This window comes from Neltuma alba, unplaced genomic scaffold (genome assembly GCF_004799145.2).
Source record: "Neltuma alba isolate B1F8T4 unplaced genomic scaffold, ASM479914v2 tig00012009_pilon, whole genome shotgun sequence".
Lineage (NCBI taxonomy): Eukaryota > Viridiplantae > Streptophyta > Magnoliopsida > Fabales > Fabaceae > Neltuma > Neltuma alba.
This window is the reverse complement of record NW_021636580.1, coordinates 406,048-514,129: the sequence shown is the minus strand read 5'-3', so window position 1 is coordinate 514,129 and position 108,082 is coordinate 406,048. Positions and strand designations below refer to the sequence as shown.

At 36.7% G+C, this 108,082-nt stretch overlaps 15 protein-coding genes across 34 annotated transcripts; 6 read left to right on the top strand and 9 right to left on the bottom strand.

The window, feature by feature from the left end:
• Window positions 1-372: 372 nt before the first annotated feature.
• Window positions 373-3,278, top strand: LOC114721046 (probable pectinesterase 68). The gene is made up of 5 exons (XM_028906837.1): window positions 373-659; window positions 816-1,005; window positions 1,102-1,308; window positions 1,963-2,201; window positions 2,902-3,278. The coding sequence occupies exons 1-5, from the start codon at window positions 373-375 to the stop codon at window positions 3,056-3,058; spliced, it is 1,080 nt and encodes a 359-aa protein (XP_028762670.1). The 3' UTR covers window positions 3,059-3,278.
• An 8,206-nt stretch (window positions 3,279-11,484) lies between these two features.
• LOC114721074 (zinc finger protein ZAT1) lies at window positions 11,485-12,630 on the bottom strand. Its single transcript, XM_028906889.1, has one exon. It carries the CDS (start codon window positions 12,506-12,508, stop codon window positions 11,609-11,611), a length of 900 nt encoding a protein of 299 aa, XP_028762722.1. The 5' UTR covers window positions 12,509-12,630; the 3' UTR covers window positions 11,485-11,608.
• A 9,448-nt stretch (window positions 12,631-22,078) lies between these two features.
• LOC114721080 (WAT1-related protein At5g47470) lies at window positions 22,079-24,254 on the bottom strand. The gene is made up of 7 exons (XM_028906894.1): window positions 23,870-24,254; window positions 23,730-23,795; window positions 23,464-23,580; window positions 23,106-23,349; window positions 22,856-23,017; window positions 22,552-22,703; window positions 22,079-22,466 (listed from the first exon to the last, which is right to left on the bottom strand). The coding sequence occupies exons 1-7, from the start codon at window positions 24,067-24,069 to the stop codon at window positions 22,340-22,342; spliced, it is 1,068 nt and encodes a 355-aa protein (XP_028762727.1). The 5' UTR covers window positions 24,070-24,254; the 3' UTR covers window positions 22,079-22,339.
• An 893-nt stretch (window positions 24,255-25,147) lies between these two features.
• LOC114721045 (putative pentatricopeptide repeat-containing protein At5g47460) lies at window positions 25,148-27,012 on the top strand. The gene has a single exon (XM_028906836.1). It carries the CDS (start codon window positions 25,216-25,218, stop codon window positions 27,010-27,012), a length of 1,797 nt encoding a protein of 598 aa, XP_028762669.1. The 5' UTR covers window positions 25,148-25,215.
• An 873-nt stretch (window positions 27,013-27,885) lies between these two features.
• On the bottom strand, window positions 27,886-30,619 carry LOC114720995 (protein NUCLEAR FUSION DEFECTIVE 6, chloroplastic/mitochondrial-like). 4 transcript variants are annotated; one of them, XR_003738015.1, is made up of 4 exons: window positions 30,377-30,616; window positions 30,168-30,289; window positions 29,563-29,623; window positions 27,886-28,143 (listed from the first exon to the last, which is right to left on the bottom strand). XR_003738015.1 is itself a non-coding variant. In XM_028906758.1 (4 exons), the coding sequence occupies exons 1-3, from the start codon at window positions 30,535-30,537 to the stop codon at window positions 28,522-28,524; spliced, it is 303 nt and encodes a 100-aa protein (XP_028762591.1). In that variant the 5' UTR covers window positions 30,538-30,619; the 3' UTR covers window positions 27,886-28,143; window positions 28,486-28,521. The 4 variants fall into 4 exon arrangements, 3 of the variants coding, with proteins under 3 accessions (XP_028762591.1, XP_028762590.1, XP_028762589.1); XM_028906758.1 differs by lacking the exon at window positions 29,563-29,623 and adding an exon at window positions 28,486-28,541 and having other exon boundaries at window positions 30,377-30,619; XM_028906757.1 differs by lacking the exon at window positions 29,563-29,623 and adding an exon at window positions 28,501-28,541 and having other exon boundaries at window positions 30,377-30,619.
• Window positions 30,620-31,757: 1,138 nt separating this feature from the next.
• Window positions 31,758-33,198, bottom strand: LOC114720994 (metalloendoproteinase 1-MMP). The gene has a single exon (XM_028906755.1). It carries the CDS (start codon window positions 32,858-32,860, stop codon window positions 31,781-31,783), a length of 1,080 nt encoding a protein of 359 aa, XP_028762588.1. The 5' UTR covers window positions 32,861-33,198; the 3' UTR covers window positions 31,758-31,780.
• A 2,935-nt stretch (window positions 33,199-36,133) lies between these two features.
• Window positions 36,134-42,076, top strand: LOC114720993 (O-fucosyltransferase 29). Its single transcript, XM_028906754.1, has 9 exons — window positions 36,134-36,944; window positions 37,214-37,304; window positions 38,472-38,548; window positions 38,778-38,866; window positions 38,965-39,154; window positions 39,259-39,440; window positions 39,996-40,098; window positions 40,345-40,673; window positions 41,428-42,076. The coding sequence occupies exons 1-9, from the start codon at window positions 36,639-36,641 to the stop codon at window positions 41,720-41,722; spliced, it is 1,662 nt and encodes a 553-aa protein (XP_028762587.1). The 5' UTR covers window positions 36,134-36,638; the 3' UTR covers window positions 41,723-42,076.
• A 270-nt stretch (window positions 42,077-42,346) lies between these two features.
• Window positions 42,347-55,417, bottom strand: LOC114720990 (uncharacterized). 3 transcript variants are annotated; one of them, XM_028906750.1, is made up of 16 exons: window positions 55,332-55,417; window positions 55,141-55,208; window positions 50,060-51,819; window positions 49,465-49,974; window positions 48,667-49,079; window positions 47,994-48,436; window positions 47,562-47,614; window positions 47,364-47,471; window positions 45,555-47,281; window positions 45,258-45,366; window positions 44,658-44,838; window positions 44,355-44,416; window positions 44,153-44,268; window positions 43,195-44,061; window positions 42,778-42,874; window positions 42,347-42,674 (listed from the first exon to the last, which is right to left on the bottom strand). In XM_028906750.1, exons 3-16 carry the CDS (start codon window positions 51,807-51,809, stop codon window positions 42,655-42,657), a joined length of 6,456 nt encoding a protein of 2,151 aa, XP_028762583.1. In that variant the 5' UTR covers window positions 51,810-51,819; window positions 55,141-55,208; window positions 55,332-55,417; the 3' UTR covers window positions 42,347-42,654. The 3 variants fall into 3 exon arrangements, with proteins under 3 accessions (XP_028762583.1, XP_028762584.1, XP_028762582.1); XM_028906751.1 differs by having other exon boundaries at window positions 42,745-42,874; window positions 55,114-55,208; window positions 55,332-55,350; XM_028906749.1 differs by having other exon boundaries at window positions 55,114-55,208; window positions 55,332-55,350.
• Window positions 55,418-57,691: 2,274 nt separating this feature from the next.
• Window positions 57,692-64,756, bottom strand: LOC114720992 (uncharacterized). 2 transcript variants are annotated; one of them, XM_028906753.1, is made up of 12 exons: window positions 64,586-64,756; window positions 64,206-64,299; window positions 63,452-63,527; window positions 63,189-63,299; window positions 62,635-62,751; window positions 61,676-62,023; window positions 60,834-61,156; window positions 59,683-59,782; window positions 59,546-59,605; window positions 58,929-59,015; window positions 58,396-58,536; window positions 57,692-58,219 (listed from the first exon to the last, which is right to left on the bottom strand). In XM_028906753.1, the coding sequence occupies exons 5-12, from the start codon at window positions 62,710-62,712 to the stop codon at window positions 57,890-57,892; spliced, it is 1,467 nt and encodes a 488-aa protein (XP_028762586.1). In that variant the 5' UTR covers window positions 62,713-62,751; window positions 63,189-63,299; window positions 63,452-63,527; window positions 64,206-64,299; window positions 64,586-64,756; the 3' UTR covers window positions 57,692-57,889. The 2 variants fall into 2 exon arrangements, with proteins under 2 accessions (XP_028762586.1, XP_028762585.1); XM_028906752.1 differs by lacking the exon at window positions 64,586-64,756 and having other exon boundaries at window positions 64,206-64,511.
• Window positions 64,757-68,539: 3,783 nt separating this feature from the next.
• LOC114721066 (probable aquaporin TIP2-2) lies at window positions 68,540-69,995 on the top strand. The gene is made up of 3 exons (XM_028906872.1): window positions 68,540-68,720; window positions 68,836-69,086; window positions 69,445-69,995. Exons 1-3 carry the CDS (start codon window positions 68,594-68,596, stop codon window positions 69,817-69,819), a joined length of 753 nt encoding a protein of 250 aa, XP_028762705.1. The 5' UTR covers window positions 68,540-68,593; the 3' UTR covers window positions 69,820-69,995.
• A 5,243-nt stretch (window positions 69,996-75,238) lies between these two features.
• Window positions 75,239-78,654, bottom strand: LOC114721027 (VAN3-binding protein). 5 transcript variants are annotated; one of them, XM_028906810.1, is made up of 9 exons: window positions 78,323-78,654; window positions 77,634-78,209; window positions 77,442-77,506; window positions 76,920-77,279; window positions 76,416-76,815; window positions 76,142-76,342; window positions 75,979-76,028; window positions 75,819-75,876; window positions 75,239-75,677 (listed from the first exon to the last, which is right to left on the bottom strand). In XM_028906810.1, exons 4-9 carry the CDS (start codon window positions 77,181-77,183, stop codon window positions 75,439-75,441), a joined length of 1,212 nt encoding a protein of 403 aa, XP_028762643.1. In that variant the 5' UTR covers window positions 77,184-77,279; window positions 77,442-77,506; window positions 77,634-78,209; window positions 78,323-78,654; the 3' UTR covers window positions 75,239-75,438. The 5 variants fall into 5 exon arrangements, with proteins under 5 accessions (XP_028762643.1, XP_028762644.1, XP_028762642.1 ...); XM_028906811.1 differs by having other exon boundaries at window positions 77,430-77,506; window positions 77,634-78,654; XM_028906809.1 differs by having other exon boundaries at window positions 77,634-78,654.
• Window positions 78,655-81,693: 3,039 nt separating this feature from the next.
• LOC114721028 (uncharacterized) lies at window positions 81,694-82,716 on the top strand. Of its 2 annotated transcripts, none has more exons than XM_028906815.1 (3): window positions 81,694-81,863; window positions 81,983-82,143; window positions 82,437-82,716. In XM_028906815.1, exons 2-3 carry the CDS (start codon window positions 81,986-81,988, stop codon window positions 82,453-82,455), a joined length of 177 nt encoding a protein of 58 aa, XP_028762648.1. In that variant the 5' UTR covers window positions 81,694-81,863; window positions 81,983-81,985; the 3' UTR covers window positions 82,456-82,716. The 2 variants fall into 2 exon arrangements, with proteins under 2 accessions (XP_028762648.1, XP_028762649.1); XM_028906816.1 differs by having other exon boundaries at window positions 81,983-82,147.
• Window positions 82,717-83,622: 906 nt separating this feature from the next.
• Window positions 83,623-89,560, bottom strand: LOC114721025 (phosphatidylserine decarboxylase proenzyme 1, mitochondrial). Of its 7 annotated transcripts, none has more exons than XM_028906801.1 (12): window positions 89,130-89,560; window positions 88,343-88,431; window positions 87,753-87,806; window positions 87,555-87,620; window positions 87,215-87,275; window positions 87,023-87,132; window positions 86,678-86,931; window positions 85,499-85,635; window positions 84,878-84,990; window positions 84,513-84,590; window positions 84,127-84,249; window positions 83,623-83,952 (listed from the first exon to the last, which is right to left on the bottom strand). In XM_028906801.1, exons 1-12 carry the CDS (start codon window positions 89,284-89,286, stop codon window positions 83,794-83,796), a joined length of 1,401 nt encoding a protein of 466 aa, XP_028762634.1. In that variant the 5' UTR covers window positions 89,287-89,560; the 3' UTR covers window positions 83,623-83,793. The 7 variants fall into 7 exon arrangements, with proteins under 7 accessions (XP_028762634.1, XP_028762637.1, XP_028762635.1 ...); XM_028906804.1 differs by having other exon boundaries at window positions 84,923-84,990; window positions 89,130-89,559; XM_028906802.1 differs by having other exon boundaries at window positions 85,499-85,623; window positions 89,130-89,559.
• On the top strand, window positions 89,325-101,606 carry LOC114721044 (DNA mismatch repair protein MSH4-like). Its single transcript, XM_028906835.1, is given in 26 exon segments — window positions 89,325-89,416; window positions 91,959-92,037; window positions 93,428-93,631; window positions 93,736-93,771; window positions 93,868-93,980; window positions 94,341-94,386; window positions 94,862-94,908; window positions 95,269-95,321; window positions 95,324-95,375; window positions 95,456-95,531; window positions 96,604-96,676; window positions 96,774-96,919; window positions 97,062-97,147; window positions 97,908-98,047; window positions 98,156-98,295; window positions 98,379-98,429; window positions 98,910-98,973; window positions 99,358-99,501; window positions 99,590-99,657; window positions 99,775-99,833; window positions 99,971-100,127; window positions 100,253-100,305; window positions 100,374-100,472; window positions 100,777-100,891; window positions 100,968-101,090; window positions 101,279-101,606. Coding segments are annotated over 26 exon segments (2,481 nt in total). The 3' UTR covers window positions 101,444-101,606.
• A 1,078-nt stretch (window positions 101,607-102,684) lies between these two features.
• LOC114721007 (leucine--tRNA ligase, cytoplasmic) lies at window positions 102,685-107,052 on the bottom strand. Of its 3 annotated transcripts, none has more exons than XM_028906780.1 (2): window positions 107,007-107,052; window positions 102,685-106,097 (listed from the first exon to the last, which is right to left on the bottom strand). In XM_028906780.1, exons 1-2 carry the CDS (start codon window positions 107,030-107,032, stop codon window positions 102,824-102,826), a joined length of 3,300 nt encoding a protein of 1,099 aa, XP_028762613.1. In that variant the 5' UTR covers window positions 107,033-107,052; the 3' UTR covers window positions 102,685-102,823. The 3 variants fall into 3 exon arrangements, with proteins under 3 accessions (XP_028762613.1, XP_028762614.1, XP_028762615.1); XM_028906781.1 differs by having other exon boundaries at window positions 106,938-107,020; XM_028906782.1 differs by lacking the exon at window positions 107,007-107,052 and adding an exon at window positions 106,566-106,718.
• Window positions 107,053-108,082: the final 1,030 nt, after the last annotated feature.

The following is a 108,082-nucleotide window of genomic DNA, read 5'->3' as shown; positions in this document are numbered from 1 at the left end:
TTATGTGCGACGCCACCCAATGACGCATTTCTTTTAAAAATGTGATATATTTTAATGATAATTTCAGAATAACTCTATCATCAGCCATGTTTTTTTTTGGTCCCAAAAAAACTAGCTGTATGAGCTAGCTTGCCCCCTAAAAGAGGATGCCCGGCAAAAGTGACCGTTGGAGCCGTCAATCTAAACATGCCCAAGTAATCCGAGGCTATAAATTGCTTCTCTATCTTCCCACTGGACTTTACTTTTGACGACGCTGCATATTTCTCCCGAAGTTTCGATTCTGCTCCCGCCCTCCTGCAAATCCCACATTCTGACGCTCTCTCATCTTTAACAACCTCTTATTATTAATATGTGCTTCCAATTCCTACTGTAATGGCTTCCTTTTTCTTCTCGTTGATTTTCGTTTCTGGTTTGTTATTGTTTCATGCAGAAACAGTGAGATGCACGGCTTCCGACGATAACACCCCGAGTTCACCCGTATGTTGCACGAACTCCTCATCGCAGCACCGTCACAGGTGGACGGGCCCTATCGGTTACCGTGTAATCACCGTGGACTTGAACGGCACCGGGCAATTCAGATCAGTGCAAGCTGCCGTCGATTCTGTCCCAGACAACAATCGAATGAACGTCGTCATAAATATCAGCGCCGGATACTACATGTATAATTATTGCTCTTGGCAACAATATATATGTAACTAAGAATTAATAATTAATATATATAATGTTGCAGTGTTGTTTTGTCCTCTATTTCTTTCACTGATCTATTTGCTTACGTTGATGATAATGAAATTTTGTTGGGGATGGTGGGAATGCAGAGAGAAGGTGGTGGTGCCGGCGACGAAACCGTACATAACGTTTCAGGGAGCGGGGAGGGACGTGACGGTGATAGAATGGCATGACAGGGCCAGCGACCCTGGTCCCAACGGACAGCAGCTGCGTACTTACAGAACTGCTTCTGTTACTGTCTTCGCCAACTATTTCTCCGCCAGGAATATCAGCTTTAAGGTAATAAGATTCAAGAAAAGCCATAAATGCGATGAAATATCAACTAGCTATATTTTTGAAAGTGCGAAGATGATAGAGTTTAAGTGAACAACGCAGAACACGGCGCCGGCGCCGATGCCGGGAATGCAGGGATGGCAAGCGGCGGCGTTTCGGATATCGGGGGACAAGGCTTATTTCTCAGGATGCGGCTTCTACGGAGCACAAGACACTTTGTGTGACGACGCCGGCCGCCATTATTTCAAGGACTGCTACATCGAGGGTTCCATCGATTTCATCTTCGGCAATGGCCGCTCCATGTACAAGGTCTTCTCATTTCTTCTTTACTTTAATTACTTTCTGTTCTATGTACGTTCACCTTTTTTACAGCTTTATTTTTCACACCTACACTGGAAAAAGGGTATTGCATTTTTGGGCATAGTTACGTGCATTTAGTGGTGTACTGGTGGTGCATGAAAAACGCAGGGTCAGGCGCATAATAGAGCCAAGGCATTCCAGATGACAATTGATGGGCAGGAACTAATTTTTGTGATCATCACTCTTATTAACATTCTAAACTCATCAGATCTGGATTGTCTATATCTCATTTAAATGGTCTAAATTTAGTTTTTTTTTAAATTTTTATTTATTCAAAATAATTTTTTAATATGTATAGAATCTAAAATAGAGATAATCTCTTAACTATGTAAATCTAGACCATTCAAATCAAATAGAGTGCTCATCAAAATAATAAGCACCGGTTCCCACATGTAATGCACCATGTGATACAGCTGAAGTCTAAACCTTGGATTAGAAGCTTTTCAAAAGCGCTTTTCCCTCCACCTTTTTTTTTTTTCTCTCGAGTTTCATTCTGTTCTTTAAAATTCAAAAGCTTTGCGAAGAATATTATATTATATTACTAGACAGTGACACCTCACTTGGCCGAAATGGAGTATGACGTGGGAGTCTCGGTTGGTGCAGGATTGCGTGGTGCACTCGATAGCGACGAAATTCGGGTCGATAGCGGCCCACAAGAGAAAACACGTGGACGAGAAGACGGGCTTCACATTCGTACGGTGCAGGGTGACGGGTACGGGCCCACTCTATGTAGGCCGGGCCTTGGGCCAGTACTCCAGAATCGTCTACGCTTATACGTATTTCGATGACATTGTTGCGCCCGAAGGTTGGGACGACTGGAACCACGTGGACAACAAAAACAAGTAAATATTATAATACTGTATTTTGAAAGTTATTTAGTTTTCTATTTTTTAGGCTATATTATGTAACGTGTTAGAGGGGCAAAACTCATGTGGTTTATTTAACTATCAAGTTAAATGAATCGAGTTGGTTTAATCCGATTGAAAAACATTTTCAAAAATTGCAACCCAACCATCTGAAAGGGTTAATCCAATTAGCTCACCGAAGTTACTATTTTCACATTATGCTGATGAGTCCATGACAAAAAATAGTGCAATACTACCTCTAGAGAACTAGTTTGATTTTTAATTTGATTTTAAAAATGAGACCTAAATCTATTTTGTCTATCATATTCATCTATTTTTTTTAAAGTAGTATTTAGAGCAACTGCACATATTAAGTAGTAGGCCTAGCTAATATATATGATTAATAAGGGTATTTTAGATAAAACAACACTTATTTAAAAAAATAATTAGCAAACTTTCTTATTCTACTTAAATTAATCAATTAGTTCTTATATTATGCATCGGAGGTAATATAACATCCAAAGGGTTTGATTTTAATGGAAGGACTTGTTTCTCATGACGTTGAATCTTTGTTAATACTCACATTTAGTGTTTAACACTACCTCAAATGGAATCATGGAAAATGGCTCTGGCAAGCATGTTCTGCGCAGCGTTTTTCGTTATTATATGGTTAATAGTTATGTGGCATCGTGGTCAGGACCGTGTTCTTCGGAGTGTACAAGTGCTGGGGCCCGGGAGCCGCGGCGGCGCGTGGGATGTCTCTGGCCCGTGAGTTGGACTTTGAATCCGCCCATCCGTTTCTCGTGAAGAGCTTCGTCAATGGCAGACACTGGATCGCGCCTTCTGATGCTTAATTTTAGTATTTTACACAAACTCTTCATTTTTTCATTCTTTGCATTAAGCCTTGTTCTGGCATATACACTCTTTCTAGTTCATTTGTATACTGATTATTCTTTGTCATCTTCGATGTATTCATTTTCCTGTACACACATTGCTCCCACAATATGCATCGTTTTGTTATATCCTTGTAGTAAAGAAAGAGAAGCCAAGAGAAATAAAGCGAAAGTTCCATTTTGGTTGTGTTTTTTTTTTTTTGTCCTTCATTCTCATTCATACATATACTAAGGCCAAAACAAAATATTAGATTCAAACCTCAACGAAAGAAGACACAAAAATGCATTAAAGGACTTAATCATTGTAATATTTATATGTAATGAAAAACCTTAAAAAGTTAGTCTTATGAACCAAAGGATTTTATTATCGTAAGCGGGGTTATCAGATTTGTGAATTAAACTAGCTTAACAGAGCCAGTTGGTTTCATCCACTATCGTTTTCTCTTTCTTGGCAAATTAAATTATGATACAACCGAAAGTCCCAAGGGCTCAGTTAATTCATTTTCACAAATTAAATCCCGAATCTGAAATTGAATTTAAGCACGTGTACCTTTCTTCATCACCGTGGCTCGTACAATGCAGTCTTTGAATCATTGAAAGAAAATACAGTCGAGTTTTTCATTCCAAGTTGATATCTGTCCATTATGACCCTTCTGTACTGATGTGAAGAGCATTTCATATATTATATTCTCCTTTGCTTAAGCTGCACATATATATCATTCACATGAAGAATCTGCTTAGATAGCTGCACAGATTCCATGTCTTGAAAGAATTTAAGTTATTGTTTAACGCCCATATTGCATGAAAAGCAAAGCCTCAATCCAATGATTAATTTTTGTACTCCTCCGGTTCTTAATATAGGACCCAATTGTTGAGTTAATTTTAGTCCTAAATATAAGACCCATTTCTTATATTTATCAATTTTCTCTAAATTACCATAATCTCTCCATTATAATTAAGTAGAAGAGGAAGAAAGAATATTAAGAAAGATGATTATGGTATTTTAGGAAAAACGTGTCACGTTTCTTATAATTAACTAACTCACCTAACTTTCTTAATCTAATCAAATTAATTAAATGGATCTTATATCAAGGATCGGAAGAGTATTTGGTATGTTGCGGTGACAGAGATAACTAAAAGTGAAGGAGCGAGTCCTCACAAAGGTTCCAACCTAGATTTCTGAAGCATTATTATTTGTGAGTACATAAATCGAATTTCAGTTTCATTAAAAGGTGAGGATATAAGATATGGAATAATTAAGAGATTGTAAATCTCAAACTAAGATCCTCATTTAATCAGTTTTTGCACCGGTTCGGACAAAATAATAATAATGGCACAGGATAGGATGTCATGTTTATGGTTTTATCACGTACTAGTAGGTCATAGCCAAACCTTTAATCATGCGCAACGACATTTGTTCGACGTTCCTCATTCCGAGGTACATTTTTCCGCAACACCTTTGACTTCGACGCACTTTGACTTTTGACGTCAAGGAAATGACACGTTGTAATTCAGGGATAATTTCCATTTCATTTTTCTTCAAGAAAATTGGAATTTGTAAAGCGCCATAAAATAGTGAGATTCAAGGTGTTCTGTTCATCTTACCATAAGCTAATTTTATTTGAGAAACTACTAAACTAAATATACATATTTTTTTCAGCAAGAATTCAAACCTTACTTTATTAAACTGTAAGCTGCAAGACACCAGTCCATTTCACTGGAACCGAGTCCTGTTACCTATCCACTCATCTATTGATTTGATTTGATTGATTGAGCATCTTGCTGTGTGGATAAAAGGAGCAAGAAGATTGCGTTCTGAGTAAACAATGCAAAAGAAAACTTTCGGCCGAAGACGAAAGTGGCCTGATAGAAATAGTAAATGCCTTTCATTTCCTTTAAAAGCAAGTTTAGTTACATTTTTTCTTTTTTTCATGGCAAAAGTTCTCCCTGTAGGCATCTACATGTGGGAAGCCTAGTTCTGTGGATTCAAATTAAAAGACATATTTGCCCAAACAAGATCTCTCGGTGCTCACTCTCCTATGATTCTCTCTGCCAGAGCCTTCATCACAGATCTCCAGTCCTCGCCGATGGTGTTCATTTTCAGATACTCACTGCTTCCATCGTCATTGTCAGTCGCTTCTTCATCCTCCATCGAAGAAACAGCGATAGAAAAATCAAACAATATGTTGATAGGAACTTCACAAAAACAAAAATGGGAAGCATCAAAATCAACTTAGCAGATACCAATGGACAATATCGGGGAAGGAAGAAGGGAACATTGCCAGCCCAATAAAACTGCTTGTTTTGGGCTGTTTTACCAACAAAAGTGTTTATTTTGGGTTAATGATACGATTATGCGACGCCTGGGTCCTTCATATACTAAATGCTGAAAAAGCAAATTGCTTTGCCTGTTGGGCTTTGTGGGCACCTTTTCCTTCAAAAGCCACGCAAATCTTCTTCATGTTCTTTTTCCTTTACCAGCCCATTTACTTGGGGTAGGTGGGGAATCCTCAATTGACTTGAATTTGTATCCGAACAAGGGGCGGGTTAAGGGTCACTGCAATAAGGTTTATGCTTAGCGGCCTCCAAAACAGAGCGGACCAGAATTTTAAAGAGGTCGAGAAAGTAATTAAATTACTCTGTCATACGACAAAACCCAGAAGCAAGTCCCGTTGTTTATGAAATTTGAATAAAAAAATGGTTGATATTATTGTTAGTTGTTATAGTCATAGTTATAGTTTGATCTAATTTTACTTTTAGTTTTTGTAGTCCTAAATCCTAAGTTTTGGTCTTTATAGTTTCATACTTTTTTAGTCTTTAATAAATGCTCTTTATATTTTTAATGAGTATAAAACTAAAGGAATCAAAATTAACAATTTGAAACTAAATGGCTCAAAATAAAATTGAATCAAATTGTAAAAATCAACAATAATATTGGCCCAATAAAAAGTGAAATAGAACTGCGTTTTTCGTTGGGACACCCCAGCCTTTAAGTGGACCTTTGTTGGGTGGGATCGGATTAGTCGATCATTGAATACTGTCAAGATCCAAAAAAGTGTGGGCTAGCGGGGGTTCCTAGTGTTCTTTGCTAAATTGGCTAGGAGTTTCTGGGTTCTTTGTCTTTTGTTCTTGCTGCTTAGTTGTTTAGCCGTTTGCTTTTGATTAAGTTACAAGTCCTGTCTTTTTTTTGTTTTCTGCGTCCTGTTGCTACTTGGACTGTTGAACTCATGTTTGGGCGTTGTTTGTTGCTCCTGTTGCTCCTTTGTGGATGGTTCAATGATTTGGATACTTTCTCGGCAAAAATCAAAAAAGAAATAAAATTGAGTTTTGAGAGTATATTTGATAGCGAGATATGATCCTGATATAATTTTATTATACTACCTCCAATCCTAATTATAAGAGTTAGTTAACTAATTTGAAGATATTGAAAAAATAAATTAAGTTATTTGTAATAAATATGTATTGTTTTTCCTAAAATATCCTTCCTAATCAAATGTATTGGTTATAACTACTATTATTAGAAGGAATGCCTTAAAAAAAAATATAAATATTAGAGACAAAATAGATTAGTGTCTTATATTTAGGGTCAAAATAAAAGTCAAACGATGTCTTATACTAAACATCGGTTAAAATGTATTAAAAATATGAAAAGGCCGAGAAGAAGAAGAAGAACTCTCCTCCGATCCCTCCCGCGCCTCAGCAACAACATGCTGAACCACCGATAATCACCGAAGAATAAGAAGTTGTTAGCCAATTCCGGAAAGCACAATACCAGATCAGATTTAAGACACAAAATAAATAAATAAAGAAGCTCAAGGTGCTAGAATGGAGGTGCCATGTAAGGGAAGCCTGATGTTCGAGGGACCTGGACTTGTGATAGAGGTGATGGAAACAAGCTTGTGATGGAATTGAGAAGCTCGGCGGCGGACTTCGATCGTCCTCGCGATGGGCGGTGGTTGTCTCGTTCATGGTGAGTCGTGGTCGTTTCCCTCTCAGTGTAGGTGGTTGTCGAGAAGCTAGAGCAAAAGGGGGCGCCGCCGGCCATGATTCGCGGTCGGTGGCGGTCAGTCCTCTTAGTAAGTAGTGGTGGTTGGCCCCGATGGGTGCTGGTCATCATTGCTGGGTCTGGACTTTGGAGGGAGGGCTTGAGTGAGAAGGTAGCCTGTGGACGCAAGGAAAGCCAATCAAGAGTCAGGATTCCCAAAAAAGGTTGTGATCGATGGAATGGGATTCGGGAAGTCGGAACGAATACCACCAAATGCCGGGCGTCTCTCTTTCTCTCGAAGCCCATCCGTGTGAACTGTTCTTTTTTTTCTTTTTCTTTTCTGGCCTTGAAGTGAACTGTTCAGAGCTTCCGCTGCGACAGGTTGTAAAACTACTAGAAATCCCACAGCATGAAGCAAATAGTGTTCAATACAAATAACATGCCAACGTATTTTTATTCTGTTCATCTGCAACATGGTTAGCTGTGATGCCAAAAATACCTTCCCCTTCCCCTGTATTTATAAGTTTTAAATTTGAAAAGTTTTGTGATTTATTTTATAAATTTCAATTTATATTTATCTTAATATTTAATGTGTATTTTTTAATGTTGTCTTTAATTATTTTTTCCTCATATTCTTTATATATATATTTTTATACTTTTTCTCATTTATTATAAGGACATATTTAAAGATAAAAATAAATTTTAACCTATTTATTATTTTTAATTAATTATTTGTTATTCATGAATTAATTATTTAAAATTTATAATAAAGATGGAAGAAGAATTAACATTGTACGGCAATAGAATGCCAAGTTGCCAACATGTACCTTTTTTTGGGCTGTAGTTTATGAAGGGAAGGCATTTCAATTATTTATTTCCTTTCTCCATCAGTTTCTCACAACCGAACAGTATATAAGCCGGACAGATGATATTCACTGTGATGTGATCCTCTGTCTCTCCTCAGTCCTAACACCGTCACTATATTTAAAAGTTGTAATAAATCACTTTGCACTCAACACTCGCGAGATGTGATCGGTACGTTGTGTATTTCATAGCCATCCCTTAAATTCATTGTCCTTTTCATTCGTGTTTTATTATTGTAAAATTGTTGGGGTGTGTTTGTTTCTGCGCTGGTCTAAACGACAACAGAAAAGCATTTCTTCAAGAACTGTTGAAAATTGCCGCCAGACTCCTTAAACGCACTTACTACTCATTATAGGACGTTTCTTTAGACTCGTGTTTACAAAACTGAAATTTTCACAAGTTATTATGCAAACTAAAGTTGAGATAAAAATTACTTGCTATAATAGAATTTGTGTTTGGATGATTTCTTCTTTTTTTTAACAAAAAAAAAAGACAATCATTTTTACCAACTGAAGCTTGTATCATGACTAAAAAATTTGTTTTATCACACAAACACATGGATATAGTTTCGTAAATAATTATTCGTTTTGGCCAAAAAATAATTATTCGTAGATACTGATAAAGACCTGAGATTTATTATATATGATTATGTAATCAGATGTGTATTTAATAAATAAACAAGCTTGCAAATGGGATGGCAGACTAGAGGGCTATGCTTGAATTAGAGCCCGGGCTCCCAAAACCAGGAGGAGTTGTTTTTTTAAGTTTTTTTTTTGTTACATATCTTTTTAAGTGTTTGGATGAACTAAAATGGCTTGGGTCCCTGAACTTCGGTGAGTAAAACCTATATTTCTCCACTTATGAGCTGCATTTATGTTTTCTTGTTTAGCGCATTTACTACATTTTAAATATACTGTTTAAATAAGTTTTAATTTATCAAAGAGATCTTTGTTAACAAAAGTATCTGAGTGATGAATATAAATCTCATGACAGTAATTGACTTTGATCCAAATCTCAGGCTACAAATTTCATTTTTGCATATTAATCCAAGCAAACACTTAATCATTCGTAAATAATTTTGATAACATTTTTTTTATTTCTCATGAAAAACATTGTTTCCCTTTCCATATTATATTCCTTTGAGAGGGCCCACGTGAAGATTCTTCATCCTTAAAGATCGTAACATATTTTAGAAACGTAAATCTATTATCTTTATTCCTTATTTTCTTCCAATGGCTTTAGGGAAGAATCAAGGAGCAGCACTCTTTATATTCCCCCAGAGTACATATATCAAGCAATTCACATACTCTACCAACAACCGAAAACGGCCGGCTAATCCGGCAAGAACATTAGAAACCAATCTTTTAAAAATAAAAAAAAACTGAAATCAACATAGTGGGTGCCAAACTGTTAAAAGAATGGGAGAATTTCACTGTAGGACCGCAGAAGATAATTAATCTCAAAGAGCCCCCAAAACTTTCTGAAACCTCACTGCAGGATCAAGGGGCCAATCTGATATTAATTCCACAAATGAAATGACGCCACTGTCCCTAGTAGAAACTTATTTTCTTGAGGGAACAAGTGCGGGAGAACGCATTTGCAAGGGGAACTAGCCAATTTGCAGAATAAATACATATATTCACACGTGGAATCAGTCCGTTTACATGTGGACTGGCTCACCTGATGCATGCGTCCATGAGGGAACAAGTGCGGGGGAGCGCATTTGTAAGGGGAACTAGCTAATTTGCAGAAGAAATACATTTATTCACACGTGGAATCAGTCTGTTCACATGTGGACTGGTTCAGCTGAAGCATGGGTCCGTGAGGGAACAAGTGCGGGAGAGCGCATTTGCAAGGGGAACTAGCCAATTTACAGAATAAATACATATATTCGCACGTGAAATCAGTCCGTTCACATGTGGACTGGTTCACCTGAATCATGTGTCCGTGAGGAAACAAGTGCGGGGAGATCGCATTTGCAAGGGGAACTAGCCAATTAGCAGAAGAAATACATATATTCACATGTGAAATCAGTCCGTTCACATGTGGACTGGTTCACCTGATGCTAAGGGTAGTGGCGTCATTTCGCTTGTGGAATTAATATCAGATTGGTCCCTTGGTCCTGGAGTGAGGTTTCAGAAAGTTTTGGGGGCTCTTTGAGATTAATTATCTTGTGCGGTCTTACAGTGAAATTTTCCCTAAAAGAATCCCCTAGACGTGGAAAGCGTAGATTAGTAGGAAACAATGATGGTGCCTTTCAGCAGGAGAAAGCAGCGTATTTGCATCGTAAAGTTTGCCCAAATGAATGCCACAAAGCTTAAGCTATGGACGACAATTTTCTAACTGACTTTTTTTGTCGTTTCGCTCGACCTTCGGTGATGCCTCAATCACACCCCGACTCCACACTCTGACACACTCTGCAACCAAGGCTGCCCCCAAGGGTCAAAACCCTAAAACTCAACCCACCACTTCTATTTCCAATCCGATCAAGATCTATATTTGGTCTAATCACAACCCAAGTTTCAATTAGAATCCTGCGAAGCTAAACGTCATCTCCTGAATCACTTCAAAAAAGGAAGTATTTTTATACTCTTCTTCTCGTACACTAATTTGGTACATTGCAGAATTACTCCCAAAAAATTAATCTAAACGCCTCGACACCCACAAAACAATAGCGTTTCGTTATGATTCTTGAGTAAAATATTATATCCACTTTTTTTTTGGGTCGACTTTACTGAATTGTTACTATTTAAGAAACAGAAGTCCGCGTTGCAAGACACATGGTTTATTAATGATTTATATATATGACGAGCTTTTTATTGGCATATATTTGATCATATATAGGACGATTGCTTAAATCTGACTGATTCTTCTATAAGAATAGTATAAGGATGGGGGGACCTCCACCCTCCTCTTTAACCGGATACTTCGTGCTTTTCAAGGCAGATAAATTCTTCCATAACAAAACAAAATATCCCATTCAGAAATTTCATAAATTTTCTAGATATTCTCCCAGGGGCAATCCGCCCCTGTTCAATATCATCTATCTGCATACTTTTTATTGGTTTCTTCTTTCGTTTGCACAGTTACTGACTCCGCCTGTGAGTTCATCCACTACATGCTTCGCTCTCCAACAAGAGATGATAAAACCAAACCAAAAAAAACAAAAACAAAAAGCAACCCCGAAGGGGAAAAAAGCTGGTTTTCAAAAAAATTTGCATCAGAAAGTGGTAAAAAAAAGGGGCAGAGACCGGCCTGGAATAGAAGCAGAGCATAAAAAAACAGGAATGGAGCACTTTAGTACTTTTAAAGGGAAAGAGTTGTAGGTCCACAACCAAATCCCCAAAAAAATACATAACTGAGTTTTGCAGTGCAAGTATCAAAAACTTGTAGTCTGCGCCGAGAATGATGATGATGATCTAGGTCAAGTAGTACAAATGAAAAAAGAAAGAAAAAGAGAATGGTTAGCCACTAATTCACCCAACTCTAGAGACATAGCCAGACAGTTGGTGAAAACATAAATTATAGTCAGCCATGATTGTACCATCAAAAGCATTGATCTAACAATAAAGACAATGAGATGTTCCTTACCTACAATAAAAATAATTAACTTTACCCAATTGCATAATACAACTAAGCATAGCAAGATCAGTGAGCAAAATTTACGCATCAGAAACCACGCTTAGTTCATCTTCTTCTGCCGGAGCTGGCAGGTTGAGATCTATAGAACATTTAGCAGAGTTCATAGCAGTGGACGACGAAGATGGTAGGAGGTGGGATCTCTTGTGGCCACCCAGAGCTTGTCCCGACCCAAAGACTTTGTAACAGAATGGGCATTCGAAAATTTTATCGTTACCTGCAATTTTGTTCTCTGCTTCTTCTGGAAAGTAGGTGCTCTTGTGAGTGTCCAATGCTCGGGAAGATCGACAAGTTTTCTTAGCGTTATTAGATTGATGCTTCCTCTTCAACTTGATCTCTTCAGGCCCCTTGGATCTCTCAACTTGATCTTGTTCCTTGACGTTTCTCATCCATCTGTCCCTCGAAAGCATCATGAGGCACATGGCAACATCTTCATCCGGCGAAGTATCAGAAACGGAGCTTACCGGTTCCGGCTCCGTCGGTGACTCCGTCAAATTTGACTTGGCCCTGGTCACTTCAAATTTCTGACTAGCCCCGACGATGGACTTTCGGTTTCGCTTGGATCGCCGGCGAGTCGGATTCTTTGACTCGGTCTCGCTTTCTCTGTCCTGGACGACGGAGCCAGCATCAACCGCAAAAGAGAACTCAGGATCTGCGAACCTGAAATTTTTCCTGGGATTCTCTCTCAAACCATAACTCAAAGCCTTGTCGTCGGAATCTCTGTAACCAGGCGCTACTTCTATTTGTTCTTCGTCGTCGTCGTCGTCGGAAGAGGAATAAGAGAAGGAAAGCGTAGAGGGAGTGATCAGAGGGTGGGGCTTGGGAGGAAGAGGAAGAGAGGTCAAGTGAGCCTTCATGTGACCACCTAACGCTCTGCCATTGGCGAACGCTCGAGAGCAAAGCTTGCATTTGTGCCTCTCCATTGGAACCACCAGAGAGAGCTCTGGAGAGAAAGCAACAGGTTGAAAAGCTTTTACTCACGAGTTTAGGGGAATTGAGAACTCAAAAAAGGAGTAGGTGACAAGCATTCCTCCACTGAAAAATAAAAATTAAAAAATTATTATTATTATTTTTTAAGGTGAGTTAAATAAACAACAACAACAACAAAAGAAAATACAGTTGTAAAATGTCAAAACACATTATAACATCGTCAATTCATTATTCGGCTCCAGACACTGAGAAAAGCGTGAGTGTGTGTGTCCCTCCTCAGCCACCCTACCCAGCCTTATGTAGTAACATGCAAACCTTGCCTAAATGGAATCGAATCGTTTCCCACTGCTTTCCCACGCTTTCATACCATTCAAAAGAAAATTCCACAAATATCTTCTCCTGATTTAAAATTCCTGAATTATATTACCTCTGATTTTAATTATAAGACTTCATTTATAAACTATAAACGATATTTTATAATTAAGACCGAAAACAAAATCTTATAATTATGACCGAAAGTAATATTAGTTAACATGTGGCTTGACAAAACTGATTGGAAAGATGAGTGGAAAACATATGTCAAAAAAATTTTACCATACAAAGAGGCCTGAATCTACAAATCTTCTTCAATTGCCACAATATATCTTTGACCACTATAAAAATTTTTACACATGACTAAAAATAAATTACACGCAGTAAAAAAAAAGTTGCATATATTGAAGATGAGTTGCACCAGATCTCTTTAGCCAATATAAATTTTTAATCAAATTTCCTAAAATTATTAAATAATAAATGTTAACAAATCCCCAGATATATTTTGGCGTGGAAAGTGGATGGATGTTTTGGTTGTGACATGAAACCCCTGATCTCGAATCATTGATGGCTCCATTAAATTCTGAATGCGCAGCGTAACGAAGATTACTATAACTAGAGGTTGGACACAATCCCACGCTATAAAAGAAAAATGGACGAGAATTATGAATTTCCTCATTTCATGACCTCTCGTGACATTTTTTTTTTCAAAAGAAAAATGCATAATATTAATTTCCTAGCAATTATAGAACGCAAAAACAAAATCAAAACGGAACCGCATCATGCTTACCAGATCGGTATTTAATTTCAACACAATTTCGATGAGTGTACCCGCAAATACACATATAATTGGAAAACAAAAATAACATGCGAAAATAGAACAAGGGTGCTAGCTAAAAATAAAGAAGAAGGAATAACAAAAATATAAAAATAGGGAAGCATACAACTTTGGGTGTGTAAACTATTGCAGCGAAAGAGAATCTGGCCTTAAAAATTGGATAGCACGCGTAACTTGGTTAGCCATGATGATAAGTTGGCCGGTGGTTTTTCTTTCAGTGTCTAAATAAATATTATATTAAATAAAATGTTGAAAAGATATAGTACTGTACTAATGGTAGTATTAATGTTGTGTGGCCTGTGATGCCACTAAACATTACTCTCTCCGTTCCTTCTTTATTATAAAAGACAAATAATTAAATCATGTTAATAAAAGAAACAGTTAAAATTAGTTGATGACAATTAATGTATAAAAAGTATAATATTTTTTCTAACAATGCCCTCATTAATAAGGAGACAGTATGAGAGAACAATTAAATTATTAAAAGAAAGAGAAGTGGGAGGGAGGGAGAGTATGAGTTGGAGACAAAATAAATAGGGATAAAATAGAAAATCAATAAAAAAAAATAGAAACAGTTTTTATGTGTCTCTTATATATAAGAACATGTCATAAGAATTAAATGTTTCTTATAATAAAGAACGGAGGGAGTAACAATATGGCGAGAAAAACGAAAATCACAGATCAGCAATACGGTTGGTCTTGATATTTATTAGAATTAGTTATTATAAAAGTTATAACGCCGCAACCCCTATTAATGAGCGCGCGGTGCTTGTCCTTTTACTCATTACAAAAAGTAAAATTGCATCCCCTGGCCTGCAAGGCAATTTTATAAAATAAAATAGAAAAGTTATATATAGCTTTTTTTTATTTTTTTGGTTTGGCGAGGAAATTTAGGAATTGCGTGATTAAGATTTAATAACTGGTGGGATGTATAGTTGACTATTGAAAAGAATGGGGGGGGGGGGGGTTCGCAATCTGGCGACTGGGGTCATGTCAGCGGCAACGTGATCGCTTGCTTCCACCGCTCACTTCTTTTGTTTCTCTTTACGCAATTCCTACTGTTAATTACTCCTTCCGTTTCTTATTATAAGAGACAAATAACTGAATTACGTTAATAAAAAAACAGTTAAAATTAATTAAGAACAATCAATTTGTAAAAAATATAATTTTTTTCCAAAAATACCCTCATTAATAAGGAGAGAGAGCATGAGAGAAAACAATTAAATTATTAAAAGAAAGAGAAGTAGGAGGGAGAGAGAGTGTGAGTTGGAGACAATAAATATGGGTAAAATAGGAAATCAACACAAAAAAGTAGAGACAACTTTTAAGTGTCTCTTATATATAGGAACATGCTATAAACATCAAATATCTCTTATAATAAAGAACAGAGGGAGTATAATAAAAACAGCTTCCTTTTATCCCTTGTTTGCTTCTAAGTTCTTCAGGATGTTATCTTTTTTTTATATTTAAAAAAAAAAAATGAAGGAACCTCAAAAGATGCTCTGCTCACAAAATAAATGCCCCTTACAGCCGGGAGGAAATGAGGAATTTGGTTGCGTGTCTGTGCGCATAAAATACCATCTCCACTCTTTAATATAAAAACTAATTTGATTTGTAATTTAATTTTAAATATAAAATTTTAATTCATTTTATCTCTCATTTTTATCTATTTTTTAAATAATTATTCTAATAGTTACATATGTTAAAAGTTTCATTAAATAATAGTTGTAGCTAATATATGTGATTAGTAAAGATAGTTTTTAAAAAAATAATATTTACTTATTACAAATAACTGAGTTAATAAATTTTTTTAATTTATTCAAATTAGTCAATTAGCTCTTATAGTAAGAAGCGAAGGTAGTATATTTCTTCCTTTTAAGTTCAATTACTGTTGCAGTAGTGGGGTTTATCAATTTCTTTTCCAGAATGAACTTTTTCACATTTTTATGTTAATTTTTTTCATTTTTTAAAAAATAAAGTATGTTTGACGGTGACTATTGACGTTTTAAAAATTTTTTGTTAATCATATTTTTACAATATTACAAATTAGTTTTAAATTGTTTGCATGAGTAATAGACCAATAGGTTTATAAATAAATTAAGGTGTTTATATTTTTTAGCATGAACAAGAGAAAAAAATGTTAAACAAAAAATAATAGGTTGCATTACAACAACTTTTCATGCATTATTCGATGAGTAACAAATTTTGAAATAAAATATATATGAAGGTTATATTAAATTGTTAAATTGTAGAGTAATAAAATAGTAAGTTGAGTAAAAGAGGAAATAGAATTTTAAATAAAATATGTATGGGTAGCGAGAAACATTTACATTGATTGTATTAGTTATGATTTATAAATATCGTGATTTATTGCGAATTTTATTTGATTTATTGATTGTCATTGAAACGATGCTATGTTAAAATTTTAAGAATTATATCTTGTGAATTAACTTTGTTTCAACATTCTTGAACAAAAATGTAAAGCATGAGTATTATTTTGTTTGCAAAAAAAAAAACTATAAACAAAAGAAATTATGAGTAAGAATCGACAAGAATACAAAACATATCATCTATTTCTCAACTTTGGTACTGTTCTGTGTTTCATCTCTGCTTCCTAAAATATATTACAATTGCGGAGTGATGATAGCCATATATAATAAGCAATATAATATACGTGTAACCCGTTAAAAGCTGTTGCTGTTTAAAAAAATAAAAGAATACAAAATAATTAAATGATTCGTTTGTTATTATATGGGAACCATTTGTTTTTATGTCATATACTATATCTATAATCTTTAATATAAAAATTAGTTAACTAATTTAAGTATATTAAAAAAATTTATTAAATTAGTTATTTGTAACGTTTTTCATAGAATACTCATTGTTAATTATCTATATTAGTTAGAACTATCATTTAATATAATATTTAATATGTGTAACTACTATAAAGACTGTTTAAAAAATGATTAAATATAAGAAACAAAGTGAATTATGATTTTATATTTATAACCAAATTGAAAGGTAAACTAATTTTTATCTTAAAGATAGGAAATAGTGTTAGAATGTTGCGTCGCCCATCATATACCAAACATGGTCCAGATTAGGGATGTAATTATCATCCTATTACACAACATGTGGAATGATGTGGTTAAGACTGTAACATGCCAAAATTCTCAGTTACTGTAAACTACTCCTCCGGTCCTTAATATAGAACCCAATTGTTAAGTTGGTTTTGGTCCTAAATATAAAACTCATTTCTCATATTTATCAATTTTCTCTAAATCACCCTTATGGATACTCTCTCAACCATAATCAAGTAGAAGAGAGAGGGGTATTAAAAAAGATGATTATGGTATTTTAAAAAAAACGTGTCACATTTATTATAATTAACTAACTTACCTAACTTCCTTAATTTAACCAAATTAGTTAAATGGGTCTTATATTAAGGACTGGAGGAGTAATAAATTAAAAGACACTATTTAATATTTATTTCACCAGCTTCTATCCATTAACAATAATAATAAGTTAATTCAACTGGTAAGTATCACTTGATTTAAATCACACTATTAATGTCACAATATTACTGATGAATAATTTGTATGGGGGATTTCCGCTGCAAAAAAAATTACCGAATTTTTTTGGGGGTAGGGAAAAAAGCAGACAAGCAGTATTAAAGTCTCATCCAACATGTGGATTTCATAAAGGGAGAAGATATCATTACATGTTTATCTCTCTCCTTACTCTAAATAAAGTAATTTTAGGAGATCTAAACGGATAAACACGCAAAAAAAGTTTTTATTCTTATTGGAGCATTAATTACTTCTTATCTTTAATATAAGATTTAATTAACTAATTTAAAGATATTAAAAAAATTAGTTAAATTAATTAATTGTAATAAATAAATATTGTCTTTCAGTCTTTCTTAAGATGTTATTATTAATCACGTGTGTTTGAATTATAAATTGATAGTATCTGCTTAACATATGCAATCACTGTAAGAATTACTTGAAGACAAAATGAATAAATATTGGAGACAAAATAAATTTAAATCTTATATTAAAGACCAAATTAAAAATCAAATAAATCTTTATAATAAAGACAGGAAGTAGCACGTGGCAACGGTTTCTGTCCCCCCCCCCCATGTTTATGCAGTGGGGTTTAGGCGATAGCAGACGGAGCCACGGAGGCTGGAATAACAATGAAACGCGAGGTGCCTTTTTTTGTTTTTTTAATATACAGAGACGTGATGTTTCGTGGAAGTATATGATTCTACTTAAATAGTATTTTTGTCTTTAATATAAGAGTTAGTTTAGTATTTTGATCTTAAATATAAGACCTCAATCCACTTTGTCACTCATATTATTTATTTATTTTTAAAATAGTCCTTATAATAATGGTAGTTCTAATCAGTGCACTTAATTAGCGAAGTTATTTAATTTTATGAAAATCAACATCTATTTATTATAAATAATTAACCTAACTAATTTTATTAATCTATTTAAATTAATCAATTAGTTCTTATATTAAGAACAAGAGAGTTAGTACATCACTTGGAGATTATTACTTGACCACGTCACAGGCTGTCTCGTGGATTTGTCAAAATATTAGAAGTGGGACTGTGTCTAATTAAACAAAAGATACTCGAAAGTCAGATGGTGATGATATATGCAGAGGGGGCGCATGATGTTATTTTTTTGTTGCCATTGTGGTTTTTTTTTTTTGGACCTGGTTGTCGTTATTATGGTTTGAAATACCGTGAGCATGAGGCAACGCTTGATCCATCAAACCAGAATAATTAATGACGACGTGTCGTTTGATTATGATACGCATACATTTGAATCATATTGAGTTTTGATTTGCATATGCCTTTTGAATCCCTCTTTCTACGGTCCTTAATTTACACCATCCTGTCATTGTATTATAAAGCCTTGTGAAAGAATACTTATAATTGAAAATGTTATCCGCACGATCAACCCTCTACGTCACAGGTGACAAGATCTACCTAATGATGCAGCCAAAAAAAAAAAAAACAAACAGAGGGGGGGATTCAAATCGTAGACTTGGCCCCTAATTTGTCCCGTGGACAATGGATATATATGCCGTCGTCTAATTTATGCCAGACATGCATCAGACAAATCAGATGAGAAAAACCAAACAAGTGGTAGGTGTTGAGCAAGGGAATTAAAGAGAGAAAGAGAGGCCTGCTCTTTCAAAATATGTTTGTCATTAATTTTATAACTAGCTTCCTTCCCTTTGGCTGTGAAAACAAGTCTTGGTTAATTAAGAATATTATATTAAATAAAAACCTTCAAATTGCAAGTATAGAAACTTGAAGTTTTAATCTCCATTTTGGATTAATTATATTTCAGTTTTCACCCTCCATGAAGTCAAAAGTGAAACGGTATATGAAAGATCGAGGGAATTGCGTGGAGGGAAGAGTGGGAAGAGAGAGGGAGGAGTGTGTTGGTGAGGGAGGGACCAAAATATGAGAACGAGGAACACACTTTTGTCCTCTCTCTTCCCTCTTCTATCTCTGTATATGCTTCCGTTTCTCTCTTTTTATTCCATTTCAGTTTTCACCCTCCATTAATGATTCATTCTCTTTTTTGGTACAAGGGGGAAAAAAAAGTTCATAGATATTATCCATTCGTTTGTCCTGTTGATAATAATGCGGATAATGCATGGTCTGTCACGGCTGGCCAATGCAACATTCTTGCCAATTCCTATATGTTGGGTGTTGGATAAATGCCGGCGAATGCCCACAAGTTCTGAGTTACTCCACACACACACACACACACACACACATCTATATATCTCCTCCGTTGAATCCATTTTTCTTTTTCTTTTATCTTTAATTATAATTACGACGGCTTTCAAGCTGTCCCTTGTGAGCGAGACGTCGCGGCTTGAGGTACACGCAATACGACTAACAGGAGAAAAAAGAAAAAGCAAAAAGAGTGTGCATCTTTAATATATGACTTAATTATTGAGTTGGTTTTGATCCTAAATATAAGATATATTTTTCATATTTATCAATTTTCTCTAAATTATTTCTATGAATACTCGCTTAATCATAATCAAGTAAAAAAAGGAGAAATGATATTAAGAAAGATGATTATGGTGTTTTAGGAAAAATGTGTCACTTTTTTTATAATTAACTAACTTACCTAATTTCCTTAATCTAATCAAAGTAGTTAAATAGATTTTATATTAAGGATCGGAAGAGTATTTACTCCTTCGGTCCTTAATATATGACCCAATCCTTGAGTTAGTTTTGGTCCTAAATATAAGACCCATTCTTCATATTTATCAATTTTCTCTAAATTACCCCTATAGATACTCCTTCAACCATAATTAAGTATAAGAGAGAGATGAGGTATTAAAAAAGATGACTATGGTATTTTAGGAAAAATGTGTCACTTTTCTTATAATTAACTAACTTACCTAACTTTTTTAATCTAATCAAATTAGTTAAATGAGTCTTATATCAAGGACCGAAGGAGTATAATGTTAGGCTAATTGACGACTGAATTCGTAAGTTGTAGTTATGGTCAAATGTTTCCTCCGAATCCTCCGCTCTCTACCTCAGTTCATCCCATTTTCGATCTTTGAAGCCCCCAGCTCCAACACCAAAAAAAAAAAAAGGAATCAATTAGAGATTTGACTTTGACTCAGAAATTTGAAATTTCAGTGCCGTCGTAAGGTTTGGGGTGGTACGACTCTTGTGCTGGGAACTCGGAATCATCGCTTATTCGTATTGGGAGGGAGCAGCCGTTGACCTTTCAAATTTATTTACCCTCAAAATCAACCTCATTCTTAAACATGAACCCAAAGCTATTATTATTATTATTGATTAACGAAACCCCGTTATTTGGATTGTTCTTACATGCTTTCCTCCGATTTTTGCTTCACAAACCTACTGAGAGAATAGCATTCGGTAATTTTTACATCAAAACGCCTGCTATGTCGCACAGAAATATTACTATTCCCAAACATACTGCTGTGAAAATCAGCTGTAATACACTTCATGCTCCCTTCCCTTTGCTTGTAAATACGATACTTAGTTAATTTATCCATGTTTTAAAAAAAAAAAAAACACTTAAGTTGATTATTTATCCGGGTCCTATATTTAAGATAAGAGGGAGTAATGAGTTTCAATTCTTTTACTTATAAAATTAATTTTAAAAAAATAGGCAATGCTATCCTAAACGAAGACATAGAAAACATTAGTAAATGAAATATCCCATTAAAAAAACATAAAAATAGTGTGGTTGGAGCTCCCAGAGAAGCGTGCTTGCTGGTTTTAAATTTTTTACTGCGACGATGATGATGAGGATAATAAAGCAGGGCACATGCATGATAATGTGTTTTCAAGGGGCGACCAAACTTGCATGACTTGTCATCAAACACAGCCCTCCCCATTAAATTAGGTCACTTCACCACATCCCTCAGGCAAGGCCTCACGTCCCGTCCTTTTTCTTCTTTCAAAATATTACCATACCCTCCACATCAATAATAATCATTACATATCAATTAAGTTGCGTGTTAAGATCTTTTAATTACTCTAAGGATTACATAAGAAAGAACCAGCCAATAAACTGAAAATGGGTGATACATGAGGATATGTTCTAGGAGAATCGTGGGCTGCATGATACCAAATTTGACCGACACTTTTGTTTTAATCGATGAGGACCGCCAAAGCCAAATCATGAAAAAGTTAAGAGACGGGGCATTTTGACTTTAAGTGGAAACAGACCTTCATGGAGGATCCTTTCTACCGGGTCCATCCTCCTCTTAATTTCCTGATTTCCGGCCGAGTCCCACCTGCAACCTCACAGACACACGCACGCACACCCACCTTATTATTAGAATTCCTTGTACTCTCTCTCTTCAAAATTATCCTAATCCTTTTCTGGTTTTTGTTTTTCTCAGAGATTCTTTTAGATATTTTTTCTTCTCGCGGATATGGTAGGCCCATCCGGCCCAAAAAGCATAGTCTAGGCCCAGAAATGCTCATTGGTCACGGAAGTCTCCTCCAAGTCCAAAATAAATTCCACGGAAGAAATTGGAGATGCGCGTGAACCGTGAGTTAGCAACGCGAGCCAAGCCAAAGGGCTGGCTTATGCGGGCAAATAATATGCGGCACTTGTTAGTACTATAAAAACCTCATTTGTAAATTATAAATGAACGGGAGGCAGTATTTCACAAGTTTAAAAAAAGTTCAGAGATTCCAATAACCAATGTCTCAAAGGCGTATTTCAAAAGCATTCCTTTTGCCCATTAAAAAAAAGGGAGGAAATGCGTTCTGATATTTGTAAATTCGCGTGCTCCCAATTTTTTCGTAGGAGAATTGATTCTTCAACGCAACAACGATTGCCCCGAACATAAAGTTTGTACAAATTATACGGTTCTCTTCAGCAAGTCAAAAAGGAGATTAATAAAAAAGATTCGGATCAAGACAATTAACTTCAAAGCATCTATTACACTTTTTTCTATCACACTCTCAAAAGCACTTGTTCATACGCAAATTCTTTGTGAATTTGCAATTTTGCATATCCTTGTAACACCAGTACCTTTATCTTGTTCTAAAATCTACTGTAGCTTGTCCTATCTTACTCTAAGGTTCTAACGATGAGAATATGTACGTAATCGCCCGCTCAAAAACACTCGCGCTTCAACTTAGGAGAGGCTTCTCTGCATCAAACTCGGTTTCCAAGCCATCTCCGTAATCGAACCCTTCTTTCCCTTTAGCCCAGAGCACAAAGTATAGCCCCGTAAACATCAGGAACATACCCACCAGGCTGCAATTCAGTGTTACCATAAACACACCACGATTGGCAATAGGGTTTTTCATCATCAAGTGACGAAGAAACTGGTAAAACATACCTTCCGATATTGATAGTATCTCCAAGTGTTACGGCAGAGAAAATGATGGAGCAAACTGTAGAAATGGGACTGAACATGGACACCAAAACTGGTCCTTTCTTCTTCACTGCCCATCCGTGGAAGCTGAAGCATAATCCAAGCACCGCACCTGCCTGAGCTTTTCACAAATTTTTACAAATTAATCACCCATAATGCAAAATGAAAGCTTTCATCTACAAAATGTCCAATTCAAACTAAGAATGTCGTCAGGTCAATTGCTATCTTGTGAATTTATAGATACTAGGAAGAGAAGAGCAGAATATACCAGAAAAGTAAAGCCAATGAGTTTTGGAACACTGAGATTTTGCCCACCAGTTTTCAATCTGTGATCTTGAAGCAACTCAGCTATTGCAGTCATGAAAGCTCCGAGTAAGGATATGGTTGCGCTGAGGGATATGGGTGCAGGAAAGTCTCGTAAAATAAAAGCCTGCCAATAAATACATCAGTAGTTTTATATAACGCAAGTTGTTTTCGTAGTGTTGTTATATGATTCTTTTAATTTCATTCCAAGTTACCTGCAAGACGTAGGCGCTGGATAATATGACGACAGAAGCCACGAGATAAAGACAACCTTTGATCTTTTTCATATCAAAAATAGCATCTGGTGGGAACGTTGGCAATTTCATCCCAGTTTCTATCTTGGGCGCAGGTGGAGATATGCTCTGCATTAGGCTCATTGCGAGAGCCCCTGCGACGCAGATTATGGTGCCCAAGATCTTGACTTTACTATATGTGCTTCTTACGTTTACTTTCTCTAACCTGCCAAAACACACGGATTTCTGGAATCAGGGGACATAATTTTGCAGAATTTGATTAGTTTTCTGCTGCATGCATTTAAAAACATTTTCGTATATATTTTTAGGTTACATGTACCTGAGAGTCCAGGCGATGATGAATATAAGACCTGGGGCAAGGTTTGGCATGGCCGTTCCCATTGTTGGCGAAGTCAGTTTTATTCCTTTAAGGGAGAAGGACTGGAACAGAGTTACCCTGCATCCTTGCCAGGGGAGATAAGATAACATATGAAAACTCCAATTTATAAAATACGTCCCACATGCATCAAAACTAGGATGGAAATGAATGAATGATCTAAAAATAGCTAATTTCCATCCAGGAAAGAATATAAAAGATTTCCTCACCCTCCGAAGGATAGCATCAAAATCTGTATGATTAACTTGTAACTGAATTTCTGGGGCCATTTCTTCCTACAACAAAAACAGAGCCAGTGAAAAATCACAATTCTACCGGTGAGAGAGAGAGAGAGAGAGAGAGACCGTACCTTTCGAAGTAGATGGCGAAGGGGAAGACGACGAGGAAGGTAGAGAAGCAGGTGAAAATGACAATGGTGAGAGGATCGATCTCCAAAGTCATGAGATAGCTCATGAACACAGCGTGGACGGCGGCGATACATTGCACGGCGATGAGACCTCCGGCGATGGCCAAATCTTCAGCCATACCCTCGTTCATCATCTCCACCATCAATCAAATGCCCCTTTTATTCTTCGGCCTCACAAACACACAGCCACTCCTCTCATTCTCTGATCACCAAAAAGTGGCATCTTCCGACGGACTTTTAATTAACTCCGATATTTGTTTGTTTCTACCGCCAATTGGGAAGCCATCTTTCATTTGTCCGTTTCCGGATATTTGCTAATTGCTTTGCCTTGTCATGCCTATGAATCCCCCCACTTTCTCTCGTTTTCTTCGTCTCTCTTCCTATGTTGTTATATATAGTGCTAGCCTCTAGTCACCCTTTTTTCACACTAAATCTAAAACTAGATTCGGTTCCAATTTTAGAAATGCGTATTTTCTCAGCTATAATTTTATAAACAGGAATCGTTTATCTGATTACCCATGATCACATATTTCTACTACTTTCGAAGTCCGTAATGTATACTCCACCCGTTTCATTGAGTAAAAGCAGACTCAACTACTTTCGTCCTGATATACCAAGATGACATGAACCCGTAAGATTTGCATATAATCAACAAAACATAACGAGAACAAATACCTTCTTTTTTTTTCAATAATAAAATGCTTAGTATTTTCTGTTTTATTTGACAAGTGTTTTAGGGTAATATTTCCTGCGTCATCATATATCGGCGGTGGAAAGAGGGGTATTAAAAACTGGCATTACTGTGAACAGAGTGGGTATTGCAACTGAGGATGTGTCGTATGTTGTATTGTGTAAAAGATTAGAAACGGAAGTGAAAGTGACAAGTGGGTGAACATGCAGGGCTCCGTTGTTGTGTGGTGGACACGTCACACTTTGATTTGATGCTTCGACCTCCAATATTGAATATTGTAAGCTCCCCCGAAAACATTGGAACCATTTGCACATTAACTGAACCTTCCCACTTGAAATCTGAGATCCCCCGGGAATTGAGGACCACCCTCACGCCATCCTCACGTGACCCCTGTCTCTTCCGAGTTACGACCATCTGATCTCCCCAGAGAGGATAAATTCGGGTTAAAGGTTGATTTGATGTGAAGATTTACAATGCAGGTCCTACTGTCCTCCTTACAAGACCCTGTTGTTTAATTGGTGGTGATTTTATCATGGTCGTAGCAACGGTTCAAGAAATCAAGAAGTGATATTGAAGAATAACCTGGTAGTACGTAGCTATGCGAAGTCTACTATGCAGTGGAGGTAAAAAGTTGGGGGAATGGGAGAATAATCTTCATTTTCTTCCATTAGGATGCTGTAATTCAAGTCTTAGGAATCGAGTTAACCGTTTCAGTTCAACCCCAGGTCTCATTGCCGAGCTGGCCAAAGATAAAACTAGTGCCGACTTCGAGTTATGTGAGGCCTCTCGATTGTTCAGTTCTGGCACTAAACCGGATGCTTATGCTCTGGTTCACCTGCTTCGAGCCGTCGCTAACCTTGGCTGTGCCTCACTTGGACATCAGCTCCACAGCTATGTTTTGCGTTCTGGGTATTTATCCGATGCCAATGCCTCCGCCGCGCTCATTAGATTTTACGTCGGAATGCAGTCAATTGGTGATGCCCACAGATTGTTCGATGAAATCCCTCAACCGAATGTGATTTCTTGGAACACCATGATTTCTGGGTACGCACATTCCGGGCAGTTTCGTAAAGCCTTGTCTGTTTTGCTTCAGCTGCAAAAATCTGACATATATGCCGACGCGTTCTCATTTACATCAGGTTTAGCTGCTTGCGGCCACCTGAGTTTCTTGAAGCTTGGCAGGTCAATTCATTCCAGGGTTCTGAAATCTGGGTTGGTTGGAGATACTGTTGTTGCCAATTGCTTGGTTGATATGTATGGCAAATGCGAGTGTGCTGAAGAGGCTGTTCGAGTGTTCTCTGAGATAACTAACAAGGACGTTATTTCTTGGAATTCAGTAATAGCTGCGAGTGCTAGCAACGGGAAAATTGAACAAGCATTTCATTTTTTGCACCTCATGCCTAACCCTGACACTATTTCATACAATGGACTGATAAACGGCATAGCTCAGGTGGGGAGTATGGAAGAAGCAGTTCAGATTTTATCCACCATGCCAAATCCAAATTCTTCATCGTGGAATTCAATAATCACAGGATATGTGAATAGGAATCAAGCTCCGGCAGCCTTGGATATGTTCAGTAAGATGCACTCGAGAAACGCAGGGATGAACGAGTTCACATTTTCTATCATTTTAAATGGGATTGCCTGTCTATCAGCCTTGACATGGGGAATGCTGATTCATTGTTTCACTATTAAGTATGGTCTGGATACATCTGTGGTTGTTGGTAGTGCTTTAATCGACATGTACTCAAAATGTGGGCAGGTTAAGAATGCCGAATCAATTTTCGAATCACTGTCTAGCAGGAATCTGGTAAGCTGGAACGCTTTGATCTCTGGCCATGCTCGTAGCGGTGATTCTATCAGAGTTATCCAACTCTTTGAGCTGCTCGAAACGGATAAACATACAAAACCTGATGGTATCACATTTCTTAACCTGTTTTTTGCGTGTTCCCACAATCAAATACCTCTTGAGGTTGCAACTCGGTACTTCAAATCCATGATCAGTGATTATGGAATAGTTCCGACCATCGAGCATTGTTGCTCGATAATTCGGCTGATGGGACAAAAAGGGGAGTTATGGAGAGCTGAAAGTATGATACACGAACTTGGCTTTGAGAAGTGTGGATTGGTTTGGAGAGCTTTACTTGCTGCTTGTGAAATTAACAGAGATTTAAAAATAGCAGAGGTTGCGGCTGCTAATTTGATGAAATTGGAGGGCAATGAAGATTATGTTTACGTGATTATGTCTAATCTCTATGCATCTTGTCGAAGATGGGAAGATGTTAGTATAATTAGGGGCATCATGAGGAAAAAAAGAGTGAGAAAAGATGCAGGTTCTAGTTGGATAGAAGTAGAGAATTTTGTCCCCTATTCTTCCGCTGCTGGAATAAAATAACTCAGTTATTCTATAGATAGGATGATAGTTCATATGTCTCCAAGTGAAAACAAAGCCTCTCATCCAGATATTATTTTACATGTTAAGGTCTTGTATTTTCAAACGAAAACATTAAAGTCAAATATAACATTTCCCATTAAATCGAGAGATAATTGCATGATGATCATTTTGGAAAATATATCATAAATCCTTCAAAAAAAATTTCGAAGAATATTATATTATGAATTACATAAAAAATTCTAGAACAAAGTTTCATATTATGTACCGGAAATAGTATAACATCAATTAATATATCTATTAGCATGCCTCTTTTTCAGCCTACAAAACAGGCCACAGCGTCCTGGAATTTCGTTCCTAACATGGACATGTTCCCCTGGGAGCTCTCGAAGGACGAAGGCGACGAGTTTATTTAGATCATGAACTTCAGAATAAACATATTGATTTGCTGACGAAGACAAAGATGCTTTACAATGAAGTTGGTAAGTTCAGTGCTGGATTTCTCGAAACCCTAGTTTGCACCAAAATAATAGGAAAGGCATGATACGATTCTGATGGCACGAAGAGCACAATTAATGGCTTGTCAAGGTGATTTGACATATTACTAAGCGCGCACCTTAAACTATTGAGAAATTCATGAAAATAGAGAAATGTAACTACGTTTAGGCGTTTTGAATTCCTAGCCATTTGATTGATTTGAGAAAGGATATAAAAATTAATTTGCAGCCCCCCTTTTTCACGGGACCATGATCTTTGCCTAGGTAATCAGACGATTGATCACCATAGAGCCACCGCTCATGTTACAGCAGCAACAGGAACGGTGAACCGAAAATCAATATGATAGAGGAAATTGAAAATTAGCAGCAGTAGTAGTAATAGTAATAATAATAATAATAATAAATAGAGATAGGTGCAGATGGTCTGAATTTCATTTAGTAATTATGAGTGACATAATTTCATAAAAATGGGGAGACTAAACATTATTCATCATGATACTAATTTATGAGCTTAAAAGAATCACAGTACAGCTGCTCGCTGGATCCCGAAAAATCATCCAAAACAAAAAAGCCTTCAGATGTGTTAATTATATCAACTCTCTCTTGGCAGGTCACCTTGGAACTGACAATCCAAGCTCTGTGAAAAGCAAATGAAACAAGGCTCAATCAGTAATATGCCTGATTACAAAAGCCTACAAATTGCAATTGTAAATAAAGAATGACGAACCACATCTGTAAGCAAGATAAATTCTTACAACATACTACGTTAAAAAATAATCCTCTAATATAAAGAGTTACAGTGATTCAGAGATACATAAAATAACTTTAAAAGTTACTGTAATTAAAACCTGCATTCATGTTAATTGTGTACTCTCGTAACTTTGCTTCAGAATAAAATATAAATGGCAAAACACATTAAGCACAATTTATGAGATTGGTATTATCTATGGTTGTCCAAATAGTTTGAGGTCAAACGTACAAAGATAAATCCCACCTTCAAAAGTGCATGCATGTCTCACGTCCCATCAATTCCATCTGGCCAAAGTAGCAGTTAGGTTATCATATTATGCTTATTTATTATAAAAGTATATTGTAAATTTAATGCAAAATATTTGCATCCAAGCATCTGGTTGGCTGTCCTATGTCCAAAAGCAGCTCATCAAAATCCGACACTCAACCTACTTATCATTTCCATTTTCCTATTCGACACTGGGAGGCTTTTAACTTGTATCTTTTCCTGATGAATCCCGCCCAGAATTAACAAAATGACTCCTTGCTCGGATAGGAAGCCATCCTATCAGAGACAGCCAGACATACGATGGCATTCTCCTCATACACTAACAGGAGAGAATTTGAATAGCACAGATACAAAGTACAAACCACTAAATACATAAAGCATGGATCATCCCCACACTTTATAGATATGCTATTTGTTCAGAGTAAGAAGAGTTGTAAAGATTAACAGGATCATGTCTCTTGTGGAAGCCGTTTACAATGGGTCCACCGTAAATTATTTTGTGGAGTTTTAAACAAACCAGGCCACGATACACAAACAACTAGGAAGAAGTATAGTGATCAATATGCTGAGGCATTGACCCCAACATAAGCCACCCATGAACAGTTCATCCATTGTTTCAATGATCGTCTAATTTTCTGCTGGTATAGAGGGAAATACAGAAGGGTTGGGACTTCTAAAAAGCAGACAAATTTCCCATAAGAAAATCACCATACCATACCACTGGGGATAAATTCAAGAAACAGCCATAGATAGAAAGTCAATTTGCTTTGAAAGGAAAGAAGAGAATCTGTGAATTATGGGATGGTACAGGCTTAACCGCTTTAGACAATGCTAATTTATATCTCTCCCAGTTTTCCCCTCCTCTTTTTGTTTCTTTCACTAAGTTTTCCAGCCACCATTCCTATAGGAACTTCATATTAAATTCCAATGAACACTAGAAACTTCCTGCAGAACTTTTTGATGATAACACAAATTGTAGCTCTGTTCTAATACTGCTGAAGAGAGTGTTAAATGTTAAAACATCGTTTTTATTCATACTTGATAATGAAGCAGTAGGCCATAATTGGTAGGTCCCGCAGATTCCCAATTAACTATGTGCCTGCAGGAACCAAATCTTACAGTTAGTTGACATTGAAACTCCCAATTAAAGCACTTTCATTTCGTACTTGCAGCCTTCAAATGGTTCCACAAAACCCACTACCCCTAGCCATGACACTATTATAGATTCTGGTGTAAATCAGACTATGTGACTCTGTCCGTCCAACTCTCAATTTCTATACACTTGCTTATTTGGCATTACGGGCAACAGACCTCAAATTAATCAAACCACGATGTGATAGTGCCAGTATACAAGTCATGAATGCATTGGTTAAGTAGATTCCTCATGTAAATTGCAAACAAATTGGTAACACAAAAAGTTAAAACACACTCAGGAAATCACAACAAAGGCTTCAAAAAGGTCCCCCTTCATTTCAAAGTTCTTGAGGTTCATCAAGTTGAAAGCATGTTGAATGCAATTCAGATGCGAATAACAAAAATGTTCAAAAGGAACATCAATATAAGAAGCAAGGAAGCTACTCACAATTGCTAATAATTTTGAAAAAGAAAGTACTAGAGGCCGGGAGAGGTGCAGCAGAGTGTACCCTGAGAAAGAGCTCGGCAACTCCTGGAAGTTATGCTCAGGCACGACGTCATTCTTGCCGCTGCAACCGCACTGTGTAGCGGCAACATTGACTGCAGGCATCCCAGCTCCGGCGCAATCCTGCTGCAGATAAATCAAGGAAAATTAACCAAAAAGAAGAATATAAGGCTTATTGGGAATTAGAAATTTGAAGAAGAGATATATTAAAACCTGGTCAAGGAGGATTTGCGAAAAGTAGAAGTGGTTGATTTGATAGGACTAGCCGGAGTGGCGGCTGATTTGGATGAAGGAGTACGAAGATTGGATTTAATGGCAGATTTAGCGGATGCAAGAAATGTCCTTTGCGCAATTCTGCTGCAGCCTGAAGCCATCGCCGAGGGGACGGTGTGGGTGAAAAACGGAAGACTCGACTTCCAGTTGAAGAGCTGCAGGAAAGAAGGGTTTAGGGCTTTGCGGTTGCAGGCGTCACAGACACAGCTCCTCCTAAACGACGCCGTGCGGTGCCATCTCTTTGTCACCCTTCTTGTTGGGCCAAACATTCTTTTTCCCCGCAAAAAAAGCCCAATGTGGTACCACGGATTTTGGGCCTCCTTAGCCTGATGGGCTACCGTCCGAAAAAAATGAAGACCCTTTCACCCCCCTAAAAAGAAAACAAAAGGAGCAGGGGAGGGAAGAGATGAATACCTGTTCAGTGTTCACCGAAAGCAAAAGGAGGAGATAAAAGACCTTTCGCGTAGGTACGTAAATGTCAAAACAATAAGATCAGGGAAAAGGGATTAACGAGGTCACCAGTTTAGTTACTGAAAATCGAAGACTCTTATTCCACTAGGCATTAATTTGAATTGCCATGTCATCCAACCCAAGTCCTTAAGTCAAGGCTTAATCAGTGTTAGTGTATGACTTTTTTTTTCCTTTCCTTTAAAAAACATGATTTGTGACTTGTTCCTATAAGTGAGAAGTCGTGTGACAAGTCTTCCCAAAAAAAAAGATTGACAAAGTTCACAGCCCCCCCCCCCCCAAAAAAAAACCCTTTTCTCTTTTGTTCCCCTCCACTCGCAAGAAATGAGTTTGGTTTCTTTGGAAACGTATCACCAAAGCAAAAAGAGATACCTTGTTTCCTTTTATTACTCAGGCCACGCATATATTCCTTTTTCATATTTTTCCTTGCCTTTTCCCAAGTGGGCTCTCATTGCCCTTAGCATTTCCATGTTCCCTTCGTTTGTGTCAAACTGCCAAGTCTACTCCATCAACCATCTTAAGTCGAGGTATAAACATTATTGGTACCCCCAACTCTCTTTTCAACTTCAAAAGGGAGAATTATCGAGAGATTCATGAGAAGAAATTTAATCGCTAAAAAGTTCTATTGATAAGTAACCAACCTAAATATGTTGTCATTTCTTATTCTGAAACCTGTTACTATTTACTCTTTACTTATTGATATACTTTAGGGTAATTAAATATTTTTTCTGAGATCCGATTGTAATTCTCTTATTTGAAAATGATGACTTTTTGAAACATAACAAGATTGAAGAAATTTCCTTTCCTTTGGTGGTAACTTATTCTATGGTACGTACACTTGCAAATGAATATATGAAGAGGGACAAGGGAAAAAATTTAAGTAGATAGAAATATTATGATCAATCCTAGAGCCAAAGAAAGAGTCCATTTGGACAGAGTGCTTTCTGACTCAATGGCAAGATTGGACGAACTTTCAGACTGTAGCAAGGTATTAAATGCGAAGTTAGGGTTTGACCCATACAGCGCCTGTACTCCCTCCACGTCATCAATCTTCAAGTCTACCTTCTTCGTCCTTGGCTTCAAGCTCGGGTACATAACGGCTCCTTTAACCGAAGAGTGAGCCAGGCCAAGTATATGTCCTATCTCGTGCGTAACCACAGATTCCAAATCGACGGCCACCTTTGACTTATCACGCTCGAAATCGACGGACCACGTTTCAGCTGCGTCCAAGTGGAATCTCCCATTTTCTGGGCAAAACGCATGTGCTAAAATCCCAAGCACCCCGTCAAACGGCTCTCCGTCGCCATGATTCCTGTGGTAGAACCCAATCCGGATGTCGGCCGATTCGTATCGACTCGTCTCCTGAAATTTTACCGGGATCACCGATGCCCAGCGCGAAAAGGAGCGTTCAAAAACAGTCCGAATTTCCGATATGCGGAGCCGTTCAATTAAGTTGTCGGGGGAAAAAGCATACGTGAGAGTCATCGGAGAACCTCGAACCCACCGTGGCTTACCGTAAAAGTAAGAGAAGTGATGAGTTGAATGGATTACATGCGACGGGTCGTCGCTTACGCCACATCTCGGCGTCATGATGGTTGATATGGTATGAGAATCAAGTTTTCCGGTGACGGGCAAGCCCAGCCTCTCCTGGTAAAGCAAAAGAGCCGACTCGAACTTAGCATCGAAAGTATCGGTGAAATCCGACGTCGTACCACCTTTATGGAGATAGCCGAATTGGTGGAAGTAGCTCTTGAGCTCCGATATGCCGTTGATTTGGCTGCCTCTCTCTGCGTGTAGGAATCTAGAGAAATTGTGCCACGTGGCGTTGTGATTGTGAGTTTCGGCGGTTATTGCAGTTTCAGTTTCGGAGATGGTCCTGGCGGGAGAGCAGGGGCGGGAGAGTAAAAGGTAGGCCAAGGAGATGAAAAGGCAGTAGTAAATGAATTTTTGGAACATAACGACAATTGTTTTCTATCGGGTGGAGCCCCGATCGGCGCAGGGAGGGACGAAGAACTTTTTGGGAGAGTTAAAGAAGTCTCAACATGGATCAGCACATATATAATTACTAATTGGGAATTATCATGATTCTGAATTTGAATAGAATTATATGCCAAAAACTTGTCTTTGGCATGATGGAAGCCAAATATAAGATGTCAAAGCTAAGAAGATTCTGTCTTTTTTATTGGGCATTCTGACTTTTGAAGTGTAATGGTGGGTAACCTATTGATTTTGTTTCCAACTTCCTTTCATATATGCAAATATTTGGGTTCTGGTTTCTAACAAAAGAAAATTGCAAATGAAAAGAAACTTGTTCTGATCGTTTCAAGTACGTATGTCAACTGAGATACGATGTTACTTAGAACTTGTTTAGTTGACTCACGGTTGCACTTGCTGGTCGAAAAGCTCGTAGGGATCGAAGTTTGTTTTTTGTTTTTGATCTTTTTGACATAGAAGACAATGATTAGATACGACAGACCATCATAACAAGATGTTACAGACACACACACACGCTTTCTCTGAATTCCCAAACTAAAATTCTCTTCTTCCAGGATCAGTAATTTGCTACGCCGCTCTATCAAGCAACCGTATTTTTGAATGTTTATCCATGAAAGCAATCCCAGCTTAGAGCACCACGACTCAATTAGCTGAACAAACTTCTTGTGCAGCTTGTCCCTGTCATGTAGTGTATACATACTAAGTATTACTAATCCAATTTCCATAGAAAGGGGGGAAAAGAAAAACTAACTTGCGACAGAGAATGAGTTCATCACGCAATTCTAATGACCATCGCTACAAGGCATCCGCAATTGCATCTTATTGAGGTGCGAAAACAGCAAGATAAGATAAGCAGATGAGAAGATCAATACATTACACGAGATGGGTTAGCTCTATAAATTTATAGAAGTATATACGTAGGCATCTTATACAATATACTACGTCTTTTTCTTAATTATATCTTTTAATTTAATTGAAAAATAAATGTATCTTATATTAAAAGCAGGATGTATGTGTGTGTGTAAAACACGCAAGCTCAAGGATGAAAAGATCAGTAATAAAGTAAATGATCATGGCCTTTCAGTCTGGTAGACTAGTACATTAAAAGGGGCATGAGCATTTTGATATTTTTGTTATACACTTGTGAGAGGGTTGTTGAGTTATTTTGCTAGTGCAAGGACGGTTAGGGACTACAAGCCACTTTAATTGGATATCGCTTTCAATACGCAATTAGATTTAGAACATGTGGATGAGGGATTAGGGAGGTTCCACTCTGCCTTCTCGGATGATTTGATTTCTTTCACTGTCACCACTGCTAAATGAGGGTCCTACCCTTCCTCATCGATCTCTCTCGTCGGCATCGATTTTTAATTGATAACTTTTTTTTGGTTGATACTGGGACGAATCTCGTGGAATATAATGTAAAGAATAAGAGAAATACAAAAACAATAAAGTTGGAGGAAATAACAAATGAGCTAGGCGGCAAAGCAGATGAGAACATGCGCGCACTGTAGAATTGTTAATTGTTTCTTTTAACTTTTGATGGATGAGAAGACTATAGATGTCAATGGTGGGATGTGAGGGACGTTGACCACTCTCTCACCTTCTAGTCAAACACAAAAGATTTCATCTCTGCTGGAAAACTATATATGATGTTACTTTTAAATTAAAATTGATTTTGTATTGAAATATAGTAATTATAAGAAGTTGATCGAGTAGTTCGTTGTTCATAAACACACACACATCAGGTCCATTTCTGGTCATGACTTATCAGCCTAACCCCCCCCCCCCAATCTCAGATTATAAATTTAACTTCTGTCTTACTTCCATTTTTAGGGTTTAGGGTTTAGAGTTTAGGGTTTAGGGTTTAGGGTTTAGGGCTGCTCCTTTTCTTTTAAAATTTAACCACGTCCAATTTTAAGCATCTCATATACTATCTCGAGTTCTCAATACAAGATTTTGTTTGACTTTTATTTTGGTTTTAAATATAAGACCCTAATCCACTTTGTTTATCATATTTATCTTTTTTCCCCCCTAAAATAGTCCTTCTAGCCAATAAATTTGATTAGTAAAAATATTTTAGGAAAGACAACATTTATTTATTACAAATAACTAATTTAACTTATTTTTTTTTATCTACTCAAATTAGTCAACTAACTCTTATAATTAAAACCGTAAGTAGTACAATACATGGGTTAGAGCTCTAGTATATAGAGAACTCCTATGAGTCACAGTGCAATTTATCTTGGGATTTTTGTAGTTTTTGTATCTTCAGGTTTTATTAGACCTCATCAGGTAATTTTTTAAAAAAAATTATTTCAATATTTTTTTCGCATCTCAACATGTTAAATGTTAAAAACAGGCACATTTTAGCTGTCCAGTTGAGGCTAATTCAAGTTATTAGTGTATTTTGAGCATCACTAGGTACAACTACGGCTTTTAAGTTCCATCGAATGGTATAATTTATAAACTGATAAGAGGGAAAAAAAAAATCTACACGTATTTAACTGTTAAAAAGACTAATAATAGAGATAATAGGCTAGTATTGCTGGGGAATGCCACGTTTCACCACAGAAATCTTCGTGGTGAATGTTGCTGGGATATTGAAGAAGCAGCGATGACTGGAAATCCATATAGCTAATATTGTGTGTGATGGGAATTGGAATGCGCTCAGGATATTTTTTTCCCGAATCAAACACCGGATAACATTACTTACTCAAAATGATTGAAGATTATATCTGGTTTCTCTCGTTACTTTTTACCTCTAGACACAGGTGGAGGTTGCATGCTAAAAAGTTCATGAGTTCCAGAATTATAATTAGATTTTTTGTTGTTTTTATTATTTTTTAATATAAAACATAATATGCTTTTCGAAAAACAATATTTAATTTTAATACAAAATTTATATATTTTTATTTTTACATTTTTTCCTGTGTCTTTATTCAAATCCAAAAAACTTAATAGCAAAAACATAATGAAACGCACACATACAAGAGTCTTTTGTTGTTTTTGTTTTTGGTTTTAGCTTAATGGTCATGGATCAGGGCCTCTCAGGAGCCTATGCCAAAGAAAACACCGGGTCAGTTCAGTCCATTTTGCGATCCATGAGTTGGAGCATCCAACTTCCCAGCACGTAACATGAATTCTAGCCTGACATCTGACGCCTAGTCTCAATTTTAGGTTCTGGAACATCGAAAGATCTCACTAGGAAAGTTTTACATCTACGCAGTTTCGACTTAATCCAAAGTGTTTCCAACATGGATTTCAACATTAATCTGATGTTCGTTTGTTCATCATTATTTTTAACACCGGTCTTGCAAAACATCTTTTCTGGGTCAGTTAGTATTTCAAGCTTCCAAATGAATACATAAAACCTTGTTGCATGGTTATTCAGTTATTCTTTTCATTCTCGGATGGGATCAGATCACAGCATTGGTGAAAAAATAGAAATAACACCATACAAATTCCTTTCATTCTTCCCTGCAAGCTAGTTTTTTTCCCCGTGGAAAGTCTCCATAGCCACTCGTATCAAGCATACTTCATAGCTCACTCTCCAAAGTGATTAGTAATTAATAGAAACCCCGAATTAGGGTTCCTCCACAAAATCTAGATTGGTGGAAGCCTTAGTTTACTACCATCCGCATCCACATTACTTGCTTTCACACTCCTCTCAACCCCCTCGCCCAACTTATCTGTTTTCACGCAGCTCCGAAGGTAATGTGGCTTTAACAAAAAGTGAATGATATGCTGGCAATTTGGGGTTCTTGTTTTGACCCGAATGGGTGTGGCCAAAGCGTGGAGGTTTAACTTGTCGTCGACGAACCTGGCTCTGTTACACTACCCAAGTATTAAGAATGTGTGTTGGAGATCGACGGCGACGGCGCCGGCTAAACTTCCGCACAGGAAGTCGATCTCCTTTTCAGTGGTGGCGTGCGGGTTGATGCTCTTCGGGTTGGGTTTAATTTCGCTTTTAACGGGTCATATGGCTTCTGATCTCGAATGGTACTCCCAGCGATTAGTTCAGCACGCTTTCTACTCCAGACTGGTAATTTTTATGTGAAAGAGTGTGTATACGTCTGTGCGTTAGGTAATTAAATTGGTAGTGTTGCGTGAATTAGCGTTTCAGATTGGTGTCTAGATGCATGTGATGCATTACTGTTTTGATATTTTGACGTCATACTGAATATAGAGTGCGGTTGTCGATGGATAGCTTTGGCTTCGAAGGCATTGTTGTTGAATGGCAGCTATAGATGAGAGATGGAATTTGTTATTTTTGTGCCTAATTAGAAATATACTTGACGTTAACCTTTGTAGAATGAGTTTTATCCTGATCCAGTTGATGTATGGCAATCTCAATATTCTAGATACTACTATGGATGCAGTGAGAGGGGACGTCACTTTGCTCGTAAGTAAATGCACCATGTTTTGCCTTCTGTTTCCTATTTGATAATGCATATTCTTCCTTGAATTGCTTATTACTCTGCATGAGACATCAATATTCTATGTAAAATATGTAGTAAGCTGCCCTATTTATAAGCTACAGATAGCAAGGCTCATTCTTCAGATTCCATGCAATTCTCAAGAAAACGTGTCTAGTTGGCCCTGCTCCAAAGATTCCACAACCCTGACCCCCTTGTGTTTTCCCCATCTTTTTATATGATGCACTTTAAACAAATAGTGATTCTCAAAAAAATTATTCCAGACTCTCACAAGTTTCCATGCTGTGTTTTTCTCCCTGGAACTAAATGACATCATTGTGTTTACTAAGTATGAGAGCAACTTTGGCTAGGGTTTTGCATGCTTTAGAGGTAATTTTTTCCCCACGCCATCCCCTCAACCTTTTTCTGAACCTCAAAAGCACAAGAATTATCACCACAGGAAGAAAATCAAGAGAACTGAAACCATTTGGGACAGTTTGGCAAGTTATTGGCCAAGAAGACAGAAGAGATTGTTTACGTGGTGGTATGATCTTTCTGGTTTCTATTGCAAATTCTTCTCATTGCAAACGTCTTACCTTATCTGGGCATCATATGGTAAAGAATCAACCATTCCATGGGATTCCTATTATTCAAGCACTATTTTCTTCATTTCCACCTCATAGTCCTTGGTTATTGTGTTAGAGTTCAGACGTTTTCTTGTATTACCATGATATCCTAAGTATTCTATGTTGGTTAACAACAGAATTCTGTGTTTTACATTAAAGAAAAGCATTCTAGGCATGGTATGTCTATGTGGGGCAATGTCAAATCTTCAGCTCTGATTAAAAGTCACCATAAATATCATAATTTGCCTTGTTATTTTTTGCTTGATGCTAAAAAAATTGGGAAATTTTTGCCTTGTACACTTCATCTTGTTTATCTTTTTATTTTTATCTTGTTAAAGATATGTTAAAAAAAGCTAGAGCTGATGCAATCCAGGTTGGCATAATGTATAATGGATCCACTATATTTTTGTTGTGTTGTTCCCAAAATTCAATATGCTTCTTCTGAACGAATTTACTTCTTAAGTTGGAGTGAGCAATACTAATTTTCTATGTGAAACTTTCTTTGATTTTGGTAATTGGATAATGTAGCCATTGTTCGTGAGCATTTGTCAAATGGCTACTTGCTTATTGCGACTAGCGGTGGACTGAACCAACAAAGAACTGGGGTGAGTACAAGTTTAGATTTTATGATATACCTTGTCCCTCTAAGAATTCGTACAAGATTTGATGGTCTTTATTTAATGATAATACCTGTATTCATGCAAGTTGATATGCTGCCTTGACCGCCCTAGTTGCTTTTTATAAATTAACAGCATGGAAAATTCACTACACATTTTTATGCTCATAATAGGTACGTTATTTCTTTGGGAATGACCATTATGTTCTTGCATTCAGATAACAGATGCTGTGGTTGTTGCTCGAATTCTTAATGCTACACTGGTAGTACCTGAGTTAGATCATCAATCATACTGGAAGGATGACAGGTAATTTGCTGATTTCAGTAAATTCATTATCTGCAGGTTCTACCGGGTGAGAATCAAATTCAGTTCCTTTGTTTAAGACACCCTTTATTTGTATGCAGTGACTTCAACAACATCTTCGATGTTAATTGGTTCATTGCTTATCTTGCAAAAGATGTTAAAACTGTCAAAAGAGTTCCTAATAAAGTCATGCGTTCAATGGAAAAGCCCCCATATACAATGCGTGTACCCAGGAAATCAGAGCCTGAATATTATCTTGACCAAGTTTTGCCAATACTCTTGAGAAGACGAGTAAGGCCATATTGTGATTATAAGTGTTTTTAAATCTCTGTTTTTTTAGCAAAAGCATGTTTTGATTTGTGCAGTGTAGAAACTGATATTTGGGTGCTTTGCAGGTTCTGCAACTGACAAAGTTTGACTATAGACTTGCAAATAACCTTGATGATGAGCTGCAAAAACTACGTTGCCGTGTTAATTACCATGCTTTAAGATTTACAAAACCCATAAGGGTACTTGGTCAGAGACTTGTCATGAAAATGAAAAAGATGGCAGGCCGTTTTATAGCTGTCCATTTGAGGTTTGTGTGAAGAGCCTGATGGATTAATGTTCAAGTTTTAAGTTTAGCTGCCACTTAAAAGGGGCATAAGTTTTCACAAGAAGTGCTTAATTTTGTGTGATTGAAACTGGTTCTCTTTCCTTTTTATTTCCTTCTCATTAATGTGTATGCACTTTCTAGGTTTTACATTTTCTTGTCGATTCTAGTCTTAACTTGTTTCAACCTGTTTAGTTTGTATCTCTCCTTTTGCACCTTCTGCTATGTGGGTTGTGAAATTAGAAAACAGATGTGTGTTTGCTTCTGCTGTGTCAGAGGTGCTAAGGGAGGGCAAGCAGATTATCCGCATAAGCAGTATTATTATTTTCATAAAAGAATGAGCAATAAGTTAGGGAGAGTTTGCCAATGAGCTTATAGCTCACAGTGCACTTGTCTCGGTCTTTAAGATTTAAGGTGGATATGATGTCAATGGTTTGATTATTATCTTGCCCATTGGAGGCTGGGGGTACTGATGGCAATTGCTGTTGTCTATATGATAGTTAGATTGTCTTAACAGCATTCGTAACTGATTTATGGCAGGTTTGAGCCAGATATGCTAGCATTTTCAGGTTGTTACTTCGGTGGAGGAGAAAAAGAGAGACGTGAGCTTGGTGAAATTAGAAAAAGGTGGACAACATTGCCTGTAAGACTTCATTGCTCGAACATATTATGATATAATCCTTAGTCAAGTGATAAGACGGCGATATTTTGTCATTTTGGTTATTGATGCTTGAATTGCCGGTCTGCATTGTTTTCACATGCATAGCTTATATATGATTTCGAATTCTATATTGCCTTGCCACATGATGCTTATTAAGTTTATGGCAGGAATATTTCCTATGAATGCTATATGAAATGAATGAAGTTCTTACTCATGTAAATAATTCAGGACTTAAGCCCTGATGAAGAGAGAAAGCGAGGGAAATGTCCTCTTACTCCTCATGAAGTTGGTTTAATGCTGCGAGCACTTGGTTTTGCAAATGATACATCCATCTACGTTGCTTCAGGAGAGATATATGGTGGAGATGAGACTATGCAGCCTCTCAAAGCTCTTTTCCCTAACATCTTTACAAAGGAAATGCTTGCTGATGAAGCGCTGAAGCCTTTCCTTCCATTCTCTTCCCGCCTTGCTGCCATTGACTATATTGTCTGTGATGAAAGTGATGTATTTGTCACTAACAACAATGGTAACATGGCCAAAATTCTTGCAGGCAGAAGGTGAGATAAAGAAATTTCTTCTAAAATGAAATTGTGGGATGTTATTCTACTAGTACATTATTTATCCTTACAAGGACATTCAACCTGTTTCAAAATATAATACTGAGTAATACTTCATAATAATTATATGCTTGGAGCTGGTTGACCCATGTGGTTTTACTTTTATCGAACGCGTGTAATTTACACCATCCATGGCCATCTGCAGTCTTGCGGAAAAAAGGATGGATTTTTCTATAAGCCTAATTTATCGTGATTATGAACATGAAAGAAGAATCAGAGTCCCAATCCCGGATATAGATAAGTAGAGATGGTCCGATCTTAAGATTAATGTTCAGATCACATGATCCATTAGGTTAATAATATATTTCTTGTCCTATAGTACTCAGAGTTAGTATATTTCTTATCCTACATTGAGTTTGCCCTTTGAACCAGTATTAATTTTAAATGAGACTTCTCATAGACTTCTCATTCAGCCTGCGTTGACTTTGGTTCCTTGCGTATAAATATAAAGTTGAGGATTTGATGCAAACTACAGGACTGTACAATACATAGCATGCGTCCCTTTAGTTGCTTTCAAACACGTAACTGCCTCTGAATGTTATGATTGCTCTTTACCAATTCAGGATTTGTTTCCCAAAGCGCGTGGTTTCTTTTACTTTGTCATCTTTTTAGTTGTGTTTATTTTTCGGGGATCTGAGAGCGGTGTTGGAGACTTGAAGAATCTAACTTGCGAATCTGATTTTGCTAATTGTAGGAGGTACATGGGTCACAAAAGAACCATTAGACCCAACACGAAGAAGCTTAGCGCGCTGATGATGGCGAGGGACAAGATGGAGTGGGATACCTTCGCCAGAAAGGTTAAGGCATGCCAGAGAGGATTCATGGGTGAGCCAGATGAGATGAGACCCAGACGAGGAGAATTTCATGAATATCCCTCCTCTTGTGTGTGCGAGAAACCGTTTGTGGATGAAGATGCTCACAGAGGATATCACCCTTTTAAGCATATCACCTCGAACGTGACAGCAGAAGATGAACCCATTATGCATTGAGGGATTAGAGCTGAGACTTCAACTGAAGTGATAGGGAAAGATCAAAAGAAGGAAATAATGATTGTGCTCGGTATTTATTGATGCCTTCTGGGTGTGATGGAAATGGTACGGTAATACTAATTACTCCATCTTCACATCCGGCGATGGGGTTTGAGTAGTTGGTGAATGGGCCAATTTAGACCCGTGTATAGGTTAAAAGGCGTTGATGCGCCACAAATGTCCATGGATATGCTCGGTGCAAAGTTTGGATTGCAACCATTTAATTAACTGGTCTTCTCCAATTTCTACTTGACCTATGCAGTTGTATGCTACCTTCATTGAGTTTTAACATGAAGATCATGATCGATTAGTTCTCGTCCAGAGGCGTAATGATACCGTCTAGCCTTGTGATAAGTCAGGCCCAAATTGCATTTTTGGGTAGGGAAAGCAGAACTAAATTAAAAATGTTTTTTTTTATTCATATCACCAACATATAACAACTTAGACAAGTGACAGTTAAACAGACACCATAGCTCTTCATCGTGCCATTATCCGATCTCGGAGCTCAAGAAGCGAGGGGAAGGAGTGTGAGGGAGACAACCGAGGGAAAAAAAAATAAAGAAAAAGCGAAAGGAGAAGTCTCTCGAGTCAGTACCTAGAAGGGTCATCACGTTATCATTTAATAACCGGAAAGCCTCTATAAACCAGATTAACTTGGAGAAATTCCTATACAGCCTACAGTGCCAACGGCCCAAGGAGATTAATTCATTACAAACAAGACTAAACTGCATTATTATGAACAGCTACCAGACTAGTTTGCCTAAACCCAAAGAAGCAAGAATTTTAATTTCTAGCTTCCCTACAGTAATAATATACACATCTATGCCGGGCATATCAGTCGTCCAAAATACAGTCGGAATTTTGACTGAACTGCATCGCTGCAACGAGAGCGTTCACCGTTGGTTATTATTCCCTGTAATGATCAATCAGTCAGTTATAACGTAAAACGGACGCATCGGAGGTAAATAGGCATTGAACATCACCGGAAATAGAAATCCTTGTGTCAAGACTCTAACCCCTTGAAGCATTGCGGCTCTGGTTTTTGTGACTTTTGTCATGTGAAACGGATGGAACCTTAGTGATTATCAAAGAACTCTGCAGTCCTTCTAATAGCTGCCATCCCAAAGCAAAAAACCACATCAGCACCAAAACAAGCAAAATAACAGTGAATACAGAACCAGTATTTCATTGCAAGGTTAGACAATGAAAATGCCTTTTTCCCCCTTAAAAAAAAATCTCTATTCAAATAGAGTTATAAATTTAAGAATTAAAGTTACGTATTGGTGCAGGCCATTTTTCTATCCAGCATTCAGTTAGGTAACTCATTGGGTAACCACAGGAAATGATCTCCCCTTATCATGCTGGTACTATACTGCTAAATGCAACCTGGTACAACTTTCAATTATAGAAAAGCAAATAAATTAAATACTCACTCTTGATGTTGGCTGGATCCTACGATTGGATCTACGGGGCTCGTTAACTTCAGATGTTGACTTCACAGAATCACTATCCAAAGCTTTTTCCTCCTCAGTCTGGCCCAACTTTCCACCAGCAAGGGCGAGTTTTCCTTTACTTGCCCTTGACGTGGATGTCTTCTTAAAGGAGGGAGCATCAACTGAGGTTGGCAGCGAAGAAAATAGGATTGGTCCCTCAGCTGCTCCATCAACCAAAGGGTGGGATGCTGTCTCCGACCGAGTTCCATTATCTGATGCATTTTGAATATGGCTTCCATCCTTGATCCTTTCTGTATGATCTGTTAGATTATCAGATTGGGAAAATGTATTTGCCAAAATATTGTCTTGCAGTGGGACTGAACGATCCAAAACATTGTGTGACTTTTCAGGCTTGGAAGTCTTGAGTTTGGGGTTGGCCCCTCGCTTCTCCTTTGCATCATTCTTGGAACTACTTTTCAATCCTCGAGACCCTGGAACTTGAGGCATCAAGAAATTCGCTAGCTTAACCGAATCATTCCCATTAATTTTATTGCTCCTATCAGCGACATAATGCTTGCTTACTTCCATAAATTTCCTTTTCTTCCCAGGCTTTGGAACCCCAAAAATCACCCTTGATCCTTCTTTCTGAAGACCAGTCCTTGCCATTCTCTGTGTATCAGGCTTATTTTCAGTCTTGCTGGTCTTACCAGTGTTAAATACCTTCTCATTGTCAGTCAAATTAAGTAATCTCAATTCATCATGGTTCACTGGCTCCACAGTGTCAAGTTTTTTTAACATCTTATCTTTCCCCTTTGCCTCTATTGTAGGACCACCCAGTTTAAGTCGCTTTTCAAGTGGCGTATCACCCTGCGTGCAAAATAAACGACTCAGCATAGAAAAATATGAAGATGACCATCAAGTGAAGCTGTAAAAAAAATAATAATAATAACAAAAATACCTCACGGGTGGAACGGTCATTTGCCCCCACCCTAGAACATTCAGTCCACTTCCCATCCTTCCAAATGCGTGATGGACGGAGATACCATGCTCTAACCACTGATGTTTCTCCAGTAGCTGAAAAGAACAAATGTGATGAAGTACATTCAGGAAACTGGTAAGAGAGCAAAGACAAATTTGTATTCAATACATGATGCATGTACCTGGAAAGTGGACAGTAAGTGTTTCATCTTTCTTGATCTCTATCACAACTCCTTCCCGCCAGCTGAAAATGAAAACAATGTGATGTCAAATAAAATCCAGCAGCGCAAATATATTGGTAATCAAAAGAACTTGAAACCTTATTCAACGAACGAAACATCAGATGGCTAGCAAACAAGATGTGAGATTGGGGTATGAAAAATAATGGTAGTCCCATAATCAAACAGTAAGAGGACATCATGGCTGTAATAATACAACAAATGGCTGGTAAGTAAAAGAATGCTGAAAACTATAGATAGTTGCACCTTTCTTCTATCCATGCATCAACTCTATCCCCAGCAGACCAAGCAAAATCTCTCATAGCTGCTCTACGTCTCTTCCTTGTTCCTTCATGATGCAAGTCAGTTAAAGGGCGAGCAATGCGTATTCTAGGTGGCTTGTCTCCTTCACCTTTAAATGTAATCCATTCCTTTAAGGGCCCGGCACCTTAAAAATGTGAGATTTAATCATTAGAATTAAAAAAATGTTTCCAATCTTAATCCAAGATGACTGGAAATATTTAACTAAAAAAATGTGCAAAGGACATGAGAGACAACAAACTGAATATCATATCAACAAAAAGTTTTCACATCCAAGAGTGCATAAAAGCCAGCTTCAACACAAACACTCAAAAGAAATTGTAAAAGCCAGTCAAATGATTTGATCTACTAATTTTTACATTCAGATATTCCTTGTTTCAAGAGTTCAGAAACATTTGATTGCACACATAATAAGCCTAATCCAAAGGATTTAGCATATAATAGTCAACATATGAAGACAAAGTCCTGTGAGTTTTATTCAGCGCCCAAACAATTGCAAAGATTTCATTCTCACTAAAGAACAAGGACCAGTAAGCTCTAACCCACCTCCATCAGCTACAAGGGCAGTGTAGCAAACATAAGCATCACCATCCTTCAGGCTCAAAACATTGGCAATATACCATGCTGCTTTCCATCCTTCTCCGTCTTTGAAAACCTGAAACATAGTATCTCTTCAGTTTTTCCCCTTTTTTTGTTTTGTTTTTTGTTTGTGTGTGTGTGTGGGGGGGGGGGGTGGGAGCGGCTTGAAATGGCTTTAGTAGGTAGACAAAACCTCACTTAACAGTGAACTACTCATGACCATAAATTGAAATAAATTAAACAGAGTCAACTGTAGAAAACAACCTCTATGAGTGAACCCTCCTTGATGTTCTCTTCTTGCCCAGATTCACTTCCAAAGCGTGTTTGCGTATTCGATTCTGGAACCACATCAATTGAATTGACTAAATCAGAAACCTTACGGCCCTTCGGTCCCCTTGTATTTTTTCCATTACTGTTAATGGAAATGGAAATGCCATCTATCGGTCTCACATGATCCTTAATTTTCTCATTATGCAGTGGTTGCTCATTTGTAACCATCTGCCTCCCCATTTCACCCGAAAAACCATCTTTGTTCAGCGTATGAGAATTTTCAGGGTAGTCTCCAGCATTGACAAATTTTACCAGACCTCTGGTCATTTCTTTCAATAATCCAACCTCTTGAGAAGATTCTTGGGCTATACTCTGAAAACCCTCAGGAGCAGCATCTATTAAGTCACTGAATGGAATAGGATCATTCATATTTACAAGCTTTCCTGCCCGAGACACGGCTTCTGCAGCCAGCTCAGCAGCCTTCACAATAGCTTCCATATTTTCAGCTCGCTTTGCAGCAACTGATGCAGCTTCCACTCTCCTTCTAACAGCCTCCTTGGCAGCAACCATGATAGAACTATTGGTTCCATTAGTACCTCTCAACATAGATGCAGGCGTAGCTTTTCCAAATTTATCAATACTGTCAGAAAGCTTAATACTTTGGCAGGGATTGTCATGACCAGATGAGACCAATGTTTCATCAACCATCAGTTTTGCTTGCAATGCAGCATTAGAGGCAACATTGGCAGCAGCTGCCGCGGCCTTTGCAACAGCTGCAGCAGCAGCAACTGCAACAGCTGCAGAAGCTAGTTTGGCTTCAATATCTGACACCAATCCAGAATATTTCTGCTTATCTAACTGATTCCAAATCTCTAGGCTATGACTAACAGCAGCAGAAGAAGAAGCAGCTTCCTCCGCATGAGCTGTAGCTTCCTTAACTTTACCAAGGGATTCATCTGACAGTCCTCTCTTCTCATTCACCTTATCACTTTGGAGGTGATCAGCAGGAGATAGAGTGGACACTGACACGACTGATTTTTCTGTATTTGTTTTGGGAGCATTACCAACAGTAGCAGCGATGCCGATGGAAGTAGATAAATGGCTACTACTAACGGCAGAAGTCAACTCTAATCGAGTTTGTGACTGCAATGCCTTGTGGCTGAGATCCTCAGATATCAGAACCTTCTTTCTTTTTTTGGGCTTTGGATCAGAAGAATGCTGAGGAGGTGATACTGTCACATTTGTACTGTGTAGAGGAGCACTTGCAACAAACATACTCTGTGGACCTCCAGTGGAAGATGGGATACTAGAAATAACATTCTTTATACCAGAGGAAGGAGGCAATGGTGATCCTTTCACAGAACTCAATTTAACTGTACCTGAAACAGGTGATGCTGAAGGATGGGAACTGCTACCAGGTGGAGGGGTTGAAGCAATCCATGGTACGTGAAGGGGGGCCTGGGATATCCAAGATGTATTATGTCCCAGAAAGTTCCTCAGAGGTGAAGTTTGATAAGAATGTAAGGAAGCAAGTGCCTGCGGATAATCCACAACAGAACCTCTTGCAACGACACTGGACTGAAGGGAATCACAAGGAGTCGGTAGAGTCCAAAGGGGTGATGAAAGAGGCATTAAAGGATTTACGATTGTTGGCATAGCATTGCTGCTTGCTAGACCAAGAGGTGAGGAGACGGCATTGCCCTGAAGCGTGCTCTGCTTAACTGCAACATTACCAATTCTCAAAAGTCACTCTTAAAATCAAAAGGAGGGTGGGAGCAGGGACAAAAAGTTATGACAACATACCAGATCGTGACTGCTGAGGTGTTTCTGGGTTAAGTGAATGAGATTTTTGACCAAGCTGTCTTTCTATGCATGCACGCCAGGCTTTCTCCCACGTGTTCCTTCCACCATCTAAAACACAGGTTGAAAGTCAATATTTTCAGTGATGAAGATGTCACTGAAATCACAGACAAGAAACCGCAATAACCCAAAAAAATCAACCTGGACCCCCAAAAGCTGATATCATATATGCCTCATCAGGTGCCATGCCTTGACTGCAGCAATAAAATAACAAGTAATTAACTTAATTAACCACCAGTGTCATATGAAAAAGAAAAAATTTAAAACATCTTTCTTTTGGTAAAACTGGACCAAAAAAACAATCACTATATCATGAAAATCCAAAAATCCAATATCTCCCTCAAGCCTTGAGGTAACACAACAGTGAATAAGCAACAATGAAATAGGCCTTAGGTTTAATATACCAATGAGAACTGAAAGGAGGACAATAAGACAGGCCCAGATTTTCCCATTTTCCATTTAAGTTTAGCTAGAGGGCATTATCAGGTGAGAAAACACATTATTCCTAAAACACCACATATGTGCCCCATAATGACTAAATAACACCAATATTACAAGAGCATTTGAACTCACATCAAAGCTCCATACACAAAGATCTGTGAACGCAATTGTACTTGCTGTAAATCTGTAAAAGATTGTTGACACAGAACAGATAGAGAAGCAGAACTATTCAAATCTGGAAGACCAGATGTTGAGGCATTTAGAAAAGGATAGGGCTTGGCGCTGCTGGAATCAGCATGTCCACGCTGCTGCATCTCACGGGATTGTATTGGCTGGAGATTGGAAGATGGACTCACGGAGACATTACTTGGTTTATCCCCTCTTTCTGGTTGTCTCGCTGGAGTTGTTTCTTTTACACCCCTTTTCCTTGAAGACTCCTTCCTTGGTGTCTTATTATAAGTTCGCCTAGTATTACGCTCAGTTGTACCTTTGGAAGCACTACTGCTGTGGGATATATCTCCTGCAGTTTTAGTTTTTGTAGAGCCTAACACAGATGTTGTAGGAGATACCTCAACCTTCAATAGAAGGGTTAAAAAAAAACAAAAAAACCTCTATAAGATTTCTTGGCTAATCATTCACATTGATTACAATAATCAAAACAACAAAATATATCCTCTACACATTTCATACTATGGTAGCCCCTTGCATATCCAGAGGTTAATTCACTCAGGAAGTAAGCAATAAAGAAAATAAGATTCAGTATCAATATCTTTACACTTCGATTATGAATTTCAACAAGGCTTACTGTTGATGTTTTGCTGGACATAGCGGCAGGAAGTGATTGACTCTTTCCAACATTGTTCCTAGTCAGATTTGTAACATCCGTTTTGGACAAATCTGCCATTGGATTGACCTCAAAAGTCAAAATTTTCTCATTTTCGGATGCATTACTTTCCCTTGTATCAGGAGCAATAGGTGGTACATCTATTGCACTTGCATCCCTATCGATGCCCTCTGAGACTGAGGGATTTTGATCAGTGGATGCCTTAACCTGATCCCCATCCTTTTCAGTTTGAGAAGAATTTCCAATTGTAATAAAGGAACTGCTAGTAATAGGGGCAGGACAGGCAGAAACATCTCCAGTTTGATGTGAAGCAGCATGAGAATCAGGCAAAGGAGCAGAAGGTATGGAAACTTGACTTGCATGCAAAATGTCACCTGCAAAACAGAATATTGTATAAGTCATATAAACATCTGGAAGAACAAGATGAATTAACATGTAAAGCAAAGTGTGGTAATCAGACATCGTCAATTATTAATTAATTAGTACCTCTACAAAATTTAACAATCAAATTACTCACTCAAGAAAATTAAAGATTATATATTTGGTACATTTTAGAAGTACATCAATGCCGAAAGTTGACAACTTTTTTAAGCCCGCTTCAGAACAGGATGACTAATAAACCAATTTTGGGGTAAATGCTTTCTTCCGCTTATAATTTTTTTCCACTTAATTCTTGTACATAGAAAATGAGACTCAATATTTTTACTGCAGATTCAAATGAAATTCAACTGAAAGTTGACAACTTTAACTTTAAATCACCTGAGAGTTTTGAGGATGACTTTTCATGACTCTCCTTGTCAAGTTTATCAAAAGAAACTGCAACTTCATCACCCCGTTTCACTGTTGATCCACATGGAACTGAAGACACATCACTCACACTTGCACACTCCTGAATAACCTTATCAATTTGTGTTCCCTGAAGTTCACTTAATTTTTCAGTACCAGTAGTCCCCTCAACCTCAGGACAATTGTTCACTATTTTGCACATAAGATTTGTAGAAGCATCAGAAGACGCATGGATTTCAGTTCCATTAACAAGGCGAGAGGCTTCCTTTTCAGTAGACCCAACCCCAGTAGATATGGCTACTTCCGTGACTACTTTGGCTGGATCTTGTTTTCCATCAACTGGGGCAGACAAAGCAGATGTATTCTTTTGGACATTATTGTTATCAGTAACTTCATTAATGGAAACAAGATTGCTAGAAGGAGGTGGAGCATCCATTGTCCTACAGGGAACCAAACAAATATCTTCCAACATAACTTTTGAAGCTGAAAAAAATAAAAAAGAAACCTTGGAGTTAGATTTTGTTAATATGTCAAATAAGCATTCTTCTTAAAGATAATTACAAAATACCTGAATCATTGACTGCCATGCTACTGGCCAAAGTTGTGGAAGTTGCCGACTCAGTTTTCCCGCCTCCAATGCTCAAAGATGATGAATCAACTTCCTTGTCAACCAAATGGGATTGGTCGGTATCACAATGCCTTTGACTAGAAACAGTAGGAACCTTTGTACTCATATCCTCATTTACAGAACCAACTTTTTGCAAGCTTTTGTGGTCACCCTGCCCATAAATGTCATAGTTCTCACATGTTTGAGTTGTTTCACTCATACTAAGAGAATTTTCAGAAGAAGCCACCAAGGAAAGATTTGCTACTTTGTTATCACCATTTCCTTCACTCTCACTAATCACATGACCCTCAGACTGACTGACTAAAATATCCTTTTCTGTTGGGTGATCCATGTTCAAAACCACCTTTTCTTTAATGGCATTGCCCCCACTATATGTATTCCTCTCGATGGTAATCACACCCTGGTAATGATTAGAAGAAATCGCATGGTTGGGATTACTGATCTCAACAACTTGTTCCTTTGAACTAGTGTCACCTTTAATTTCAGCCTTAGGTGAGTCACATAGGTTTTGTCCAGATTTAACATCTACCAGTACATCTGCATTTGCATTATTCTTGCCTGAATTTTCAGAAGATACATCTCCACTGCACCTTTCTGTTTTGAGCAAGTCAGCACCTGATACCACCCCATTCATGCCAGTATCAAGGCCCTCAATTGCCTTTACACCTTCCAAAGCTTGTTCTGTAGAGACTGAACAAAGAGGCTTATCTAGAGAATGTGCATCACTCACAGGTGCAAGTCCATTAGAAGTTTGGGTGTCAATGTGAGCATCTCTGTTCCATGTAGAAGATTCCATCTCTTGCTTGTCAAGTTTTGATTGCAAACAACCTTGCTGCACATCACCAATACCAATTACACAATTTTCTAAATTTTGAATGTTCAACACATCACAAGTAGAAGAGTTATTCTTCATAGACACTGCAGAAGCATTAGCCTGCACCCCAGATGCAGATAAATCATGAACTTTGTCATTCGGTGAGTCATCAGCCAAAGCTCCAATTACTTGGTTCACCTCATTACAATTGCCATCAGCATAAAGACTTCCCTCAGAAACAGGCAAATTAGTATTTCCGTACATATCATTACTTTCCAGATTACTGGAACCTCCGATAATGGATGACTCAACTCCATGACCATGGGAAACATCTGCCTGAGACACCTCCCTTCCAACATCCTCCTTCAATCCAGACAAGCTTCCGTGAATAACACCAGGCGGCTGTAAATCTCTAACATTTTTTTCTAATACATTTTTAACATCAGGTTTAGGATTGGGCTTCATTTGCTTAGTTAAGCAAGCCAGTTCATCACAGGCATCAGATTCTTCAGCAACGTGTCTAGGAACAAGTTCCTCCTGCCCAACAGATTTCAATAGCATTTCAACTGATTCTGAGGAAGTAGCCTCAGACCAAACATTGTTATGCCTTGATATAGAGCAAGATTCAGCTGCAGCTGAACCGAACTCTATGCCACTACTCCCCTGAGAGAATGCGTCAATCCACTGGCTATCTTCGTGACTTTCAATGCCAAGGAAAGCTTCAGTTCCAACCAAACTATCAAATCTTAAATGCCCATGAAGGCTCTCATCAAATTCAAATTTAGGTAGAGCATATGGCCTTAGTACTGGAGGAAATTGGGTGCTCCCTTCACCAACTAAATGAAGATTCTGGCTTTCATTGTCATCATAATCCATGGATGTATTCCTAAAATCAATAAGATAAAAGAACAGAAAATATGAGTGCAAACTAGATATAGGGATGAATAGAAACAGACACTGATGCATGAATACAACTTGTACTACAAATAAATCAAAACATATATTGAACTGGTTCCACAAGACATTTACACCAATCCGTGCATAAGCACACAAACTATGAACAAAGAAATTACTAGATGGATAGAAATGTGAAAATTTATATTATAAAGCATACACGTATGTAACGCAGGGCTAGATACAGCAAGTTCACCCAAGTAGGGAGGCAAAACTTTGGTTTAATTCCATCATGGATTAGGAAAGCCTCTGTGAATGACATGGTAGCACTTGGAACCTCTTAGTCACTTCTCTCATTGGCCTTATTCTATGTGGCATGAACGCTCTAAAAAAGGAGCCATTTCCATGCATAACATGATAGGTAGTTGTATTAAGAACAACAATACAAAAGTACCTACTTCAGCCCATTCTATGAAATTTGATTATAGCAGGAAATTTGCTACGATCTTTACATCAGACAGAGGAAAAGTATGAGTTATCAGAGAATCAATCAATTAAAATTAAGTAGAAAGCACAGTAATTCAGCCTTTTGAAACAGAGTTGAGTAAACAATGTTTATAAAGTCACCTTAAAAACAACTCGTATGGTCATATTTATAAAACACTTCTAGCATATTTCACACAAAAAAAAAAAAAACCTTAAACTGTATTAAATCTTTATTAAAATATAATAACTATCCAATTTTATCCCTATTTAATATATACGTCTTTTAAAAAAATAACCATCTATACTGTAATAAATGAAGGATAAAACAATACATCAACGCTAAAATTTTAATAAAATGACTTATAAATAAGACCAAAATTTTTTTCCTATCTTTGCCTTGCAAATAGGACTAGAGAAGTACTTGTTGGACTGAATCATTTGCTAGCAGAGATTTCTTGCACAAGTCATTCTCACACTGAAAGTAAGGGGTGTTTGGAACACCCCATAATCACTTTTCAGAAGCACTTTTTCGTAAATCGAGACAAACTCCTCTACATATTTACTTCGTATACCGTAAAAGCACTTCTAAAATCATGGTTTTGTTCTTACCCAAACACCCCATTATTCAAAGCTACTATAGATATATGGGCGAGGCGGGAGGGGAATGTAGAAGAAAGAATGAAGGAAACTTAAGTCTGTATTATCATCCAAGCCTAGAGAATACATTAAGCTCCCACTCCTTTTTATACACACAGGGGTCATGGTTATATTACTCCTTAATTATCTAACTTCCCTCTGACCAAAAAGGTGTTTGGATAACCCCAAAAGTCCTTCTCAGAAACACTTTTCCACAAATCGAGACAAACTTTTTCACATATTTACTTTGTATACCATAAAAGTACTTTTAAAACCATGATTTTCTTTCTACCCAAACACCCCCTAAGAAACTCTCCTCTAATGTTAAAAATGCATCATCATTTCTTTCCATTCAAGACTACCTTTTGTTGCATTACACAAAATATTATCATGGATGGCTGCTTAAGCTTGGAGAAAGGCCTTATCAGCATCTGCAGCAAAATTGCATTTGTTGCTGAAGGGGAATCTAAATAAATGAGTATATCGCATCATTCTGTTTATTGGCTCAAACAATCTCCATGGGCCTAGCTTGGGTGTCTTTGAAATGTTGATTGACAAGTTGGGTTGATTAGAAGAGAAGCAAACCATTAATTATTTCAAGTGTGCATTGTGCTCCTAACATTTGCATATATCTAATTGCCCATGAGGATGATATTATCATAATTTGGGGATGATCAAAATGGAACTTTATTTAAATAAAACCCACTAAATCACTTTTAGACCATTGAATTGAGAAAGTGAAATTTTTCTACAATTAAGATAGCCTAATCTAATACTGAGATAGTAATCTCAGAGAGAAAGAATTCACTAAATATCCTTCAAGAAACTGGCGTGCTAGGAAGGTGGCATAAGAAAGACAGAAGGAACGTTTGAGCGTTCTTATTATACCTAGAAACTTGTTGGAAAATTGAACTCTTACAATGACTAGACGAAATATCTGCTTTGTTGTAAGTGTAACAAGTCAATTCTTATATCATCGTGCACCAATCCTTGTCATGCAATAATATGCCTTCTCAAATATTAAAAAAGGGCACTGGAGAAAGGCTTACTACATGAGATTATGGACAAACTCAAGCGATTAGGGATGCTAATGCTGGCTGGGAAAAATATCTTTTAGATTGGCTACCTACTATAGGTTATTTCATTTCCAATAGAGGAACGATTGCATCCTAGAAAATCAAGAAACACGATGTTGTGACTAGATCTGATGTTGAAACTGAATATATGTGTGACGAATTCTTCAAGAACTCATATTTGAATATAAAAGAAAAATGACGTTAACTTCTGGTAATTGAGATGCTTTCACTATTATATTCAATATGGCCTTCACGAGAGAAAAGCCCATTTGGGACTGTTCAATAAAAAAAGAAAATGGAAATCTCACTCCAAACTTTGTTTGTTCCAATGACCAATTAGCTGGTATTTCCACTAAAGCATCAAAGGAACCAAGCATTTCTTACTTTTGTAACAAGTTTGTTACAAATAATTTGCATACTCCAACTTGAGAGGGAGTATTGGAATTTAAATAGGCTTCCTAGATAGAGAGTATGTGTTAGCATATGCAGCACATGACAGTCCATATTTTGGTTGGTTACAGTTGCATAATTGGTAGAATACTATTATAGAATTGTAAGTCTTCAATGTCTTGTTCTGTCTTGTATCATTCTCTTATGAATACAAAATCTCATACACGTCAAAATTCACTAACTACATTTTATACAAGGGTTTTCTCTTCTTTCCCCACTTGGACGTTGACTTGGCTGTGCTGCCGCTGAAGTGACCATGCTTCAAAGAACTTATTCAAAAGAGGATGGGATTAATAATACAAAAATCTTTGTTTCTTGTCAAATGAAATAGTAGTTTACACACAAGGGGTTGCACATCAGCCACTTCCTGAGAGATGAGCAACCACATTCCTTCACCAACTAACGACCATGATATATTAATAAATCACACACAGACTGACCACCATGATATGCTAAAGGCATTTCTTGAACTATTATTTTCTGCGCCAATTGGCCAATCCGAATAATTAAAAAGAAATTAACTTTTAAGACAAACGGGCGGTTTCAGAGTCTGCCCAATCAAATATCAAATAGTAAGAAAATAACGATGAAAAATAAAAAGGAACCTTATAGCCCTAAAAGTTGGACACGAACAGTACCAGAACAAGTAAGTCTAGAGACGCTACCTCCCTCCATCCGGCGAGGAAATCCAGCCAGTACAATCTCAACTATCCCCCAATGTTACAGTCATCTACTGCTTCAAAAAATAGTTGCTTGTCAGTGTAATTCTGTGAAGCGCCACACACACATAAAAGAAGCTAAAACGCTCCCGGAAAAAAAAAATCAAATTTTATCAGACAGGCCAGCAGAATCTTACCGGAGGCTAGAAGTTTCGTCGGATCGAATGAGGGTTCCGACGCGGAAAGATGGTCGTCAGAGAAAGCCGAAACAACCCGAAGACACTAAGAGCGGGTGATCATTCTCAGTGAGGTTTTTTTTTTTTTGTTTTGTTTTTTCCCCCCTGGTTTGGTTGTTAGTTTATTTTGTTTTTGCCCGCTAGTCTCACAGGCTGAGGGAAGCGCACTGTGGTACTCGTTTTTCTCCAACCCATCAGAAACAAATGTCTGCGGACGGCGAGTGAGATTGAAAAAGGTCAGCTTGTTTGTAATAGCAGGGGTGATATCCAACGGGTATAAATTAGTCTATACACGTGGGTGGTCCTGATTCGATCACGGAAATTATCTAGAGATTATGGTTAACTACACAATCTTTCCCGTGGCAAGCGGCGTCACATGGACAATGATCGTTGGTTGATAACTTAATATTTTAGTGGAGAAGGGATCAGGTGGATGAAGTAGCTTACTCTTACGGTGGTAATGAAAATGAGATCCGGGCAGGCCGGAATCCGAATGCGCCTGATAAAAAAGTACGGTTATGTATGTTCTGTCAAACGATATATATGACGTAATTATTTTTAAAAAAAACTTCTGAGCATTATTTAGGGGGTGTTTGGGAAACCTAAAACCATGGTTTCAGAAGCACTTTTCCGCAAAACGAGGTAATCTCCTCCACATATTTATTTCGTAATCCGTAAAAACACTTCTGAAACCATGGTTTGGTTTCTATCCAAACACCCCCTTAATTAAACACCCCGCGCGCATACGAGATTACTATTGCTAGTCCGAAAAGAAAATAACATTTTATAAGATTTCATATATTCAAATTTTAATGATATTTTCCATCTAGTCTCCAAAAATGATTTTTTTCTTACGACAAATGAAAATGTATTTCTATTTTGGTTAAAAGAATAAAAATTATATTTTAGTTATATTAAAAAAAAAAGATATATGTTCATTCAAAATTTATATTAAAATAATATTTAAATTTTACTAAAATAATAGTATAGAAAAATTTGCTACAGTTTTTTCTTTTACTGTGGAAACAAAATCTAAAAATTTGAATTCATGTTCATAACCGAGGCAATAATTTTGTCGGAATTCTTAATCATTTGTGTCATCAAACAAGACTTCAAATTCACAACAAGGAAAACAATCATTTGTGTCATCCTGAGTTGACGTCTAAAATCGGGCATAAAATATCATATCGAGTGTAAAATTAAATTATTAACTTCATCATATGTATGCGGTCACAAAATGTTAAAAATAAGGGATAAGAATTAAAATTAAGATTAAAAAAATCTATTAAAAAATATTTATGATGAAATATTCTTATTATATGGGATTGAATGAATCCATATATGTGAGATTAGTGAAAAGTATTGGGAAAGATGATATTTATTAATCTTACTTTCATGAGTTTGTATAATATAATTCCATGTGACAAGTAATTACTTATGTTAAAGACTCTTTTATTGATTTTTCTCAATTGTAATTTGAGTTCTCATATTTTATTTTCAATGTTTCGTGCTAGACAGAACATATTTCTTTTTCAAGAAAAAATAAAGAACATGTCAAAGTATTATTAGCTTATCTCTATATTGTATTTTTTGTGGTCATGTTTCAGTTGCCTTTTTTTTTTTTAAATTTAAAATGCCCACGTGTTTATTTATTCATATTCAGTGTTAGTATGGGAAGATCGATGAAAGAAGAAAGCACAACACACACAGACACGCAATTAATTTTATAAAAACCATCTGATTCATAAACGTCATTTCTTCTGTTTCCATTTACAATTCATCTGTACAAGTTTTTCAGGTTCTTATCTATAACTCATTTTGCAAGACTTTCGAAGCAATCCATATTCCTTTCCAACAGTGTCATTAGTATATATCATTGAGAAATTATTATATATTTAATTAAATATATTTTTGGAGATAGAATAATTTTGAGAACAACAAATAGTTTCAGTTAACTTTTGAGAATTAGTTAATAATAACTTATAAATAGCAATATGCAGGAGCTAACTTATCTTAGACTCCTTGTAGTGCAGGAAAAACTAGAATTAGCAACTATTACCTCCGGTCTTTAATATAAAATCCTGTTTGACTTTTATTTTAGTTATAAATATAAGATCCCAATCCACTTTATCTCTCATCTTTATATATTTTTTTCCAAAGTATCCCTTTTAATAATGATAGTTCTAGTCAATACACTTAATTAGTAAGGATATTTTAGGAAAGACAACACCTATTTAGGACAAGTAACTAACTCAACTTACTTTCTTAATCTCCTCAAATTAGACAATTGGCTTTTATAATTAAGACCGGAGGTAGTAAAATTTAAGGCTTCTAAGTTTCAAATTTAGATTATCATCGCACTGAAAAGTCAACGCACACGATAATAATCTCAGATAGTAAGTGTACATAATCTAAGGTGAGAAAAGATCACATTATGGTAAAATGTACAAGGAATTTCTTTTGTGCACCTTCAGTTAACTCAAAGATAATCTATTCCAGTAATGCACGCAGTTTAGGAGTCACATCCACCATGGCTTGTCTATGAGATCTTTGGAGAACATGTAGCGGAACCTAGAATTGTAAGGTAGCCATTCTATTATCTGTGATGCCTTTTTACTGGATTTACGATCAAGGCGCTTCTGTATTGAATCATGCAGCTTCTTGTCAACGTTTTGCATGATCCATCCAAGGAGATCATCTATGCTCAATGTGGCTTCTCTGCAATATCTTTCTATCAATTTTGGGAGAAAAACCTTTCTTGACTTCTTCACAATTACATTTGCTTGAAGAAACTCTCTCTTGGCAACTTCCAGTTCTTCTCTTATATTGGATGCTGAATAAACTTTTAGCTGCAACATATCATAACAAGATTAATTAACACTCTTGCAAATGTGTGTGTCGAAGACAGGAGAATTATCAACTAGACTTCAATGAGTCTTAAATACCGTATTATTAGCAACACCTTACTTTTTCCAGCGATATTTAGAATGCACTATCATGGAAAAGAATAAAGGAGAAGAATTACCACAGGATCTGACGAGGCTCCAGTACAAAGAGCAAAGCAGACAAGGGGCTGGGAATCACCAAGACCCAATTTTGAGCTGATCAGTTGTCTTTCTTCATTATTTTTCTTCCTCAAGGCAGCAGATACGATGCTTTCAAGCCACTGTTGTTTAGAAAATGACAAATAAATCAACTAGATAAAACAGAAGGTTATTTCCAAGCATCAAAATTAGCTGTCAGAAAATTTTGCTTACAATTTTTTCTTGTAGAAAAAAAAATACTACTACCTAAAATCAGGACAATGGATCTACATTATCATAGAAACTATCTGTGAGCAGAAGATGTCAATCCTATGACCCTCCACGGGCAAGACCAACAAACAACGTAGGAAATTTCATGGTACTCACAACTTCTGGTCCATAATCATATTCCCATATATGATAGAATGCATTTACAAGAGGCACTATATCATATATATATATATATATATATATCAACACACACACAGACACACACTGTATAGTCTCGTTGTCAACATGAGGGTAAGGTCAGTACCCGTCCAATGCGGGGGCTTCTGAAGCAAAATATCGATTGTTCTATGGCATTTGCACTAATGATATGACCTCCAATGTTGTAAGCAGCCTGCACTACAATTTTACCAATTACTTGATATTGTGTCACAAGAAAAGGTACAATATCACAAGAAGAAAATACTGCCAATGAAAGAAATGAAAGTGCTAAACATGAACAATATCATGTAAAAATTTGTAGCATAAAGCTAACAGCTAATCGGAAAAATGGTGCCAAAGAGAAGAGTTCGTTCTTTTGCTTTTCCCTCTTTTCTGAAGAGATTGGGAGGTTACAAAGGTGTCCAAATTTTTTTCTCTTGGCTGCAAGGGTGGCGATTTCTTAGTAATTTGGAGGGACCAGCGAGGTGAGTTCTACTGACAAAAGAAAATTGAAGGAAATGAGAGATAAATGAGTTATATGGTTACAGAGGCAAAAGAATTCCTGATACAGGCATCACAATAATTAAACATTGGCTTGTGGAGAGGACTTTGGGGGAAGTTAAGCCCTGCCAGCTGTTCTCTAGATCCAACATTATTTCCTAGAAATTCATAAACTTTGGAAATTCTTTAGAAATATAAAAATTGAATAAAAATGTAAACTACCTTGTGAAACAAGGCTAACCTCCTCAGAGAGCCCTGAGGAATTCCATATGCTAAATATGCCTGTCAATGGCAGAAGAAGAGTTACACGTGGTGCAAATAAGTAAGACAAACATAATCTCTGGTCATATGACTATTACATGCATCACAAGAGCATTATGCACGTTGATCCAGAATGCAATTTGGGTGTCACGTTCCATTTGACTGACATTCACCTTTTCCAGCTGTTCAACTAGAACCCTGAAAGGCAGAGAGATAATATCGTGTCAAGCTACAAATTCAATTAAGTCCAGTGCAATCTTAAACAGAACTTAATGAGTATGCATATAAGTAAATCTGGAACACCATGCTCTCCACTACGCCTACAATAAGAAGAGCGAAATCAAACAGTATGAAGCAAGTAAGAACAAGAGTATGCATAAAATGCATACAAATACCCAAAAACAAGGTCCGTTTTGCATCCCAGTCAGGTAATTGTCTTCAAACTATATCATTACTTTGGTGTCCATTGCATCGTCATTTATATTTTATACTACTGTAAAATGAGGGAAGATGGAGATGTTTATTTTATTATCTGACATTAAATGTGCATTTATATTTTGAGATAGTTGTGCGCATTCCAGTAATGAAATCCCCATATTCTGAGAATGAATCATTCATACTCCTCTTTCTCAATAAAATTTTAAATGAGAAGAGGGCCCAGGGGGTTCAGCATGTGCATGTCAAGACCCTTTTCCCAATCTTGTCGGGGAAGGAGAAACAAGGAAACCTCAGAATCTGAGGCCTTACAGTAGGCTCATTTACTTTCTCCATTTGAAAGAACAAAAACCATACTAAACCAAACTAATGATCATTCCTCTAAACCTGTAGAATTAGGCTGACAAGCCCTATTTAAACAGAATTATACTAAAACAGGCATATTAAAATAAACTTAAGATGTCTATAAAACAACAACAATGACAACAACAACAAGTCCTATCCCATTAGATGGAGTCGGCTATATAGATCACACGACGCCCTAAACCCTAAACGAAAGAAGTATAAAACAATAAAATAAATCCAAAGAAGTATATAGAATTATAATTTAATCGAAAATTACTCATGACTGCCAATTGAATCCTAGTTGTAGAATTTTTAGATTTCAAGATATCAAAATAATTTGAATTTGAATCGAATGTTCATCACCGCCTTGAAGTTCCTAATAGATGTACCTTGATAATTTAACTTCGACTTATATACAAATATACATTTCAAACATCTTCCTTGAAATTATGATACTCAAAGAATTAACCTGTAGTTATTGATGGCATATGAAGCATGAGATGAATGACGTTTATGAGTAGATATCCAAGATATTTCAACTGCTGATTTGCATGACCAGTCTCGATCCTCTTGAGTACCATGTCGTGGCTGTATAGCATTAGTTGATGACTTCGACAATAATGGTGATCTATTATTTTCAGCATTTACAGTGGTTGCACTACGTAGCCAACAATACACTGTGGCCATGCACCTGACCATCTCCTCTGACAACTTGCTGGGACACTGGTATAGATGGTCTTTGAGAGTTCGCAACACTGGAGTTTTATCCACCGTAGAAAACTTTTCGTGAACCTGACATATAATTGAGAAACGAATCTTAAGATAAATAGTGCATTATTAAGATAAGTGTAAGCAGATAAACAGATGCAGATTTCTGTAGTAGTGACTTATCCACCGTAGAAAACTTTTCATGAACCTGACATATAATTGAGAAACGAATCTTAAGATAAATAGTGCATTATTAAGATAAGTGTAAGCAGATAAACAGATGCAGATTTCTGTAGTAGTGACTTTTACATGCTGAAAATTTTATTATCAAGGAATGATTACTTTGACAAAGGCTTCATGTTTCAGCAAAGAAAATTCATTGCAAAGTTAAGGGAATGATAATTTCAATAATGGCCAGTCCTTCTTACTTTAGGTGAAATCATATTACTCAGGTGCTGGTTAGTCCTATCACATCTACATGATATATGGAAATTGACATCACATGCTCTATATCTGGGCCAAATGCTATCCATTCATAGAAAAATCAAAACAAACAAGAATTGCATATATAGAAATATTTAAAGAACAACAATCATTCTCTACCTTAGTGGAATCAGAACAAGTCTTTTTAAAATAAATGTTATCTTTGCCACTTGATAAGGAACCATTTGTTGAGCCAAATATTCTATTTTTTGGGTCATTGGTAGATATCAAAGCTTGCAGTGGTCGCAGAGGGAACTTTTTTGAGGAACAGAATGCACTTGAAATTATACTTGGATGCTTCCTGGGTTCGTGCTTTATATGAGCAGGTGAAGCCACACCAGAATTTTGTTCAGAAGATGATCGACTGACACAATTTTCAAAAATATTCCTGTACAGAGTAAGCACATGCTGCTCACGGCTAGTAACCTCTTCTTCAAGTAACTCAATTTCAGCGATCAAATCTTTCGTCTAAGAGAAGGCAAAACAGAAGAGTTATTTTCCACAAAGCAGACATTTACGGCTGTTGCTTACATTCTGAAGAAAAGAAACATAGATAACAAAATCTTGAGTCATGTTGAAAGGTGATTGTAAATCAAGGTAATAGACATCACACTCACAACGCCGTATCATACATTCCAATAGAAATCTAGTATCTGACTACCAAGTGAACAATCCTGCCCTCTATCACAAAAATAGGTTTTTTTTTTTTTTTTCGCATGCAAATCAGTGGCTCAGAACCGAATACTTACATCTTCGAACATCTTCAATGTTAGGTCAACTTTATGATACATGACACCTTAGTAAGTGATTCCGTGTTATAAGAAGTCTGTCGTGAGACTATTATGAAACGTACAGAAGAACATGAAATAGTTAAGCTTATGTAATCTTCAGGACATCCTTCATTTTAAAATAAAGAATATTATCAGCAGGTGATCATTCCTCACATATAAAGTTATAGAATCAATGGCTGAACATGTTGCAGTAGTTGTCAAGCTCATGCACTGAAGCAACTGGATGGGAAGAACCTATAGGATGAATATAAAATAGCTATTTATTGCAGAGTGTGAACGTTTAGTTACCTGTGCAGCAAAGTGCCTATGTCCAGGAGATAAAGTACTAGAGGCTCGGCCCATTGCTCTCTCAAGCACAGTGCGCATAGATTTCTCCTGCTGCAGGCGTGACTGCAGTTGCTCAACCTGCAAATCAATTAGTGATTCAAGGCATAAATAAATGTGGCAATAAATACTATGCAGCTGTAAATCAGTAAATGATTCGACGCATAAATAAATACGCAATAGCCAAAAATCATGACGCAAACAGAAACCTTCACCACCTATAATTGTTTGTTTAGCAGTTAAAGCCCTACGGGGGCGGTATTATTTCCTCCCCTCCCCCCCCCCCCAAACAAAAAAACAAAAGAAAAGAAAAACAAATTCTTTTGGAAGATATTGAAAAACGATTTCTAAGTTTGGCTTATTCGGATATAATTTCAATTGACAATTTCATTCTCATTATAATTTCATAATTTCATCTCAGCAAGTGGAAAGTTACTGAGTTTTTCACAAGGTATGTTAAAAGCAAATATTCCAGAGATAAGAATAAGACCCAAGTTGCATCTGAATACAATGCTTACATCTTTCTCCAAGGAAGCTCTGTGGTTTGACAAAGCATTCTTGTTGCTATAAGATAGACAATCATGCAAAGGACTTTGTAATCTTAAAGCGCTGACAGAAGATGGTGATAACTGTTCAAGTCACAGGGAAATTAGTGAAGTATAAATTGGTCACATTGGAAATTAAATTTGCGGTGCAAGCATGCATCGGATCATTGCTTTTCTCAAGGACTTATAACATATGATTATAACGTGAAAGACCAATTTCAATTTTGTAATCTCACAAGATACTCATTGTTGTCTTTCCCTTTGGCATGCAAGACTCCACCTCTTGAGATTTTCTGGTTCCTGTCAGAAGCACTAGAAGAGAAAGAAAACAGAAAACGTACAATGTCATGGGAAAAAAATCAACTGGATATGGTAACTGCATTATATCTAAAAGAGCAAGATGTTGGCAAAAAACAATAACAGTAAAAAGCAAGGTCAACAGAATAATCCCCGCCCTATCCCAAAAACACACACACACACAAAAATAAAGAAAATAATTAATCTGGCAACACACGCGCGACCTAGTTTCCTAATGGTGAGACAACCTGCACAGGAAATCTCTGGGTGGAACGGAAACTGAAAAGTTGAACCATTGATAAGAACAACCTCATGCTCCGAACGAATTCGTCACACTTGCTAGTTGCCTCCACAAAATAAGTTCACTTTATATGTAGTTACAGAACTCTTATTCCTATTACTTCCCAATCAGAAAGTTCCAGAGACCTCCAAAGTTTTTGCCAATTCAACCTTCATTATTCATTTTCCATATTAACAGATAAATACCACCCCAATAAGCTGAAGCTTTTCGAAGAGTTTCTGGCATTGAAAAGAAAGCAGAGTTTAACATATTCACTAAAAAAAGCCACACTAATAAAAGAAATGCCACAGATAAAATTCGTTGTAAGACTACCTCATAACACAGATTGAAAAAGGGAAAGAAGTTGAAAGAACAGCCAAAACCAGCCATAATACAGTTTGTGAAGTGCAGACCTCTTAGATCGCCGATGTCGAGTTTGGACAGGTTGCCGCGCCCGAGAATCTCCTTTCTCTCCATACCCGCCTGCTTCTGCCTGGCCTTTTTCAGCTACATGGAACTCACCCATTATTATTTCTTAATTATTCCAGAAAGAGCTCACATTCTTCTTCTACAAAGACTAGTGTATTCAATATAGATATAACTGAACCCAATTTGAACATGACACACACGGGATCCGCAGAGTATTAGCATCTATCTATCGTGAAGTGGAAAGAGGAATAAGCAGGCTTTAACAAGAAGAATCGAATTGATCATTGTAGGAAGAAAAATGAAAGAGGAAAAAAAATGGAATAATATTGCAAGAGAAGAATGTGAAGTAAATGGCAGTAGTTACCAAAGGACTACGACAACCGAGCAGGAAAGCTGGTCTGCCCGCAATTCAATACGATCACTTTGGGTTGTTGAGAGCATTCAATGTTTTGAATTAATTCATCTGCGAATCAGCCCCCACTCTGAGTCCCTTTCTCACTCTCACTCTCACCCTCACACGCACAACATAGAGTGTACGTTGAAATTTGAGTTCGAAACGAAGAGGTTCACCTCCGGCCGATCCTGTTTCATTCACCCGCCAAACTTGCGAGTTTTCATTTGTCCGTGCAAAAATACAAATTAATTCATCAGAATATCAACGTACTCCTCGGTCCTTAATATAAATCTAATTCTTGAGTTGGTTTTGGTCCTAAATATAAGACCCATTTCTCATATTTATCATTTTTCTCTAAATTATCCCTATGGATACTCCCTCAACCATAATCAAGTAGAAGAGAGAGGGAGGGTATTAAAAAAGGTGATTATGGTATTTTAGAAAAAATGTGTCACTTTTTTTATAATTAACTAACTTACCTAACTTTCTTAATCTAATCAAATTATTTAAATGGGTCTTATATTAAGGATTGTAGGAGTATTATTATTTACTCATATTAAAAAAAACTTTAAACTGCGTTAACCTTTCGTTAAAATATAACAAATTTCAATTTTATTTTTATTTAATATATAAATTTTTTTAAAAAAATAATTATTTATTCTATAATAAATGAAAGACAATATAGTATGTTTATAGTAAAAATTTAATAAAATAACTTATAAATAAAAAAAAAAAGACTTTTTCTCTCTACTCTATAAATAGGACCAGAGAGTATATATCAATATATCATCATTGTCAATATGGTATATAATCATAGGAATATAACAAATTACACTATAATAGCCCAAGTTGACTCAAATTCCATACAACAAAAAATGTGGATGATAAGTTGAGCGTGGTCCTCTCCTTCTACATAACGTAGCATTAATGGGACCTTGATTATTGCTTCTTGGAAAATCATTTTCCTTCAAAACAGTACATTATGCGTAGATGTACGGCATTTTCCTAACATTATTGGGGAAGATCCCTTTTTTTCGTGTCAAGGTGTTAAATATTGTACAGAAAAGTAACAGATTACTGTCTAGTGCCTCCAGTTTTAACCTCTCTTCAAGGCGAAACTTCTTTTAGAAAAGCCTGCGAATGAAATCGCTTTTCGTCTTTCAAAATCCAGCTTGAATGCCTTGAACGTACAAGCTTCGCTTTGCTTCATTCATGAAAACTCTCAACACGCACCGAAATTGTTTTCCATTTTAAACAGTACACCAAAAATTCGAGTATATCCAGGTGTCTCTCCCCAGACCAGAGGCTCTATTGATTTGTTAATATCTCGTAAGCCATGATCAACTACTAGCTTGCTTGAATTTCTTAAATGTTCTTAGTCATAATTCCATGTTGCACGTTGCAATCAAACTGAAATGGATATCGTGTTGAAATTTTAGGCCCTGACTAGACAGACATGAAATTAGAAAACCGCGTTTGGTAGGATTAGAAATGGAAAAAGATAGAGTATGTTTCCATTTGGTATACGTTCCTAACCATTTAACTGAAATTGACAATTCAGTACTGATTTTCACCGCTTCACCTGATTAATTTTGCTGTCACTTGCAGATTCCATCACATCTAGCAACTATTGACATTTCTGCCCAGTTTTCCTGATTGAATCTCCACAACCGCAAAGCTGCAATTTGAAATTATTCTCATCATTTAAGGCAGGTTGAATAGTGGGACACTCAAAATGGAATATTGCGAGTCAGAAATTGAACTCAACTGCGTCATGAATTTCGAGTAATAATGCTCGCATTGTGAAATTGAAGGCCCAGAATTAATCTCTGGTGAAGAACGATTCCATTTAAGAATTTTGTGAATATATCAGTAAAGTTAGGTTGAAGCAATTAAGGAAGCATGTGCGCGACCATAGTCTGGTCAATGGTTAATTACCCAAAACAAGATTTTTGACCAAGAAGTTCGTTTAAAGAAATTAAAAGCAACCTCGATCTAGCACAATAATTCGCCCTATGTGTTTACCTCAGTTCAAGCTTCATCTAGGTCCATTCATTGTTGTTATTTTCGTCCCATTATCTCATCCCAGAAACATGGTATGGACTCTGATCGGATGATGAGAGTAACCAAATTATGGTATCAACAAATTGAAATCTGATTAAATTAAATTACCCTTGTATGCCGATATTATCAGAATTTGACAGTGACAATTTGAGTCGACTTAATTTCTCTCTAGTCCATGGGAAATTTTTAGCATGATCAATACCTCAACTTCTTATTAATTTCCAGCGTTTAGAGTCTCTCCAAATGGATACCTGGTAACAAAGTAGTAAAAGTTTCAGAGGCCCTAATTCTCATTAGAAATGGAAGGAATATTCCTGTTGTTAGGCTCATTAACGGGTCAACTCAAAGATCGATGTACGACGATGATCCCCATTTGTTCTTGCTCTCGAGTATATATAGGTCGTCACTTGGAGGGGAAAATTCTAAAAAATCTCAATTTGTCCTACCTTTCACTTACAATATTTTTTGCCAAACGGAAAAATGGTTCGTTTACTCTTCTTTTCCTTCTCGTGTCAGGTAAAAACAATCAAGCTCTCACAAGATAAATAGGAGCACGTTATTAGTTGACATATCTATAATTGAAGGTCAATGCTCTGTTTTTCGTATGATTACGTATATATTGACAGTGACGGGGTTAAATGTAAATGCTCATTACTAAAGCATATATGAAGAGCAGGGTATATACGTTACGCTTCTGCAGATTTATAGTCAATGGGATGATGACAACACTAAGGTAGCGGAAAAACAATAAGTACTACCTCTGATTTTTAATATAAAATCTTGTTTGACTTTTATTTTGGTCCTAAGACTCTAATCTATTTTATCTTTCATATTTATGCATTTTTTAGGGTAGCCCTTAAAATAGTGTTAGTTTTAGCCAATACATTTGATTAGTAAGGATATTTTAGGAAAGACAAAATCTATTTATTACAAATAACTAACTTGACTTATTTTCTTAATTTCCTCAAATTAGTCAACTAACTCTTATATTTAGAACCGAAGATAGTATCACATAATTTGGTCTCAAAACCTCATTATTATTAAAACTGTTTTTTATAAAACCAGCATGATTTACTATAATATGCATAGAAAATTCACCAGATAAAGCATTCTTGGATCATCACTGTAGAAGCTTCTGCTCCAGAAAATATTTCTTTCACTTAGTGGTGAAATAAAGGACAAAGTAGCATCACTTGATCTGTTCCACTATGAACCGTCCAACCATTCGGGTAACTCGTTTCAAACAATCCTGGAACTAAACAATTCCTATGGAACGGGACTTTGAGCCTAACCAGCCTGTATTCTAATATGGCTCTATTTGATAATTCATGTGGCCACAATTGAAGGACAAGTATTAGGTAAAGAATATATACGATAGAGAAGATGAAAAGAGACTTGTTCTTCATTGATCTTTGTCATAGAGTGGAATTATAATAATTCATAACCTTAGTTATTGCCATCATCGTTATCATGATGATTAAATTTAAGTTTTCTGTTGGTCCGGGAAAGTGATGTCTGACATTTACTATGTTTTCTCCAAAGTCGATGAAGTTTACTTTGACAATGTTCTGCTCGAACATGCTTATCCACCCAGTATTTTATGAGTTTCTTGTTCGTTTTTAAAATCCTCACTGTGAGATCATGATGAATATTAAAATATCAAAACTGATCCCTAAAGCTTGTAGATACAAGCAACAAGGAGAAGGAGGATCGTGGTTCTGGTCGACTTCAATCATCCGTCATCCAACCACTCATGTGGCCCCTGATCGGTGCCAGCCAAGCCGGCCATGACGCTTTATACTTATATGTGTGTGTATATATATAAAGTTTGGCATAGTTTTCCGCTAAGCCACACTAATAGGTTCAGAACATTATTAGACAGCCAAGAGGCTCCATTGCTTCACGGGATTGAAAATGGTGAAGATAGAATTTGGTAGCTTTCCCGACTCTTTTAGCGTTAATTCCATTAAGGCTTATATAGCAGAGTTCATCGCTACTCTTCTTTTCGTCTTTGCTGGCGTTGGATCAGCCATCGCTTACGGTAAGTGCTCCGGTGTAGCTGATCTATCACTCACTGAACTTCGCTCGTGAGTGTGTATATTAGATTTAAGCACTCGGCAGTAAAGGGTAATGTTGGAATTGGTGTGTGTATATAGGTGAACTTACGGAGGATGCAGCGTTGGATGCGCCGGGACTGGTGGCGGTGGCGGTGGCCCATGCGTTCGGCTTGTTTGTAGGAGTAGCGGTGGCAGCCAACATCTCAGGCGGGCATTTGAACCCAGCGGTTACTCTTGGATTGGCAATTGGAGGCAACATCACCATCTTAACTGGCATCTTGTACTGGATTTTCCAATTGCTTGGCTCCATCGTCGCATGTCTCCTCCTCAAATTTGTTACTGGTGGAAAGGTATTTATAACTAAGCGCTATTCCAAAAACACATATTATCTGACTCGGATGAGTGTGTTTTTTTTTCATATATTACTATATATTTACTTCGTATACATATTTAGTAAAATTACCTTTAAAAAATTAATCCAACCAGTCTTTTCAACACCTTGAACGATCAACTACAATAGTCGAAAAAATGTGCTTATCTTTTTTCATTTCATATATGCAAGTGAAACACACATATGCACGAACATGGCAACATCCTCGTCATGTTTAAATTTGAAACCTTATCTGAATATGTATGACAAGAAATGCTGTCGCCAGAACAACTTATCATTTTACATAAACTAACACGAGCTCTGGATCTGTTTGGCAGAGCATTCCAACTCATGGACTAGCAGCAGGTGTGGGTGCAGGAGAAGGTGTAGTGTTTGAGATTATTGTTACTTTCGGATTGGTTTACACTGTGTATGCCACAGCGGCTGATCCCAAGAAGGGTTCCCTGGGAACCATTGCGCCCATTGCAATTGGGTTCATTGTGGGTGCCAACATCTTGGCAGCCGGTCCATTTAGTGGCGGTTCAATGAACCCGGCTCGCTCCTTCGGCCCTGCTGTTGTAAGCGGCAACTTCATGGATAACTGGATTTACTGGGTCGGCCCATTGGTTGGAGGGGCCTTGGCCGGGTTGGTCTATGGTGATGTCTTCATTGGTTCATATGCTCCGGTTCCTGCTGCTGAAAGCTACCCTTAAATTGTTCTCATGTGCGACCAGTTTCTCACCGTTTGATTTCTTGCTTTAGTGTGGAAATTGTATCTTTGACTTTTGATCATCCACCCAGTGAAGGAGCTTCTTCTTGTAATAAAAATGTAAATAATAAACGCAATTTAATTTCTCAAGCCTTGCCCTCAGCTTTCAAGCTAATTTTAACCGGCGTTATGCCCCTGGCCCTGCTTTGCTTGTGCTGTCCATATAGAGAATAATCAGTTTCCTTCATATTATGACATAATGAAAGAAAGAATACTTTTGGCATAGTTACTTGCTAGTATTGGTTCTATAAATAATGATTTTGTTATTTTATGCAATGTTAATAATGTTTAGAAATAAGGAGGATGGCAAAATAGGAGTAGAGAAAGAGACATGGTTGTTGGTAACAATATGTTAAAAGGACAGAGCAATATCATTATGTGAAGAATTATGCGTCAACATGATTGAGCAAATACTTGAATACTTTCATCTTCTAATAACATGTTTGGATGGAGTATTGCTGTTACACGATGACTAGTAAATAAAAATGATAGATCAAAAATTGGAAGCGTAAGGAATGAAGTTCCATATGTATAATATACATTACCTCCGGTCTTAATTATAAAACCTGGTTTGTAATGTATAAATAAGATCTTATGATTAGGACTTGAGGTAGTAAATCATGTAGTACTATAACATATTTAGGAAATTGGTAAGTGGAGAATTTATGGTCAAAATTTATTGATGATGATGGAAAATGACTGTATTCTCTTTACGCTTGAAATAGAAGCCTGCATTTTGCAATTGTATTTATTTATTTATTTACAGATCCCGGACATAATTTAATCGTTATAACAATGCTCCATTTTTGTCGGATTATATATTCAGACGACACATAGAAATGGAAGTAAAAGGAACATTTGAGAGGAAGTGTCGGAAAGGAGTTTAGGTAGAATACTGAGGATAATACTGTCAAGGTGTAAGCTGGCATTGCTCTACAAGGAACTAATCTTGTCCTTGTCTTACACTTTAATCCATCAAAATTATTTTTGGACAGAAAATAGTGAAACAAGTTCGCATCATCAGATAGACAGAAATAATTTCCCCTTCCTTTATTCATTTGATCTCCAATGTTTAGTCAAATATGAATGTATTATTAAGCCCATTTTCTCCTGCTTCCCTCAACATTTTCATAACTACTCAATGTTTCTTGTTGCATTTAAAATACTTATCAACAAAAGAGAAAAGGAAAAGAATTCTCACCATGCGTTGCACACACTATCATGTTTTTCACAAAAGTGAAATTGAACTATTGTACTGCTTTCAAATTATCATGCCCCTATAATGTACTACTCCGGTCCTTATTATAAGACCCAATTTGACTTTTTATTTGGTCCTAATTATAAGACCCAATCCATTTTGTCTCTTATATTTATGCATTTTTTTCCAAGATAATCCTTCTAATAATGATAGTTTTAGCCAATATACTTAATTAGCAAGGATATTTTAAGAATGACAACACTTATTTATTATAAATAACCAACTTAACTTACTTCCTTAATCTCCTCAAATAAGTCAATTGGGTCTTATAATTATGACCGGAGGAGTATTATTTTTCTTTTAATATATGGGCAAAAATCAAGTCTTGAAAGGGAACAATGAGTCTATCAAGGGAGAATTAAAACTAGATGACCAAATTTACAAGTTAATTACTAAAAAGACCCTCAAAACATACTCCTCACGTAAAAAGTAACATTATTTGTCCTTTTCTTTTTGCCAAGAAAAACTACCATTATTTATCGCCCAATCCCAAAGAAGCAGAACAATGGATATTTGCCATTAATGATTCTTAAGAATAAAAGATTTGTCAATTCAGTACTTGGTAATAATTCCCGGCGTATCTAAAGCCATTAAAAGCACTATACTCTCAACGTAGGCCGGCTTTTAATATCACTGAATGACTTCAATGTAATTTAATGGCAACAACATTCAACAAATCATAAAGATTCATTTAATCGTTTAAGGGTAATAATTACATTAAGTTTTTTATAGGGGAAATTTCACTGTAGGACCGCAGAAGACAAATAATTTCAAAGAGCCCCCAAAACTTTCTGAAACCTCACTGCAGGACCAAGGGACCAATCTGATATTAATTTTTAGAGTGAGATTACAATAATACCCTTCCCTTTTTATTTTATTAAAAAATAAATATTTACCGAAGTTACTGTTCCGGCCACCGGAGGTCGGAGGTCCGGCCACCGGCGCTCAGGTGGCCGCCGTCGGGGTCCGGTCACCGGTGGCCGGAACAGTAACTCCGGCGGGACCTCCGGTGGCCGGAGTTTTTTTTTGTTTAAAACAAAGTGGCCAAGGGAAGATTTGAACCCAGGACCCCTTGGCACACTAAAAGACTTGTAACCACCAAGCCAAGCAACCCATTCAATCATAAAATGCAAATAAAACTATATATAACAAAATAAACGCAACAGTCCAAATGTAAGTGAACAAGTGAAATTAGACGATTTACAAGTGGAATTCAGAAATTTGCAACAAAAATTAGGTAATTTACAAATAACATAATAGAAGTCATAACCCCAAATGCAAGTGTTTAAGTGCAAATGAGCAAGTGAAATTTGAAGATTTACAATAAAATTTTATGGATTTACAACCCAAATTTGGCAAACACAAGAGAATTCACAACCCAAAATGTAAGTGTTTGAGTGTAAGTGAACAAGTGAAATTAGACGATTTACAAGTGTAATTCAGTAATTTACAACAAAAATTAGACAATTTACAAATAACATAATAGAAGTCATAACCCCAAATGCAAGTGTTTAAGTGCAAATGAGCAAGTGAAATTTAAAGATTTACAATAAAATTTTATGGATTTACAACCCAAATTTGGCAAACACAAGAGAATTCACAACCCAAAATGTAAGTGTTTGAGTGTAAGTGAACAAGTGAAATTAGACGATTTACAAGTGTGATTCAGCAATTTACAACAAAAATTAGACAATTTACAAATAACATAATAGAAGTCATAACCCCAAATGCAAATGTTTAAGTGCAAATGAGCAAGTGAAATTTAAAGATTTACAATAAAATTTTATGGATTTACAACCCAAATTTGGCAAACACAAGAGAATTCACAACCCAAAATGTAAGTGTTTGAGTGTAAGTGAACAAGTGAAATTAGACAATTTACAAGTGGAATTCAGCAATTTACAACAAAAATTAGGCAATTTACAAAGAACATAATAGAAGTCATAACCCCAAATGCAAGTGTTTAAGTGCAAATGAGCAAGTGAAATTGTTGAATTTCACTTGCAAATCTATAAACTTTTGTTGTAAATCTTCAAATTTTATTTGCTCATTTACACTTAAACACTTGTATTTGGGATTGTGAGTTCCATTATGTTATTTGTAAATTGCCTAATTTTTGTTGTAAATTGCTGAATTCCACTTGTAAATCGTCTAATTTCACTTGTTCACTTACACTCAAACACTTACATTTTAGGTTGTGAATTCTCTTGTGTTTACCAAATTTGGATTGTAAATCCATAAACTTTTATTGTAAATTTTACTTGCTCATTTGCACTTAAATACTTGCATTTTGGGTTATGACTTCTATTATGTTATTTGTAAATTGTCTAATTTTTGTTGCAAATTTCTGAATTCCACTTGTAAATCGTCTAATTTCACTTGTTCACTTACATTTGGACTGTTGCGTTTATTTTGTTATATATAGTTTTATTTGCATTTTATGATTGAATGGGTTGCTTGGCTTGGTGGTTACAAGTCTTTTGGTGTGCCAAGAGATCCTGGGTTCAAACCCTCCCTTGGCCACTTTGTTTTAAACAAAAAAACTCCGGCCACCGGAGGTCCCGCCGGAGTTACTGTTCCGGCCACCGGTGACCGGACCCCGATGGCGGCCACCTGAGCGCCGGTGGCCGGAACAGTAACTCCGGTAAATATTTATTTTTTAATAAAATAAAAGAGAGGGGTATTATTGTAATCTCACTCTAAAAATTAATATCAGATTGGTCCCTTAGTCCTGCAGTGAGGTTTCAGAAAGTTTTGGGAGCTCTTTGATATTAATTGTCTTCTGCGGTCCTACAGTGAAATTTTCCCTTTTTTATATCTATTACGTGAAGTTTTTTGATCACATGACCATGTGTCTTATTTGTAAAATATTAACATTTAATTATAAATTCACATAAAAAGGACACATGATTATGTATGATTAAAGAACTTACAACATAATAGATACTCCTCCGATCCTAATTATAAGACCCAATTGACTTATTTGAGGAGATTAAGGAAGTAAGTTAAGTTGGTTATTTATAATAAATAAGTGTTGTTATTCCTAAAATATCCTTGCTAATTAAGTATATTGGCTAAAACTATCATTATTAGAAGGATTATCTTGGAAAAAAATATATAAATATAAGAGAGAAAATGGATTGGGTCTTATAATTAGGACCAAATAAAAAGTCAAATTGGGTCTTATAATAAGGACCGGAGGAGTATAAGAAAATTGATCTAAGTTTCTTTCATCATTTAATACATAGGCAAAAATAATCATTTAATACATAATCCAAATTCCAGCTTTGAATCCCAATCACTTAAATCTAGCATATATACGTTCAACTGATAATTCTAGTGGCGAACAGAGCGCTCGAGCTTAGCATCCATCACGTGGGTCATTAGGTTATCGGAAAACATGAACGCAACCGCAAGGAAGTTGGCTTTCTTGATTTTCTTTTTTATCATTGCATCTAGTTAGTCCATGTCCCTATCTCTCTTATTCTTGATGAATCTGTAGAGAGCAACACGCCGTACTTTTGTTCGCAGGTGTAGCATCTCGAGGGACGCTAGGATCTGGAGATCAAGCCCAAGCTTGCAAAACTGATGAAGATTGCGAAGAACAATGCGATGCCGGAGGCTGCAAAAAGAACTGCCTTGGATTGCCTAGTGTTTGCTTCAAAGGCTTATGTGCTTGCCCTTTTGGCAGTGGACATACTTCCACCAAACCTATCATAAATTCCACTTGTTGTGTCGATCAAGATTGCTCTAGCCTCTGTCCTTCCGTTTGTAATGTTCAGAGTTGTCTCGAGGCCAAGTGTTATTGCGGGTGTTCAGGATGAGAAAGCATCCCCCTCTTCTTCTTACTGCATGTATCGGTCGTTTTATAAATAAAAGAACCAACAATTACAAATGCGAGACAGCCTGAGAACATGTTATGTCTAAACACAATGGACAATTATATCCCGAACTCTCACGGTTTCATGTCTTCTACTTTCTGCTTTCATCCTTGTGCGTTCGTTTCTATCCTGCACTTGTGTTTTAGCAGAGGTTTGATCAAACTGTTTCGTAAGGAAGTCTTCCGAACAACACAAATTGTTATAGACTAGAGTGCTACAACGCGTCAGAAAATTGCAAATATACCTCACCACCTCTTGATCTCAAATTGTTCTGTCTTATGTACACTCCATTCAAAATTGGATGGTTATGTCATGACCTTGACATTTGGACATCAGATTTGCTTTATTGCTGTATCATAGTGTAGAACTGACACACGTATATATATAGGAGTACAGGCGTTTGGGAAAACTTTGTCTGAACAAATTATATGCTGTTACTGATGCTTAAACTATCAAGAGAACGCTCCGTTGCTTCAATGGAGTTGAGTTGACGAAGCAGACTCTCTATCCCTTCAACCCATTGCTGCTTGTGGAGTTTACTCTTGCATTTGAACTCTAGAAGACCTTGTGCTGTTTTGAGGCCAAAATATAACTCTTCCGATGCTTCTCTTTCCTTTTGATACGGCCACCCAGCATCTTTATCACAGATTCCATAAACAATACCTACATAGCACAATATGTTACCCGAGATCTTTCAGAATCCACAGCTCCAAATCAGAAAAATAGATGCTTCCTAACGCTGGAAAAATGAGTAATATGCGTGTGTTTTACTGATTTTAGAGCATTTGTATTAAACGCACTTACATTTTTTCTTTTTGGAGAAGGTTCCTCCAACATGCTTGCTTTTTAGCTTAATCTTGACCTGAGAATTAGGGAAATGATAAGTGAGTATATGAACTTTGTTGGCTTGTTGATAAAGTCCACCGTCACATTATTTGTTAGTCTGGTGATAAATTTGTCATACCTGAGACTTCTTGTTGATGTAGACAGTGACATGCTTCCATTGTAAAACACCTGAATACAAGGAAAGATTTAGAAATGATGAACTAAGGACTCTAACATGGCTTTTAAATATAAGTGGTTCTTTGAAACATAAGCATTTGACCTGATAGCAATTAGCCAATTACCTTTTCGTGTTAACAGCAATAAATCTCCCACACATGGAGTAGGACGCTCCCACACTGGACCGTCAAAAGAAGGAAACAAATGCGTTTCAGCTATTCCCCTATCATAGGGACTGATGGACGCATTCTTTTTTGCCTCCTTGGGCAATCTCGCTTTCAGAGCTGCTTCCCCTCGCAGGGCTAATTTTGAAGTGCAAGAAGAATCTTTAAGTGAATTAATAATGAATAACTTAATTGTAAGAACTATGTTACAGGATTAGACAAAGTAAGCAAGCACCTGTTGCAGCAGCAGCAGTTAGAGTCATTAGATCTCCAGAAGTTCGAATATCAACGGCAGACCTGACATTGGAAGCCACCCGCTCATGATCACCTCCGGCTAATTGAGCCATTTCAATGCAATGAGATGCTAAGAGTTCAGTGGCTGAAGCCAGAGCAAGGTTCAATTTTGAAGGAGAGCCATTGGAGCTCTCTGCTGCCGCCACAGCAGCCAAGGCCGAAGCTAGTGCAGCAATGGACACAGCAGAATGTACACGAGCATTTTCAAGACGTACCCTGTCTTTCTTTCTCATCGCTGTGATATTGTTAGTACGATTACCATTATGCTTTTGGTGAAACCATCTACCAATGGTGCTTGTTCTTCGACAATTAGTAGAATCAGAACTTACTGCCTTCCCTGGCTGCAAAAGCAGAGAAAAGTTCAAGCTCGCACACAATTCTGCCACAAATGATCAATAATAAGGATTCAGATGGGTGTTAATATGCTAGGATGATGATGGCTTACAAGTTGAGGTGCTGAAATAGTTAGTGGCAATGCGTCTGGATTCTTATCGAGGAGATTTCGTTTCTGTTTTTCTGAGAGAGCCTTGGATATTTCAGAAGCAGAGAGACTCCAAGACCTCGATAGGAACTCCATAGGCTCATGCGGTGTCGGTGGCTGAGGTATGGCTGGCAACGAAGAGACCAATCTGAGTTCGTTATTTTCCTCCACACCCTCGAGCCCATACCAGGAACCATTTTTCCATGGTGGAAAGAAACTGCCTTCCATTTTTGCTTCAGAAAAGTTCTGAATGCTTCGAGCAGTTCAGTTCCTTGAGATCGTTATATGTATACACACACACTTTTTATTCAAAAGCCTGCAATGCTGCATTAGGCGCGCAACACAAGACCCACAAAGCAGAAAAATAAGGTTAGCCAGCAAATTATCTAGAATACAAATCAGTCTCGTAGAAGCTAAAAGTAAAGCTTATCGTTTTGTGTCCATTTGAATGTACCAGTTTTCCCAGAGCAATACCAGATAAATTACCTCCGTTATTCCTGACGGACCGTGCCTAAGTCTGAACCTTACAAAATCTTCACGGAATTGATAATCTGACAAAGAAAAAGAAAATCCAATTGGGAATTGATTAAGATCCTTTAGCAAATACCAAATGGCAAGAGACAGATTATTCTATAATAGTTCTCCAAAAGAAAAACATTAAGAAACAGGGAAAGAAACCTGCTTTACGGAGCTTAACAACCTCCAGAATCAAGAGAAGCTTTTGACCAAGTCTCCTACTTTGCGACCACCTTCAGCCTTGAATATATATGCAAGAGACACCGCCTAGGAGCAGCGAGGCCAGACAAATTACAGGAACAAGGATCGAAATCTTGTGCTTTGAACCACCACGAGTGTAGGTGAGGATTTTATTACAGAAATTAAAAAACATCGGAGACAACCTGGAGTTCACGAAGCTCGAAAACCTAATTTACTATTAATTTGACCAACATAATCCAGGAGAACGGGCTTTGGTTCCCAGGAAGAGCTCATGCAAAGCCCTCTAGCATTTAACTAATTATAGATTATAAATTTATGGTCGTAGGAGTCTCCTTCGATGTCCTCGTGTGAGTTTTGCGTTCAACGTACGTCCTTTCGGTCGATTTTTATATTCGAACAATTTAAAATGCGCGCAGGACCACCCTGGTCGGTGGGACGATTTTTAGTACAGCCCTTGCCCACCTCAACTAGGCTTCTTCTTCTTCTTCATCCCGTTTCACCGAGGCCGTGCAATTTATGTTTCAAATAACCATTTCGCTAACAAAAGTTATTTTACCGACACAGTGAGTTAGCAGGAACTAAAAAGAAAACATGAACCGAAAAAATCAGCATTGATTCAATTAATTCAAGTAATAATGGATGAATGTTACCTGAAACTATAATGTCGTCTTTCTGTTTCCTGCGTAAAGCAAAACTTACCTAAAAGTCACTTTGAATGATAAATTGTTTTCGTGATAGGAACAGGCATTGGATTTCAAAGAGCCATCAAGAAGTGGACCCTTTAGGATGTTGTTGCGCCATTTTGTAGTAAATGGAGATATAGCCATTGATTATAAGTAGAGGTCATATTCCATGTTATGCGCACAGTTCATGCGACCCAATTAATCTTTTAGCGAGTTCAATCAGGTACAGAAGATGTAATCCGGAACCTAATTAACAACTGATAATCACTTCTCACCCACCGTGTAATTGCATTCCTCTGGAATTTTCAGGGTTCATATTCACGGCATTGACACATAGCCGCACACATGATAGAAATCAGGAAGCGTGATCGCTTTCGCATTCTCCATCGCATGCTGTCTGATTGAATCGAATAGCTAAGAAGTGGCCCCAGAAATTTATGGCTCGAAAGGGATAGATTCCATCAGGTAAAGGAATTCGGCCACATAACCTGGACGTGTCGATCTGATACTGACTATCATAATAATATGTGTGAGATTATTGGGTCTCCAGCCTGGAAAATTTTAAATTATATCAGCATGAACGAGGATGTCCAATAAATGAAACAATCCCGACCAAGGGTGGGAATTACCTGAGAAATTTGCACCAAACAATCTCAAACTACTTTTTTCTTCGCGAATATGGAGTGTAATGACGTACGGCGATATTTCGATTATGGATTCAGGCCCTCGCCTCCGACAACAATAAATTACGATTTAAAAATTATGTTGTTTTTTTTTTTGGGAATGAAAACTGAGGACTATATTAAGACATTAATAAGAAAACAAGCTTACAAGACAAACACCAAACTAAACATACATCAACCCACCCCCTGAAAATCAAAAGGAGGAGGTTGAAATTATGTTTTTTTTTTTTTACCAACTTAAAAATTATGTCCTTGATCTTTTGATTATAAATTTTTCCTATAGCGATATATAATGCACATGCTTATCTTCCGACCCAGTGAAATTTAAAAAAAAAATACTTTTTTTGAATAAAACGTTGAAGAATGCATTAAAAGGATTACAAAGTAAATTAGACAAGAAACTGATTAAACCTCTTTTCATTAATAAAAATAATTATATGCATATAATTAATATAGTAATATATATGTGAAAATTATTTCTAATTATCAACACAATAACACTACAAAATTTTCGATAAAATAACGCAATGAAACAACCTAAAAATATGTTGGGCTTATTGAGTTTGTCAATTTTTTTAAATGATTTTTTTTAATTTTCAGTATTTTTTGTGAAACAAAAACATCATCTAATTTTAAGTTATAACTCAACTTGGTTCAACCCAACTCAATCATAAAAACGATTTTTTAATCTGAATAGAGTTGTTAGCAAATTTGAGCCACGTCCAGCCAGTTCAATCGTTGAATCCAATCTCATTTTTTATCACTGTTACAATAAGGTGAAGATTGATTAGAGGTGGAGAACTACCCACCCGTCTCCTTCATCCTTCATGCCTGGCCGAAAATGAGCGCAAAAATTAGTCTCTATTCACGGGTCATGAGGTTGAAAGGCACCCCCCCCTCCCTTTTATAAAGGGGCATTTTAGCTTGTTCAATGACCTCTTTATAAGGATGTGGATGACAATCACATGTTTTGTCAATAATATGAGTTACGAAAACTTCTGGATAGATATCCTACATCTGAATTGAATTCTTTCTGGTTAAAAAATCTCTTTCTAGTTGCTCTAAAATCCTATTAATCCTTTTAAATTAAGCATATTTTCTGGTAATATAGAGAGCTCTAAAAAAGGATTATGATCCTTTTAGTCTTAAATATAAAACCCATTTTATAATACTCCTCCGGTCTTTAATATAAAACACATTTAACTAATTTGATTAGATTAAGAAAATTAGGTAAGTTAGTTAATTATAAGAAATGTGACACGTTTTTCCTAAAATACCATAATCATCTTTTTTAATACCTCCTCTTTCACTTCTACTTGATTAAGGTTGAGGGAATATCTATAGGAGTAATTTAGAGAAAATTTATAAATATGAGAAATGGGTCTTATATTTAGGATCAAAATCAACTCAACAATTGGGTCCTATATTAAGGACTGGAGGAGTATAATTTATACTACAAAATAGGTCTTACATTTAAAATTAAAAAAGTATTATTTGTAATGCAACTTGATAGATATTTAATGGTATATGTTTTCAACCTTTCCTTTTCCTTTTTTTTTTGGGCCAACTGCTTTTCTTGTACATTATATACAATGTACAAGGATTATAAAATAAAGTATCACATTTAGTATGTAAGATAAAATGTATATAAAATAATGATACTCATAATTCATGAACCATATAACTCGTTCTTTAAATTTTATACAAACATAAGTTTAAGATAAATCAAAGGACACATTGCTTGTTAAAGCTCTTTATATTCCTATATTTTTTATATTGAAGATTAATCTCTCTTTTTTTTTGCCAATATATGGAAGATTAATCATAGCAAAATGAATTGTTAGTTATATCATGTTTTAATTACATTATCAACATAGTTTAGTGCTCCAATCATCCTTACTTTTTAGAAAATTGGGGAGAAGTCCCATAACCAAAAGTTTTATTGATGAGAGAGGCCTAAATGAAGGTATTTCTCATCAATCAAATTTTTAATGGGAGACTTTTTCTCAATTTTTCTTTTAATTCCACCCCCCCAAAAAAAAAAAGCTGTTTTCCCAGCATTAATACAATTCTCTTTGTTGAAATTCAATATCATGCCCGTTTTGAAAGATGGGCAAGAATGTAGATGCCCATCTGATGACGTGCGGACTGTTGTATCAAAATCTAACTGTTTTTTTTTTTTTTTTTCAAGTAGGGTTTTCAAAAAGTAATAATAATAAAAATCAAAATTGTACTATTTTATTTTGCAAAATATCAAAATATTTTTCATTTTACCTATAAACCAGTGATAAAAGTTGGTATGGGTAAGGATCCTGGATCCATCTTTGTTTTTTTGGGCCAAAGTATCCATCTTTGTTAAACTCGAAATCAAAAGTTTGTTGCCAATTCCCAATTGACCTTTTTTTTTTGTTGAGAAAATTATAAGAAGGTTTAAAAAAATAATTATAAAATAAGTTTTAAAAGTTGTTATTTTTTACTCTAAAATTTGTCATTACAAACTCTTTAGATTAGATTGTTAATGAAACTTCAAGTAATTATTTTTTTTTGACTTTATTATAATTCTTCTCTCTGTTTTTTTTTTTCCCCTCAAGAGAGATAATATATATTTAAATTCAATTTCGTTATCTTAAAATTTACTCAATGCCTGTCGCCAATGGAAAATCTGTCTGGCGGGTTCGCTAGGCCCTTTGCGTCGGCAAACAAAAGCAGCCAAGATCGTACTGCGTCTAATTCCCCAAAGCACCGTGTTGCCATTCCACAACTGCAGTGATAGCGAGGGCAGTCACAAGGAATCTGTCTGCTTTCGACTTCCCCAGTATGCCCGTAAGTACCCGTTTCTCGTTCTTTCTCCCTTGGTCGCCCCAATCCCGATCTCGTTCGGTTTGAGAGATCTGATTCTCATCTGATTTACGTTGAAAACTTCCTCGGTTTCACTTCATAAGTCCCTATGATGCAGGTTAGGACCTTCGTAGAGGTTGAGCCACCTAGCCCAATCAGGTACTTTATCGGAGCCGCTATAATGATGATCGGAGTCGTATTGCCGGTTGGCTACATGATGTTCCGGAACAAGAGAGTGCCTCCGTCTTTGTCCTACTCTAAACAAACGTAGGTGTAACTCCAATTCTTTTTCCCTTTGATTTCATTCTTTATATCATATTTCCATTTACTTTGATCCTACTTGGCCTGTTTGGAGTTCGTCGTTGCTAAATGCAGCCAATCAGGTGACCTTAGCTAATTGTTTTGTGTCATTCGAACAAAAAAAAACAGAAAAAGGAACAGTTGAATGTGTAGATCTGCAGATTCGAAAATGAGAATGTGAATGCCGTTCTGTGGTCTAGATTAGAGTATGCCGAGAAATGCTAAATCTTGTTGTGATCGAACCTTCTCTGTCAACCCAGGAACAAGATTCTGATATAAGAGAATGACGGGATGGGAGGCTTGGCTTCAGTGGATTCAGATTCGCCTGTCGTTGTGGTGGGACTTGGGAGGCGAATGGTAAGAGTAAGAAGCTTCGTCAGATCTATTAAATATTTCATTGGCAATAACGCATTGAGATCCCTCACACTTGTTGAGCGGTTTTGTAACTTTTGTTCATGGGATTCTGAACTCCGACCTCATCAATACAAATTTTGTACTAAATTTTTTAATGATTTTTTGAAAAAAAAATCAAATTTGTTAGTTTTGGGTGTTTTCTTTCCACAAAATCATATAAATGAAAAGATTCCAAAAACGGCATTCATCCTTTTATGTTATCATATCGAAACTAAGTACTAATAAATAATAATACTAATATTTTTTTCAATCCAAAGCTCAAACACCATTCTGATACGCAAGAGTCTCAGACACAATCTAAGTACTCTCTGTATGACCCTAAATATAGTACTAATAAACAAATAATTAGTTTTAATTATTGATTAAGGACTTGTTTGGCAAAGCGTTAGAAATCACTTATAAACACATTTCATATAAACAAGACAAAACTTTTCTCACATACTTATCTCGTATTTTATAAATCATGATTAAAAAGTTACTTATAAACTATTCCAAATGAGTCCTAGATGTTTTAAATATACCATACCTTTTTCTTCCTAAAAACGCTTCTAATAAAACCGTTGAGTCATCGTCATACCTTAGTTAATTCATGATAATTAAATAAAGGACAATAAGATAGATGCATCAGTTTACACTCCCATTCTCTTATATTTTGACTTGAGACAACAAAAGTCCAAACATTATGACATCAGGTACGGAGGCTGAGCTCCTTCCCATCCCCCCACCACCCGGTGCTTGTTTTTCTCCTCTTTCAACCAACGTCACATCTTGAGGCGGGATAAACATCGCCCTTAATCTAAAACATAATTAAAAAATTCATGTTGGTATCATATCTAAAATTTATCTCACATGTTTATTAATTTTTTTTCAAATTAAATTATTAATATTCTTTCAATAATAATCAAGTAGAAGAAGGAATGACTGAATTAAAAAAATATTTAGGGTATTTTCAACAACTTATATTAACTAATTTAATTAATATTTTTAATCTACTTAAATTAGTTAATTAGATCTAACATAGAACTGGAGGAGTAAATAAATAGCAGAACTAAATTCCCACTATGATGAACGCAGTTGACTCTTAAAGCAGTATTGAGTTTCGAAATCTCGGATTAATATGAAGGGAATCTACCCCGGGCACAATTAAATATTCTTTTTATACATAATGTGATTGTTGTACTCTGTGCAGAGGCCACCGTAAACTTAATTCCACCTTCCCAAAGCCTCACCAACACGTACTCTGTCCCCACGTCTGACAGAGAAGTTGAACTCCGGTGAGGAACCTCCTCCTCCTTCGAGCAGTTTCGAAATGGGAGCTTGGAAAACAAGCACAACTGTCGATCCCATGTTGAAAGCACCCAACTGAGGACACAGTAAACTACATTAGTTCACTGGTAAATAAGCAAAGGGATAAGAAATCACATAGCAGGCCAGCAACTTCTCTCTACTTGCTAGCAGCCATTTTGTAATTCTTTTTATTATAACTGTAAATGAAGTAGACAAAATTATTAAAGATAAGCAAGGTGCATGTCTAACCTCGTCTCCCTTGGACAGCATCTTACCAACCCCTTCAGGTTTATAAACCCGTTCCTCAGGAGGCTCCGAGTGAAGAAACTTCTTCCTTGGCTTGTTGGTTTTGAGTTCAGGTTCAATGAGAAGCTGTCGTGTCAGAGTTAAAACTAAATTCATTAATCGAAAGCTCAATTTATTATGCACAATAAACGCAACATGCCATCCCTGCCATTGTGTTCCAAAGTTTTCTGGCTTAAATTTTTCAACCCGGTACCACCATATTTAGACAGAAAATTTAACGTTAACTCACAATTTGAAACCAAAACAGATGAACATATAGCATATTGTAAAGGTTGTACTTGTGTCATGAGCTTGTTTTTAATACAACCATAAGGAACTGGTAAAAAAACCTGGATTGATCCAATATTTGTGGCCCCAATTGCTGCAAGCGCTATATATCCTTGTTGCCATAGACCTTCAAGAACAACCTGCAAAAATAGGAGCAAATCAATGAAAGATGATAGGTGATCATAAATCGTAGAGGTTAAGATTGAAATGTTGATCATGGTGTCATAAATTGAAGTCATTAAAGAGTTACACAATAGCATCCTCAATAAATAAATAGCTAGACCAGCACAAAGAAAGTTAGGAAAATTTCAAGAGAGAGAGAGAGAGATAAAATATTGAATATTCTGTATAACTAAAGATAGCTCATTTAATTTTATTGCTTGTCAGTAGAAACAACAAGACAAGGCTTTGAAAGAAAAGATAATACAGGTTTATGGAGAGAAAATTGTTGCATCTGTCCTTGGCAAATTACCCTTTCATTCTCAATATATAAATTTCTTATCGTTCTTGTAGCACGTTCGTTCAGGGGATAAAGACGTCCTGCAACATAACAGAATGGGAATTCAAAGGGGGAATAAGATTAGATTAAAATAGAAAAATGGATGCTGACAACTAACGAAATAAATTGTCAAATCTAGTTCTACATTTTTCATATCCCATTGATTCCAACGGTCATCACCGAAAAAACATCTTGATTTTCAACACACGACGCAAGAGCTGTAACTGCATTTATGCTACTTCACTGTTACTGTTAATTGTTTTTACAAGGAAAAGCCTACAACCAAATTATTATAATGACTTTAAAGAAAAGCATACAAGTGAGAGATCATTCTCAACTATAAATGTCATCCCTAGTAACACCATACTGAACTTCATTGGATATGACCGTTTCTCCCACATTCCTTCTTGAAAGGGCTACTACTTACTCATGACAATATATCGGGGATAAGGAACATAATACAGACATGGACACCTCATAAGAACAGATCGCAGCCAGGCATCATTCTCAAATTGTTTAAACAAAAGCTCATGGACCAAATCTTTTCACCTGAGAAATGCCTGCGAACGAGAATGTTCCAGTCAGCAGGTGAATGTATGCGATGGTAGTCCCCAGGGCCTAAGTAAATCACACAGTAGAAGAGGCCTCTCTCTGGACTGCAATAGAAATTTTGACTATATACGAGCCTTCATACAGTGCATTCATCATGTATCAATTTAATATATAGCAGATATACTGTTCTCATTGGGCCACACTGACGGATACCAGTCATATACATTTCAGGAGAAGCTAGATAATTCTTCTCGCATTTAAAAATCAATATTAAGACTATGAAAACAGAATATAGATCCTAATTCCATAGAACCTGTGTTTTACAACAGACCGATGGACCCACAGCTCCTGGGACTAGGAAAAAGAAGGAATATAGAAAGAGAATGGAGATAAAATATAGCATGGGGGTGAGTTCACAGACAGAGAGAGAGAGAGAGAGAGGCGGTAGTAGAAGAGGCTAAAAAGAAGGTCAGCATCTAAGAGGAAAATAAAGAAGTATTTGGCCTAGTGTGAAGAGAGAAGCCTAACCTCTCAAAAGCTAAAGAAGTGTTTGCTTTAGATATCTATTTATTCTGCTGTGACTATTTCTATGCAGCGTGTGGGAGTAATTTATTTGCCTAATAGCTTTGAAGACCTTGCTGTTTTATATTTGGTGTAATTGAAACCAATCCATTCCTTGAATCTGATAGAATCTCTTCCTTTAATTTCTGTTATTTCAATGGCAGAAAAGCCTAAGTGTTTTTGAGGAGCAGGTTTCCTAAACAAAGAAACAAAAGATTCATGTTTTCAAATGAGAACAAATTGCTACACTAATGTTTTTCAAACAACAGAGACACAAAAGTAAAATCCAAGATAAACTCAAGCAATGACGCAAAAAGCAATGATGACACCAACAATATTTCAACACTTTCAGCTCAGTTACCTCCTCGAGTTACAAATATGGATTATCACATGCCCTCTGACATCCAACTAACCATAGATGCATTTTGAAAATGGAGGAGTTAGTTTGAGCGAATCAGCTGAGAAGCAAACATCAATTTCCTTCAACAATTACTAACCCCCCCCCCCCAAAAACCAAAAAAAAAAAAAGAAAAAAAAATCCTTAAACCATTTGGACCTGTTAAATTATGAACTTACAACCAGACAGGAATAAGTAGAAATCCAACATCGAATTACCATGATGATTTAGGGTCCCAAACTTTGGGAGAAGCTAAGGAGACACTCCACCAAGATCTGTTTCTCTTCTCATCACTAGTGACTACAGATTCAATATGCTTCTCATGTATATTACAATCAGCCGCAGTCGGAAAAAATTGGCTTGCACCAAGAAGAGAACAAACAGAATATGAAAATCCTTTGACCTGTTCAATCATCGCACCTGCTCCTTTCAACTCTCCAAATCTTAAAACTGTACCATCCACAGGACTAACCTGAATGGTCATACATTATGTATAAGTCAACAATGCTAACAGAGGAAACTGATAGGAAATTTGAGATTTCTTAAAAGCTGTTACCAGTTACCAGACATTGTGGATCAGGGTCAATGGGCCTGGAACCTTCTTTCAGAGTGCGAACAAAGAAATCCCTTAAAGAGGCATACTTGTCTAAAGGTAAAGCAGCTTCATTTAAATCTAGATGTCAATGGGATCATATTAACATATAATGTGAAGAATAATATTGGAATAAAAGGCTGAAGAGACAAAACAGTCATACTTGAATGAAATGCCCGAGCCCAAGCTCTATAAACATATGGTCTTAAACACACGGGAATTTCCTGAAAATTTTTCCACAATAACCTAATAGGTAATTCATGTCACTTGAAGAATATAAAAGATAGACAATATTCAAATTAAAAATCAATTTGAAAATTATTTAGACAGGAAAAATTGTGCAACACACTGTTAATTTGCAGGACGAGAGAGAAGCCAAATTAGCAAGGAGAGGGGGAAAAAAACAAAATTGCAACTCGAGCAAATTTAAGCTGAGGTTCAACAAAAACATTGATGAACATCAAACATGATAATTAAAAAAAGAGAAAAAGAAGATCTCTTACCATGCTTGCCAAGTATCCCCAAAATCTAGATACTGAACGCAGAGGCAGCACCCTCAAAAATGTAGCCTGTTATAAAATAAGGACATATGTCAAAATCGGCCTCCAAACTGTGACACACATTGATACAAATATATAAAATAAGGATAACCAATTGCTCTTGTGTGTGTGTGTTGTTCAGGGGAGAAATGGGGGGAGGACCTTAACATCAGGTTGAAACTCCAATTCGATTCCTTTCTCCCTCATCTCCTCAATCTGTTCCCCAAAAAAAAAAAAAAAAAATTTATTCTAGAGATACATAATTGCAATATAAATCAGGTAAGACTTCGTTTTTGCAAACAGGTAGCATATGCAGTAAATCCAATTTATTGAAGCAATGCATCTGAATGAATCCCAGTATTGTACATAGAAACGAAGTTAAACATAAGGCTCCAAGGGAAATAAAACTACATCTGCTCATCAGCCTCGAGCGTTCCAGAATCCCCCCCCCCCCGGCACTCTTGTTGCAATTTGTCTCCTATTAACAAGGCATATGGAGATCGACGAGGATGACTCTAATATGAGTTATCCAAATGCCCAAGTGACAATGATCAATTATTCATGAAAACAAAAGCATTCCAACTGGGAAGGAGATTGCCATCTTACTTTCTTCCCTATTTTGGAAGGAAACCCCACCCCGCTTTGGTTCCAATACACTTGAAGAAAGGTTACAAGTCCATGGAAACACACACACACAGAGGTACCATAGAGTTCTTGTAATAAACAACGACTTGTGAGTTATTAAAGTGCACCTTCTTGTCATCATATAGTCGACGGGCATGTAGTGCGCCAAGCATAAGTATGGCAGCTACTGTAGCGCCAGGCATGAGAAAAGAATCACCTACACACTTATAGCCGTAAGCTCCGATATTCTGGACCTGGACACGGACACGGACACGGACAATACAGAGCAGTGTAATCGCAAAACATAATTTAGACCAACTATTGAATTTTGAGGGTTTGCATAAAGATATCTGAAACTCCATATACCCCATCACACGAAGATTAATGCAATGACGATAATTCCTAAGAGGCAGACATATATAGTTCACCAGTTTTCACGTTATGAATAGCTATTTGAAACAGCTTAAAGCATAATAGAATGAAAATTTTCATCAGTAATTTTTCAGACAGATCTCATCAAATGCTGACCTAAACGTTAGTTGATCGATCCGTCCGACAAATGTACTAAGGAATTTGAATGGTATCACACCTTAACTTTCTGGATTTTAACTCAACGACCGTAATCTATGAACCACACTCTGAACAATCACCAAAATGGGTCAGAGCAACTATGGGGAAATACCTTCACCACTCCAGTAGGAGGAAAGCAAATATTATTTCACAGGAAACAAAATATCCCAAGATAACCATTACCAGAAAACACCCAAAGAAAAGCAAATTTAAGCGGAACACATATTTAGCAGAGGAATGGGGTCAGGAGGAAGAACTTAAGCAAGATACTATCATTGTTCCTTCTCCACTTAAAGCTTCAAAGTTGCAACATAAATGGAGGTCGCACACAAACAAGCCACTGACCTTGAGAATTGCCACTTCCGCCATTTATAGAAGCTCGAGCTTGTGCTGCTTGAAACTTTTTGAAGAAAGAAGATAAGGAACGAGACTGGTTAAGTGCGTAATAAGGCTGCGCAAGGTGAGGGAACACATGAAATCGGTGCGAAACCCTATATTTCATTTTTGCACTTTTCCACTACGTTTTTCCTGTCTAGTATAATGTCGGGTCTGCTTTACGGTGGAAAGCACGCTTCGGAAGCAAAGCTTAGCTACGGAGAGCCACTGTGCTTCGGCAACTTACTTCGGCGGAGGTGACAAGCAAAATCAGTACCTGAACACTACAAGAGCACGGAAATCGTGTGATGTATTTATAAGTAACTCCGAAAATCTAAACCAAGAACCGGATTACTGGCTGTCATTGTGCTGGGCTGCGTGTACTTGCGCGGCAAAAAAAAGAGGCAAACAGTGCAGCTAAAATCCCCCCCTTCTTTCCCCACTTGGTTGTCAATTTTTGAGAAAAACTAGGGCATGCTTTATTGGATTTAAGGCCCATTTGCTACAGCAATAAAATTTCCGTTGCACATCTCTTTTGGGGAGAAATAATTTTCAGACGCCGGTAGAAAATTCATTCCTGCAAAAGCAAAAAAAATTGCATCTGAAATACTCCCTCCATATTTTTTATAAACAACTTTAAACTAAATCATATAGACAAAAAATTAATTAAAAATAATAAATATGTAAAATTTAAAAGTTTTTTCTCCAAAGCACTACAATTTACAGAGAAACAAGTATAAGAAAGAGAATAAAAAATTATAAAAAAAGAGAATATATCATCGATAGATATTATATTAAAATATAATTTTTAGAATATTCATTATTTAGAAAATGATATTTTGAAAAACAAAAAATAAACATATTAACTATTAAAATAAGTATTTAATAAGGATCAAATAAAAAATTTGCTATAAAAAATTAAGATAATATGTAAATATTGTTTATATTTGTGGATAATGAGGAGATGGTAATTGTTGCTAATAGCAAAAAAGGGAGATAGTATGTAAATACAAAGTCGATTCTTTAATGGTTTCCATCTTCATTTTGCTATCCTTAGACTTCAACTTCTTGGCTTCATCCTCAGATTTCAGGCGCTTAATCCCTCTTTTCTAATAACGTGCAGTATTGGTTCAGAAAATAAAAACCTGACCTTACATGTATTGAAATCAAATATCACAACCCGTGTCTGAACCTTCTCCCTGTTCCTCATCAAAAGTCAAAACCCACTCGGCCCCATAATTATCGTCTCCAAACTTCCCCCGTGAATGCCACTTGCGCAATGGCAGGAACCCGGCAACCCCATATTCCCCACTGGTCCTCGGTGAGCCCTCCAATAACATCCCCAGTACTGCCGTGTTTGTTTAATATTTGCATGATTAAGATCAATGCTAGAATGAGTTGAATAGATTCATATTGAGTTAGGAGGTGTTTGGAAATTTATAAAAGTATTTTGAAAAACACTTTTCTACAAACGAAGTAAACTCCTTTATATATTTGTTTGTAAACTGTAAAATTATTTTTAAAATTATGATTTCGTTTTTATCCAAACACTTTTTTAACCAACATTAAACAAGTAAAAACGTGAAGTAAGTATGACTTGACATGATAAAATTGATTTTTTTTAGCCAAGACAATAAAAGAGAATGAAGTTCTAAGTAGTAGCTCTTATATAAGTGTTTGTTGGGAGATTGAATTTAGTTTTAAATATAAAATTTTAATATTCTTTGTTTCATGTTTTTTCAAAATATTTTTATTGATTGTGAGGGATTCCTTTGTTTTTACATTTTTCTTAAAATATCCCTATTAATTGTGAGAGATTTCCACCAAAATGTGATTTTAATGCACATAATTAATAATAGTAGTTTAGAAAAATTAACATATATTTATAACAGATAACTAACTTAATTAATTTTTTTTAATTTGTTCACATTAGTGACATATCTGTTATATTAAGTATTAGATGTAGTACTATTTTCAATCTTTAATATAAGAACTTGTTTGACTTTTATTTTAGTCTTAAATATAAGATCGTAATTCACTTTATCTCTCATATTTATCCTTTTTTTAAAGGTAGTTCTTGTAATGATGGTAGTTTTAGCCAATATACTTAATTAGCAAGGTTGTTTTAAGAAAAACGACACATATTTATTACAAATGAATAATTTAACTAGTTTTCTTATTCTACTCAATTTAATCAACTAGTTTTTATATTAAGAACCATATATCGTAATTAAGAAGAAGTTTGGTTTTGGTTGTTTAAGGATTTTAGTTATGAAAAGAAAAGGGATCATAAGCTACTTTTTATGCCCCGTTTCAAATGTACACAATGTTGATTTTCCACTGTATATATTTGATTCTCTAAATTTATCTCAAGTTTTAATTTATTTTTTTTAGTTTATAGAATATATTTTTAATTCATTGATCTTAATTTTGTTAGTTTCATTTCACCCAAAATGTTGACTTAACAAATTAATGTGGTGACTTTACAATTAAATATAGACAAAATATGCCCTAGATTTTAAATTTTTAAAAATATACTTTTTAAATAACTACACTAAAACTTAAAATTCAGAGGGTCAAAACGCAAACTTCAATTTAAAAAACCGGTGGAAATAAAGGACGCCCCCCTCGGAAGATCCAATTCCACGATAGCTTCCCGCCAAAAAAAAAAAAAAAGGTGCGCATCGTAAGGTTCCTGCGCTGCGCACCCCGCCCAACGCCGCAGCATAGCAAGCAAACGCTCTTATAAGGACCTCTCCCGCTGGTTCGCACCGCAAAATTTGCTACAAACTTAAGCAGCCAACTCGTACGAAGCAAAAACGACGGTGCCGAGAGTTCTAGTATCGTGGTTGGTCTAATCGAGAATAGAGCGAAAGAGGTTATCTCTTTCCCATCCTCCGATAACTCTTACTCCTTTTACAAGGAACTGACACTGATGCTGATCATTTCTTTCATTGAGATCCTTCAATCCATCTTATCTCATTTAAATTCCATCACCTGCTGAAATCGAACACTGGATTTTAATTTACTTTGTTCGTCAAGTTTCTTTATCTATCAAGCAAACGGGAAGGAACTTTTTTCAATCGCTCGCCAAATCTGTCATCTGTGTTGCTTAGCGTTTGTTTTTTTTTATATGTGCGTTTCTATGGTAGAATGTTGGAAGTGTCTTCGGTTTTTGGCTCGTACGGTGGCTGTTCATGTTTTATTGACTTGTAATGGTCGGAATTCCAAAAAGGTAGTCACTGGAAACGCGATGATCAAGGACTACAGTCAAGAATAGATTGTCGTTATTTGCGTGTTTCAATCGGCAATTGAAGAAAACTGTTATCAGTAATATATTTATGTGAGGAATTATTATTTCTCTATGTCAAGTGATTTGTGTTACTGAAGTCGGAATTTAATTTCAAATTCACGCGTTTGGCTTCCTTTTTTTTTTTTTTATAAAAAAAAATTTATATCTGAGTTGCAAATCGAGGTTCTTTGTTGCTGGATCGGAACTTAAAATTATGCTTTGAACTCCATGTATCCATTCTCTGTAATGGTTGTTCTGTACTTTATGTAATCAGGTGACATGTCTTGCACAGATGTTCAGTGGTTTTAACTGAAGCTGGACGGTCACTAAAACCATGATGTAAATTGGGATTGCTTGTTATATCACCGGGGGAAAAAGAATTTAGGGGTTATTCATATATGAATTGTAACTTCAGTTAGTTGTTTGGGTCTTCAATTTTATGATTCTATGCCGAAATATGAGTATTTTGGTTCCAATTTTGAATCAACATTTCTCAAGCCTTGCATTCAGGTTGCTTGTCCTGGTTAGTCGTCTATATGAGGCTTGTAATGGCTATGTTCGAAATTTAACCTCTTGATCCTTGATTCCATTACCGTTTTTTAAGTACAACTAGCGATAAATATATATTTCCCTTTTTTAGGTTCTAAGAACGACTCTTGCTTTTACTTACTGAGGGGGGCGATATATTTACAAAATAAATCACTTGAAGTAGCTTGTTGTTTGCTGTGGTTATCATCAGACTCTGGAATCATTATCTGGAACTTAATCTGCTTAATCGTTATTCATTAGCACGCACTGTCCCCGTGTTTGATATTCTCGGGTTTTGATGAAAAACTGGATTTTACACCATTTTACAGAGCTGGAAAGCTTGTGTATATATATTGTTCTAGCAAGATGTAAATATTTATCTCAGATAAATATTTACATCTTGCTAAAGGAAATTAATGCGCCTAACCGAAATTCATAATATGTACAGGTCGGTTTAGCTGCTTTTGATTTAAGATCAGCATCATTGCATCTTTCTCAGTATATTGAAACTAGCAATTCATATCAAAATACAAAAACACTGCTGCATTTCTATGAGCCCATTGTGATCATTATTCCTCCAAACAAGTCAGCCCCCAATTCTACGGCTGGAGTAACTGAATTGATCGATAGATTCAATGGTTCCTTGAAGAAGGTGATGTCACTTTCTCTGTTAAGGGGAATAGTGTGGGGCTAGAAGTTTTAAATTTCAATGAACCACTGTGGATGTTAATTTATGCGGCAGTCTCTGCTATGCAGGTTGTATTGGCCCGTGGTTTTTTTGATGACACAAAGGTTTTGTTATATGCTTTTCATCCTTTCAGATGTTTACGGGATTTAGGATGCTTTAGCTTTTCTTCTCCTACATGTCACTGAAGTATTATTCCTCAGGGTGCTATGTTAATAAAAAACCTAGCGTCTAAGGAGCCTTCGGCACTTGGCCTGGACACTTACTACAAGCAGTATTATCTCTGTTTAGCCGCCGCCGCCGCCACCATAAAGTGGTATATTCATCACTCATTTATGTTGGATATAAAAGTTATTTTGGTTGCTTAATTAATTTTATTCGTGCAAAGATAACTAGAAGCTATTCGATAAAATTATTAAGTTTTATCGCCTTGATGGTTCCCCCACAAAAAGGAGTAAAAAATTCTTCGAGTAAAGACATCACCAAGCCTTGCTCTAGAATTTTTCTTCAGGAATTGTTATGGTGGCGTAACTATCTCATCTCCGTTAAAGTGTAAATGCTCCACTCTTCCCGTTGCACATGATGCATCCTAGTTTTCGTTGTGAAATTTAATATATGCAATGTTAATGTTGCTATTTTGGAACTTCTCGACCACATTTCTGTTACTGTACAACAGGACGGAAGCAGAAAAAGGGGTTATTGTTACCAATCACTCCTTGTCGGTAGGCACAATTGTTCTTTTTGTGGTTGACCTTTTATGTTGTAACTTCCAAGTTATTGTTGTTTATCTTACCGCCATCATTGGTCGCTAATAAGCTCAAGTTCTGTGCAATTTACAAGCGATACTCACATGTTTGTTTGCTTAATAGGCCGTGTGTTGTGGTCATTTTTTGGGTCAAGCTGCCATAATACTACTGCCGCTGCATTTAATGTTTCAAATTTCAGCACATGCTTGTTTCTAGTAATAATTTTATAAAGTTGAATACTTACCCGCAAGTCCTTATTAATCAACAACTGGCCATTGTCTTCCATCAATTGGGTTCACCTTGTTATTGTTTCTTGGGAAACTGACCAGTGTCCAACTTCCATCATCCTTCCACCAAGGAATCCGTACTGTATCCATCAAATTTCAACCTGTACTTCTTAATTCTTGTTTGGAAGATTTAACTCACTTTATCGTTCATGCCAATATCTCAGGTCACCTTTAATGGATCATTTGATCACATGAATATTGATACTACCAGGTTAGCTTGCCTGCTTCTCTGCTCATATTGCTATTTTTTTGGGGATGGGGGGTTTTGTTACCACTACTCTTTTTTTGTGTTTAATCACATGTATGTAGCATGTTCCACTTATCACCAATAAACCTACGGTGCTCATTTTTTTCCGACTTCCTGATAAAAGAAGCACATAAGATTACTAGTTGATAAAAAATGAATTTGGCGAAGCAACTTATACTAATCAGTAAGTGATTGATTTTGGTTAACATATCTTCGTTCAAGTAGATGAACATATTCATTGTAGAAATTGAGCATATCTGTATTTTACTTTGCATCTGTTTGAAGTCTATTGCAATGGATATAGTGGTTGGAATTTGATGGCAGTGTGCAAAATTTGGAAATTATTGAGCCATTTCATTCTGCCCTACTGGGATCAAGCGACAAAAGAGAAGTCTGTTTCACACGTTGAGGACAACTAAAACTATCGGAGGGTATGTGATGAATGATACTAGTTTTCTGATGCAAGATTACCACTACCAATATGACTTTTTTTTTTTTTGGTTCCCTCCAGAACAAGGCTTCTTCGTGCTAATCTGTTGCAGCCTCTAAAAGACATTCAAACTATTAATGCTCGCCTTGATTGCCTGGTCCGTGTGTTTTACATTTGGGCTTATATTTTATATGTCCTGTTAGCTGTTCCACTTAAAGCTTTTTCGTTCACTTTACAGTTCCACTTTCATCACAAGTTTACGCTTAAAATTTTTTGAAGTCGATCTTCATTAAAATTCTGTGCCGTGTAGTGTAAAACTTAGAGCAGAGATGTTTGTATTACAATTAAACGATTACTCTTTACACAATAGTTGTCCTTCAACCAGAAAACTTGAACACCTGAATCTGGTTAACTGCCAACTGAATAGAGGCCATGAGTTATAACTGAGTTGCTATCAATTTGATAGTTTAAACGTAATTTTATGATGTCAAACGTCATCTTTAATTTGTAACGAAGTTCTCTCAATATTTTCTTGAAACAAAACTTGCTTAGTCTAACTATGACCAAGTAAGCTTTTGAATCGATACCACAATGAGACTGTTATATGGTGGGTAGCATAATGGTTATAAGGCTGGTTCACATATAATCTAAATCATGCAGTTAAACATTTGATGGGACTATTTTTTGTCGTTCAACTACTGTATCTAGTGTTACCAGGGACGTATTTCTCATATCAAGTATATAATTACCCCTTATCCTCAAATAGCATCGTTAAGGTTCAGTCCAAAAAAATAGCATTGTTAAGGTGAAATCTAGGCATTCAGTTCTGAGAAATATCTAGTTTAATAACTCCCATGATCTTATAAGTTTTGACTCTCATAACATGACCGCTACAGTCAACGAAGTTCTATTGGAAGATTTCATCATCACTATCATGGCTTTGTTTCAGCATGTTTGTCTGCTTAAGTCTTATTTATCATAGAAACAATTGAGGCACATGAGCATCTGGACCCTCATACAAGATCCAACATCTCTGTACTCACGTGCCATTGCAAATCCCTTTTATCATTTAACTAAAAATGCAGGCAACTGTTAATGATCCAATGACTAGTTAAAATGGCGTTTTATATTCCACCTCAACAGTCGTAATGGTAGACTAGTGATAATTCTTTTGACTCAACCTATTAGTGCTTTGGATCCATAACATGACTTCAATATTTCATTTTTAGGATGAGCTGATGAGCAATGAACAGCTATTTTTTGGCCTCTCCCAGGTTTTGCGTAAATTTCCGAAAGAGACTGGTAAGTGGGAACCACGACTGAGCGAAAGTTAGTCTTAAAGTTTATGCATCTTTGATAGTTATACAAACAGACGGACTGGACCATGCTCTTAATTCAGATAGAGTATTATGTCACTTCTGCTTTAAGCCAAAGAAAGTTACGAATGAATCCCTGGTAGTTGATCATGCTAAAAAGAGTCAAGTGTTAGTATCAAGCGTTATTCTCCTCAAGACTGCTTTGGACGCCCTGCCATTACTATCTAAGGTACCTCTTTTTTTCCCCCTTTTTAAGAATATACCTGTGGAATCATACGCACCTGGAGGCATGCGCACGCACACCTAAAATGAGAAAATAAAAGTAAAAGAAATGGCCGCGAGTAATACTTTCTTTTTGACGAACATGCCAGTTGCTAAAGGATGCAAAAAGTTTTCTTCTGTCAAATATCTACAAGTCAGTTTGTGAAAATGAGAAATATGATCGTATTAGGAAAAGGTATGCGAAGTTTTACATGCTACCATTACTTGTATTCCTTAAATTACCGAAACATTGCATACGGATTCATATTTACAAATATAGTCCTCTTAGCTTAGAAGACAACCTGACCTGGGTACTCACAGGATCAAATAATAGGTAACGTCTGTTTTTTTTTTGGCCAAAGTAACTTAACGTCTTTTAAAACTACCTGTATGCCACATTGCGAAGGGAAATAACACAGTTTAGCCTGCAATGTATTTGTTTCCTCTCTGACATTATTGCTGATTAATACTATCGTTTTGCTTCTTCCTAATTCACGGCATGTGAGTTCATCAATCACTCCTTATTAATGCATAAAAGATAATCCCACTCAATATAAGTCATGTTTAATTGATTGCAGAGCAAAAGAAGTTAAAAGTTGGTTAACTAGCGTAAAAAAACTAAAATATTTTCCAGTATTGTCTATGTCAAGTACATTAAATCCGGCCAAAAAAAAAAAGCCAGGTACATTGAATTCTAACGTAACATTAATCACAATGGAACCTAGTCCTCTTAATTACAATGACAAAATAGGAAAAAAGAAATAACTAATAAATTAGCCATTACCCATAAATGACTCATCTGGAGGAAGTATCAGCAAGCATCCCATAGAAAATTAAGTTTAAAGTGTATTTGCTGATGATGGTGACTAATTAAAAAAACATAAAACATAAACCTTTTGACACTCCAAATCAGACAATAAGAACGTTTCTCTCAGTTCCTAAGAAATTATCTCCAGGATTGGGGAGGTTATTGATGAAGATGTACTCCATGCGCGGGTCCCTTTTGTTGCACGAACTCAGCAATGCTTCGCTGTCAAGGCTGGCATTGATGGTCTTTTGGATATTTCGCGGAGATCATTTTGTGACACCAGTGAAGGTTTTCATGCCACTTTTCTTCCTTAGTTTTCTATTTCGTCAATCATATAATCTTTGTCGGACCATATAAGGGTCTTCTAAACCATTTTATTTTGCATTACATTGACAGCTATCCACAATCTTGCAAACAATTATCGTGAAGATTTCAAGTTGCCCAATTTAAAACTCGTCTTTAAAAACAGACAGGGGTTCTACTTTGTCATACCACAAAAAGATGTTCAAGGAAAGCTTCATAGCAAGTTCATTCAGGTTACAATTAAATCTTCGCTCCATTTCAGAAATTCTTCTTAGAAGTTGTTTCCGAGAGCTAATGCTCTGATGGCTTATGTCAGGTCATAAAACATGGGAAGAACATACATTGCTCAACTTTGGAGCTTGCGTCCGTAAGTGATTTTATCATATGGAATTCATAAATATGATCCTATGCATCACATCTGTGTGCATTTGGTCGTACTAGTAATTAAGTGTATGCATTGAAGCTTGATGGAATCATACTCCTGCCAAGTCAATTGTGAGGTATAGTGCTCCATATTGTCCTCTAGAAGAGAAGAGGAAATAGCCCTCTGTCAACATTTAGGGGATTCTTACGTGTTGTATGAGAGCAATCTTAACTTCTTAATTTTGGAAGGGAAAAATGTTGGCAAAAGTCAAGAAAAAAGATTACTTGAATTGATGGCCAAAAAGCATGACTTGAATGACTTCAACCGAAAAATATAACTTGGGAATTCTGATAACAAATGAAACTTTAAAATGCAGTTTTATTTGTTTTGTATGCTTCCGCACAACAAAGATATTGCCTCCTTCACAACTTTTGTCCTGGCTTTTGAAACTTTTCTTTTCTTCTTTCGCTTTGAAATTTGCAGCTGAACGCTAGGAATAAATCTGCCGCCGCAGAATGCTTTGCAAGAACAGAGGTCTGCCTAGAAGGTTGTTCTAATTATTCTGGCAGCAAAGATACCCACGGTCTTGAAGGCAGTAGTTCTGTTTATAATTGAATCCAACGTTAATCTAATAACCTCCCCCTTTTGTGTGGTTTTTTCTTCTGGAGGGGGGAAAGACTTACTATGGACATGATAATGCTCTTAATTACCGTTGGAATCTTAAATGAACATTTTGTGACATTGGTCAAACATGTTTACAAGATAAAATTGATTTTGCTCCATAAACTTCAAAATTTAATAGATTACCTTTTTGTCCCTAGATGTAGATATTACCTGTTGATTTCCTTGAACTCGTACAATATCTCGGATCTTTAGGGCAGTTTAGGTAGTATTTGAAAATTAACAGAACTTAGTTCGAAGAAAATTGCAGAACTTATGGATACGATTCGCGAGAATGTCTCTGTGCTGACAATGCTTGCTGAGGTCTTGTGCCTGTTGGATATGATTATAAATTCATTTGCTCATATGATATCAACGAAGCCTGTTGATAGTTATACAAGGCCAGAGTTTACAGGTAATTGAATTGGCAAGATATATCTAACATTTTTGAAAGTTCTGATAGCTCCATGGGCAAAATTCTTAACCCGTAATTTACTCACTAGAAAATGGACCGATGGCAATTGATGCTGGTAAGCATCCAATCCTCGAGAGTATACACAATGACTTCGTTGTACGTACTGTGTATATTGTATATTAATATCCGCTTCTATTTCTATTTTTTTTTCCTGAGTATGAAAAAAAATATGCACGATTATCTGGGTAAATGAGTCTATCTTTCACCTTGCAGGCCAATAATATATTTCTATCCGAAGCCTCAAATATGGTGATCGTCACAGGCCCCAATATGTAACATCACTTCTAATTCAAAGATTACTGTCAAGTAAAAGAGTATTTGTGAAAGAAATGATAAAATTACATCTAATTGATTGCGAAAGCCTTTAACTGATCTGCTATAGCTGATCAAGGGTGATATTGTGTCCCAGGAGCGGAAAGAGTACTTACCTTCAACAAGTGTGCCTCATAGTTATTCTTGCTCAAGTTGGATGTTATGTTCCTGCTCGCTTCTCAACTCTGAGGGTCGTTGATCGGTTGTTTACTAGGATGGGTGCAGTTGATAATCTTGAATCAAATTCCAGCACGGTACATTGCGGGGCCTGCAATTGAGCTATTTTGCTATATTCTCTAAATGTCACGTGGTTTTTGACTTTCCATGGCAAAATCATATTCATTGGCTCTTTACTTATAAACGTTGTCTGGATGTGTAGTTCATGACAGAGATGAAAGAGACAGCTTTTATCCTGCAGAATGTTTCGCAAAGGTAGTTAATCATCTTCACCCATCTGGGTAGAAATGGTAGCTTCTTTCTAAATAATTTGTTGGATACAGGAGTCTAATTGTTATGGATGAACTCGGGAGGGCTACTTCTTCCTCCGATGGCTTTGCAATTGCATGGAGCTGCTGCGAGCATCTTTTGTCTCTTAAAGCGTAATTTTTTTCTTGATTCTCAATTGTTATAAAATCATAAATCAACAAGTTGTCCCTTGTTTTTTTTAATACCATGGATTTATAAAATGAAGGTTACTCTTCGCATTCCTTTTGGTCAATTAGCAAACAAATGACTTCAACATTTTCAGAAAGGAATTTACATTATAATGTTTGTTGGTAGACCTGTTAATTTTAAGATAGCGATTTCTGCATGCACCAGCTATGGAACAAAATACTGAGGTTCATTCATTGGTCTCTCTACCCGTCTGACCAAGTTTTGTGTGTGTATATATTTTCTCCTCAGTTATACCATATTTGCCACTCACATGGAAAACCTATCAGAATTAGCAACAGTCTATCCAAACGTGAAAATCCTTCACTTTCATGTTGAGTTGAAAAACAGCCATCTAGATTTCAAGGTTGTAAATCTATTTCTTTGTTCTTACATTAAGCAGTGTGTTGATGATCTACGAACTAACGTTCTTCTTTCCCTAGTTTGAACTTAAGGAAGGACCAAGACATGTCCCACACTATGGCCTTCTCTTAGCAGAAATGGCTGGTTTACCGAGTTCAGTTATTGACACAGCCAGAATGATCACATTCAAGATTACAGAAAAGGTGATTATTCCCGCAAGGTGGTCTAGAAATAGGAATTAAAATCTCTACATTTTTATTAGCTACAATTCAGCGTTGGTGCGTAAATATATAAAGACTAGATAGAAATTCCAAATCCTACTCCCCCTTCATCAGAAATTACAGATTATTGGTTTACGAAATTGGATTTATAGCTGCCTATGCGTGTTCAGGAAGTAAAGAGAATGGAAGTCAACTGCTTGCAGTATCATCCTGTTCAGAGGGCTTACCTTGTTGCTCAACGCTTGCTATGCCTAAAATATTCCAATCAAGACGAGGATACTATTCGACAAGCGTTGCAAAATCTCAAGGAATACTACATCAAGGACGGGTTCTAGTGTTGGCTTCGACTGGCTGTCAGTGGTCTGCGCTCTTGAACCCATTTTGGTCTCGTGCTTGTCGAGCAAATTCTGTAGATGGCGAGTGAAAAGGCCAGAGAACACAGTTTCCCTTGAGAATTATTATTTTAAAGCCGCGTAAATTTGGCTTTGCAACTTCTAATGGAATCTGAAATCAAGCACGTGTTTGCCGAAATGACGACTATTTTAACGGGAGGATGAGGGGTGAACGACAACAGCTTACTTCATAGAATACTAAATCAGGACTTTATCATAATTAAGTTCTTAACGTAGTACTTTTTTTTTTTTTTCTATTTCAACACTAAATATTTTAAAAGCCCCAATTTAATATAAACAGTTTTATAAGATTTTTAATTGTCCTCTCAAGAATACAAAAAAGTAGTGTTGTTTCCATCTGAAGACATTATAATATTAATCATATGGTATACGTGCAAGCAAATAGAAATATTATAAGTACATTTTTTGGCAGAAAACACTGGAATGAACCATGAACGAAAATATTTTTGCTCCGCTACTTTTTTTGACAAATAGTTATAAGCCATATAGCTTTACCTAAATAATCAGTAACATAAATCCGTGGGAATGCAAGCCTAACACAAATCGTATATTTACGCATCGCCATACTTGGAAATGGCATTCTTCTAGTATTACGTTATTTATTTTCCAATCAATCATTCAAATGGCCTACCATCGATTTGAACGCTAATAGATCACAGGCACAAGCAGAGCAATTTAGTGGAAATGAGAGCTAGAATGAACGTATGGACCTCTACAATCCCGGCAGAATCACAATGTTGGGTCAAAAAAATTTGCCCCAAGCAGCAGGCTAGTAACTATAACAATGCTAGTCACGAAATTTTATATTCAGATGGGATAAACGTAATCAAACATACAAGCTCGTAATGGAAGATGGATATCAATAACTGATATTAAAAAAGTGTAGCCATCAGATAGAAATTAATTTAGCTGAGCCTGTCCTTGATGTGCAGTCGCAGTCATAATCTTCAATACGACCCAGAAAAAAATAGGCAGTCCATCCTAAGTTCCAAATCCGAACCAAGGAAATTAGTGAAAGGATCAAGGAAGCATTCCTTTATTGGTCAAGGGCTCAGCTCCAAAAATTACATACTCACAGAAGGAGTGCCCGTTGGCCAAAAAAACAAAAGACAAAAGCAAGAAAGAAGGGGTGCGCAAACAAAAAATAACAATTAACAGACAAATAGCAGGAAGGAAAAAAAAGAATCTCAACCAAGGAGTCAACTTAACAACAACCAAGACAGCATATAAGGAAACAAAAAAGGTATGATCCCGCATGTTTTTATAGCAAAACAAACCAATGTCCTAAAACTCATACAGGAGCTATCTAGTTAAGAAAATAGCCGTTGGGTTTCCAGGAGATGGGGGATTCTGACTTAGAAGAGAAACTAAAGAACCCGCTTTAGCAACAGCATCAGCATCTCCAGCAGACAAAATTTCCACATCTTCAAGACCTATCTGTCTCTTGATTAAGTCCAGGTTTTCCTGAAGAACCTCAATCTCACCAAATGGTAATCTCAAATCCAGAGCCCGAGCCCCAAGTGCAATTGCTTCCTCCTTCTTAAACTTCAAGAAAGGCATACAAAGCTTTTGGATTTGTTTAAAATTGGAGGACTGACCAACAGAACTCTTTTGTAAAGCCTCAATAATCTCTCCATCCGCAGCAAAAGTACGGGTTTCATGATTAAATTTGCTCTGAAGAATTCTCAGGCATTCAGCTTTCCAACCATCAAATTGTTCATTCACATATATCAAGCCAGTTAACTTGCTGTCCGGTGATGCAACTTGAGCACCTGCTTTATTGGCCTTCTTTGAACCAAAAAGTTGCTTTTGAAGCAACTTCCTCAACAAAACAATTGAGTCCTGCAAATATTTATTGGCACTCTTTAGGGTTAGATCCGGAGCATCCCCAGTAGGCCAACCCGCATTCACTACAAAACCATCCTTCTTCAAAAGCTCTCTCCAAACATATTCAGCATAATGTGGACATATTGGTGCTATAAGACGTGTTTGAACGTCCATAAAGCGCTGCACTAGTTCACGATTATAGCCTCCAACTCCACATGAGTATCTATACTCATCCCTGGCAGTCTGAAGGTCATAAAAGCCAGTCTTGAGAGCTTCTCGGAACATGTAATTCCTATAATGCTGCTCAGTTGTTTTGACAGCAATATTTATTTCATTGGCAAACACACGATCAGCATAAGTAGATGGAGGGCCAGCTCTCATTGATGATTCAGAGGCTAAAACATCTTCATACCATGCAAGCTCTTTGGTAAGCCTGAGAATTGCAGCATTTGCAGTCTCAAACACAAAATTTGCATCATCAACACCATCACCAGCATCAGCCAAAGAGAATCGCGTAGCATCAGCAGAAAACTCCTCAATTGCCTGACGCAAAGTCCTGAAATTTCCAGTAGATTTAGACATCTTCTCCGAATTGAGCATGATGTGGCCATTGCATCTAAATCCACGAGGCCAGTGATGCTTGGGCAGAATTGCAGTATGATTGTAAATGCAGAACGTAAGATGATTCTGGATCAGGTCCTTACCAGAAACCCGGAGATCAAAGGGATACCAATAGTCAAACTCAAGTTTCATTTTGTGGAGAATAGATGAAGAGATATAAGTTGATTTAGGGTACGGTCCACCACAGAATATATAATCCCAAACCTCATCAGTCATTTGTTCAGGTTTAACAGGAGACGAACCTGATCCATACATGTCTCCATTCTGTAAAATATGAGCGACAGTGTAGTAAGCCATATAAAGAGTGGAATCAGATAGAGACTCAACCAGGTATTGTTCATCCCATGGTATGCGTGTCCCCAGACCAAACGATCGTGAGCAAGCCCACTGATTTAGCCAGTCCAAAGTATGCTCAAAGCCATGTCGTGTCTCATCAGAATAAAGATTCATACTTGACAGGCACTCCTCAGCTAGCTTCTTCCATTCCGTTTCTCCATATGTAATGTACCATTGATCTGTAAGAGCTACAACACATTCATCACCAGATCGTGATATCACCTGCTTCTCTGGTTCACTGTAAACAATAGCCTGACCTGTCTCTAAAAGTTTAGTTCTAATCAATGGTTTGGCTTCCTGAACTTTCTTTCCTGAAAACTCTCCAACAATCATTGTTCCTTCAGTGAATCCTTTCAGGTATGTTTGCTTCTTGGCTTCTGCAAGTTTTTCTTTCTCATTCTGACTTTTTATTTTCATCTGCAAGCAAACTGTCTCTGCAGACTTATTTCCAAACTGTGGAACTTCAATAATAGGGACTATTTCAAAGGGCAATACCCATTCATCCTTGACACCATACTTTGCTCTGAATGCTGGTTTTGACTTCAAGTCATGCAAGGCCATGTAGTCATCAGGGGCATCACTAGGCACACTAGTAACTATCCCAGTACCTTTGTCCATTAAAATTGACAACATTGGAAGAGCATAAATGACCTCGTTCAATGAAAGAGGAGACTTCAATGGCAAGCCAATCAAGTCATAACCAGTCAGGTCAAGCAAGCAAGTGGGTTTCTCAGGGACTCGTGAGTGATTCTGATAGGCAAGATTAAGCGCTGCTCTTTTTGAGAGAATAAACACATCAGTTTCATTGACTTCAAAGGCTCCATAATTTCCATCAGGCAAAACCCATGCATTAGTTTGGCCATACATAGTCTCAGGCCTCAATGTCGCAGCAGCCAAATATACTTTTCTTCCCTCCAGCACTCCAAACTTAGTGGGAAAAGGTTGAAGGACCTCCATCTTTATGATAGTGTACTCTTGGGGCTGAACCCCTTCACCACTAGCTCTATCATGATCTGCACATGGCTGGCCATCCAAGGGAGAAAATATTGTATATCTAATGTCTTTGACAACCTTGCCCATGGACTTCAACTTCCTCATCTGCCATCTAACAAAGGAGTCGAAATATGGGTTCATATCTGTTGTGATGAAGGACCTCCTCCAGTCGCAACCCAGCCCAAATGCCTTAAGGTCCTCGACAGCCAGTGGAGGAAAGTAGGACAACCATTTATAAGAATCCTGGAATTGAGATATCTCACTATCAGATATGCCAAAGCTACGCATAATTTCCCACTGAAAGGCCTGTCCAGTTGATTTTGAAGCAACCTTGGACTTCTTCCCTTTAAATTTACCTGGAACTGCCCCTCCACTGTTATCCGCATTCTTTGAAGGCTCATCTTCTTGTTCCTCTACTTCACTAGGAAAGACAGGTGGATTTCCAAATTGCTGAATCTCTCTTGCAAGTTTATCAGCTGAGGCCTTGATGGGCATACCAGTGCAATGGAAAGCAAATGGCAGCAACACATTGGCACCTCTCAATCTATGATAAGCTGCCGCAAACTCCAATTTTGAAAGTGAGAATGCATGCCCAAGATGTAAGTATCCATTCATGTAAGGAAAGGGAAAGTTGCCGAAGAATTTTTCGCCAGGCTCAGGAAGCTTCTCACAAGGTTCGGCCTTGAAAACATCCTTTTCATCCCACCATTTTCGAACCTTGACCTCAATCTCTCGCAACCTGTCCCTCCTTGCAAAACTTCTACCACTTTCAGTCGCCATACTAGGAATCTGACGGCAACTGCAGCAAAACAATTATGCCACAATAATTATAGCTCAAAAAGAGTACTTGATATCAAAATGACCTATAGAATTCAGATCCAAAATGCCAAATCCAACTATATATAAAATCAGGAGAAAGAATTAACGCATACTTTGAAAGAAATATTATTATTGACAGTGGAGAAACTTTCGCATCTAATTCACGAAAATTCAATATGCACAAACAAGATAGATAGTTCCACCGCACTCATCCCCACTATTACTTGTTCTAGGATACAGATTTGACAACTCTTTTCTGATACTGAAGATGAATGTATTTGTTTAGCATTTATACGCAAAGAAAAGCTATCCAAGATTGCATGAACGTCGAGTTAAATCATGAACAAATTAAATGCCTCAACAGAACATATTGAATTCCCGCCAAGCTCGGAAAATCATCAACTTACTAAAATAGCAAGAACAAAATAGTCTCATATCATATTGATACCACAAATAAGGCCAGCACTATCATTGACACCTCAGTCACCGTTGATCTTTTTTTTTTTTTTTAAATGATATCCACCGAGGAATTTCCTGCATATATGATATTACTTTGACCGGGAATTCGCTTCCCTTTACGAACCAAAAACCATTTCCATGCAATTCCTCCTCACCATTCGAACCTCAGCTTTACAGTTGCTGCAGCAAAAACTTCCCACTCACCTTTTAGCGTTATAAAAAAAGCACGCGTGTGAAAAATACGTCACTTCAATAAACAACCCCACATACCAAACATAGTTAGATCCACCCTTTTGCGAAGTAGATGGTGGCCGCAGTCAGTTGGTGACTAAGATCAAGTGAAGAAAAATCATAGCTTTACCTGAAGAATTATTTCACCTACGTATCATTCATGTTCCAAAACTAAGGACAGATTGAGGAAGGGATTCACCTGAGATGGAGGCGTCTAATGACCATACACAGAAGGGAATCGATATGGGAGACCAGCAGAGAAGAAACCAGAAAAAGAAGGGTTTGTCCCTTCTATGGGCCGGATCTCCGGGTGGATAGCCCTAGTTGACAAATTTGGGCTTTGTTTGTGGGTCAAATCTCCACAAAGATCATGGGTCAAAATGGCCCAAAATTAATCCTCACAACCCACAAGCTCAATGTACGAAACGCAAACAGTTAGAGGACGATTTTTTTTTTTTTTTACCAGCAACAGAGGGAGCACAATAAGACCATCGCCGTATAATATTAAGGGATAATTAATCTGCAAGTCCTTATAGTTTCAACCAATTTTGAATCAGGTCCCTATAATTTTTTTTCTTTTTATCAGATCCTTATAATTTCACCTGTTTTTAATTAGGTCCTTGCATTTATTTTTCTTTTTATCAAGTTCTTATAAGATCACCTTATTTTAAGTAAGTCCCTGAATTTTTTATTCTTTATTTTATAAATTCTAATAGTACTATTTTATAAACATAAAATAGTATATATTATGTAATATTAGTTTATAAACAATAATATTCTAAAAATAATGAATTATTATAATAATTTTATTTTTTTAGCAAAAAAAATTAATTGTTTTAAAAAAAACTTTCCTTAATTAATTAATTATATTACTATCTTTTATTATATAATTATTAATATTTTATATTTCAGTACTAATTTATTTAATTAAGTTCATATTTAATTAATAAATAAAAATTAAAACTAGATGGACCTAATTAAAATTTTAGTGAAATTATAAGGACTTAATAAAAAGAAAAATAAATGCGAGGACCTAATTAAAAATAGATGAAAGTATAAGGACCTGATAAAAAGAAAAAAAAACTATAAGGACCTAATTCAAAATTGGTTAAAACTATAAGAACTTCCAGATTAATTAACCCTAATATTAATAATGAATATCTCATTCCCAGCAAGTTAACACAATTTGCTAGATTCTTTTTACATTACACACAGAAAACGGCGTCGAACTGGGTTTACTTCTTTTTTTCTTTTTTTGGCCCTGATTAGGATTGC

Bases quoted from the DNA above. Each gene is read 5' to 3' on its own strand.
- LOC114721046 (XM_028906837.1), top strand. From the start codon at position 373: ATGGCTTCCTTTTTCTTCTCGTTGATTTTCGTTTCTGGTTTGTTATTG. The intron at 1,006-1,101 runs GTAATAAGATTC...TGAACAACGCAG, and splicing joins CCAGGAATATCAGCTTTAAG to AACACGGCGCCGGCGCCGAT. The intron at 2,202-2,901 runs GTAAATATTATA...CATCGTGGTCAG, and splicing joins CACGTGGACAACAAAAACAA to GACCGTGTTCTTCGGAGTGT.
- LOC114721074 (XM_028906889.1), bottom strand. From the start codon at position 12,508: ATGGAGAGGCACAAATGCAAGCTTTGCTCTCGAGCGTTCGCCAATGGC.
- LOC114721080 (XM_028906894.1), bottom strand. From the start codon at position 24,069: ATGGTGGAGATGATGAACGAGGGTATGGCTGAAGATTTGGCCATCGCC. The intron at 23,796-23,869 runs GTACGGTCTCTC...TTTTTGTTGTAG, and splicing joins TTCGCCATCTACTTCGAAAG to GAAGAAATGGCCCCAGAAAT. The intron at 22,467-22,551 runs GTATGTTTTACC...ACTGAATTGCAG, and splicing joins GATACTATCAATATCGGAAG to CCTGGTGGGTATGTTCCTGA.
- LOC114721045 (XM_028906836.1), top strand. From the start codon at position 25,216: ATGCGAAGTCTACTATGCAGTGGAGGTAAAAAGTTGGGGGAATGGGAG.
- LOC114720995 (XM_028906756.1), bottom strand. From the start codon at position 30,537: ATGGCTTCAGGCTGCAGCAGAATTGCGCAAAGGACATTTCTTGCATCC. The intron at 30,290-30,376 runs GTTTTAATATAT...ATTTATCTGCAG, and splicing joins CGCAAATCCTCCTTGACCAG to CAGGATTGCGCCGGAGCTGG. The intron at 28,144-30,167 runs GTACACTCTGCT...TGCTTTTCACAG, and splicing joins TTGCCGAGCTCTTTCTCAGG to AGCTTGGATTGTCAGTTCCA.
- LOC114720994 (XM_028906755.1), bottom strand. From the start codon at position 32,860: ATGTTCCAAAAATTCATTTACTACTGCCTTTTCATCTCCTTGGCCTAC.
- LOC114720993 (XM_028906754.1), top strand. From the start codon at position 36,639: ATGATATGCTGGCAATTTGGGGTTCTTGTTTTGACCCGAATGGGTGTG. The intron at 38,867-38,964 runs GTAATTTGCTGA...ATTTGTATGCAG, and splicing joins TCATACTGGAAGGATGACAG to TGACTTCAACAACATCTTCG. The intron at 40,099-40,344 runs GTAAGACTTCAT...TAAATAATTCAG, and splicing joins AAAGGTGGACAACATTGCCT to GACTTAAGCCCTGATGAAGA.
- LOC114720990 (XM_028906750.1), bottom strand. From the start codon at position 51,809: ATGGATTATGATGACAATGAAAGCCAGAATCTTCATTTAGTTGGTGAA. The intron at 47,472-47,561 runs GTTGATTTTTTT...CCTGTGTTTTAG, and splicing joins ATCAGCTTTTGGGGGTCCAG to ATGGTGGAAGGAACACGTGG. The intron at 44,839-45,257 runs GTGGGTTAGAGC...CACATTTTTAAG, and splicing joins TGCCCTTGTAGCTGATGGAG to GTGCCGGGCCCTTAAAGGAA.
- LOC114720992 (XM_028906752.1), bottom strand. From the start codon at position 64,318: ATGGGTGAGTTCCATGTAGCTGAAAAAGGCCAGGCAGAAGCAGGCGGG. The intron at 61,157-61,675 runs GTAGAGAATGAT...ATTATATGTCAG, and splicing joins CTTGTTCTGATTCCACTAAG to GTTCACGAAAAGTTTTCTAC. The intron at 58,220-58,395 runs GTAATTCTTCTC...GATATGTTGCAG, and splicing joins GAGCCTCGTCAGATCCTGTG to CTAAAAGTTTATTCAGCATC.
- LOC114721066 (XM_028906872.1), top strand. From the start codon at position 68,594: ATGGTGAAGATAGAATTTGGTAGCTTTCCCGACTCTTTTAGCGTTAAT. The intron at 68,721-68,835 runs GTAAGTGCTCCG...GTGTGTATATAG, and splicing joins TGGATCAGCCATCGCTTACG to GTGAACTTACGGAGGATGCA. The intron at 69,087-69,444 runs GTATTTATAACT...TCTGTTTGGCAG, and splicing joins AATTTGTTACTGGTGGAAAG to AGCATTCCAACTCATGGACT.
- LOC114721027 (XM_028906811.1), bottom strand. From the start codon at position 77,183: ATGGAAGGCAGTTTCTTTCCACCATGGAAAAATGGTTCCTGGTATGGG. The intron at 76,029-76,141 runs GTAATTGGCTAA...CCTTGTATTCAG, and splicing joins ATTGCTGTTAACACGAAAAG to GTGTTTTACAATGGAAGCAT. The intron at 75,877-75,978 runs GTATGACAAATT...CCTAATTCTCAG, and splicing joins ACATCAACAAGAAGTCTCAG to GTCAAGATTAAGCTAAAAAG.
- LOC114721028 (XM_028906815.1), top strand. From the start codon at position 81,986: ATGATGCAGGTTAGGACCTTCGTAGAGGTTGAGCCACCTAGCCCAATC.
- LOC114721025 (XM_028906801.1), bottom strand. From the start codon at position 89,286: ATGAAATATAGGGTTTCGCACCGATTTCATGTGTTCCCTCACCTTGCG. The intron at 88,432-89,129 runs GTCAGTGGCTTG...ATAAGTGTGTAG, and splicing joins CGGAAGTGGCAATTCTCAAG to GTGATTCTTTTCTCATGCCT. The intron at 85,636-86,677 runs GTAATTCGATGT...CACTGTATGAAG, and splicing joins TGGGACCCTAAATCATCATG to GCTCGTATATAGTCAAAATT.
- LOC114721007 (XM_028906780.1), bottom strand. From the start codon at position 107,032: ATGGTCATTAGACGCCTCCATCTCAG. The intron at 106,098-107,006 runs GTGAATCCCTTC...GTTTTGCTGCAG, and splicing joins ATTAGACGCCTCCATCTCAG to TTGCCGTCAGATTCCTAGTA.